Below are 144,179 nucleotides of genomic sequence, written 5' to 3'. Positions count from 1 at the left end.
TGAAGGCCACCTGCTCATCATTTAGCACATTTCCATACATTCATACACCACAACTTGTTCAGTCATTCCCCAGTTGATAGGCATCCCTATCTAACTCTTGATCAAAAAGCTTTAAGAGAGTTCTTGCCTCTAGGATCAAATACAACTCCCTCTAGTTTGACATTTAAAGCTTTCCCCAACTCCTTTTCCAAGCTTGTTACACATTACGTCACTCCTCACACTCTATGATCAAGCCAAACCAACCTGCTTTCTGTCCTTTATGTATAACACCCCATCTTCAGTTGCCGGGCATTGGTGTGGGCTGCCCCTCTGCCTGGATGGCTCTTCCTCCTCACCTCTGTCTTCCTTCAAAGCTCAATTCAGTTACCATCTCCATATATGAGGCTTTTTCTGGTCCTCCTCCTAGCTACTAGCACCTCCCCACACCAAATTACCTTGTATTTGCTCTATTTTTATTTTGTATTTACTTCACTGAATTGCAGAATTTGGGCACTGGAGATACCTAGGAGGCTCCTCGTCTATCTCATACAAGAAAGGGGTTCAAATATATAAATATAGATATTTATACATAGTGTGTATGTAGGTAGGTATGTATATATGTATATGTATACATACATATGTATATATACAAACATATACATAGATCATCATATACGTGTACACACACATATATGTACATATGTATATATGTATGTATATATATAATTTTCCACACCTTAGAATATGAGTTCCATGAGGGCAAGGACTATGTCATGTTTTGTCTCGTCACACAATAGGTTCCCAATAATGCTTATTGATTAGATGACTGACCATCCAAGGGTAGTTACTGGCAGAGATGGGATTTTCACCCAGAGCCTTGGCTCTGGCTCCCGAGCTCTCCACACTAAATGATGCTCCCCTTCTCAGGGGAATGTGCCAGGGTCCTCCTCCAAAGCCAAACTCTGTCTGAACTTGGGCTAAGGTGTTCCAGGATATAACATGACCTGTCAAGCATTTATTAAGCACCTAAGTCACTAGAGAAACTTCTCTGCTTACTCTTGGGCTCAGTATGCAGCTCCAAGCCCTAAGTCTTGGACTAATCCCAGCCCTCAATGACACAGCAGAGTCAGCTCCAGGCTTGGTGTCAGAGGACCCGGGCTCAGAATCCTGGATCTGCCTCTTGCTATCTACATGTCGATGGGCAAATGACTTTCTCTTTCTAGGCCTTCTTTTCCTCATCTGTAAAATGAGAGTATTGGACCAGATGACCTCGAAAGCCCTTTCCAGATATACTCCTGATATGCTTTGTGCCCCAAACACATTTCCCCAGGCACTAGGAGTACATGTGTTTGTGTGTGTACATGGGGCTGGTCATGCATGCCTGGTGTGGTAAGGCCCTGTGCCTGATTTCCCACACCCTGCAATTTCTCCTGCTTTCCCACCTTTGCCTCCAGGGAGGTACCAGCTTACCCAGAACAATGCCTGATGCTTGCCCCAGGGACCTCTTGGAGTGGGGCATGAGTGGGTAAGGTTGGGTTGGGTTTTCCCTGAGAAGCTTTCTACACATTCCTTCCAGCTCTACCCAGAACAATGCCCACTACTTGCCCCAAGGACTTCCTGGAGTAGGGCATAGATAGGTATGGTTGGGCTGGGTTTTCTCTGAGAAGCTTACTACACATTCCTTCCAGTTCTGTGGGGGCTTGTCTGTGCCCAGGAGAAAGGCTGGGCCCAGCACATCCCAGTTGCCAGGATGCCCCTGGGAGGAGGGCAGGCACTTGTGGTAAGGCTCCCTAGACTGGAAACCAGCTGCAGAAGGGGTAGTGCTGCCAGAATGGGCAGCTGGCTAAACAATGCTCCCCTCACTCTTCCTCCAAAGCTAGGAGCAAGGAAAACTTCCAGATGGCTCCACACTTGCTTGGGAGGGGTCAGCTGGGATTCCCTGGAGCTTGAGAAAAGTGTTTTTGGTGAGGGGTATCTGTGTGTGTGCATGAAGGGGCAGCCTTCTATCAGATGCTGAGAATGACATTAGACTCTGATTCTCTTTGGGGATGACTAGGATGGGGAGAGGGACACATTACATCTGGTTCAATGGGCATGGGCCAACCTGCATGACCTTGGGCAACTCCCTGGAGGCCAGTTTCCTCATTTTCAAAATGAGGGGGATTGAACAATTCCCATTGGATCCAATTGGATCAGGAGGTCTTGACCTTGGCCAGGCTTGTAAATGCTCCTCGAGTTTCACTAAACTGTCCCATAGCTTCTAAATGGAATAAAAGGAATAAATTTGAGAGTTTACAATGCACATGCACATAAGAAATAAAATAGGTTCATTAATTTTCCATAAAGAATATTTTATTTAAGACTTGGAAATATTTTTTTGGCTTCTTAAAGATGTTCAATGTACTTTTCCCCCTCCACAAATACTACTGCTTTGGGGATACTTCCAGAAGCCATTCCAGAACAGAGTGGTTTGCCGGATATTCTCCCATACCCTTAATGAGCTTCTCTTAGCCTCAGGGGAACATATAGCTCACATGGGGAACCCTTGGAAGAGGTGATCTTTGAGATTTCTTACAACCCAAAGTCCTGTGACTGATACCTACATTGGAAGAGGGTCCTGATTGTGTCAACACCTCCCCAGTCATTCAATCTAGAAAGCTCAGATAAGTCAATCAACAGGTATTTTTTAAAGTACCTACTATGTGCCAAGCATGAACATGCTGAAGATAAAAGAACAAGAGAAAGAGCTTACAACCTATTAAGGAAGAGACATTTATATAAATAAATATACAAAGTGTCCCAAAAGTCTTTGGAAGTCTTTTAAACTCTAATAGCTTAAAACTGCATTGACTTCTTTTTAACCAACCATTTCAATTTATAATTTCTTTATTTTTAGCATCCTTTTCTTTTCAAATTTCAAGTTCCAAATTTTCTCCCCCCCTTACCCACTCACTGAAAAGGCAAACAATATGCTATCAATTATATATGTGAAATCATGGGAAAACATTTCCATATTAGCCATATTTTTTTAAAAAAGCAAGAAAAATTAATAGAGAAAGTTATACTTCCATTTACATTGAGTTCATCAGTTCTTTTTGTGGAAGCGATACTACTATTTCTTCATGGGTCTTTTGAAATTGTCTTGGACCATTGTATTGATCAAAATATCCAAGTCTTTCCTTCACAGTTGACCATCATTACAACGTGGCTATTAGTATGCACAATGATCTTCCAGTTTTTTTCACTTCACCTTGCATCAGTTCATATAGGTCTTGACAAGTTTTTCTGAAACCACCCTCCTCATTTTTTTAGGCTATACATATATTAAACATTTTTTTCACATTACTAATGCTGTGAAAGAAGAATCAGAACAAAAGGGGAAAACCACAAGAAAGAAAAAAAGAGAAAACAGTATGCTTCAATCTGCATTCAGATTCTGGATGTGGATTTTCCAGCATGAGTCCTTTGGAATTATCCATAGATCATTGAATTTCTGAGAAGATCTAAGTCTATCAAAGTTGATCACCACACAATGTTGCTGTTACCGTGTTCTCCTAGTTCTGCTCATTTCTCTCAGTATCAGTTCATGTAAGTCTTTCCAGGTTTTTCTAAAGTCTGCCTGTTCATCATTTCTTATAGCACAATAGTATATCATCACAGTCATATGCTACAACTTGTTCAGTCACTCCCTAATTGATGAGAATTCACTCAATTTCTAATTCTTTGCCACCACAAAAATAGCTACTATAATTTTTTTCCATATAGGTCTCTTTTCTTTTCTTTGATTTTTCTGGGGTACAGTCCTAGAAGTGGCATTGCTGGGTCAAAGAATATGCACAATTTTATAGGTCTTTGGACCTAGATCCAAATTGTTGAGAATGGTTGGACCAGTTTACCAGCAGCTCACTAGTGCACTTATTTTTCCTTCTTCCCCTTCAGCATTTGTAATTTCTGATAAGTATGTACCTCAGAGTTGTTTTAATTTGATTTTCTCTAATCAATAGTGATTTAGGATATTTTCTATATGACTATAGCTATGAAAACTTCCTGTTTATATCCTGTGACCATTTATCAACTGGGGAATGGCTCTTATTTTTAGAAATTTGACTCAGTTTTATATTCAACATATATTTGAGAAATAAAACCTTTATCTTATAAATTTGCCATAAAAATTTTGGTATAATTTCATTGTCTTTGGTACCTTTTAGCAAAATGTTGTATCCCTGACAATCTCTTTCACTTAGGTCTATTTTTGCTTTTGCTTTGATCCTAAGATAATGGTTGACAACCTGGCCTTTTTTTTACTTCAGTTAAAGCATATTAACTTCTGTTCTAGCCTTTTATTTTAATTCTGTGTGTCTTTTTGTTTCACATGTGTTTCTTATAAACAACATATTGTTTGATTCTGGTTTCTAATTCATTTTGTTATCTGCTTCCATTTTATGGGTGAATTCATATATTCACATTCATAATTATGATTATTGTGTATTTCCCTCCGTCCCATTTTCTTCTGTTTTTTCCCTTCTCTCTCTTTTTATCTTGTCCCTGCTAAAAAGTCTGCTTTGCTCCTAACTACTGCCTCTCTTAATCTACTCTCCTATCATACTTCCCACCACCTTCCTCTTATCCTTTTCTCCTTCTGTTTTCCTATTGAGTAAGTTACATTTCTATACACAACTGAATGTGTGTGTGCATGTATATCCTCCCCTCTTTGAATGAATTCTGTGAGAAAATTTTCACCATTCTGCCTCTTCCCTCCTTCTTCTCCCAGTGCATCCCTCTTTCTCACCCCTTCGTTTTTTTTGGAGCTCATTCCAACATAAAATTGACTCACACCTATTCCCTCTATCTATATACACTCTTTTTAACTGCCCTAACAATAATAAATTTCTTATCTTTATGTATCTTCTTCCCATATAGAAATGTAAACAGTTTAACTTTATTGAATCCCTTATGAATATTCTTTCATTTTTACCTTTTTGTGCTTTTCCTGAGTCTTGTGTTTGAATGTCAAATTTTCCATTTAGCTCTGATCTTTTCCTCAGGAATGCTTGAAAGTCATCTATTTCACTAAATATCCATTTTCTCCTTGAATGATTACACTCAGTTTTGCTGGGTAGATTATTCTTGATTATAATCCTACCTCCTTGTCCTTACAAAATATTATATTCTAAGCCCTCCACTTTTTTAAGTGAAGATTTTTTTTTTTTTTTGCGTGATCACGTGGTACCATAGTATTTGGATTATTTCTTCCTGGCTGCTTGAATTTTTTTCTCTTTGATTTGGAAGCTTTGGAATTTGGCTGTAATATTCCTGGTAATTTTCATTTTGGGATCTCTTTCAGGAGGTGATCAGTGGATTTCTTCAATTTCTCTTTTATCCTCTGGATCCAAGATATTAGGGTAGCTCTCCTTAATAATTTCTTTCCTTGATAATTTTTTGAAATATGATGTCTAGGATCTTTCTTTGATCATGAATTTCAAGTAGTCCAATAATTCTTAAATTGTCTCTCCTCAATCTATTTTTCCAAATCAGTTGTTTTTCTAATATTTCACATTTTCTTCTATTTCTTTTCATATTATTGAAAGAGACATTTATTGTCTCTTGATGACTACTGGAGTCATTAGTTTCCACTTGCCCAGTTCTGATTTTTAAGGAATCATTTTCTTCAGGGAGATTTTATGTTTCCTTTTCGATTGGGCCAATTTTGCTTTTAAAAGCATTCTTCTTTTCAGTGGATTTTTATGTCTCTTTTGCCATTTGGTCAATTCGGTTTTTTAAAGTATTATTCGCTTCAGTATTTTTTTCTACCTCTTTTACCAAGCTTTTCATTTTCTTTTCATAATTTTCTTATATCACTCTCATTTCTCTTCCAAAATTGTCCTCTACCTCTCATCCTTTTCTTTAACTTTTCCAGGAATTCTTGTTGGGTTTGGGTCCAACTAGCATTTTTTGAGGTGTTTTTTGGTAGCTGTTATCACTCTGTTATCTTCCTAAGAGTATACATCTTAGTCTTCCCTGCTACCATAGGACCTTCTTATGGTCATTTTCTTTGTTGTTGTTTGCTCATTTTTACGGACTATTAAACTATATGTAAAAGATGGCTTCAGTTCACCTTGGAGTGGGGAGGCACTGTCTCAATTTTCAGGCTTTTTTGTGCTGCTGCTTTCAGAGCTAGCTGTCCTGGGGGTTTGCAAATTTTTGGTGCTTTCAAGGTGCTGTCATCCTGGGAGAGGTGTGGTCACTGATCTTCTGGTTTGTACTCTGGTCTTCATCCAGGAAGGCCCCCTAGTCCCCTGTAGCTGCTGGCACTAACACACCTCTTGGTCCTGGCACTGTGACTAGGCCCCTGCAGTGGTAGCTATTGCCACTGCCACATGTGTTGGGGGTCCACACAGGCCTCTATGAGGTGTCACAGACTTCTCCTATAACCTCTTAAGTTTTCTTAGGCCAGAAAGATGTCTCACTCTGACCTCTTTTTGGCTCTGCCATTCCAAAATTTGATTTGAGGCATTATTTTAAAGTTGTTTGGAGGGGAATATTGGTAGAGTTCAGCTGGGTGGCTGCCCCTAATCTTCCATCTTGGTTCCACTTCTACAGTAAGACTTTTGGGACATCCTATATACATATATATACATATATATATATATATATGTATATATATAATAAGAATAAATACAAAATAAAAAAATTAGGGAGAAGGAAGGGCATTAGCATTGGAGGAGGGGAATTGGGAAAGGCTTTATGTAAAAGGTGTTGCTTGAGCAGAGTTTTGAAGTACTGCCAATTAATTAAGCATCTGTTGTATCTAGGCACTACTTTAGGCTGGGGGGGAGGGGGGTACAAAGATGAACATGAGACAATTCTTACCTTCAAGGAGTTTACATTTTTAATGGGAGAGGGAAATTACTCTATGCTGAGAGTTTTGGTCATTGGGATAGGGAATAGATGGAGCCAAAAGGCAAAGAATGGTGATGCATTTTCCAAGAACAATGGTCATCTTGGTTTGTTTACTGTTCTCAGTGGAAGAGGTGGAAAGTCTGGGTGGGATAGGGAGAGGTATATGTGTGTAGCAGCAGGTCAAAGGGCAAGATGCACGAACTGGGTAGACACTAAGTGGTGTCCATATGGATAGCTGGGTGGGATATGGAAAGGTAAGAAACAGATATACAGAAGGTGGTGGCTATATGAGTGGAGAGAAGAGGATGGATGAGAGAAATGTTGGGGAAGACAGAATTGACAAGACAATGTTAACTGATTAGATAGAAGGGATGAGGGAGAGTGTTGGAAAGAGGTGTGTATAATATCTCTGCCTTTACAGGAAGGGTGCTACTAAGGGATTAGCTTGGGAACAGAAGACTGGGAAAGTGAAGTTATTGCAGTGGATGGCAGAGAGGGTGAAGGAGAGAGGACGTCCCCTCACTCAGTTCAGCTCACCTCTGGGAGCCCTTAGAGCTCAGTCAGTGGTGGGCTGCCAAGTGATACTGACAGTCACATAAAATAGGGCTCCTTTGACTTTCCCACCCCTTGATAGATTTCATTATTGCTTCATGGTGTCACAGGATGCCCCCACAGGTTCTCAGCTTGGGTGCCAGGGTGACTCAGGGTGGCCCTCCATATACATATCAATCATGGGAGAAAAAACCTGAATTACCAGAGGGATTATGGGCAGGGTGTGACCACAGGCCAGGAGGACACCAGGCCCCTTGGGGAGCATTGAAGGAGGCCTAAGCCACAGAAACAGAAGGAGTTGGGTGGGGCAATTTCCCTGGAAGAAGCTGCCTGGGCCAGTCTCCAGGTTACTAACTTGGAGTCTGGGTGGGGCCTTGGAAAGTGAGCTTGCTTTGGAGTCCAGAGGGGTCTGGGTTCCAGGTCCACGTCCTACCTGAAGAAAGAGTCATTTAGTTCAAAATTTTAAAAAATGAATGTTTAAAATTGTTTTACATGTAATTGGTGAAAATGTTTTTTAAAAAAAGACTTGAGTAAGACTGGAGAAAAGAAAGGAAAATGTTCCTGCCTCTTGGGTCCAGTCCCTGATGCCTGATTCCCCCTCTGGTGAGTTTTATCCCTCAGCTCCTGCCTTCCCTGGACAGTCCTGGAAGCCTGAGGTCTCATTTTGTAGGTTTTACACTGACATTTGGGGAGGGCAGAGATTCTTTTACTTTTCTAGTCTCTGTTTACTCCTCTGTAAAATGGGAGGGAATTGAGCTAATGTGCATTTCAACTCTCAGTCTCAAGCTGCTGTGGATAGAGAGCTAGATTTGGGTTCAAATCCTGCCTCGGATATTTAGGCTTATGACCCTGAGCAAATCACTTAACTTCTTTTGATTTTAGTTTTTTTTATCTGTAAAACGGGGATGATAATAGCTCCTAGATCCTGTGGTGGTTGTGAGATCCAGATGCGGTGATATACGTACAATGCTTTGCAAAATATATAAATGATAATTATGAGTATGATCCCATGATATTTTTGCCTTTCTAGCCTCAGTTTCCTCACTTGTAAAATGCAGAATCTATTTTATGTTTCAAGTATCCTGAGAATCTCTACTTCCAGTTTCCCTCATGTGCACAGGGGTGGCTGCCTGCCCAGCTCTCCAGGAGCCCAGCCGGACAGAACGGGGGCTGGGAAATGGGAGCCGGGGAGGCAAATGCTGAGTCCATGAATGAGGCCTACCTACAGTGGCCTTCAGAGAAAGGAGAGGCCCTGTGTCTCGATGGGTGGCACCCCATCAAGGCTTCCAGAGGACATGGTCTTCTGCCTAGGAGGGATCCCTGGGAGAGATGAAGGGAAAGAGGAAACTACATCTGGTACAGAGGATACAGCTGCATCCTCCATCCCAGGCTCTTCATTCCAACTTTTCTCTGCTGGCGTTTCGGCAGTCCCTCCTCCCTCTTCCCTGTAATCTGAGCCCAGTCTGGGAACTGGCCCCCACCTCTGGCTGCTTCCTCTCAACACCTGCCTCCTGTTCTCAGCATTCTCGTGGGATTGACCCTGACTCAGGAGGTCTGGGATGAGGAGGACTGACTGGAGGCCTCTCGGCTGCCCTTCTCTCTCCTCATTTAGAGTGGATGTCCAGATCTCTGAATGAATTTTGGAATGGAAAGGACCTGCCATGTCAATGACATGGAATCTGAACCCAGGTCTCACGCAGAGAGGAGGCAAGGTCTAGTGAAAATGATGACTGAATTTGGAGTCTAAAGACCTGGTCCTGAATCACTACCTGTGTGACCTTGGATAAGTCTTTGGGCCTCCACTGCATAGCTTCCCAGGTCTGAAATGGTAAAGGATCTTAGAGGTCATCTAGTCTAAGGCTCTCATTTTACTGAGGGTAGAGAGAAGAAAGGATTATAGGGTCATAAATTTATACCTGAAGAGACTTTAGATACCTTCATTTTATATAAGAGGAAACTGAGGCAAGAGGTAAAAAAACTTCCAAGCTAGGAGGGACTTGAGAAGCCATATAATCCAAGCTCCTCATTTTACAGCTGAGGAAACCAAGGCCCAGGGAAGTTGTCACTTGCCCAAGGTTGCATCTGTAGCAAGTGTTAGCAACTGGATTTGAATCAGGGACCCTCAGACTCCAGAGACAGTACTGGTTCCACTATACTATTACATTTTCTCATCTGTAAAATGAGGGTATTGGACAAGATGTCTCCTGAAGTCTCTCCCAGCTTTCTGGGAGCCTGTGATGAACTTCTGTTCTTTTGTGGGCATTGCTTTATTTTTGAGAGACAGCTTGGAGTGGTGGGTAGGAGGCTGGGCTTGATCTCAGGGAAGTCTTGGGTTCTCATTCTTGCTCTAGACACCTTTGGATTGTATGACCTTGGGTAAATCATGCCACTTTTTTTGGCTCAGTCTCTTCATCTGTAAAATAGGGTTAATAAGAGCACCCATTTCACAGGGTTGTCTTGAGGCTCAGGTGAGATAACATCTGTCAATGACTTGAAAATCTTGATCAATTTGAGTTGTGATTACTGTCTGTTACCTGCATGGTCTTACCCAGTAACAATAAGTGCCATTTATATGGGGTCTTCTGATCGGCAAAGTGTTGCATCTAAATTATCAAAAAGTTTTCAGTTTTCTCTAGGCATTCACAATACCTGGCACATAGGCGTGTTCAGTGGAATTATTAATTTGGTCCTCACTTCATGGTGAGGAAACTGAGGCTTGGGAGAGGCGGTGGATCAAGATTCAAGCCTAGGTCCTCCTGCCTCTAAGGACAATTCTTGATCCACTCTGTTCCTTCCCTCGTAGGGGATGGTTTTCCAAGGCTCTTTCTCGCTCAAAATCTTATGAACCTCATAAAAAACCCAAGCTGTGTCTAGGGTGTGAGCTCATACTCAGAGCCTAAGTGTAGGGTGGGAGGCCTGCCCACAGGCCTGGAGGCTTTTAAAACCCAGGCCAGGAGTTCTTCTGAACCTTCATCCTTTAATTGAAAAGTATTTTTAAACACCCCCTGTGGATGGAGGGTGGAAGCGAAAGATCAAAGATTCTAGGCTCAGGAATTTGGTGGTGAGGGGTGTGTGTGTGTGAGGCGGGAGGCAGCCTTGAGCTAATTAAGAGGCTTGTTATGCTCCTGCTGGCTTGAGATGCTCCTCACCTGGGGAGGACTGGAAAATGAGCAGCCCTGCCCCACCCTGTCCCATTGCTTACCCCAGACTGGTAATTACCTGAGCAGCAGACCTCTGCCCTCCTCAAGTGTCCCTGTGAAGCCTATAAAATGAGGCGTCAGGCATCCAGGACTGTCCAGGGAAGGCAGGAGCTGAGGGATAAAACTAACCAGAGTGGGAATCAGGGGTCAGGGACTGCACCCAAGAGGCAGGGAACATTTTCCTTTCTTTTCTCCAGTCATTTTAAAAAAATATTTTCCCCAATTACATGTAAAAATAATTTTTAACATTCATTTTTTAAAAATTTTGATTCCAAATTATCTCCCTCCCTTCCTCCCCCTTCCACTCCCTGAGACAGTAAGGAATTTTATGTAGGCTATATATGTACAATCATGCAAAAGATATTTCCATAAACTCAAGTCTAATGGTATAAGAATTGGTGAGATCTCATTTCTTTTCCTTTGGAGGCAATTAGGCTTAAGTGACTTGCCCAGGGTCACACAGCAAAGAAGTATCTGAGGCTGGATTTGAACTCAGAGTCTTCTCTCTCCAGGGTTGGTGCTCTATCCAGTGTGCCACCCCAACATTCTCTCTTATAATATAATTTGGACTACGTTTGGTCCTGGAGAATATTTGAGAAAATGCACCAAAATGAATGTTAATTTTTTTTGCATGTAATTGGGAAATATTGAACAAAATAAAAACTATATATTAAAAAAAAGAAAGAAAATGCACCTCCTACCTTTTTTGGCAGAGATAGAGGACTAGAACAGAATGTAGAATGTTGTGTATACAGTTGGAGTCAGCCCATTTGTCAGTTGATTTTGCTGAACTGATAGAGTTTCTTTTCTTCTCTGTTATGGGGGAAGTGTTAAGGTGTAGGCAAGGCAGGGGTGATATATTTGTAAATGAATGTGATGTAAAAATGAAAGTATCCATTTAAAGTAGATTCTTTAAAATACCATCTAGCTGTAACTTTTATTTTTTGGCAAGACTTTCAGGGTTAAGTGACTTGCCCAGGGTCACATGGCTTGCAAGTGCAAAGTGTCTGAGGCTGAATTTGAGCTTGGATCCCTCTTGATTCCAGGGCTGGTGCTCTATCCACCACACCACCTACCCACCCCTCTAGCTGACATTTCTAACCCAGTTTCCTGTTATTTTCCCCTTCACACGCTTTGTGTTACATCCTGGGCTACCTGTCAAAACTTTCTCCCTTCGAAGCTTAGCTTAGGCACCTTCTCCTTGGTGAAGCCTTCCAGGATCTCCCCCTAGGTTTAAAACGATCATTTCTCCATCCTTACTGGCCTGGAGCACTGCTGGCTTCTCTCTTTTGTCCCCATCATACATCATCTGGCATCTTACTCATCTGGGCCAATGTTGTTTCCCCTGAGTAGAGTTGGTGGATTGGTTGTTATCCTCGTTTTAGAGGAGGACCAAAATGACGTCACCATGATAAAGTGAAGTTTCAATGTGTCGCACTATGGCTGATTAGACCAATATGAGCTCGGAATGCTCTACCACAGGTGGGACACAGATAGTCAGTGTGAATATTTGAGGTGTTTACTCCAAATCTGCATATCCTACGTTTCCTTTGTGCTGTCTCAATTCTGCTTTGCTCATAGAGCGCAGCACCTTCTCTGATGTTGGCATGCCATGCTGAGCGATCCTGTGCCAGTGTCTCCCATGTCCCACAGTCAAATCCAAAGTTCTTGAGAGAGATCTTGAGAGTGTCCTTGTATCACTTCTTCTGACCATGTGATCACCTGCCCCATGTGAGTTCTCCATGAAATAGTCTTTTTGGCAAACAGATATTTTGCATTAGAACAACGTGGCCAGCCCATCGGAGTTGCACTCTCTGAAGCATAATTTGAATGCTTGGTAGTTTAGCTTGAGAAAGGATTTCAGTGTTAGGTACCTTATCCTGCCAGGTGATCCTCAGAATCTTCCTAAGACAGTTCAAGTGGAATCGATTCAGTTACCTGGCATGGCTCTGGTAGACTGTTCATATTTCACAGGCATACAACAATGAGGTCAGCACAATGGCTCTGTAGACCTTCAGTATGGTAGTCAGTCTAATACCTCTTCTCTCCCAAACTTTTCTTCAGAGCCTCCCAAACGGTGAGCTAGCTCTGGCAATCCGTGCATCAATCTCATTGTCAATGTGTACATCCTTGGAAAGTACACTACCAAGGTAAGTGAACTTATCCACAGCATTCATAACTTCATTTGTTGTAATTGATGATTCCACATATGGATGGTGTGGTGGTGGCTGATGGAGTACCTGTGTTTTTTTGGTGTTAATTATTAGGCCAAAATTAGCACAGGCAGCAGAGAATTGATCCATACTTTGTTGCATCTCAGCTTCAGAGGCTGCACTGAATGCACAATCATCTGCAAACAGAAAATCATGCACCCACACTCCCTCTACTTTGGTCTTGGCTTGTAGCCTTTTCAAATTGAAGAACTTACCATCAGTACAGTAGTTGACCTTGATGCCGTGTTTATCCTCATTGAAAGCATTTGTCAAAATGGCTGGAAACATCATGCTAAAAAACATGGAAGCAAGCACACAGCCCTGTTTCACTCCATTGGTGACTGGGAAGGCACAAGAGCATTGGCCACTATCTAGAATCTGGGCAAACATGCCATCATGAAATTGATGTACAATATTGATGAACTTCTCCAAACAAACCAAATTTTGACATAATTTTCCGTAAGCCCTCATGACTAACAGTGTCAAAGGCCTTAGTCAGATCTACAAACATTGTGTACACACTTCTCTTCGGCTCCTGACATTTCTCCTGGAGTTGTCGGGCAGCAAACACCATATCAACTGTTCCTCGACCCTTTCTGAAGCCACACTGGTTCTCAGGTAGATGACCATCTTCCAGGTGAAGGATCAGCCTATTAAGGAGGACTGTAGCAAGAATTTTGCCAGCAATGACTAAGAGAGAGAGAGACCCCCCCTGTGATTGCTGCAGGACAACTTATTCCCTTTACCCTTATAGAGATGGACAATGGAGGCATCCTTGAACTCCTAGGGGATAACCTCCTCTTGCCATATAACCTGGAAAATTTCAGTCAGCTTTTGTATGAACAATGGTCCCCCTACCTTGTAAACCTCACTTGGAATAGAATCAGTACCAGGTGCTTTGCCACATGAAAGGAGCCTAATGGCCCTCAAAATCTCTTCTTCAGTTGGAAGTTCATCTAAGGAGGGATTGACTTCAACCTGAGGTAAATGGTCAATGGCCTCAGCATTGATTGATGATGGTCTGTTGGGAACACTATGGAAGTGTTCAGCCCATCTCTCTAGGATCATGTCCTTATCACTAATCAATGTGGCTCCATCAACACTGAGTAGTTGTGATGCACCATAGGTTTTTAGTCCATAAATAGCTTGCAGGGAATCATAAAAGTGCTTTGGATTGTTACTATCAGCATAAAACTGAATTTCATCTGCCTTCTTACTGAGCCAGGAATCCTGCATCTCTCTAAGCTTTGCTTGTACTTTGCTTTTGATGGAATTAAATGCTGCCTTCTTAGAGGTGGATGAACTATCCTGTTGGTAAATCCTGTGGAGTTTTCGTTTTTCATTTAGTAGCTTCTGAATTTCCCCATCATTTTCATCAAATCAGTCTTGGTGTTTTTGAGTGTTCTGACCCAGATGAGCAAATACAGTGCTGTACATCAAATCTCTGAAAGCTACCTTCTCTTTTTCTGCTCCACTGTTGCCAACTGCGTGTTGGCTCAACTTTCCCTCCAAGTCAGCAGCAAACTGTTCACACTCAGAGAAGAGCTCTAATTTGTTGACATTATTTCTTCTGGTAGTCATTTTGCCTTGGGGGTGGCATTTTTGATGAATGCAAATATTCAGCTTGGAAAGGATAAGTCTATGATCAATCCAGCAGTCTGCACCACACATTGCCTTTGTCACTCTCACATCTTATCTGTCTCTTCTCCTTATAATCACATAATCTATTAGATGCCAGTGTTTGCTGAGAGGGTACATCCATGAAGCTTTATTGCATTTAGGTAAGTGGAAGACAGTGTTGGTGATAAGAAAGTCATATGATGCACAAGTCTTCAGCAGTAAATGACCATTGCTGTTGCTGTTTCAAACTCCATTCCTCCCTAGAACTCCCTGCCAAGTCTGGTAGTCTGAGCCTACTCTAGCATTAAAGTCACCCAGAATTATAAGTTTTTCCTCTTTTGGCATATTGACGATAAGAGTCTCTAGGTCTTCATAAAATTTTTCTTTGACTTCATCAGGGTTTGTCATGGTGGGAATATAGGCACTGATGATGGTGGCATGGTGTTTTCCTGCGAGTGGCAATCACATTGTCATGAACCTATCATTCACTCCTTTTGGCAGACATGCCAGCTTGCTTATTAGATTAGTTTTGATTGCAAAACCCACACCAGCTTCACGGCGCACCCCTTCACTGCGCCCACTCCAGAAAAAGGTGTATCCACCTCCAACCTCAATAAGCTGGCCTTCATTTGCCAACCTTGTTTCACTCAGGGCTGCTATTTGGATGCAATACCTGTTGAGTTCCCTTGCAACAAGTGCAGTTCTTCTTTCAGGTCTACTGGATTTTGTGTTATCTATTAGTGTGCACATGTTCCATGTGCTGATGGTGAGTGGAATCATCTTTGCAGATGTTTTCGTACATTTTTTTGTGTTTCAACTGCATAGTAGGATTCCCCGCCTGATGTGGTAATCAGGCCAGGGTTGAGTAAGCAGGCAATGTTTAGAGCACCTTTTCTAGCCCCTTTCCTCACAGGAAGGTGAGCAGTGTGATCCTTAGATCCTTAAAAGGCTGCTCAGACACCCAGGGGGCTGCTGAGTCCCACTGCTACTTCCAGTGAGAAACAATCCTATGGCCTGGGTCACCTGTGTGCAGGGTTGTGACTGCAGCTCCCAGTGTGTCCACACCTGCTGCTTCATCACTTGCCTATTGCCACAGGACTTTGAGGCATAATAGTGAAATGGTATGGGTGATGTCTTTTGATTCATGCATAAATTGGATTTAAGTGAGGCAGAGTTGCACAAAGTCGTCAGCCTCACTCTCTCCTCCAGAGTCATTAGAGTCCAGTGGCAGGACAGAGTCAAGACAGCTGGCGATGGCTCAGGATGCAGTGGGTGACTTTGGCATCTTTGGTGTCTAACCAAGCTCTAAGCACTCCATATCGCCTGCTTCATCTGCCTTCATGGCCGTAGGAACAAACTGTTCTCATCCGCCTGTTCTACCAGATGAAGTCTTCACATGCTTGGAGTAGACACTCCCCTAACTCACCAATGGGCTTGAGAACCCTTGGTTACCCTCAACCTGGTTTGGCCCATCTGCCGAAATGGTTTACCAGGGTGTGGCCACTGCACATGCTGCAGCTTCTTGGAGTCACAGGTGAGAGTTAGGTGGAACAGGTGGACACCAAAGGTGGAAGAGCCTCGAAAAGGACTTGGCAGCCATCACACCAAAGGTCCTGGTCCTGGTCCTCCCTGAACACACCCTACACCTCCCTGAGTAGAGTATGAACATCGGGAAGGCAAGGTCCGTGTTTTCACCTCTATATTGTCCATGTCTAGAAAACCTCAACAATAAATCAGTCCATTTATGAAGCACCTTCTGTGTGTCACACACTAGGTATGCCAAGAAAAAAAGCTAAGTAGCTCTCGCCTCCTGCAGTTTACACATAAGCATTAATTAATTCAATTATTTACTAAGTGCCTACCTCATGCCAGGTTCCAGGTGTGTGCAGATACAGGGACGGAAGGGAGGCAGTCTCTGCCCTTTAGGAGATTATGTTCTTCTGCAACATATACACAGGTAAATAAATGGAAAATGTATAGGAAATAATTTGAGGGCAGGATACTAACATCCTAGGGGCCTCAAGGAAGGCCTCTTAAAGGAATAACTTTTGAGCTGATCTTGGGGTTCCAAGACTTGGCAGAAATGAGAGTATTCTATCCTAGAGAAGGGCCTACACAGAGATGGAAGAGGGGATGTCAAACACAAATGGAAGGTTTGGAGAAGGAATGGCTTCGGAGGCGCTTTGAGGGGGAAACATGATGAGTCTTGTCTGGGATGTGTCGATTTCGAGATGTCATTGGGACATCCAGGTGGAAATGTCTAGCTGGGAGTTGGTAAAAATGGGGCTGGAGTTTGAGAGGTATACAGCACGCGCCTAACAAATGTTTTTTGAGTTGAGGTCATCTGTTATTTGGGATCTCTTTACTGGACTGTTATGAGGGACAGCATGGAGTATATGGCTATAAGCCATCCATATCAGGAGTTTCCTTTGCGAAATTGTTACATTTCAGGAAACAGGATTTGACTGGCAATAGGGCGATGATGGTTTCACAATAAAACATAAAACTTTAAATTTGTTCATTCAACAAGCATTAATTATCTACTAATACTAGGTAGTGCAGTGAATAGAGCCCTAGGCCTGGAGTTGAGAAGACTCATCTTCCTACGTTCAAATCCAGCCTCACACACTTACTAGCTGGGTCACCCTAGGCGAGTCACTTCACCCTGTTTGCCTCAGTTTCCTCATCTGAAGATACAAAGGCAGGGACAGAACAATCCCTACCCTCAAGGAGGTTATATGAAATGTATCAAGAACTCACCAGTGGGCCTGACCACCTGAGAATGCAGTTAGTGCTTTTTTCCTTTTCTTTTTCTTTCTTCCTTCCTTCTTCTTCTTCTTCTCATTCTCCTTCTTCTCCTTCTTCTTCTTCTTCTTCTTCTCCTTCTCCTTCTTCTTCTTCTCCTTCTTTTTCTTCTTCTTCTTCTTCTTCTTCTTCTTCTCCTTCTCCTTCTTCTCCTTCTTCTTCTTCTTCTTCTTCTCCTCCTCCTTCTTCTCCTCCTCCTCCTCCTCCTTCTTCTTCTTCTTCTTCTTCTTCTTCTTCTTCTTCTTCTTCTTCTTCTTCTTCCTCCTTTGATATAGGAAACTCAGTGAGAAAACTTTATCTACTAATGCTGGTTCACACCTTCTCTGAAACTTAGAATCTTGGAAAGTGACCTAGAACACTGAGATCCTGCTCTTTTTCTAACTGGGTGGGCAGAGGGGTACAGTGGAAAGAGTCCTGGCTCTGGAACCAGAAGATGTGGCTTCTAATTCCACCTTCCACAAAATCTGTGGAATCTTGGGTAAGTCCTAACTTTGCTGAGTCTCAGTTTCCTCAGCTGTAAAAATGAGGGGGCTGGGCTTGATCTGAAGGGGCCAAGCTCGTCCCTGGCTTGCCTCTGTCTCCTCTCTGCATCTGCACCCCACCCCAGAACACCCCTCCTCTCTCAGGCCTCTGGAATCCCCAGCCCTGGTCAGATTTCATCCAGGCTGGGTCAGCATCTTGTGGCTTTCTCACTTTCCAGTGGTCAGATTTCCCAGGCTCTCCAGGATGACATTCTCAGGTCCTTGGAGCTTTTCCCATATTTTCCAAAGCAGCCTTTCCCAAGCTCGGATTGCCGATGCTGTTCCCTTTCCTTCCCACCCTGGGGGAGCAGGTGTGGAGCAGGGAAAGACTGCTCAGCAGCAATGCTTTGGGGGACCAGAGAATCTGGCCCTGACCTCACTCTTCTCTCAACTGTTCCTAGACAAGCCCCAGATGCATCCGTTTCTGCCAACAAAGTACTCACAGTCTCCCATTCCCAGTTCACTGGCCTGACTCTTCCTTCTCCTCCCCACCTCCACTTACCCCATTTTGCAGGCAAAAGTTCTACTACGTACCAGGCTGAAATGGCTGTTGTGGTGGAAAGGAGGGGAAGACAGAAAGGAGAGTAGAAGGGAAGGGGAGGCCCTGAGGGACCAAACACTCTGGGGCTGAAAACTTCTCCCAGCTCTGGCCCAGCCAGAAGCACAAATCAGTCCTAAGGAGCCTTAAAGGTCATCCAATCCACTACTGAATTCTTAAATAATTAATTGAATAATTAAATATTCATTTAATGAATAAGTAAAGTATTTAGGTATTTACTGTGCTCAAAGTACCAGCAGTACAAATGGAAAGAAAGTCTGCTCTCAAGGAGCACATACTCTAATAAGAACGTACACATGGTGGCAAACTAGATGGCAAAGTCCCGTAGTCCTTTGGGTACAGTCACAAAACAGTCCAGAATGCCTCTTTGGTGACATCTCCGCTGAAGATCTAGAAGAGGACTTTCTTGCCACTGAGGTTATCAGTTTCTAATATTGAACCAAGTACCAGGGACCTCAGAGGCAACAACGTTCTCCTCTGGGTCTTCGGTAGCTGGGACTGGAGAGCCTGTAGGAACAGTTTCTAGGGTTCACCTTCCCAGGGCAATGGCTGAGAGCTCTGGGATGGAGGCATATACTATTCCCAAGGCTCACGACCTCAGGGTCTGGGGCTGTCTTGGTCAGGGTTAGATATTCACCCTCCACAGTGAGACTTCATCCAATCTAAATGGGGATGTGAGAGTTGTCTTCAAGTATTTGAAAAGTACTGTAAAATGGGGATAGTAATAACAGCACTTTCTCTCAGGGTTGTTGTGAGGATGAAATGAGATAAAAATTGCAAAGTGCTTTACACAGTTTCAGGCACATAGAAAACCCTATAGAAAGGTTTTTGTTGTTCAGTCGTTTCAGTTGTACATGACTCTTCATGACTCTGTTTGGGGTTTTCTTAGCAAAGATACTATAGCAGTTTGCCATTTTCTTCTCCAACTCATTTTGCAGATAAGGAAACTGAGGCAAGCAGGGTGAAGTGACTTGCTTACGGTCACACAGCTAATAAATGTCTGAGCCTGGATTTGAACTCAGGTCTTCCTGACTCCAGGTCCAGCAGTGGATAGAGTGACAGAATTTCATGAAAGGGCTGCACTTGAGCACCTAGAGGGCCACATATGGCCTTGAGGCTGTAGGTTTCCCACCCCTAGAAGACTTCCTCAAACCCAGAACACCAAAAGCACTCACACTAGAGTCCACAGACCCCTGCAATGGTAAGGTTCCTACCCCTTTCCCCTCAGCCTTGTGACTTAGAGTATTTCCCTGGGTGGGGAAGTAGCAAAGAGAGAGGCTGGCATGTGTTCCTTCCTCTGAGGCTTCCCTGGTCTCTGAGGCCCCTTGTACTTGTATCTGTACCTACCACGCACTACTGGGATTTGGAGGATACCTCTGTCCTCTCTCCTTTTGTCTCCTGTCTTCCTCCGGGGTGGTCAGGTTTGGTTGGACAAATTACCCTGGGCTGCTCCTCTAGAGACCTCTAAAATGGAGATGTGGAAGGATGAGGACAATTGTCAGGCCCTTGCAGGGAGGAAGAGGAACAAACCTGATTAGCCTGAGTTTTAACCATTTGGAGTAGAGGTATAAATGAGAGTGGGAATAATGGTGGTAATAGATTTATGTGAAACTTGGAGTCCCCTCATGGCTAGACTCACCCACTTAGCCCATATAAGCCCGAAAGAATTACAAGCTGAAATCTAGACCTCATCGTTCATCCAGTCTAACACCCCCATTTTATGGATGAGGAAAGTGAGGGGCAAAGAGTTGTTCCAGGGCATGCAGGGAGCAAGCAGAACTAGAATTCAAGTCTAGATTCTGGGACTTTATCCCAGTGCCCCTTCCTCAGTACCCTGCTTCCTCTTGTATGCTTTGGCTGGTGGTTGCTGAACAGTACTGACTTCTGGACTCCAAATGGACTCCATGCAAGACTAGCAAGAAATCCTGTTGCCCCAAGAAATTCAGAAAGGGTCACAAGAGCCTAGGGAAGAGACAGAGATGAGGGTCTAGATATTAAAGAAAAAAAAGTTTTCGAAAGGCCAGAGGAATATGACTCGGAGATGAGAAAGAACTGTAACACTGTTGGAAGGAATGTAGGCCTGTGGAAGGTAGCATCCTCCCAAGGAGGGCTCCCTAGGCAAGTCAGAGGAGCCAGAGTTCTTACCTCAGGGAAATTGGGGATTTCTAGGGTAGGTGAAATTTCCCTAGGGCAGAGATTTGGAAAGAAGGAAATGAGATGGATCCGTAGCTAGAAACAGCTTTGTTTAGGCAAGGGGAGGGACCTCTCCTGCTAGGAGTAATCTTGGACTTTTCTGTGTTGGATGAAGAAGAAACCACAAACAGCCGTCATGTGGCATTATGAGACTTAGTTCCCATGGACTTGCTGAAACCTCATGATGGAGCAGATGAATTAGACCATCTTGGACAGCTTTGTGGTTGCTTCAGGCTCTCCCTCTTCCATCCCTCCGAGCCAGGCAGCTCCTTTCCATACACTCCCCATCACATCATAGGAATTCCCCTAATTATGACAGGCTTGTATTAATCCTTAAACAGTTTTAGATCCATTAATGGTATCTCCCTAGCCAATCAAACAAGTATTTTTTAAGCACCAACTATGTGCCAGGCACTGTTCTAGGTGCTGAGCAAAGACAAAAATGAAACAGTCCCTGGCCTCCAGGATTTTACTATACATACATACATACATACATACATACATACATACATACATACATATATATATATATATACACTTATATATACTTATAAGTAAGACCCACAGAGCTCACGTCCTTCCTCCTAGGAATGATAGTGTTGATTTGTGGATTGTCCCCAATCAGATTAGGAGTCCCTTGAGGGCAGGAGCTATGTCTCAAACTTCCCTTCTATGTCCCACAGTATCTAGCAAGGGATTAGGTACTAGGAAGGCCACCATGTGGTCTTCTAGGTCCTCGGGTGCAGCCTTCTGAGTCCAAGTTTTACAGAAAAAAAGCTTTTCTTAAGGGCATTTGTTCTGTAAAGTTTGGATTCAGTCAAGGGGTGAGACTTGAGGACCTAGAGGGCCACACGTGTCCTCGAGGCCATAGGTTCCCCATCCCTGATAAGGTGTGATAGTGCTGAGTCTATTTCCTTTACATCTTTTCCCCGCTCTGGTTTATTTGAAGTTCCTGACCTTTGCTCTTCCAAATGAACTGTTATTATTTTTCTAACTCAGTAAAATAGTTTTTTTAGCAATGAAACCTTTCTTCTTTTGACTTTGTTTAAATGATACTCTCACCTGACTGTATGTGTGGATTTATAGCATCTAATTCTTCCTCAAAATATCCAGTTCTCTCCTAGTATCGGAAATTATTTTCTCCTCTTTGAGGAATTTTTTTTTAAACTTCCAATCTGTCAACATAAATTAATACCCTCCTTTCTTCTTCACACTTTTTTCTTCCGCCCCCATATTTTTATTTCCATTTTCTACCATGTAGGAAAAAAGATTCCACATTTTTCTTATTTTCTGTATTCTTTATTTCCCAGAAATATTTTTTCTGGGTATTTTGGTTGTTCTGATAGTGGTTTTAAGGGACATATCCTTTCCTCCCTGAAGAATGGAAAGATGCCCCTGGAGCGAAGGTTCCCCCAAGCACCCTCTCAATCCTTGGGTTTACTTTTAGCACTCAGTCAGATGCTCCTTCCCAGGTTCTTAGGGATCCTCACTGAGCAGTCTGCAAAGACACCATGTAGATTGAATGAGTTAGTAATGTCGTAGGCAAAAAGAACATTCCTTGGTCCTGTTTTGTAAGAAAGGCTCTTAAGTTCTGAGTACTACAAAGGGCCCGGAGGTGTTTATAATGGGAGTCAGGTTGCTTAGTAAACTCTTGACCAGTCTGAATCTGCCCCATTTCCTCTGGCTTTCCTCCCAAGGGCCCTAACATTGGACATGGGGAAGGAAAAGACTAGGAGAGCTGCAGAGTTATTGAAGAATGAGCCTAACTCTGAGGCTTCCAAATTTAAAAAGCAGAAGGCCTTAGAAGAGAGAAACATAATATAGGATGGCATTGTGACTAGGATGGCATTGTGACTAGCCTGGAGTCAAGAAGACCTGAGTTCAAGTCTGGCCTTAGACATTTAGGAGCTATGGACAAATCACTGAACCTCTGACAGTCTCAGTTTACTCATCTATAAAATGGGGGATAATAAGAGCACCTACCTCCCAGGATTGTTGTGAGGGTCAAATGAGATATTTGTAAAGCACTGCAAAATCTTAAAACATCACATAAATACTAGTGATTATTAGTATAAGATGCACTGGAATAGAAATCTGGAAATCTGAATTTTAACCTTGGCTCTGCCATTAATTGGCTGTGTGAACTTGGGCAAGTCATGTAAATTTGTGCCTCAGTTTCCTCTTCTGTAAAATGTGGGAATTAGATTAGAATGCCCTCTCAGCTCTAAAGTACTATGATTCTCTAAGTAGGAAATTCATTTCACGCATGCAGGCTACCTCAGTTTCCTCCTCTGTAAAATGGGGATAACGATAGCAGGTGAAGATCCAGTGAGCTACCATTTGTAAAGCAAATAAGACAAATATGTGCAAAATTAACCTGCTTCTGCCAATCCATTCATTTTTTTCAATGTATTGAACTCTTATTTTGCTTGTTTATTTCTCTCTGTGTGTATTTCCTAATGTCCACTTCCTTCTGAGCATTTCTCCTACATATGAACTTTGGGGTATTTCTGTTTCTTTGGGGGTAAGGTTTGGATGAATTTAGTTCCTCTTTGGTTTCTTACTGTGCCATCGTCGTAGGGTCATCGGACCACAGGTAGCTCTGGAAGGCAACTCAGAGGCCATGTACTCCAGTCTTCTCATTTTACAGATGAGGAAATTGAAGCCCAGAGACGTTAAATATTCTGCTTCAAGTCCACCTGGTAATCCTTCCTCAATCTGAATTCAGCATCTGGGAAGACCCTCTTGCATATGTGGTCCCCTCCAAAGGGCATGTCTTCTGAGTTCTCTCCATTCAGAGTAGATATCAAATGAGATTACACACATAAAATGCTTTGTCGCCTTCAGAGTGCTCCATAAATGCTAGCTATTGTTATCATAGAGGGAAGTCAAATTTCCTTTGGTGACTTGTCTGAGGTTTCAGGATGGTGGTGAGCTCTGGGTCCGACTGACTAACTCTTGGAAGGGTTCTGTGACAAGAGCAGCATCTGCTAGGGTCCCAACCATGGGACGGGCTACTTTTTCCCTTAAAGGCTGGAGATCTGTCCCTGAGACTTGATTGGTTCGGGGGACAAGACTTGGACCAACGATTCAGTTTCCTGGTCACTTAGGACATAAGAGTGCCACAAAGACCTGATAAATGTTCCACTACTATACAAGTCAGCAAGCCCTACTGACCAGAATCATTTCTGTATGGAGATTGGATGGGGTGGGGTGGGTCAGAAGGGGTGTTGCATCTACCTGTCTGCTAAAAAATAAAAAAAAAACCATTAGTATTTATATAGTACCTACTATGTGTCAAGTACTTTTTACAAATATTATCTCATTTGATCCTCATAACATTGTGAAGTAGGTGTGAGTATTATTCCCATTTAACAGTTAAGGAAACTGAGGCAAAGGGAGTTAAGTGACTTGTCCAAGGTCACACAGCTAGTAAGTATTTTAGGCTGGATTTGAACTCAGGCTTCCTGATTCCAGGTCTAGTGCTATATTCACCATACCCTTAGCTGTCCCTCACCCTCCTCTTGCCCCCTACGTACTCATACCAGCAATTATTAGAAAAAGAACTCATTGAAGACAGGAACTATTTTTTATTTTCTCTGTGTCTCCAAAACTTAGCCCACCAACTGGCACATAGTAGGTATTTACTAAATGCTGATTGCCTTGACCAGCACATTCCATTCAATACCTTTGTAAACCTCCTTTTGTTAACTGTCTGATGGGCTGGCTACACATATTTCATTTTGTTCCCATCCCAAACATGTATTATTGGACCAGCCTAAGTCTGGCCTGGTCTATAAGGGCTCACTCTGTGCACAAAGAATTCTCTTCCTTCTTGGGAGTAGCCATTGATTCTCAATAGAAGTCAGTACTGCTATGTGGCAGCTAAACTAAGCCAGTGTAGTCCAGGGCTGGTAGGAAAAGCCCAACATCCAGGAATATGGAGGAGATGGTCATCCTGTCTTCTGCCCTGGAGTACAATGCTTGATAAGCTCAAGAGTATACAAAGAGGGCAACCTAGATGAAGCGTTTGAGTCCATGTCACAGGAGCATTGGTTAAAGGAATGAGGTGTGTTTATACCTGGAGAAGAAAAGACTCAGACCTGTCTTCCAGTATTTGAAGGGCCTTCCTCCCTGCTTGGAACCAGAAGAGTTGAGGTCAGGAAGAGCTTCCAAACAATTAAAAGTTGGCCCAAAGGGAACGGACTGCCTAGAGAAGTAGTGAGTTCCCTATTCTTGGAGGTCTCCAAGTGGAGGTTGTATGACCATTTATCATGCAGGTTGTAATGGGGATTCATTTTTTGGAATATGGATTGGATTTGGTGGGCAGCAAGGGCCCTTCCAACTCTCCAGTTCTGGGATTCTGGGATCAGGCTGGTAGTGAGGAAGTTCCCTTCTCCCTGCCCCCTTGCCTCCCTCTCTCCTTTCTCCTCTCTCTTTTTTCTTTCCTTTTCCCTCTGACCTTCTCTTTTCAAAGTTGTTGTTTTGAACATCTCTGGAACCCTCGAGTGAGAGCTGCTCATGCTGGGATAACGTTTATGTAACATGTTCTTCACTGGGCTTGCCTCGTGCCAGGTCCAGCCCTTGGCTCCTGGCGGCCCTCCTGTTGACTATCAACACTGAGTTCTCACATTCTGAGAACTCAGGCTTCAGGAAGCTGGCTTCAGTTCCCCTGGAGCAGCCCAGTAGAATTTGCTCCCCCAAAGCCCTCTGAGGCAGCCTGAGAAGACAGCGGACGGGGGATTCCATGCACGTGGTAAGGGATTTCCTGGTGCCACTTTGGGTCTGGTGGTGTTTAGTTTTGTGCTCTGGAGAGCAGTGGGATTGCAAGCATAGGCACACACACACGCACACACACACACACTCACACTCACACACACAAACTTGGAAGTAGGAGGGGTTGGGTAGAAACAGGTGTGCTAATAGACATGACCTGGCTGTGTTGCCATTGGGGAGGCAAAGTCTCTCTGCTTCTGGTCTCCAGGGCTCCTGCCCCAGAAGGGCTGAAGTGCTGAGACATGCCTAGACTTTTAGTACAAGGAAATGCAACAGAGAAGAAACCTCCTCCTTTGGCTTTTCTCCCAGGATGCTGGGGGTTGAGCTAGGAAGAAATCTGAGTGAATAAAAAAGCAGAATGGAGTACAAGAAAGAGTGCTGGAGTCAAGAGACTTGGGTTCGAACCTTGACTTTGCCATTTATAGCCCAAAAAGATCATTTCTCTGGGCCTCAGTTTCCTCCTCCATCAAATGGAGGAGTTGGATTGTATAGCTTCTTAGGTGTCTCCCAGTTCTAAATCTAAGATCCTAAGGTGTTGATAATTCACCTAGCTCCAGTCTGAGGCCATAGAAAGACAGATGTAGACCTCCAGGAGTTCTTTATTTGGGGACCCACGAACTTGCTTTAAAAAAGTGCCAGTAACCGTATTTCCAGAGAATTTTTTTGCTTTGTAATCCAATGTATTCTACCTTATATTAAAAACATTATTCTGCAAAGGGTCCATAGGCTTTAGTAGACTGCCAAAGGGGCCCCCGATACAAAAAAGGCTAAGAACCTCCAAACATTGGTGAATGGTAAAGTTATCCAATTAGAGGGCAATACCAATCAAATTCCTGACTTGTTCATTGAGGGGCAGAGGCTGGTGGGTAAATGATCCCTTGAAGGTTATTTGCTTCACCTGAAGGTGCTTTGGGGGTAACTTTCAAGTTCTCTCCAACTCTCAGAGAGCTGGCCACCCCTACACACCTGGACCTGCTCCTTTACAGGTGACAGAGCTACCCTTATCATTCTAGGGAGTGGTTCATATGGCTATATCCAATTCTATTCTCATGGCTCAGGCCCCTGTACAATGGGAGACTGTACCTTCCTGCTACTGAGTCAGTGGAATTCAATCATATGAGAATGTTATAATGGAGTCTGCTACATAAGAATACTTTCATTGTACATAGCTCCTTACATCACGGGAGCAAAGAGGGAGAAAAAAAGGCCAATTATACTAAATCAACAGCACCTCTCAAACTCAAGTAATCCCAAATTATTTGGTTTATAAGCAAACCTCCAAATGCAGGAGTTTGTAAAGACTTTTCTCGGGAGGTTCAAAACTCCCCCTGTTGCTGCACAATGGAGGGGACGGCATCAGCCTCTCAGCTCTGGTCCTCACTCTCTGGGAGATCAAGGGCATCACCAGCTCCTGAAATGGATGTGCAGGGGATGCTGGTTTCCACAGGCACAGTTAGTCCACGTTTTAGTCCCATCTGTGGCCATGGGGAAACAGGCACACCTGCTCTGTCTAATTTGCATGGCAGCTGCACCATAGATCACTTCCATCCCAGTGCAGCCACATTCTGTCACTTCCTTCACGTTAGGTACACTGACTCTCCCCTCATGTGTGTGGCCACAGATTTATACTCAATACTGAGAGTCAGAGGACAGAGGGCCACAGAGTGAGGGGTTTTTACGATGAATAAAATAAAGAATCTTGGGCCATTAGGAATTGTCAAGACTGGGAGGAATTCATACTGGCGGAAGTAATCCTGGTCTTCTCTTTACCTAGAATTCCATCCTCTCCTCTGACAATCCTAGCCACAATGATTATTAATACTAATAATAACTATTATTGAGATAGCCCTTTAAGGTCTACAAAGCGGTTTACATACATTATCCAATTTGATCAAGGCCCAGCTGAAGAACCATTGTAGAATGCAAGAGTGCTCACCAGATGCTGGCTACCAGGGACAGAATCCCGGTCGCCTCACCCAAGTTATATGTCTATTCAGAAATAAAAATCCTGGAAACGAACAAAGGGGATGTCAGCTAGATAGCTACCTCACTTTCTTGGAAGAGACAGGACCCTCTTCTCTTTTCATGTGCTTTTGTGGTTCTACTGGAGCCTCCTATCTTTAGGAGAGGCCAGCAAACACTCCCTATCCAATCAGCCCCTTCTCCTTCTAGGTCTCTCCTATCCTGGGGCTCTGGCAGGAGCCTAGAAACAGCAAGCTATTTTTATTTATGAAAGTGTCAGTGGGCCGGCCTCCGTCTAGACAGCTGGTATTATCATTCGAAGCCGTCCTGGAATTTGAAAGAGTGGTTTATTTCGGGAGAAGTCCAGGCTCCGAGATTACACAGCTCATAAAAACAAGATGGGAGCTGACATTGGAGCCTGGGGAGAACAAGGTAACAGCATGGAGGTCAGCCATCCTCACTGGTGTTGGACCGCAGGCTTGTTTTCATAGAAAACAAAGACTGACTTGACTTTAGGGAAGTCAAGGGAGCAAGGTTCCTCCCCACCTCCTCACTTAGTCTGAGTAGAGCAGAATCTCACACAATGGGGCCTTAGAGGAGATGCCTCACCAGGCAGAGAAGGCAGAAAAGACAAGAGTGGAGTCATCCCCACTGGGAGTGGTGCTCCCTGGCAGGGTCCCATGATCCCAGGCCTGGGAAAGTTCAATGGGGCTGTCTCAGCCTGACACAGGCAGCAGGCCTGGGAGTCACTCTCTCTGCATGTGGACAAACTGTCCTAGACCCAGTCATGGGGGAGGGCAAGGGAATTGATGCTGCCTTTGGAGATGGAGGAAGCTAGTTAGAAACTTGGCTGTGACAATTCTTACCAGTGTGATAGCATCTCTGGGCCTCAGTTTCCTCATTTGTACAATTAGGGTATCCCAGCTCTCCACCTGTGTTCCCCATCTCAGTCCCTTGGGCTTTTTCCAAGCACAGACAAGCTACTCCCTGCATTGTTCAGAGAGGGGAACAGAGACTTTCTGATGTTAGGATTATGAGTTTAGAGAGAGGAGTAGCCTTTAAAGTGATCTCACCCAAGCCCCTTATTCTATTTTGTTTTATTATTTTCCCCCCAAGTCCCTTCATTTAGAAAGAAGGAAATGGAAGACCAACAAGAAGTGACTTAGGACCATAGGATGATAACCCTAGAGCAGGACAGGACCTTGGAGAGCATTAAGGATCACAGTTGGGAGGTCAGCTAGTCCAACGTCCTCATTGTACAAATGAGGAAATGGAGGCACAGGATGGTGATGTGACATGCCTGTGCTCACACAGCTAATGAATAGTATTTGAACTTAAGTCTTCCTGCCTCTAAGTTCAGGGGGCTATCCAGCTAAAAATCCCTCTGGCTTTTCCTCAGAGGTTAGCACAATACCTGGCACACAGTAGGCACTTCATAAATGCTTGCTGACTGACAATCCACTTTACCACATAGCCTCCTTAATCAGAGCCATGCAGAGACCCCCACATCCCTTACCTTCTCTGCTGCTTCTCAAGGCTGGGTTTTACATTTTAAGCAGCAGCTTCAAACATAGGGAGGATAGGCTAGAGAGAGGGTAGCAAGGGCTAACAGAGACCCATGCCCTGTGCCTGGCATAGCTGGGACATGGTGACTCATTGCATGTGGGAGGCACTGGGAAAGGTCAGGGAGGTTTTCAAGTCTAGGAAACAGAACATATGGTGGGAGTTGGCGTGGTACAGAGGAAGGAAAGCTGCTTCAGAGGTTATAGGTTCAAAGTCCACTTCTGATAACTAAAATCTCTGTGACTTTGAGTAAATGATTTTGTCTCTCTAGGACTCAATTTTCCCATCTGTAAAATGAGGAGTTGACTTTTGAGAACTCTTCCAGAACAACATCTATGGACCAGTTGTTTAGTCGGTTCAGTCATGTCCAACTCTTCATGACCCCATTTGGGATTTTCTTGGAGAAGATACTGGAGTGGTTTTGCAATTTCCTTCTCCCGTACATTTCACAGGTGAGAAAACTGAGGCAAACAGGGTGAAGTGACTTGCCCAGGGTCACACAACTAGTAAGCATCTGAGGCTAGATTTGAACTTGGGAAGAGGATCTTTCTGACTCTAGACTGGACTTTCTATCCATTGTGCTACCTACCTGCCCTATGGTGCAATTACTCCAAGTCAGTTCCCTTCCCTGGGTCTCTTGTAGGCTTCCCTGTTAAATCTAACAGTCTGACTAGATGACCTCTAAGCAGAGCTGAAGCCAGGAAATGTTGGAAGACTAGGGCAAAAACAATCAGTAGGAGGTCAGAGGAGGAGAGTGACCCATTCTCCTAGATCCTTTGGCCTACTCCCTGAGGGAGCTGGGTAGGGGAAGGAGACCCTGAAAGAAAGATACCATGTGAAATCCCAAGGGTGGAGGCCTAAGGCCAGAAGGAGTGAGGTCATACTGTGCAGGTTGGTGGAAGACAGAAGCTGCCAAGTGAACAGTCTTTGGACTGTCATGGAGATTATGTAACCTCCTAATTTCAGTGACCTGAGACAGTGTCCCTTTTGCCCTGCCCTAGTTATCCCTCTGCCTCTGAGGTCCCTTTGAACTCTCAACCCCATGTTCTCATAAGTAGCAAAGTGCTTTTGACTCAAAACCAGAATAGTCATTTCCCTCTCAGCCAGTTGGTGCAGTAAACAGAACCCTGGACCTGATATCAGGAAGACCTGAGTTCAAATCTAGACTTGGATGCTTAGCTGTGTGACCCTGGGCAAAGCACTTCACCACTCTCTGCCTCAGTCCCCTTGTCAGTTAAAGGGGGATAATAACAAGACATGCCTTGAAGGATTTATTGTGAGGATTAAATGAAATGTTTGTAAAGAGCTTTGCAAACCTCTAATCGTTAGGTATATGCTGGCTATTAAGAAGAGCTAGAATAAAAATAATGATTAACTTTTATATAGCACTTACTGTGTGCCAGGCTCTGTGCTAAGCATTTTACAAATATTACCTCATTTGGTCCTCACAACAACCCTGAGAGGTAGATGCTATTCTTATCACCCCTTTTTTACAGATGAGGAAACTGAGGCAAGCAGAGATTTTTTTTTTTTTAATGACTTTCTCAGGGTCACCAAATTAGAATGTGCCTGCAGAATTTGAACTCAGTTCTTTGTGACTCTCTCTACCCACCTAGATAGAGAGATAATGAGCAAAGCAGCAAAACAGGTAGGGGGAGAGAGGCCAGACAGTAGCTGGTCTCCAGTCTGGTTTCCTCATTGTGGAGATGTAGCTGGACAAAAAGGTCTTTTCATGTTGCCTCCTGTTTCTTCCATTTTTCCCATCCTACCTCCCAAGTCCTCAGGACCAAGAGGTGCTGGAACTATAAAATATTAACTCCTGACCATCCTAGAGTGCTTTTAAGTACATGAAATGCTTAAAATACATTGGAACCTCAAAACCACTCTGTGAAGCAGCTTCTAAAAGCATTATTACCCCATTTTATAGTTGAAAACCTGAAACTCAGACATGTGTCTCCAAGAAATTTAATTAAAAAAGCATCTAAGCACCATTTACCACCCTTATGGCTTCCTAGGATAAAATACCCTTTTCTGACTAGACCTGAGAGGTAGGTTATTGTCCTGATTGTTATTATCCCCATTTTACAATTGAGGAAGTCAAGGCAAACAGAGGTAAAGTGACTTGCCCAGGGTCATTCAGCTAGGAAGTATCTGAGGTTGGATTTCAGTTCAGGTCTTCCTGACTCCAGGCCCAGCTCTCTATCCACTGAGCCACCTAGCATCCCTCAAGAATCAAAAAACCTGGGTTTAGATCTGCCGGACAAATCACTTATCCGTTGTGAGCCTCAGGTTCCTTTCCTGTAAAATAAGGGAGATGGGCTGGATGAGGTCTCTACCATCTCTAGAGCTAAGAGCTCTCCAGAGTAGCAGCTTATCACAAGTTTTGCTAAATATCTAATGCTTCTCGGAGACTAATGAGTATTTATCAAATGCTTCCATTCCATTGGGAGCCCCTTGAGGACAAGGACTATCTTGTGCCTCTTTTTGTATCCTCAGCTCTTAGTCAGTGCCTGACACACAGTAGATCCTTAATCAACGTTTGTTGATTGATTGATTACTATGGGCCAGGTGATGGGCTAAGTTCTCAGGACATCAAAGGGGGCAAGAACAGTCCCTGTTCTTCCTTAGAAGACAAGTAGCTTTAGAATTTACATTCTAAAATGTCAAATTCATCTTTAGCGTTCCAAATGGGGAGACACCCCATCTACATCTGATACATACAAGACACAAGCAGGGTTAGATGGGAAGTCGTTGTATCAGGGAGGTGAGGCCATGCTGTGCAAAGAAATTGGATTGAAAGGAAGGAGGCTTGTGCAAGGTCACCAGCCTCACTTTAAGATCCAAGGAGCTGGAGGCTCCAGAGAAGACCCCTTGCAGAAGATGGATCTTGAGCTTATGGGCTTAGCGCCATGCCTGGCACGTAGTGGGGCTTCATACTGGCTTGTTGCTTGCTTTGATTTATGGAGACTGAATGGTCTAGTTGACTGAGGGTTCACATGACACCTCTGCTCCTTGTGACCTGGGCGACAAGTCCTCTGTAAACCTCAGTTGCCTTTATCTGTAAAATGAGGAGGCTGAGCTAGATAACCTCTGGGGTGTCTTACAGCTTTAAATAGAAGGTCCTACGATTTCTGGAAGGCTGGGGTTCAAATCCCACATTGAAGACTTATTAGCTCTGTGACCCTATGTCCTTTCACTTCTACTCATCTGTAAAAGGGGGCGAATAACGCCTGCAGGGCTGGAATGAGATAATGTCTGGAAAGGGCTTCTGAACTTTCCCTTGTTCTTATCAGGATTGTGATCACAGTATAGCTTAACCAAACAGGTGTGGGAGAGGACCCTGGGAAAGCAGGCCACCTACTTCCTTTGTCATAGTGAGCTGAGCACATCAGCTGAGCTGCTCCAAAAACAAGGAAGCTGTGGTGTCCATAGACTACCAGGACCACATCACCAGCCTCGGGGAAACCAGGCAGGCCAGCCCACAGCATGACTCTACACATAAAGAGACTGAGGGACACATTCCATGTGGAGGGGTCTGTTGAACACCTGGTATCCTTGGAGAAAATTCTGCTCAAGAGTTTGCCTGAGCTTTAAAACCCTGTCTGTTACTTAACCTCAGTTTTCTCATCTGCAAAATGGGGATCCGATTAAGGTCGGTATTCTGAGCACTCCAATGGACCTCTGACCTCTTTCATGTGGGCATTCCCTCCAAAGACGCAGATCCCAAACCATCCATGCCTGCCCATTCTATACATCCCTGGGCTTCGTCCTGCAAATTCTCCATACAATGGCTAACATTTATATAACGATTTACAAAAAGATATGTGTGTGTACATACATATGATTATATGTGTATATGTATATATACACGAGCACACACACATAATCTCCTTTGATTAGAAGGTTGCCCCTCCTTGTTGGGAGCCTTTTGGTCATCCTGGCAAACAGCAGCCGCGTAATAAATGTCCACTGATGAGGGCAGTGTGATATAGTAGACAGAGTCCTGGAAATGGAGTACGGGAGATCAAACCCTGCCTCAGACACTTACTAGCTTTATGATCCTGAGTCACTTAAACCACTGTCTGCCTCAGTTTCCGTATCTGCAAGATGGGGATAATAATAGCACTTACCTCCCAGGGTGGTGTCTCCAATGAGATAACAATGCATGTAAAGCCCTGCGCAAATCTTCATCAACATTATCTTGGATTCTCTTCATGCTACATTGCTATCAGTGGAAGACCTGTGCTGGCTACTATCTCTGGGTGAGTCACGCATCTTTTCTTCTGGCTATACACAGGATCCTAGACCCTGAACTGGGAGGGACCTCAGAGAGAGCCTAGTCCATTTTATAGATGAGGAAACTGAGGCCCCGGGGAGATGAGATCATTTGCCTAAGGCCTCTGAAGTAGTAAGTGACAGAGACAGGATTTGAACTCAGGTGTTCTGATTCCAAAGTTAGGCTCTCTCCACTGTACTCAGCATCTCTGAAATCAGAGGACAAAGGCATCCAGATAATGGATCTCCTGTGTCTCACACATTCCAGCCCTATTGCTCAGGACAGTCTGCTGCACACAGAGAGGTAAGCACACTGGGCAGCCAGGGGGCATCATAGTGCACAGAGAGACCCGAGTTCAAATGTGACCTCAGATACTTACTGTCTGTGTGACCCTGAGCAAGTCACTTCACCCTCAGTTTCCTCATCTATAAAATGAGCTGGAGAAGGACACGGCAAACTCACCAGTATCTCTGCCAAGAAAATCCCAAATAGGGTTACCAATGACTGAAATGACTGTACAGCAATGCTAGAAAGTGCTGGCCTTCCAGTTCAAATTCTAGGGGTCAATCAATTCTCCTCTCATCTGTAAACCAGGGGTTTGATTATGGTCAGTCTGCCAGTAGGTTTAAGTCACATCAGAGAAACTCAACAAGCAGGTATTAGAGGCCTCCTCCATGCTAGGCGCTGGGGATAGAAAGAGAAAAAAAAAACCTAAACAAGTCTGGCTCTCAGGGGTTTCCCTTCTATTGAGGGAGGGGCAGAATACCAGCACTCAGGGTCACACACAGTACAGAAAGCAAGAGAGAAACAGCAATTGCCATGATTCAGCCAGAGCTAGGGACTGTCACAGTCAATAAGCATTTATTAAGCGCCTACTATGTGCCAGGCAGTGTGTCAAGAGCTGAGGATGCAAGAAAGGCCACAAGAGTCCCTGACCTCAAGGACTTACAGACTAACAGGAGCGACAACTTGCAAACAGCTCTGTGCAAACAGGAGACAAGCCTGAGGGTCTCTATGTGCCCCACCCTGATTGCCGTGTTGGGAACAACCTCTGTGATTTGGCAGTCCAGACTTGGGCAGTGTGGGGGTGGGGCTCAGGGGCACCCCCTCCCCCTACCCGGCTTGGGACATCTGAATTCTCGGTGGCCTCATCCTCTGCCTGTTCTGTCCCTCAGTTCTTCTGTGGCCCAGGATCTTAGCTTCTCAGAGCTCGGCAGAATCTCAGCAACTCGTATTCCAGCAAGAATCCCTTCTAGGACAGCCGGATACATGGCCATCCAGTCTCTGCTCAAAGACCTCCCAGGAATGGGGAGCTCATTACCATTCCTGAGGCAGCCAAGTTGAAGGTGGGGGCCCACATCCTAGGTTTCTCTCTGGCCCCTCTAGACAAAGTAGGATTCAGCCGCCAAGAGAGCATCAAAAGCAGAAAGGGATTCTTTTCCATCCCCCCCAGGGGCTGGGAGAGATGGAGACACAAAAAAAGGCCCATTCCCCAGAACAAGGGGTGGGGCCTCAGCCTGCCAGACCCTCAAGGGAGACATTTCCCCTTAACCACAGTCTTGCTAAGGACTCAGGGGAAAATAAAAAGGTTCCACAGTTTCCCAGGACAGCAGACCCATAAAGAGAAATTACAGGGGAGGTTCACCCTCCGGGAGAGAAGAGGCTACATCCAGGAAGCAGACATTTCCCATTAGCGCATATCTGCTTGTTTTCCTCAGGAGGGAACTGAGGCACAGAGGGCCGATGCAATTTTCCTAAGGAAGGGCTGGGAATGAAACCCAGGTGTCTTAACTCTAAAACCAACGCTCCCTCCATTCTGACCCAGGCCTCCAAGACACATTAAAGCATCACCTCAAGTCTCATGGGTAATGAATGACTTCTGACTGTTGGGTCACATAGAGAGTGAACTTCATAAACATTTCTATGTAATAAAACAGACTCAGAAGAGTCATCTGGTACAGTGGAAAGAGCTCTGGGTTTGGTGTAATGGGGAAAATTCTGCTATTTATTCCCTATGGAACTCTGGGCAAATTGTGTCCCCTCTCTGGCCTCTATTTCCCCATCTGCAAAAGGAGAAGGTGGGAGCGGATGACACCCAAGGTCCCTTCTAGCCATAAGTTCTATGATCTCTCCACCCATTCCCTTTATTCCTCTCAAGAAAATGTAACTCAGGGTTGGCAGAAGCTGTACTGATTTTGAACCTCAGTTGCCTAGTCTGTAAAAGGAGGGGTTCTGATACATTAGCCTCGGGGGTCTGCGCTAGGTCTAGCTCAGGGGCCCCAGGATTCTTATACTAGTTAACCCTTAAAGTTTCATTCCAGTTCTCCGTCTATGACCCTGTGTTCTTAAAGCGGCAGAAAACGGAGGGAAGAATCTCAGAGCCCACCTCCTCAAACCCCCTCGTTTATAGCCTAGCCTGAAGCCCGGGGAGGTGGAGGGATTTGGCCAATGTCATGGAGGGAGACGGGGTTTGAACTCACGTCCTAGCACCCTGGAAGCTTAGAGAGGAAGTAACTGGATTGGTGGGTCGGGGGAGGGAGTCTGAGGTTCCTTGCCTGCTGCCCACATGGGAAAGCCCTCAGCCTCCCAAGGCCCTCGGTGCTCTAGACGGGACCTCCGGAGGAGGCAGGTTCTCCTCCCCCCACCCCCCACCAGAGGCCGGGGGCCTCCGCATCCCGGTCCCGCTCCCAGCTCCCGGGGAAGCGACAGACTGAGGCGTTCTCAGGCCAGGGCGAGTCAAATTCCAGAGCCCCAGGAAAGGACGCGTTCCTTTCCGAGCGGACAAAACATTTCTGGCACTTTCCGAAGGGGACTGAACACTCTGTCCACTTTGGCAGCGGCCGCCAGGATTCCTGGACGGACACAAGGGTGCATTCACATGCAACAAGATCCATTACACAAGCGCCTTCTCCTCCCTCGTCCCCACGTCCCCGCCCAGCCGCCCCTCCCGGCCCCGGGGCTGCTCCGGGGAAGCGCACACAAGGACTGCAGGAGGACTCCAGGAAGAACGCAGCAAGTGGGGCTCCGCACTCCCGGGCTGGATCCCCTCCGGGCTCCCGGAGACCGAGTACACAGGGACCCCGCCGCAATCAGAGCGCGCAGTCACCCGCACGGATGCACACAGCCACAATTATACACACAACCCCACACAACTACACCACCACACACGCAGTCACCCTCACGGATGCACACAACCACACACACAACTACACAACTACACCACCACACACAATCACCCACACGGATGCACACAACCACACACACAACTACACAACTACACCACCACACACAATCACCCACACGGATGCACACAACCACACACACAATTACACAACTACACCACCACACACGCAGTCACCCACACGGATGCACACAACCACAATTATACACACAACCCCACACAACTACACCACCACACACGCAGTCACCCTCACGGATGCACACAACCACACACACAACTACACAACTACACCACCACACACAATCACCCACACGGATGCACACAACCACACACACAACTACACAACTACACCACCACACACAATCACCCACACGGATGCACACAACCACACACACAACTACACAACTACACCACCACACACAATCACCCACACGGATGCACACAACCACACACACAATTACACAACTACACCACCACACACGCAGTCACCCACACGGATGCACACAACCACAATTATACACACAACCCCACACAACTACACCACCACACACGCAGTCACCCACACGGATGCACACAACCACACACACAACTACACAACTACACCACCACATACGCAATCACCCACACGGATGCACACAACCACACACACAACTACACCACCACACACAATCACCCACACGGATGCACACAACCACACACACACAACCCCACACAACTACACCACCACACACAATCACCCACACGGATGCACACAACCACACACACAATTACACAACTACACCACCACACATGCAGTCACCCACACGGATGCACACAACCACAATTATACACACAACCCCACACAACTACACCACCACACACGCAGTCACCCACACGGATGCACACAACCACACACACAACTACACAACTACACCACCACACACAATCACCCACACGGATGCACACAACCACACACACAACTACACAACTACACCACCACACATAATCACCCACACGGATGCACACAACCACACACACAACTACACAACTACACCACCACATACAATCACCCACATGGATGCACACAACCACACACACAACTACACAACTACACCACCACACACAATCACCCACACGGATGCACACAACCACACACACAACTACACAACTACACCACCACACACGCAGTCACCCACACGGACGCACACAACCACAATTATACACACAACCACACACAACTACACCACCACACACAATCACCCACACGGATGCACACAACCACACACACAACTACACAACTACACCACCACATACAATCACCCACATGGATGCACACAACCACACACACAACTACACAACTACACCACCACACACAATCACCCACACGGATGCACACAACCACAATTATACACACAACTACACCACCACACACAATCACCCACACGGATGCACACAACCACACACACAATTACACAACTACACCACCACACACGCAGTCACCCACACGGATGCACACAACCACAATTATACACACAACCACACACAACTACACCACCACATACGCAATCACCAACATGTATGCACACAAGCACACACAACTACACTACCATATACACAATCACCAACATGTATACAATCACACACAATTACACAACTACACCACCACACACGCAGTCACCCACATGTATGCACACAACCACAATTATACGCACAACCCCACACAACTACACCACCACATACACAATCACCAACATGTATGCACACAATCACAATTATACACACAACCACACACAACACCACCACACACAATCACTGACATGTATACATACAATTACAGTTACACAACCCCACACAACTACACCACCACATACACAATCACCAATGTACATACACGCAATCACACACACATACACAATTATCAACACAACCATGCACAATTACAAACACCACACAATCACATACATAAATTATACATGCAGTCATACACATAATCACACACAACGCAACCACATCCACAATTATACTCATAATTACAACACAACCACACACAACCACATATACAATTAAACACACAAACATACCACCACATACAAATACACACAACTACACACAATCACATACACAAGAACACACATAATCACACATAACCACAGAACAATGATACACACAACCACATATATGATTACATATATAATCACACATACCAACACTACCACATGCACAGTGACACACAATCACACACAACCACACACACACAACCAGAGAAATGGGGGAAATATGCCCCCTTCTCTCCTCTGACTCTGTCACCACTCTGGTACAAACCCTCATCCCCTCATGCCTGGACTATTACAATAGCTGCTAGGGGTCTGCCTGCCCCAAGTCTCTCCCCACTCCAATCCATCCTCTGTTCAGCCACTAAAGTGATTTTCCAGGTCTGATCATGTCAACTCCCCCAACCCCAATAAACTCCAGTGGCTTCCTATCTATCACCTCTGCGATGTGTGGGGTAAAAGATGAATTGATTGAGGAAACAAAGATTCCATCCTTTGACAATACCAATTTATTAAAGCAACATATGCCAATTGTCCAACAAATCAGGGACTAGACCCCTTCCTCAGCTTAGGGCTGGACCTCGAATACAGGAGGAGAGAGACTTTTAGACATTAGAAACAATTAATTAAACAAGCCAATTGATTAAAAGGAAATAATACAACATCCCAGTATAGGGATCAAACACAAAATGTTCTGTTGGGCATTCAGAACCCTTCCTCACCCAGCCCCTTCCTACCTTTCCAGTCTTCCTATATCTTCTTCCCCGATCATATTCTCTGATTCAGGAACCCTGGCTTCTTGGCTTTTCCTAACCCAAGACTCTCCATCTCTGGGCTCTGGTCATTCTCCCTGGCTGCCCCCAGGCCTGGGAAGCCTTCCCTCCTCTGCTCTGACAACTGACCACCCAACTTTCCTTTGAATCCCAACTAAAACCCCACCTTCTACAGGAAGCTTTCCTTCACCCCTCCTCATTCCAGTGTTTTCTGTCTGTTAATTGTTTGTCCCCGCGTGCAGCTAGCTTTGTATATATTTGTTAGCAAGTTGTCTCTCCTTTAGATTCTAAGCTCCTTGAGGGCAAGGACTGTCTTTTGGTTCTATTTTTTTTTTTTTTGTATCTCCAGTGCTTAGCACAGTGCCTGACACATAGTAGGTATTTAATAGATGTTTATTGATTGATTGACTGATAAAGTAGTAAATCTGCTTGGGAATCACCAAACCGCTGAGTCCCCTTCTCATGTTGGCTCAAGTGACGGGGTTTTCGTTAGATGTTCTTCGAGGCTCTTTTCTAGTTCTGGCATTCCCCCATGCTTGGTGGAATAGGGAAGGAGTCCTTCCAGTCCACTCCAAGGAACTTCCCAAGACGACCTTGGAGTTCTCAGAGGAGACTGTCAGTGTATACGGATGGGGGGGGGGGGGGTAGGTTACACCCCAAGTGAGGGGGGTGTAAAATATAGTAGGCACAGAAATGTGCATACCATAGAACCTAAGAAATGTGCTTTGTATATAATAAACCCAGAAGAACCGTGCTCTGTACACAGCAGACTTGAGCGCATGAAGGTGGCTGGGTGGTGCAGTGTTTAGAGCACTCCACCTGGAAAAGTTCAAATCCAGCCTCAGATACTTCCTAGTTGTGTGACCCTGGGCAAGTCACTTCATCCAGTTTGCCTCAGTTTCCTCATCTGTCAAATGAGCTGAAGAAGGAAAAGGCAAACCACTCCAGTATCTCTGCCAAGAAAACCACAAATGATGTCACAAAGAGTCAGACGTGACTGAACTGATTCAACAAGAATGCAATAAAAACAGAAAAAATGTGCTTTGTATATAGTAGACAGGGAAGAAAATGTTTTGTATACAGCAGACATATAATAGATGTGTTTTGCATGCAGTAGGCATTTAGATGCCTTGTATACAATAGACACTTAAGGAATGTACTTTGCATACAGTAGGCATAGAATGCATTTATTGTATTCTGTATGCATGTAATATAAACTTATTGTACGTAGTAGGTACATGAGTGTTTTGTATACGGTTGGAACTTAATGAGTATTTGCCACATTCAGTGAAAGGGTCATCATGGCAGAGAAGTTTATCATCTGACTGGCTCATTTAAATTCTAGCTACCTTTGCCAAGGTCAAGGTGAAGCTATGGGAGACTGTCTCATTGACACCACTCAGCAGACCCTCTACCACACAAAGGGATTACCCCCCAAAACAAGGCAGTGGGCCTCGCCAGGCCCAGGGGAAGGGGTGATGTGCGGGCAACCCATTCACCCGCCGAGGGCCTGGGAGCACGTGCCTCCCGACAGGGGCAGGGCAAGGGGGGATGGGAAGGCAGCCGAGCCAAGGCGGCCTGAATCCACTGGGGCAAGCTGAACTCTGGCAGGAAGAACGTTGCTAAACAGTAAGCAAGTTGTAAAAGAGAATTCAGACATAGCATCTGGCAGCTGTTTCAAATAGTTCTCTGTCTGGAGGCTGGACCCGCCTGCAGTCGATTAGGGAAAAAACATGTGTGGAAGCAGCTCTCTGCGAGGCCCCCATCCCTGCTTATCCAGGATGTCCACTTCTATGCGCGAGCTGTTAGGGAGGACCAACTGTACACAGACCCCATGCTTAGCACCAAAGATGCAAAGATGACCAACAGTCTCTGCTCTCAAGGAGCTGACAATGGACAAGGAGGCTTTGAAGATCAGAGACCCTGACTCAACTTCCAATCTTGCCACTAAGCACCTGGGAGCCTCTGGGCAGGTCACTTCCTTACTCTGGGCCTCAGTTTCTCCATTAGTAAAATGAAGGGGTTGGAGTAAATGCTCTCCTTGGTCCCTTACTCAGAAATCTTTGATCCAGGGACAAGTTCAGTCTAGGACATGTTGAGTTTGAGATAGAAGCAGGACATTCAGCCCCAGCCAATATCTCCCATTCTTTTCCTCAGAATTAAAAAATGCACACATCACTTTCTTCTGAGATCAACTTATGGAATTCTTGGTCAGAAAACTGCTTCGAAGATTCAAACCAACATCCCTTCACCCTAAGAAAAGTGAGAATGGATTCTAGAGCTCGAACAGATTTCAGAGCTCGACTTGTCTAATCCTCTTCTTTTTACAGAGGAGGAAACTGAGGCCCAGAGCTGAAGTCATTTGCTTTTTTTGTCCACATTTATACAGAGCTTCAAGTTGCAAAGGGCTTTCCCTATGCCATCTCATTCCATCTTTGGGATAGGTGCTATTATTCTCCCATTTTATGGATAAGCAAAGTAAAGTTAGGTAAGGTTGAAGGAATTACTGGGAGGTCTCAGCTCTGGTCCGATTCCAAAGCCAGCCTGACTTTCCTTGTACCACAACTGCCCAAGAGAGGAGAAGTGTGGGTCTAATTTGCTGCATCAAACTCCCATAGGACAGCTTCGGCCAGCCTTGTTGGCTCTTCTGACTGCTGCACCCCTCCCTGCCTGATACCCCCAAGTTCTCCAGCGCATGTGCTAGTGTCTTGTTTGATGGCAATCATCATTCAAGGGGTACTTTGGATGTGTCTTTTTTCTGTTCTACTCACTTGATGAGCAAGGGTTTGAGTGTCCCTAACTGGCAAGTATCAGTCTCTGTGGTTGGACTTCATCCATGAAGCCCCCTGAGTGGTACATTCCCCTCAGCAACTCCACTGGGCCTCTGTCGTCAATGATTTCATGTGCAACCCCCAAACAGGACTACAGACAGGTCCTCCTTAGGGGATGGCTTGGAGTCCCTTTCCAGAGGAAAAAAGGGACAAAGTAATTATATGGTGCCTACTGTGTGCAAGGCACTGTGTTAAGTGCTTTACAAATATTACCTCATCTGTCCTCACTCAACCTTGGGAGGTACATGGTGTTATTATCCTCTCCATTTTATAGTTCAGGAAACTGAGGCAGTCAGGTTAAGTGACTTGCCCAGGGTCACACAGCTAGGTTTTCCTGACTCAAGGCTTAGTGTTCTATTTGCTATGCCATCTTGCTAAGTGTGACTCAGCCACAGTCCAGTTTTTATGTAGGTGCCCACCCAACCCTCTGACTCCAGAGAGGGGGGTTGGTTATCTCTGGTACCAAGGGCCCTTAGGAACAGGACACCATCTGAATCACTGGGTCAGACGGGCATAGAAAAACAGTCTTCTCTCCCCTACAAGTTGTTCAGGTTTGTGCTGGGTCATCCCTGGCCTTAATGATTTAAGGATATCTCAAGATAAGCAGTGCCTGGCATGCAGTAAGCAGTAAATAAATGCTCATTGGCTTCTTGTTGTTGACAGGCCACCATGGATGGGTGGAGATCAGCATCACTGAAGGGAACGCCTACAACCCTGACATCCCATTTTAGTACTTGTTAAAACTTGTATTTGGAGGATGATTTCAAAATCTCCTCCTAAAGGAGCTAACAGGGCAGGGAGTTGGGAGAAATCCTAGAAAAGCTGCTCCCAGGCTCAGAAATTTACAGCTGGAAGAGAACCCAGAGGGTGTCTGGTCCAAGTCTGTTCTACAGATGGAGAAACTGAGGTCCAGGTACTTGCTCAAGGTCACACAGGTAGTAAGCTAGATTTGAATCCAGGGTCTCTGACTCTCAATCTAACACTTCCCATTCTATCTCCATTATTGGACCCCAAAGACCACCCAACCCAAACTCCCTATTGTATAGATAAGGAAGCAAGAGCATTTATTAGTAGCTACTATGTGCAGGGCAGCTAGCTGGTGCAGTAGATAGAGCACTGGGCCTGGAGTCAGAAAGACCTGAGTTCAAATCCAGCCTCAGATACTTATTAGCTGTCAAGTCACTTCACCCAGTTTGCCTCAGTTTCCTCATTTGTCAAATGAGCTAGAGAAGGCTGTGGCAAACCACTCCAGTATCTCTGCCAAGAAGATCCTAAATGGGTCATGAAGAGTCATAGGAAGTGCAGGCCAATTGAACAATAAAGTTCAGTGACTTGCCCACGGTCACCCAGTAAGAACTGTGATTCGGACCCAGCCCCTTGAGTTCTGAATCCAGCCCTCCTTCGCTCCGGGCATTGCCATGTGACAGAGGAAGCCCAGAGATGGGGGAAAGCCAGTGTTCATCAACCCCCTCCTAGCCATTGGCCCTCCACCAAGGATACTCCCCCTTCCCAAACCCTCCAAGGGCATTGCAATCCAAGCAGGAATCTGGCTCAGCCACACTTTCTAAAGAAGGAAGAAAATCTCCAGCTACGTGTTCAAATTCTCCTCTCCTTTAAAAGAAAAAAAAAAAAGACCCATTGAGAAATATCCCAGGCCGGGAAATGCTATGTCTTGAGCGTCTGAGCTGGGGAGAGGGCCCCGACAGCTCCTCCTGGGCCAGCCAAGCAGCTGAGTCCATGAGAAAGCCCCGGGAAGGGAGAGAGGGAGCTGATTCATTAGGGCTGCTTAACTCAGGACATCATTTGTTGATTCTCCAGCCCAGTCCCCATCTCCTGACTTCCTCCCTGGTTGCCATGGTGCCATCCCTCAAACAGAACACAACTCCGGGCCCCCTCGGCGGCTCATTTATTTCAAATATTCCCTGCAGCTCCAATCCAACCATGTTTGGGTGTCTGGGCCCGAGCGGGGCCTAACTGCTCTGTCCTCGGCCCCCTCCCCAGCATAGTTCATGGCTCAGCCGAGTCCACATTCCACATCTTGAGAAAGAGGGAGAACGGAAAGGCGAGGGATGGAAGGCCAGCCATGGACATGAGCGAGATGAGCAAAAGGTGGGAATGTTTCCCATCTATGGCCAGGCCGAAGGGCCGCTACCTGCACCAGGGCAGGGAGAAGGAGGAGGAGGAGGAGGAGGTGGCGGCCTGGGGGTGCTCGGCCCCACTCATTCCAGCCACACGTGCCAAGTCTGCTCAGATGGTTTTATGAACACAGCTCCTTTCAAACACAGAGACCTGCTGCACAAGAAGTCTCCCAGATGAACAAAAAGTCTTATTTTCCTTTATGCCAGCACGCCGCCCCCCCCAACCTCCTGCCCTTCCCACCCTGCCCCCTCCCTTTCCTTCTCCTTTAAAATGAGCTCCTGTTCTACAGCAACCCAGACATGAACTCCAACCTAAAAATAATTCGAGACCACCCTTTCCCCCACTCCCTCCCCTGAAATGTCTGGAACAGGCAATATTTGAATTTTCGGCCTCACAGGCAGAACTCTGCTCTGCTCCTCCCCCCCCCCCCCCCCACCCTGCCCCACCTTCCACAATCTCCAACTCATTGAAGACTAAATGGGGGTATGGAGGCTTCCGAATTCAGGAGCAGCCATCATCAATTCAACAAAGCTCCTACTATGTGCCTAGCACTGTGCGGGGCACCAGGGATGCAAAAAAAACCCCAAAACAAAGCCCAGTCCTTGCTCTCAAGCTGTTGATAGGCCATGGAAGGGATCAAAAGTACATAGGGAGACACAAAAGAGATGCTAATTTCAGGGGAGGGAAGGAAGGAAATATTAAGGACCTACTATGTGCTGGGGACTGTGCTAAACACTTGATAAAAACTTTATTTGATCCTCACAACCCTGCGAAGTAGGTGTAGCTATTATCCCCATTTTACAGCTGAGGAAACTAAGATAGAGAAAAATTAAGTGACTTGCCTAGGGTCACACAGCTCGTCAGTGTCTGAGGCTGAATTTGAACTCAGGTCTTCCTGACTCCAGGCCCAGCTGCCCCAAAGCAACCAGGGACAACAGGAAAAGGGCCTGTGTAGAAGGCAGCCCATGAGCTGTGCTTTAGGAAGGAAGACGGGTGAACATGCCAGAGTGAACCACATTGTGTAAAGGCTAGAGGGAAGCAATTACATCCTAGAAAGTACAAGCAGCCCAGCTGGGCTGAGTCTGCCTGTCTTGATCATCACTGAGTGCACAAGGAGGAGGAACAGAAGACAGACTGAGATAGGGGACGATAAGAAGTCCCATCTATGGTGAGCTGAGAAATTCACCCAGACTCTGACTGGGTGGGTGGGGGCCGTACTTCGGGGGGCTTTCAAGGTGAAACTGACAAAGTTACCTCTTATCCAAGGGGCAAGAGAGAAGCCCCCAAAGAGGACTTTTTAAAATCAGGGAATGAAATCACTTTGGCAGCTGAGTATTGGAAGGGTAGGAGTGAGGCAAGGCTGGAGGCAGGAAGCCTCTTTTCTTTACCTGCCTCCTCCTTGGAGGGGGTCACCCCTCCGTTCTCCTAAAGGTCAAGGGTTGATTCCGGCAGAGTCAAAGAGTCAAGTCACAGGGAAGCCCCCTCTCCCAGCCCCAAGACTCAAACAGAAACTATCTGAGTGAATTCAAATTTAATAAACTTTTTTTTTTATTAGGTTACTGAGTATCCTCTACAGCCATAAAATAGAAAGGAGTTTTAAAACCAAACAAAGCAATTATGTACTGGGATGGCAATACGGGGGGAGGGGGCTGAACCTGAAACGAGAGGAGAGGTGTGGGTGGGGGGAACGGTGACATTGCAACATTTCCAGCATCGGTGGAAGACAGCCGGGGCCAGACGTGGTAAATTCTCTCTTGAGTGTGTGTCCCACCCTGTAACAGAAAAGACCTATCATCTGACAAGGTGTATGTGTGTGTGTGTGTGTGTGTGTGTGTGTATGTGTGTGTGTGTTTTTCTCTTCCTTAAAAAAATAACAGCAACAAACAGTAACGGTTTGGGGGGAGGCAATTTCGACTCCCCACTCCGGCTTGGCACCAATTCTATGCTTTTAAAAATATACTCTAGAATTTTTTTTTAAAAAAAGGTATCCAACAGCAGCTGTTCAAAACATCTCTTACACAGACAAATATATATATATATTAAACATTTTAAACAAATAAAGTCATCTATTGTACCTGTACAGGACTGAACCAAGAGTTGGATTCCAAAACTGATTTCAAATTTAACAAAATGTGCAAAATAAAGGGGTGGGGGTGGGGAAGGCACTGCACCTTGGAGAAACTGCCAGGAGGGGGCGGGGCGAGGCTCTTGACACATTTTTTTCCTCAGCCCAGGAAGAAGTGACCAGGGGAGCTGCTTTCAGAATGGGGACCTGCCTAGATGTTAGGTCCGATGTGTGAGGCAGGACCAGTCTTCCAGACGTTCCATTCTGGCCTAGGGGGATGACGGCAAAGAACCTGCCTGCTGCCTGCCTGCCTGCCTCTCTGCCTCTCTTTCTCTCTCTTTGCCTCCCTCCCTCTCTCTCTCTCTGTCATGTTTCCCCAATGGATAAAGTACCAAAAACGTACTTTATTTCAGATTACCAAAGAATGTTGATGGCAGCCTAACTGAGACACTTGAACAACCTGAGGACGAAAAAGCTATCATAACAGCATGTCTAACTATCCTGGACAAGGATGTCCAGCCAAGAGGTAACAGGCAATGAGGAAAGAGGGTGGCAGGCTGCTTCTGAGGACCATGGAAGGCATCACTATTGCACGTGAAACCTGTAGCCTGAGGAAGGAGCTGTCCTGGCAAGCTTCTGGCCCAACCCGAACCTCCCCTTGGAGCTACAGGCCAAGATAACAAAAACCACCCACCAAAGAAGCCCTCATACCTATATCCACACCACTTGGCCAAGGGCAGGTGATACAGCACATAGGGGGATGGGACAGCAACAAGACACACATTGGAGAGAAAGGGATATGTTTTCTTTCTATGTGGAATAAATAAATTGATTTTTGTTGGTGAAAGAATAAATACAGAGTACAGGGTGAGACGACATCTTAGGGAATGACACTAGTTGCTTTCCAGCCTTTTTTCAGGGTCCCATTTTCTTTTCTTTCTTTCTTTCTTTCGTTTTTTTAAGTGTCCAGAATGAGTTTTTGGCATTGTCAGTTTTATTAGTGGCAGCATTTCCTGTGCAGGAGCAACCCACAAGCTTCCATGCTTACCACCCAAGGGATATCATCGGTCAATTTCCAAGCACCCTTGATGCTTCCTGGCCTTCTGACTGCCAGTATGGCTACATTTCCCCAACTGGCCATCTTCAAGCCCTGGAATCCTCTGGAGACGATGTCTTGTCCTGTTTCGGCAGAAGCTGTGGACTCTATACTCCCATCTCTGGAGCTCACCAGGACACACCTTATCACTTCTGTGGAAACAAAGTCTCTCTTTTTTTAAGAAGGAAAAATAAAATCCAAATACACAAAGGACACTCATCTGCCCACACTCCAAGACGCCATTTCCAAGGGATGAAGACTAGATGAACCTGCTTTAGGGTCTGTCTTTATCCGGAGGAAGACTGGGGTGTGAGAAAGGATGAGGAAATCTTGGCTTGTGAGGTTGGAACAGCCAGATGAAGGAAGAGGGGAGTTGGGTAGGGCATGGGCAGAGTAGAGGGGGGCTGTGGACCCCAGTGGCGGCTCAGTGGGTTCGCACAGTTGGATTTCCTGATTCCTGCTCCCAGATGACAGCAGGCTTTGAGCTGGTGCATCACTGGTAGAGAAGGTAGCCCTTAAGAGATGCTGGCAGAGGCAGGGTATGGATCTCACTCAGCCGCTCCTTCCCTAGGGCAAGGCGGACAGACCGACGGCAGAGGTCCATCAGAGGCAGTGGTTCAGCTGGAGGGAGAGGAAGGAGAGGAGAGAGAGGAGCGGGGGAGGGGAAGGAGAGAGGGAGAGAGAGAGAGAGAGAGGGAGAGAGAGAGAGAGAGAGAGAGAATATACATCTGATTACTGAATAATAATTGCAATGCCTGCATTCCCAATTGGTGCTCTAATTCCAAGAGTTGACATCTTAATTTAGACTAAGCTATAGAACCCTACAGAGATACTGGCTCCCTAGAGGGTGCTGCAAGGCCACTTGTCAAGAACACTGCCCAAGGACTTCCAAGTGCAGGTCAGCAGAGACCAGGGACTGTCTGGGAAGGTCTATGGACCCCTTTCTCAGATTCATGTTTTTAAATATATTAAGATACACAAGATTATAAAGGAAACCAGTTATATTGAAATAAAGATATTATTTTTCCCTATTCAGATTCAAGCTCTCTCCTGAGATCTATCCACTGACCAAGTCTTAGGGGGTCGGTGGACTTCAGGTTTCGATAAATTCTGAGGTCCCTTTGACTGTGAGATTCTGTCTTTTAACACAATTGTCCTGAATGAGAAGAGGAGGCAGCTAGGTTAGGTTAGGATGAACCCTGAGGTCCCTTTTCATCTTGTAACCCGACTACCTTGAATAAAAAGGAGATGTACCTAGGTGGCATAGTGGATAAACGTTATAAGCACTTATTAAGTGCCTACTGTATGCTGGCACTGTGTTGAGTGCTCTTCACAACAACCTTAAGAGGTAGGTGCATAATACGATCATCTCCATTTTGCAGGTGAGGAAACTGAGGTGATTAGAGGTTAAGTGACTTGCCCAGGGTCTCACACTCAGTAAGTGTCTGAGGGCAGATCTGATCTCTGGTCTTCCTGACTCCAAGCTCTATACTCAAAAATTAATAATGACAAGAATAATAATAATAGCTAACATTTCCACAGTGCCTACTCTGTGCCTGACATTGTGCTAAGCACTTGATAATTATAATTTCATTTGATCCTCACAACACCCCTGGGAGGTAGGTGCCATTATTTTCTCCATTTGACAAATGAGGAAACTGAGGCAAACAGATGACGTGACTCACCCAGGTCACACAGCTAATAAGGGTCTGAGGTGGGATTAGAACTCAGTTCTTCCTGACTCCAGCCTCATCTCTATCCACTGTGCCACCTAGCTGCCCACAAAGCATCAGATTTGGAATCAGGAAGAACGTGTGTATGACCTTGGGCTAGTCACCTCCCCTGTGTCTGCCTCAGAGGACTCATTCATAAAACAGAGAGGCCAACAATGCATGGGAAGTCTGGAAGGATTTTGCAAACCTTACCACAGATGCCAGAGAAGGTACAAGGTGGGATGGGAGTGACCCATCCAAGGGTCTCAAGTGTAACCTGACAAGTTTTGGCCTCCACCTCCCCTCAGGGCACACACACTGATGTTCTCTGAGCCCTCTCCTCAAGGGCCACTGTGATACACAGACAGGATGAGCCTTGGAGAGCCATGCTGGATGTCTGCTTAGTCATAAAGGGCAAAAAGATGGGGGCAGCCACAGAGACCCATTGAGGCTTGATGTTAGAAACACTTCCTAGGATGAGAAGGGGCTGCAGTGGAAGGAAGTGGATCCCCTAAGAGTGGAGGACCACTCTTATTAAGTGCCTACTCTGTGTAAGCGCTAAGCCTTTGTCAAGGAATCACAAGAAGGGATTCTTTTTTTTGCGGAGCTAGGGTGGGTACGGAGGCCAACCAATGGCCATCCCTTCTCAGGATATCGATTCTACAGCTGTCTGGAAAGCTAAATGAAATCTCAACTCCAGATCTGACTGTCCCTTTCACACTCTCAATCGATCAGCAAGCATTTATTAAACATCAACTGTGTGCCAGGCGCGCTGTTGGGGGCTGGGGAGACAAGGAGAGAAATGAAGCCTTTCCTGTCCTCAGAACACTTACAGGCTATCACCTCTTCCCTCTTTCCTAAGGAGTCCCACGGAAGATCAGCAGGATTCTGTGCAGCCCAGGAGGCTTGGGGCCAGCATAGAAGCGCTGAGGACAGCAGACAACCTGTTCTAGCAGCAGCCTTCCCACCCTGCAGGGCCTGGCTCAGCGCCCAGTGCCCACTGGGTCAGCCTGCTCTGGGTCACTGACGCACAGACACTGTTCGATTCCCATCTCAGCATGGTCGTATGAACGTGGTCACCCCAAAGGATTTCTGCCAGTCCTCCTGGGGTGTGCTGTTGTTTTGGGGGGCAGTAGGATGGGGACACCCAGCTAGTGTTCCTGAAGCTAGCTCTCACTAGCATGGGGTGGGCTGTCTGCCTCTCCCATCAAAAACACCCTGTCCTGAATCCTCCCAGTAGCCAAATCCACAGATGTTTCCTTTCCAATCAGTGAGGTAGCCAGGGGCGGGAGGGAGCAGGGAACAAGAACACAGTTGGGGCAAGAACAGAGGAAGGCAGCCTGAATGACTCCATAACTGTCTCCGTTAAGGACAGAGAGGAGCTCTGGAAGTTGTGCTGGATTGGACTTGGAGAACCTGGGTTCAAATCCCACCCTGTAGCTGCAGGGCTTTAAGGGAACTAAGGTTCAGTGGAAAGAGAGAGAGAGAGAGAGAGAGAGAGAGAGAGAGAGAGAGAGAGAGAGACAGAGAGAGAGACAGAGAGAGAGAGAGACAGAGAGAGAGACAGAGAGACAGAGAGACAGACAGAGAGACAGAGAGAGAGACAGAGAGAGAGAGACACAGAGACAGAGAGAGACAGAGAAAGAATGTATGACCCTGGGCAAGACGATCTGCCTCAGTCTCTGTCTGTAAAATGGGTATACAATGGCACCTCCCTCCCAGAGCTACTGAAAGGCTCCAATGAGATACTAATCATACAAATCTTCTCACGGTGCCTGGCACATGATAAGCATTATATAAATATTAGCTAGCATTATTATGGCAGCTGATCTAAGGCTCTCCCAGCTCTAAATCTTGGAGTCCTTCATTCTTGAAGAGGACCGATGACATCACAAGGGAGACTAAAGCAAATTGGGCACTTGCCAAATTTCAGCTGGGAGTACCTCAGAGGCAACCTCAACCGACATATACCTGAACAAGAAAGAATTCCCTGTTCAAAAAGCAGATAAATGGTCTGTCGATCAACAAGCATTTAGTAATATCTACTGTGTGCCAGGGACTACGGTAAAAGACGGGTCTTGCCCAACAATACAGTTGGCAAGCATTCATTAAGTGCCAAAGTTATACAGAGAGAGTAAACAAGGTAGGGACTGTCTGTTTTATAGATGTATCCCCAATGCTTTTCACAGTGTTTATTCGTCTGGAGTGTGTGACCTTAATCAAGCTATTCCATCCCAGTTTCCTCATCTGTCAAACAAGGAGTTTGGATAGACCTTCAAGACTCCCTCCAGCTTTGATGAAAGGACAGTGGGTGCTTTTTTATTTCAGACTCCCAAGTGGTCTATAAATGCTGGGTGCTGTTCATCCTGAATTAGGGCAAAAACCACTAGAATGAGAATATTTTTGTTCCACAGAGATTTAAGCCCTTGCCAATAGTTCATGTATTAAGGAATTGAAACAAGAATCTGGTGTGAAGAATGAATCTACATTCATTGGAAGGTCCTAAGGGGTCTGGGGTCGCAGCGTAGACAGGTATCTATGACCTCGTCCAACAACCCCGGGCTTAACAAAGTAAGGTGAGGCTAAAGTGTGGCTTGTCTCAGGCTTTATCACCCACAGGTTATGACTGAACAAGCCAGGTTGTGGAGGAGGCTAAAAACTCTCTGTGTTTCCCTAGGGCCATCTTGCTGAATCTCAAGGGTGGGAAGGCATGTGGGAAACCTAACAGCCAAAATCCTATGTGAATACATCCAACAAGGGATTGTCCAGCCTTCGAGACCTCCAGTGATGGGGAACTTACTACCTCTTGTGGCTACCTACCCTACCTATGGACAACTCTCACAGGAATGAAGTTTTCCCTTAGGTGCAACTTCAATTTGCCTCTTTTCAATTTTTACTCACCTAATTTGGGGGAGAGATGTGTGAGAGGGGGTAGGGAGAGAGAAGAGAAGAAGCATTAAATGCCTACTATCTGCCAGGCCCTGTGCTAAACGCTTTACAAATATCTAATTTGATAATAAATCAAATAGTAAGTCATGATATAAGGCCAATCCCTCTTCCATTTACCATTCAAACTGGAATACAGTTAATATATCCCACCCTGAGACTTTCCTTAGACATCTGCTAAGAGTCTTTCTTGTTTGTACATTGTGTTTGCCTATTGTCTCCCCTCAACTTGGGAGCTCCTAGAGGACAGGAACTGTTTCTGGCTTTCTTTGTATCTCTGTTGCTTAGTACGATGCTTGACATAAAGCAGGTGCTTAATAAATGCTTGCTGACTTGTCCATTTCCAACAAACACAGTTCCTCTGTTTATTTCCCTGTTTCAGGGACTGATGGGAGATGCTCAGAGTAAGTCAACCCAAGATCATTCTAACCAAGAGCCTTGAAGACCAAAAGGAAGCACCCTCCAGTGACTCTACCCAAGGATACCCTCCTGAGATGGCCCATTCCACTTGTGACCACTCTAATTTGGGGGAAAATTTTGGGACATCAAGCCTAAATCCACGTCTTTACAACCTGCTGGGGCCAAAGAGCTCAGGATCATCATCTTTTTTTCTCCAGAACCCGCCTTCAAATACTTGAAGGCAGCTGTCATCACCCACCTCCTCCCTCCTCCCTCTACTCTAGACTAAACACCCCCAGTTCCTTCAACTGATTTTTATAGAAAGCAAACTCAAGTCCTGTCACCATTGGTTCCCTGCCTGTTTTTGAGGATAGGCTATTTAAAATGAGCCGAGAAGGCACACAGTACAGTACAAAGATAGCCAAATTGGGAGGTCTCAAGTTTGAATACCAGACAATTATTCTCATCCTTTTTTTTTCTCATCCTTTTTTTAAGAGATGTATTACTCGAAAACCTCAGCTCTGATTCCTGACAAAATTCTATAATGCATTATTCTTACTTTAATCACACAGTCTTTTTATTCATATTTTTTGTTTTCAAGTAATATTTTTTCTTTAAGTATATCCCTCCCTGACATACTCTCTCTTGTTACAAAGATTTTCTTTAAAACATTTATAACAAATTAGACACAGGTAGGGAAAAGCTAGAAAAAGAGATGATTGTTAGAAGGGATTAGGGCTCCATGAACAGGTTCTGCCAGGCTAATCTCATCTTGTCTGACATGGTTAGTAACTGGTATCAATATACCATATTATATAATATGCAGCAAATATTTGCCATCAACAAAGCATTTGGTACAATCTCTCATGCTATCAGTGACCAGGGGTCAGCAAACTACGGTCAAACCTGTCTTGCTGCTGCTTCTTGTTCAGTGCCAGAACTAAGAATGGTTTCTACATTTTGACAGTATGCTTGGGTGAATTCAGAACTGGTTTAAATGACCAAAGCCAAAGAATAGTCATTAATGGCTCAGTGTCACCATGACATGAAGTCTCTAGGAGAGTATCCCAAGGAAACACACTTGCCCTGTGCTTTAAAAAAAAAAAATAATAAAGGCACAGATGGCAAGTTTATCCAATTCCAGAGGATACAAAACTAGAAAGGAATGACAGTCAGAATCCAGAAAGATCTCTGAGGGATCTAGAAGGATAAGGTGAATTAAGTCCATGGTATGTGAAGATTAATAAAGGGCACTGGACAGGTTTAGCATAGAAAAGAGAAGGCTCAGAGGGAATGTGATAGCTGTGTTCATGTATCTGAAAGGGTGTTATGCGGAAGAAGGATCAAGTTTGCTCTACTTGGCCTCAGAGAGTAGAACAAGGAGCCATATTAACTCAAATTAGTTAATATTTATAAAGTGCTTAGCATACCATAGGAGCTATATAAATACTCCCTCCCTCCCAAGGGGGAGTGAAGTTACAAAGAGGTAAATTCAGGGTTTCTAACACTCAGACCTGGCCTGAGTGGGGTAGGCTGCCTTAGGTGGTGGTGGGGGGCTTCCTTTCATAGAAGGCCTTTAAGCAGTGACTGTGGTATGGATTGGAGCTTTTAACCTGGGGGTCTGTGAACTTGGATGAGAAATAAAAATTCCATCTTTATTTTCACTAACTTATAGCTAAAACTGAGCATTTCCTTCAATTAGCTAAAAAAAGTGATTCTGAGAAAGGGTCTCTAGGCTTCATCAGTTTGCCAAAGGGCTCTAAGACATGAAACACGTTAGGAACCCAGATCCAAAGTGGCTGAAATTCTGGGACCTATGAAACTGGTCTCGAGGCCTGGCCTCAAGGTCAATTATGGGAGATTTAACAGAACTGGTCAGCTGGGGCTGTTCCAGGGCTCCCCTCAGGGATTAGGCAACAATCTGAGGCTGCCATGTAAAAAAAAAATCCAATGAATCTTAATTTGGAGTAATGCTTGGTTGCAGAGCCAATGTCCAGGAAGCCAAAGCTCCCATTCATTTAATAGGATCCATCAAGATGCATTTATTATTGCCAATTATGATCTAGGCACTGGGATTTACATGAATGATGGGGGTGGGGGTGCAGGGAGGGGGCGGCTAGGCAGCCTGCTAGAAGAGGATGCCGAGAAACTAGGAAATGAACCAGTTGGCCGCTATTTATTTAGGGAACAGGAAGGGAGTATGAATAGACACTTCCTCATTTCAGTAAGAAAGTTACCTGGTGACCTATTTTTAAAAACCCCCAAAATGATCTTATGAGATATCTCTCTCCCTCTCTCTCTCCTGCTCCTCTCTGACCAATAAGAAAGGGGAGAGAAATGAAACATTCATGTGCATGGTAGTAGCGGTAAGATTACTGGATTGAGAGGTTATTTCTGGTCCAGCCGTTAACAATCAAGCAAGCAGGCATGAGTTTATTAGGCACTGACTGTCGGTCATGATGCATTTATTAAACACCTACTATGTGCCTGGTCCCAGAGGACGAAAGGATGAAAGGATGAAAATCAAGCAATCCCTGCCCTCAAGGGGCATAAAATATACACACAAATAAGAAAACAGCATATGAAGTTTGAGGAGGTGAAGATGGGCGCTAATAGTCAGAGGTTCAAGAAAAGCGTCACGTAGGAGATGGCATCCGAGTTTAGAAGGAAACAACAGATTCTAAAAAGAAGTGGATGAGGAAGGAATGCATTCCAGGCATACGACACAGCCTATACAAAAGTAGGGAGGTGGGAGATGACAGGGGCAGGGGGAGTAGAGGGAAAGGAGCTCGTGGGAAAATATAATGAAGTAGGACAGTGTTCAACTTAAGGGTCAGGGAGACCTGGGTTCAAATACCACCTCCAACACTCACAAGGCTTTGTGACCATGGGGCTCTTCCCTTGGCATCTCTGAGGGTCAGTAATTCCCTGCTGCCTCCAGCATAAAATGTAAACTCCTGTTTATTATTTAAAGTCTTTCAGAAACTGGCTCCAACCTACTTTTCTGTGATACGCTCATTACACATTGTTGTTATCAATATTACTACCACGACACCCAGACACATATTTCACTTGAAGGTTTGCAACGTTTTCATATACTATTTCATTTCATTCTTATAATAACCCGGTGAGGTGGGTACCATGAATGCCCCCATGTGACAAATGCCAGATGGATCTGTAAAATTGGGACACCACCACCAGTGGCACTGACCTCCTCACAGGGTTCACAGAGAGGTTCTGATGAGATAACATTCCAAAAAGTACTTTGCTAACTTTAAAGCATTCTGTCAAAGTGCAGGATGATTTTCAAATGTTTCCCTGAGAAGACAGGAAAAAACCTCAGAGCGGGCGTGCGTGCGTGCGTGCGTGCGTGCGTGCGTGCGTGCGTGTGTGTAATCCCCCAAATGCTGGGAGTTTCCCTCTGGAAGGCTTTGGCAGTTCTGACCATGTTTACACACCAATTTTCTTCTTTCTATGTTTCTAGGGAGGGTACAGGCTATCCCAGGAGAAGCCAAAAACCTACTCGGGAAGCACATGGTCCATGGGCCAGTCCCCCAGGCTCTCTGGCTGCTGTGGCCAGGGAGACTGGAGCCAACAAAGCTTCCAGGGCATAAGCCTCGAAGGAACAGACCTCTCCTCTGAAATGGCCTCCCTCCCAAGGCCCGGGGCTAAGGACAATCACCAATTAGTCACAACAGCCCTCTCTTTGGTCCAGAGTTGGCTCATCCTCCCTTCAGCTTCCCAGAACAACACATGAATCCTGCATGGGATGGCCATCCAAGTCCTCCCCTCACCTCTGGGGACAAGGATTAGGCCGACATTCCCCCTCCAAAATCAGCAGTATTATCTGGTGCTCGCCAGAGCTACCCTCGAAAGAAGTCTGTCTCTTATCACAGCTTCCCACATGGGCCTACCTTGAACCCCAGAGCAGGTATGGTCCTGGCACTGGAGGGTACACAGGAGGTCCCCACTCTGGTGGGACCGGGGGGAGCTGCTGCAGAAAAGAGTGGTTCCTAGACCCAGCTCCAAGCTTAGTAACAAGTATGGCATTGGCAGGAGCTGGGGGATGAGGGGTCCTGTTGTCAGTGTGATCCCTGTAAACAGGGAGAGCACAGGACTAAGAATCAGGACACTTGGGTTCGAAAACTGGCTCTAACCCTAACCTGCTGTGTGACCTTGGTGAGGTCACTGAACCTCTGGGAGCCTTGGTTTCCTCAGCTGTTAAATAAAGAAAGATGTTTAGCCCGCAGAGAAGGGAAGGTGATGGTTACCTTGAAGTATCTGAAGGGCTGTCCCACAGAAGCATAAGGAATAGACTTTGTCTGCTAGACCCTAGAACCTTAACTCTAAATCCAAGGTTGCAGAGAGGCAAGTTGAGGCTCGATGCAAAGAAAACCTTCATCTGTGCATACCCTTTGACCCAGCGATACCACTACTGGGTCTGTATCCCAAAGAGGTAAAAAGCAAAAAGGAAAGGGACCTATATGTAAAAAAAAAATTTATAACAACTCTTTTTGTGGTGTCAAAGAACCAGAAATTAAGGGGATGCCCATCAGTTGGGGAATGACTGAACAAGTTAATCATAAGCTGTACCACCTAAGGTGCCAAAGACCCTTGGAGAGCATCTCTTCCAATCCCCTCATTTTACAGAGGGATGATGATTCAAATCTGGCTTGTCCCACAATCCAATATTATTTCATTTGATCCTCAAAACCACCCTGGGAATTAGGCGCTCTTACTACTCCCTCCATTTTACAGAAGGGATTTGCGCAGAGTCACCCAACTAGAAGGTTCTCTGAGGCTGAGTATGAACTTAGAGCTTTCTGATTCTAGGTCCACTGCTCTATCCAATGCTTCCCCTAGCTGTCTGATGTCTGCCCATAGGGCCACAGACCTCAGGCCACCTGCTCCAACCCTTGCATTTTACAGATGACAGCACTAAGGTCTAGAGTGTGACTTGCTCATAGTCACACAAGGAGTAAAAACCAGCAGTGGTCAGGATTCCAATTCCGAATTTCTGACCCTGTATCACAGATGTGTGAGGTCTCTTCTCCCTTCTAGGTGTCAAGCTCCTTGAAAGCAGGGTCAGATGACAAGAGTATGATTCACACGCTGCTTTCAACTTTGCCTTTCTCACAAGAATCATTCCCATTTTATGTATAAGGAAACTGAGGGAAATGACTTTCTTAGGGTCACCCAGCTGGTGAGCATCTGAGGCAAGATATAATAATGAAAATTATGGTTAGGAAACTGAGAGTGAGAAAGAGAAAATGAGTTATTCAGGGTCGTACAGTTAGCAAGTATCTGAGGTGGAATTTGAACCCATTATTTAGGCTCCAGACTGGGAACTCTGTTGGGGCTATAGTCAGTGCCTGGCATACAGTAGATGCCTAATAAATGCTTACCAAATTGAACTGAATTACTGAATTGAATTGACTAAGATTTAAAGCTGGAAGGGGTCTTAGAGAGGGCATCTAGTACAGCTCTTATTTTGTAGATGAGGAAACTGAGTCCAGAGAAGGGTGAGTGGTGGACCAAGATCACGTTAAGAGTGCAGGCAGAACTTTTCCCTTTGCACTCCACTATTCCAGCCAGATGGAAGGCCACCACACCTACACCCAAGAGACATTCCAGCCACTTTTTGGAAGGTGTCTCCGGGCTAAGAAAACTAAAATCCACACCAGACCTCCCCAGTTGACACAGGTCCCAGCTGGGCGATTACTCCATTTGCCAGATATGCATCGGCAGAAACGTGAGTCGTCCTCGGCACCCCTGGAGATGCTTCTCTCCAGGAGGACTTTGACACTGATGCTCATCCTGACTCAGCCTGGGCCCTGCTCCTCTCCCTGCTGGAAGAAAAACTGCACATCCCACCCAGTGTGGGGGATAAATAATGAAAATGGAATAAACCCACGGGCCAGCACTGGATGTTGCATTAACACTATGCTGAGGGGCAGTTTCTCATCTCTAGGGCTGATCAGTGGGCAACTAGACCTCACCAGACGGCCATGGTCTTCCAATCTGGAAACTCCAGTTTCCCGAAGGGCTTTCATGGTTAGTTAAACCTTCTCCTGATCTGTAAACTAGCAGGATCAGAGGTTGGGATGAGAAGGGACCACCTAGTCCCACCCTTTCATTTTACAGAAGACATGATTCGTCTGAAGTCACCCAGAATATGGGGCAGGAGAGATTCAAGGCTGAAGTGTTTGTGAGGTCAAGAGGACCCATTTTTTTTTTCACTTTTTCCAATCAAAGGATAATAAGGGAGGAATATCACAGGTTTGAGGGGACCACCTCTACTCCAATGGCCTTCGTTTTATAGGGGGGATTTGCTGGATTTACTAGGATTTCATATTTACTAGATTTATTAGAACTTACTAAAGTGATCTGCCTAAAGCCACACAGGGAGTTAAATGTCAGAGCTGGAACACAACCCCATTCTCCCTAACTTCAAATCCAGTGTTGGGCCCTTCATAGAGCCATAAGAGCAGACATTCAGAGTAGGAAGGGTCCTTTGAGATCACCTAGTCTAAGATCCATTTTACAAGGCAAGATGCTGAGATTCAAACCCACTTCCCTTCCCCCTCTTCCCCACCCCCATCCCCAAAGGGCAGTGGGGTCTGGGGTGTGAAATATGCCACAGCAATAGCCCATTGATCTGGCATCTGGAGACAGATCCCTGGACTTGCCTTACTGGTTTCCCTAACCCAGGCTCCCAGAGGGTGGTTGCTGGATATGCAACTGAACGTCTCTGCCCAGAAGAGAGTCTCATGACTCGGGGGTACTGGGGCTGCTTCAGGTCAAGACCAAGCTGCTCTGGAAGCCGCAGACACGGCGGTCGGACTTGTTTTCATTATCCCAGCCAAAGCTAAGGAGGGGTGGGGGCCTCGGAGGAGGGAGAAGGTTTCCACAGTAAAATTAAAACAACAATAACAACACAATCAACCCACATCCAATCATGCGGTTGTCTTTCCCTCTCGAAGGCTGTAGTTTGGGGGTGGGATGGGAGGGGAAGAGTGGAACATGATGATGAGAAAGCCAAGACACCCAAGACAAGGGCAAATATTTGGATTTAGCCTCCAAAACTCTGGGGTTGGAGGGGGGCACGGGCGGGGAGACCGCATGCACCACTGTGTCTGGCCTGGAGAGCAAGGCCAGAACTCAGAGGCGCCAGCCCAGACCTGCTCCCAGCCCACCAAGGTCAGCTGCATAGCAAGGTCTGAGCTGCTGGCCATCACCCATCCTAGGGTGGGATGAGCATGGCACTCATCTACCATCATCTGGCCAGGAGAAAACCACAGAAGATGCTCACCAATTCATCAAGTCCAGGCCTCTGCCTGACAATGGTAGCTTAGACCATCACTGAAGCTAAGAAATGTGTGACTGCCACAGTCACCTTAATGGGCTCACAAATGAGAAAATAAATATGGAAAGTGCTGTTCAAATGTTACATCAATGTGAGGAAGGCAGCCAGGCTTGAGTTGGTTTTGAAGACAGGGAGGTCTGGGTTCAGTCCTACCTGAGACATGTTAGTGGCAGCATGACCCTGAGTGAGTTACTTGAACTCTCAAGTCTAGGCAACTCTATTAAAGATATAGAGAAAGTGACAACTTGCATAGGAAGAAAGTATTTCCTCACCTGGGAGTTCCTCGTACTAATGAAATCACATCTTCAGTCCTGATGCCTATATTAGTGCTATTTACAGGGCAGGGGGGAATGTTAGTCCATCTTAGAAAGACCAGTTGCCCAAAGACATTTCATAAGCATTCAGAATTGTAAAGTATTTAAATGAGGGGGATGAGAAAACTAACCTAGTCCCAACTCCCATGTGACAGACAGCCCTTCAAATACACAACCCCAACTCTAACCTTCAGTTACTGTTTCCTTCCCTGGAGATTTTTCTTTGGTTGCTGAGTGCCCACTGTCAATTTCCAACACATGCACGCTCCACAAGTCAACCAGACCAGAAGCAAGTCCTCCCATCTGGCTCCACCCAATGACTAATTTGTCTACACCTCAGCGATAACCACACAAATTATGAGTTAAGAAGGAACCTTAAGGGAGATACATCATAAAAGGGATGCCATCAGGTTTGGGTAATTAGGTCAGATACAGATACAACCTTACTTACCGACAGTATGGGGCTACTAAGAGGCGAAAAAAAGTTGACTGAAGAATTGAAAATAGCGTTATCAGCTCTGCCCAACCATGAACAATGACATGTTCTCTCCAATTATTTAAATTTTCCTATCATTCTTTTCTTTTTGAACTGGACTTGCAATTTTTTTTTAATGCAGGGAACTCCCCAGTAAGGAAACTCCTTCACCATTACAGATGCCTAACAGCTGTGGGACCCTCTATTCTGCAACTTACTAGTTTTCAGAGCTTAGCACAGTGCCTGGCACATAGTAATGGTTATTAATCAATTGATTGAATGATGGAAGAGAGTTACCTGGGGCCCTGAGAAATTAAGTAATTTGCCCACATCTTCTTTTCTCCCAGATTAACCCTCTAACCCATCACTACCCCTTCTTTTATTCTGGTAAAGAGTGTTTTGTAGTTGCATTTAAATAAATCCCATGTGTGCCTCGGTACGATGACTCCCAGATATTTTGTGCACTTAGCAATTATTCCTCATGTTTCCTTGCCTTTTGGTTATCAGGGCAGAAAAATGCTGATAATTTTGTGCAGTCTTTTTGTATCCTGCTTCTTTTCCTGAAGTTAAAAATTGTCTTAATCAGTTTTTCTGCCAGTTCTCTGGAGGTTTTCAAGCTAACCCACCGCATCCATCTGCAGATAGGGATAATTTTGTTTCTTCTTTCACTTGTGTTTCTAATACCTGTCATTTCATTCTGGAATTCCTAGAATTAGAGGGAGAAGAGGGATCCAAAGGAATTATCTGATCACAGACTTTGGGCTGGAAGGACTCTTAAAGGACATTGAGTCCAACTCCATTGGTTTATGGATGAGCAAAGTGAGGCACAGAAATCAAGGGACTTTCTCAGGGTCACACAGCTAGATTCAGCACTGATTACTGTACTACATTGCAAAGTAGTCTAGGGGACTCCAGTGGGTGTTTTCAGTTTTGAAGAAAACATGGGAAGAGTTACTTTCTCCCTTCCCATGCACTCATTACTATCCCTAGGAGTGGGGAACCTATGACCTCAAGGCCACATTTGGCCTTCTCGGTCCTCACGTGTGGCCTTTCGACCAAACCCAAACTTCACAGAACAAATCCCCTTAAGGAAAGGATTTGTTCTATAAAACTTGACCTCAGTCAAAAGGCTGCAGGTTCCCCACCCCTGATACTGGATTTCTTCTCTCAAACTTTTTATAGGTTCATAAATCTCATCAGTCAAAAGGGATTCCAGAAGCAGTCTAGACCTGTCCCCTCATATTACTGATTATAAATTGAGATCCGGAGCCCAAAGGGACTTCAGAAGCCATCTAGTACAGTCACCTCAGCTTACAAGGGTCTGATAACAAATGGAGGGCCAGTGGTCACACAAGTGGTCATAGTAAGTAGTCAGAGGTGGAATATGGAATCATTTACTTCTAGGATCTTGGGCACCAGCTTCTGGGGAGCTATGGCTTTGGCCCTGCCCAGGAGAAGAGTTTCCCTCACAAGCAGAAAGATGGTGCATGGTTTCCAAGTCAATACTTACGATCAAGTCCATTCAAGTAACGCATTCGTATTTCACAGTGGCCCCAGACAGCACTTACTACTGGGTAAAGTTTTTTGCCCTTGAGTCCCCGAAAGGCCACGCCCATGTACTGCCCATCAACAATGAAGCTCAGCGTCCCATCGTCCATGTCGAGGGCCACCAGGAAAGAATCTGGCACAATGAAAGTTTCGTCTGGTTCTAGGAAGGCAGGGTAGGTTTTACTCGGCTGGTTCTTCCCATCATGGTACAGTCTGTTCCGCCCCAGGTCCCAGCCCCAGGACTCATGGTTGTTGCCCACTAGGGTCGTGTACCCAACAGAGTGCAAGGGGGCATCTGCTGTAGCCACCCCAACAACCGCATGCGTGCCACGCTGGCGCATGGCCCACGTGATCTGCCACACGTGCAACCCGCGCGTGTACCCCACTTTCCCCCTGATGGCGTCTGTGCTCTGGGCCACCGGATGCCGGTGAAAGATAAGTTTGTCATCCTCCTTCACAAACACATTGAGTGAGCGGTCATCATTATTCCAGGAGTGGAGCAGCTGGACATCATAGGACACGGGGGGCATGTCCAGCAGCAAGTCCAGCCGTGTGGGCTTACAGTAATCCAGGCCCTGGAGCTCTTGTTTCAGGGGCCTGTATGTAGGGTCCCTCATGTCCACAGTCTTTATTCCCCCAGTGACCTTCTGACCCATGCTAACGTCTGACTTCACCTTCCGACGTCCACCCAAGGCAAACTCATCAATTGCAGGCCTTCTGTCCTGCTTCCCAATCAAATACCGGCAAGATTCCTAGAGAAGGTTGCTAGGAGACCCAGTCAACTTGTGTAGCATTCGGGATTGCCTAAAGAACAGAAAGAAAAACAGATGAGAAGGGGGAAGGGGGGGGAAGTTAAATATTACTACATGGGTCATAGTAACTGGAGAAATGAACAACACATCCCATCTGCTGTTTTTAGAAACCAAAGCTCACGTCACACCTGTTAGTAGAACATAGTCAAGTCTGCTGGGTCAGGGGCTGTAGCCAAATATGTGCCCCCCCACCCCCCTCCCCAAGCCCCAGTCATGGGTCTTTGTAAAAGGAAATAGCAGGTGTTGGTCTTATGGGCCAAGGGACTGACTTCGCTCCTGGAGGCCAAAATGCCAGGGATTCAATGTCTATTCTGTCTGTCGAGGGGCCCAGTGCTAGGGGAGGAAAATGGATGAATGAGACAGGATTCCTGCCTCTCAGAAAGCTTAGAGCCCAGTAGGGAAGGTGAGGTATTTACACAGATAGGTGGAGAGACCAGTACATCTTATCTGAGCCACACAAGCCTCTGAGACATTATTATTCCATTTTATTGGTAAGTTAATTGAGCTTAAGGGCCACAAAAACTAAGGGACTGGCCCAGAGTTCTACAGAAAGGAAGGAAATAAATATTCGTTAAGCACCAACTGTGTGCCAGGCCCTGTACATATATTATTTCATTTGAACAGGTCAACAAACCCGGGAGGTTGGTGCAGTTACAATTCAGGAAACTGAGACAGGAGTTAAGTGACTTGCCTAAGGTCACACAGTGTCTGAGGCAGGACTCAAACTCCAGTGCTCTAAACACTAAGCTAGGATACCTCTCTGCTTCAGTGTAATTACAGTAATAATAATGTCCAGTATTTATATAATGCCTACTATGTGCCAGGCTCTGTGTTAAGCACTTTACAAATATCTCATCTGATGTTCACAACCATCCTTTGAGGTAGGTGGGAGGTCAATCCACTTGCCTAGGGGTCACAGAGCGAGTATATATCAGAAGTGGGACCTAGATTTAGGTCTTCTTGACTTTAAAGTATCTAAGCAGCACGGTGGATAGAGCACTGGGCTTGAAGTCAGGAACCCCTGGGTTTAAACCATACTAGCTGTGTGACGCTGGGAAAGTAATTTACCTTCTGTCAATCTCCATTTCCTCATCTGTAAAATGGGGATGATAATAGCACCCACCTCCCAATGTTTCGAGGATGAAATGAGATTTGTGAAGTGCTGAATAAATGCAAGTTATTATGAATGTTATCGTGATATCTCCAAAGCTAGCTCTCTCTAGCCCCCCTACCACAGGGTCTTCTTTTCTCAGGACAGACTGATGAGCTAGTACAAATTTTTAAATCAGCTTAAAAATAGTAGCTTCTTTTTCAGTCTAATATTCCCAGCTCTACCCCTACCTATAGATGGGTGGTGAGTATGATAATGGTAGTAACAACAGCTAGTATTTACCTAGTCCTTAAAGTTAACAAAGCTCCTTCCATATGTTACCCCATTTTTATCAGATGAAAGTAATGTGTGCACAGTGGTTTGCAGATTTTTTTTAAGAGTAAGGACTGTCTTGTTCTTTATTTTTTGTTTTTACAAGGCCTTGGCGCATAGTAGGTGCTTTATAATCACCTGCTAGAAGATAGATTAAATAAATTGTTATTGATACTGAAACTGAAAGATTCCTGAAGATCTTTCCACCTCCCACAGCCTGAGTCTGATAGGCCTTTGGAGAGAGATCTTTGCCTCTCTCCAAGCCATTGCAATGAGATGCGTCGGACAGATACACCCACAATTTACTCCCCAGAAAATAACCCAGGTGAGAACATAAGGCTCCATTCACTGGCCTGAATGGGAGTCTGAGGCCAGAGCCATCCTCTAGATAGGTTCCTCAGCTGTGAAGAAGAAGCAGGAAGCAAGAGAGGAACTTAATGCATGTGCTACCAACATGCTCCGACTGGCTGCCCAGCCAAGGTGACCTGCTCAGGGATGCTAACACACAAGTCAGTCATCCCCAATGCTTACCAGGTAACAAGTGTGCTCCCCAAGTCCACCCAGAACACACCCAATCACAGGTCATACAGCTTTCAACCACTGGCTCCAGAGTCAGTGGCCCTGTGTTCAAATCTTGCATGCTCCTCCCCTGTTTTACATTTACTACTTGTGTGACTTTGGGCAAACTCCCTAAGACATTGCCCTCTCACATCTGGGACCCTGTATTCAAATCCTGCCACTCATACCATCTGTGTAAACTTGAGAAAGCTCTCCCGAGTCAGAGCAAGGCCTAGGTTTGAATCTTGGCTTTCTTTGCTTTTCTTTGTACCCTCAGTGGTTAGCACAGTGCAGAAACAATGCTTGTTGATACTTATTAGCCCCCACTCTCCATCTGCCTCCTGAGAAGGAACCTCAGCCCCCTCCTTTTACAGATGGGGAAACTGAGGCCCAGAGAAACGAAGTCATTTGTCCAAAGTCATACAAGTAACAGCTAGACTGCCGGGGTCCTGATAGGAGGGGCCCTGGTCTACACTTGCATTATCTCAACAGAAATCCTTCCCAAAGCAATTCCTAGAAACTTGAAACATGGGTCTTCCAAATAAAGCCCAAGCTGGCACCAAGGAACTTCTGACCTTTACTGGAACCAAAGGGTCAGCTTTCTTTACCCATGAGTGGAGCCAATAGCGCTCTGGTCTACTTACTATCCTAGGATTAATTTTTCCTCCTCTCTCTAGACCATTCAAAGAAAGCCAGCCACCTACCACCAAAAGGGGCTCTCTCTGGCTGATTATTATGGGAGGGAGAGGAAGGCACGAATCACACAGAATCTTTACAGCTGGAAGGGACATTAGAGGCCACTTAGTCTAATCCCCTCATTTTACAGATGAGGAAACTGAGGTCCAGAAAGGTTATACATGTGGGTAAGCATGAGAGGGAAATTTTAAACCAAGATCCAGAGCTTTCCCCCTGGACCTTGGGCACAAGGATCTGTTTTACAGATGAGGAAACTGAGTCTCTAAGAACTTGAATGACTTTCCTGATGTCAAAGCAAATTTGATTTAACCAGCACTTAGCACAAAACTTGGTATACAGCAAGTGCTTAGCAAATGCTGACTGACAATAAACTTCCTGAGGGCAGGGAATATCTTTCTTTTTTTTAATCTTTGTATCTTCAAAGCCTGTTTAATAAACGTTCATTGAATTTAACAGGATATAATCAGATCTGATCAAGAGAGAAAACTTTCAAATACAAATATGTAATGAGAGCAGACATTCTTAAATAGTCCTAAGTCACCTGTCATGCTTATATGAAGACTATAATAATGGATAACATCTATGCAGCCCTTCAGGGTTTAAAAATCACTTTACATGTACAATTGTGGGACAAGTTGGTACTGTCATCATTCCCATGTTAGATGAGAAAGTAGAGGTAAAGTGATGACTTGCTACTAGTAAGTGTCTGAGGCTGGATTTGAACCCAGAATGCTACCCCTCCAAGTCCCTGCTCTATGCACTATGGGGCCACCCAGCTGCTTCACAACAACCCTCCTGCCTTTCCTGTCTTGTCTGCTACTTATCCTGTCTACACTTTGTTCTCATAGCTGATTGCATGTGGGCCAGGTCTTTTGTCTATGTTTCTCCAGCACTTAACATAGCAGCACATAGTAGGTGCTTAATGACTACCAGGGAAGTGAGGCATTGCTCTCATGCCCGCTTTGCAGATGAGCGACCTGAGGTAAAGGGTATTTAAGTGACTTTCCTAGAGTCACACAGCTGAACCCAGGCCCATCCTGCCTGCCACACTAAGCACCCTTTCCACTGTGCCATGCAAACTTTCATGACAGACACTACAATCTGCAAGGATCATTCAAGAGTTTCTTATTTTTTTCTGTAACAATTTCCAATAGAGATTTTTCATTTGCCCAATAACCAGGGGACACTGGCATGCCCACTGAGAACACTTAACAGTGTCTTAGCATTCCATACAGTAGGCCCCCAACCCCTGAAACAGGCGAAAGGTCAGTAGCTTACCTGTCTAGAACCAGCGCGGGCCGTTCCAGGATCCGGCACCAGTCCCCTCAGTTGCCCGCTCTGACCAAGATGTGGACAACCCTGAGGGGATAAAGCAAAAGCCAAATATGAGATCCAATGCCATGGGATAGCTGGGGGAGGGGGAAGAGGGAACATTCATTTTAAACACTTTGAAGCATCACTGACTAAAGTCGCAAGTAGGGCATCCAATAGAAAGTCTGTCTCTAAAACCTTAGGCATTTTAGAAGAGGGCCTTGGACTTGGGAATGAGGGAGACCTGAGTATTGCCCTGGGCAAATCCGGTTTACCCCTCTCTGACTCAATTTCCTCATCTGTAAAATGGGTATAATAACAGCACCTCCCCCGCAGGGTTACTGTGACAATCAAATGAGATGATATCTGTACAGAGCTGAGCGTGGTAGGCATTATGTAACTATTAGCTATTATTACCAGTAATAGCATCTTGTCTAGTGCCTAGCATATAATAAGCAGTATATGATTATACAGTACTTATATTATTATAATAATATTATGATTCTTGTCAGTGGTGCCTAGTGCCTGGCATACAGTACTTACTATTACTATTATGAATGCTGTCAGTACATGGCAAGAGGAGAAGAAAGTGCCTTCTCCAGCATGGGGGACAGAGGGCTAATGTGTGACAAACAGCAAAACGGCTGGTTCGGCTGGACGCAGGGGTGACTGGATTTGCCAGGGGTCAACTCGGCTAATAAAGGTCTGAAAGTGAGATCTGAACCCAGGTTCAAATCCAAGGGAAGCAATGATTCCACTGTGTAGGCCTGTGACCTTCAGAGACCTGTATTACCAAAGTGCACTTAAAAAAACAACCCACAAACCAAACCAAACCAAAAACTCCACTTATCCTTGGGTAGAAATAATTAAAAATAGGCAGGGCAGCCTGCCATGTTCCCCCACACACACACCTCAAGGTTCCCAAGTGACTATTGGCAATGGTGAAGGGGGGGGCCCCCACACAGGGGTGCTGGGGGGGGGATGACCATCCCGCCTTGCAAGTTCTCCCAGTGATTTGCAATGACCCCAGAACAGGCAAGCTATTGTTTGCCCCACAAAGGCTGGGAAAGGATAAAATTCAAGATTTGGAACAAGGTGACCTATTTATAAAACCTCCTTTCACCTGAAGATCAAATAACATCCTCCCACCCCACCCCTCCTCCTTAGCTTTCAGCCCCTACCCCCACCAAGGCTCCTCCTCCCATTTCCCTCACCCCAAGCTGGTGGAGGCAGCCCAGAATTTTGCAAGTGAAGGGCTGGTGGTAACATTCTCTGATTACTACAACTTCCCACCCCCTAGACAGGGAGAGAGAGGCTGGGATCTGGTCAGCCTCTGCTTATTCCTAAACCTTGGAGATTACAGGAAGATAGGAAGGTAAATACAAGTCCCAGGAGCAGGGAGAGGCTTCTTAATTTTTGTTGTGTCCTGGACCCCTTTGGGCAGTGTGATGAGGACCTCTTGTCAGAATCAAGATTTGATTTCATTTTAAATCAAGATTTTTAAATGCGTAAAGTAAAATGCATTAGATTGCAAAGGAATCAATTTAGGTAAAAATAGTTACCAACGTAATTTTTAAGAATAAGTTCACGGACACTGGGTGAAGGACATTTGATATTTGCCTGAGAAGAATGACAGGATGCTGGATTTGAGAGCTCAGAGGGATCCTGGAAATTCTTTAGCTCAACCTTTTCTTACAAAGGAGGAAACTGAGGCCCAGAATAATAGCAGTAATTAAAATAATATTGGTATTTATGCAGGACAACATCAAAAAGTGCTTTACGAATATGATCGCATTTGATCCCTACTACAATCCTGGGAAGTAGATGTTATTACTGGCTGCATTTTACAAATGAAGAAACTTGAGACTGAGAGGTACCTTGGCCAGAGTCACCCAAATGGCAAGTGTCAGGGTTAGGACTGGCACTGAGATCGGAATACTTCTGATCAGGAAACAACCTCATCCCTCTCCCCTCACAGGCATCACCCAATTAGAAAAGAAATAACCACCTATTAGACCCTAGGTAGCTACAAAGCATATTTCATTAACAGGTGCTAGAGTGCACATAGACATGCACACTATTCCCCGTAAGAATGTAAGATTTTTGAAGGCAGAAAATGCCCGCCTGCTTGCTTGTTTGTGTATTCCTAACACCCAGGATAGTAACTGGAACATAGTAAATGCTTAATAAATAAATGTGTGCTCTCTCTCTCTCTCTCTCTCTCTTCTCTGTCTGTATGTCTGTCCTGTCTGTCTCTTTCCACTCATCCACCTACACAGCTGTCAAAATAAGCTTCCTAAAGCATAGGCTCATAATGGGGGTATAGTTCTAGAGCTGGAAAATTACATGGCTCAACCCCCTCCATGGGGAATTGACCCCTGTAAAGGTGAAGTGACTTGTTCAAATCCAGGCAGGCAGTAAAAAACGCAAAGCTAGGAATCTGACCTCTCCAAAGTCCTCAGTGGCTCCCTATTGCCTCCAGAGGAAGATACAACAACAAAGTAAGATACAAATTCCTCTGTTTGGCATTTTAAAGGCTCCTTCAATCTGACTCCTGTCTTCTCAGACTTCTTTCACCTTACTTACTCCCCTTTACGAACTTCCTAGTCACAAGACCTGTCCCACTCTGTGCCTCTGCATACATAGCTATCTCTCCCCTAAAACCACCTTGATCTCTTCCCTTCTCCTCACCTATGCCTCTCAGAATCCCAGCAGCTAGGTGGCATAGTGGATAGAACCCTGGCTTTGGAATAGGAAAGACCTGAGTTCAAATTCAGACTCAATTACTAGCTGTAGGACCCTGTGCAAGTCACTTTACGCCTGAATAACAGCACCTACCTCCCAGGGTTGTTGGATCAAATGAGATAATAGATGTAAAGTGGTTTGCAAATCTTACAAAGCACCAGAGAGGTCCAAAGTGTTATCAAATGCCATGAATGCAGAGACAGTTTTGGTTTCTGTCTCTGTATTACGGGTGCTTAGCACATTACCAAGAGTTCCGTAAATGCTTCTTGACTGAACCAAATCCAGACTTCTACTCATGTGCCACATGAAAAAAAAAGCCATTCCTGATTAGCCATAGGTAGGTTATTTCTTAATCCACCCAAAAGTCACACGTACAATATAAACTCAATTCAGCCCTTTAAATCCTCAAGTGCGGCCCACACCCCTGTGGCCTTGAGGCCACAGGTTTCCCACCCCAGCAAAAGCAGGGGTTGTTTTTCCTTTTGTCTTTGTCTCTTTGGTCCCTGGTACAAAGGAGACACATGTATGTTGAAATGAAAAAATGACAAGGAGAGATAAAGACTCCCTCCTAGTTAATTAATGAAGTTCCTTTGCATTTAGCAAGGTCAGGAGCTTGGGAATGCCTTCTACCCATGAATTAACAGAATGATCCTTCTGCTTTGACCCTAAGAAAGTTCAGTTCAATTAATCATTTGCTGAAATGAGTTCAGAAAGTTTGTCCTGTTGGGGTGGGGGTGGGGGACCAGTAAAAGCACCAACAGTCCCTAAGCTGTCCCCTTTGACCTTACAGGGCACAAACACACCTGCCTTCCACCTCCAGAAGGCCCCAAATGAGTCATCAACAGCGTTCAGAAAACCACACAATCAGTTAAAGCCGTGGTCCCCTGGGAAATCAGGCCTGTATTCATTTAGATACGAAAAATTAAAAGTGAAAAAAATAAAAGTTACTGGCTGTACCAATCATCAAGGCCACGAATACATCACTCTGTCCTTGTGGCCAGATGTTTCTCTCCTTGAGAAAGCCCACTTCTTAGAAGCTAGATAGATAGTGAGTCAACAACATTTATTAGGGGCCTACTACGTGCCAGGAATGGGACTAAATGCTGGATAGGGAACTGAAGTTGACCTCAAATTTAACTTGACAGCTTTGCAAATGAAACTAAATACACTGGCCAGCCACTGAATGCCACTAAGGGATTCCACTTCAGAAGACAATGGAAAACTACTGGGTTCAAATCCTTGTTCTCCCTCTGACCCTATGTGTGACCATGGGCAAGTAATTTCAACTCCAGGCCTCTCAGTTTTCCTCATTCATAAAATGAGGGCTTTGGACCAGAAGACTCCTACAGGCCTTTCTACCTCTAAATCTATGAGCTTGTAAAGTCACTTAACCTCTTCATGTCAGTTTTCCTTTGGTTAAGATGAGAGTTGGACCATCTGAGTTGTATGACCTTGGGTAGATCACCTCTCTGAGTCTCAACTTCCTTCTCAGGAAAATGAAGAGAGGACTGGGTGACCTCTAAGGTCCGTTCCAGGACTCAATCTAGGACTCTGTCAATGAGCCCTACCTTATGGGTTTAAACAAGCTCCCAGAATTCTGCCCCTGGAATAATGTCTACTCACAGAGAACCATTAAGTCCTGCTTCCTCTCTCTTCCTTCCCAAAAGTCCCAGAGCAGAAATACCATCTAGACCTTTACCTAGGAAAAGCTCATCGATGGCTTGAACAACAAGGACTTTTAGCTATTAGGTATACAGGTGACTGCTGTCAACCTTGGGCAGCTAGGAGATGCAGTGGAGGGCTCACTGGCCCTGGAGTCAGGAGGACCTGAGTTCAACTCAGTTCTTGGACACTTACTAGTTGTGTGACCCTGAGCAAGTCACTTAACCCCATTGACTTAAAAAAAAACTAAAAGGAAGGGAGTTAGATTAGCCAAACTCTAACATGAAAGACAATGTGATGGATAAATTGCCACTGCCAGACTGAGTTCAAGGTGAAATATTGTAAAACGTTCCTAAATGGTCTCTGTCTCAAGCCTGTCCCAACTCTAGTCTGTCCTACGCAGTAATGGTAAAGTTATTTTCCTTAAGTGCCGATCTGACCATGTTGCTTCCCTACTTGCCTCTTGAACAAAATGCAAAACAACTTCTCTGTTTAACCTTTAGAGCTCTTCACAACCTGACTCCAGCCGATGTTTCCAGCCTCACTGGATGTAATTCCTCATCCTCCCAAACCTTGCAATCCAACAAAACTGGCCTTCTCTCTGTTTCTCATATAAACACGACCTTCATGTCCCGCCTCTGTATCTTTGCACAGGCCTTGACTGCAATCACTCTTTGCCTCTATTTCATTGAGCCCTTTTCCACCCTTACGATGCATCACAGTCTTCAACTTCGGCAGAATGCCTTTCATGATCCTCATTTCCCTTCCCTTCCCCCACCAACTGCTGGCGCCCCATCCCCCAATACCATGCCCTTAATGACTTGGCCTGTAGCTATTTACTTTAGATTTGTGCTGTATGCATTTTTAGATGTGCTTACTGTCTTCCCCTATTAGAACGCAAGCAGTATGAAAGCAAAAATGGTATCATTCTTTGTACCTGTATTCCCAGGACCTAGTCCACAGCTGGTCCTTAATTAATTGACTGATTAATGCTCATTGATCATTGATGGAGAAGCGCTGGTTCAGCCCTCACTACCTATGTACTCTTGGTCCCGTGACCCATCCAAGCCTTCCTCGTGTCTATTTCCCACTTTACCTCTGGTGATTTTACCTGGAAGTGCCTCAAGGCCAAAGTGCTGGTGACTGACATCTGTGCCCATATGTGCCACTAAGGCCAGACTTCTATTAGGTTCCATCGCCGCCACTACCCCAAGTTCCTTCAATGAGGGTTTTGTAACTGGCAAGGTACCCCAAGAAATGGCAGATTCCCACTTGAGGGTGCTGTCCTTCTGACTGAACTCAATCTAGGACGTGTGTGTGTGTGTGTGTGTGTGTGTGTGTGTGTGTGTCCACAATTCACTAGCAGCAGCCATCACAAGGGCACCAGCTGAAAAGCAGGGCCTCTTTCAAAAAAAAAAAAAACAAAAAAACAACCACTCCTGCCCAGACAGGAGACATTGAATCAAGAGGATTTAAATGGATATTGATGGCACACAGCAGGAAAGAGCACTCACTGTGTCTGGGGTCAGCAGGTCTGGGTTCTGTGGCTGGCTCTGCAGTCTAAGGACTGTATGACCTTGGGCAAGTCACTTCTCATTGCTGGACACCGGGATTCCTCAGCCATCAGGGAAGGGGGTTGGCCTCTATGATTTCCAAGGTCAAGATCCTTCTCAGTCTGAAAACTTGTTGTTCAGTCATTTTTCAGTCATGTCTGATTCTTCATGACCCATTTTACAGTTTTCTTGGCTTTCTTGCTTTGCCACTTCCTTCTGAAGCTCATTTTACAGATAAGGAAACTGAGGCAAACAGGGTAAAGTGACTTGCCCAGGGTCACACAGCTAGGAAGTATCTGAAACTGGATTTGAACTCAGGATATGAGTCTTCCTGACTCCAGGCCTGGCACTCTAATACTAGCACTCCCATATCGAGAGAGGTAAGGGCTCTCATCATTGCCACCACAGTACTTATAGAAGCAGGACTCTATTTCTTGGGTGTCACAGGAACCTGCCTGTAAGGCAAATCTGAGTATGCTGGCTACTCCTCCTCCCCTGCACTCTTCTCCCTGCCTCTTTGCCAGTCAGTGGCAACTCTTATAGGAGGCCTTGCCTTGCGCCTCAGTCCTCCTTTTCCACCCACTGCCACTGATGGTAGGTGATATTCCCTCCCCCAGTCCAAGTTACTTTGTCAGCTACATTAGAAAGCTAAGCATAGAGTGAAGAAGACCTGAATTCAAATCCAGCCTAGGACCCCTTCCTGGGCAAGTCACTCAACCTTGATCTGCCTCAGTTTCCCTATCAGTTAGACCACATGACCTCTAAAGGGTCTTAAGAGTTCTAAATCTATGATCTTCTGGCACCAAAGGGAACAAGGAGGCACTGTCAATCAGGGAAGCAAAGCAGGGGTCTGGTTCTCTATCCAATGCTCCATTCATTTGTCAAATCGGATCATAACAACCCTGTGAGGTAGGTGATACCTATTTATGGGTGGGAAAAGTGGGCCTAAGAGAGAGTAAGAGGTTTGGCCAGAATCAGCCAGCTAGTAAAGAATCAGGGTTGGACTCAGACCCCATATCCTCCAACTTCCAAGCATCACTACCTAAACTTGGGCATAAAAGATGACCGCTGTGATAAATACTCAGCATTTACACCTTCCCTAGAAGGAAAGGGATTTTAGAAGCCACACTGGACCATCGTTATTCCAAAAGGTCCTCTTCTCTACATGAGCATGGGCAAAATGCATCCCAAGGAAGAACCCTTCTTTGCTGAAGAGTAAACCAAGCCTTCACAAGAACTCTCACATTTCAAAGCAACCCTTGCAAACTTGAGAGCTGAGCATAAGGGCATCCCTCATTGTTCAAGAATACTCAAGGATAGTGTGGCCCAATTTCACTGTGCTGGGAGAGTGGGGGTGGGGGTGACACATGTCAGAATAGGGCAAGAGCCCACGGTACAACCCCACCCAAAAAACTTCATTTCAGAGTTGAGTTCCTGAGGGTGTAGGGATGTCTGAGGAATGGGATGAGGACCGAAGGCAGCTGGCAGACATCACCCTCATCCTTAAAGTCTCAGTTATGACACAGGTATATGGTCAACAGCATGCCCACAAGATAACTCAAGAACCTTCCAGAGCTTGATTAATGTGTTCTAGAGCCAGATGTCACGAGGAAAGGGAAATAGAAGAAAAAGTCCAGAGCTGTGGATCTGGTGGGTAGAGCTGTGTCCAGAATACCTGTATGCTGCTAAATGACCCCTCTAACATCTCCAAGGTACAGCCCTTGCCAGGGACCAGTGGAAGAAATAAGCCACAAGTCCACCAGCAAGGACGAGAGATCAGGGAGATGGCAAGAGCTGGTGGGACAATGGACCCTTCATTGATCCATGAATAACATCCTTGTGGAACTGAGACAGGATAGCAGAGACATACACCACTTTCTCAATTCTCCAGCTCTCTACCAAAAAAAAAAAAAATCAACATTTCAAAGCAATTCCAAATGGTGGGGTCCTTTCCAGAAAGAAGCTGGGGATAAAAAACACTGGTTTAGGAGTTATGGGTTCAAATTCTGCCTCTGACACTGACTACCTTTGGGCAAGTCACTAGAGCCTCAGGTTCCTCCTTTGTAAAACGACAGGGCTGAAGTAGATGGCCTCTTGAGGGTCCCTTCCAGCACAGGATCTATGATCCTATAACCTTCCTGGGCCTCAGTTTCCCTCTTTGTAAAATGAGAGAGTGGTCCTCTTTGTCTCCAAAAGAACTCACTGCAAGGAGAGTCCATTCTACCCCTGGTTTACACATACTGTGACAAAATATCCCCCCAGTCCAAAACTGTTTGGTTTTCAGGTTTCTAGGAAAATCACAACATGGCCACAATCTAGCCTCTGTTGGCTAGGTGACCCTAAACAAGTCACCTCCCCTCCCCTCTAGCCCCAGACAACACTGCTTCTGACTCCTCTGGAAACACACAGAAGGTGCCCCCTGGGGAAGTCCTCACAATTGGGACAATTGCTGCTGGGCTGTGCCTGGCAGGGCAGGCTGCTGACAGGGCCCAGCTTCGGGGACACAAAGGCACACAAAAGGCCCATTCAGGCCTTCACAGCTGTCACCCGCTGGGAGCGCTCCTTCCCACTCCATGGGAGGAGATTAGTGTACCAGCATGGTGGGCTGAAGAAATGGAAAAGCCTTCAGCCTTCCCCCACCAACAATGCCCGCTCTGCCCCCCTTCCCCCAGAAAAGCAATTTAAAAAATCATTTTTTTAAAGAGCTGCCTTCTAATTTTGGGGTCTCCAGCTGGCCTGGGCTCTTCTCCTTTCAAACCTAGAAGAGCAGTGGGAAGGAGGGCGGGATGGGGAGACAAGGGATGCAGGGCGAAGTCTCAGCCTGGCCACTGCGTGCACAGGGGGTGGAGCATTTCATTTCTCTAAAAAACTGTCAAGCTGGAAAAAAACCAAAGCAGCAATGGAGGGTGGTCTTTTTTTTAAAACATATTTTCATAACTGGATTTCAATATAATTGTATATATTCTACGGTATGCCTTTAGAAATATCACCCAACAAATATTTATTAAGTACCTACTGTGTGCCACTGACCTAAAAGCGAGGGATTGGCATTGGGACAGTCCCTGACCTGAAGCAGCTTAACAGTTTCATGGGGGAGACAATAAATAAACATTTACAAACAGGATAAATATACATAAGTATAAATATAGGACATATAAATATACAGGATAATTAGGGAATAATTAACAGAAGGGGCAGCGAGGTGGCTCAGTGAATGGCCTAGAGTCAGGAATATTCATCTTCCTGAGTTCAAATCTGTCCTCAGACACTTTCTAGCTGTATGACCCTGGGAAAGTCACTTCATCCTGTTTGCCCCAGTTTCCCCATCTATAAAATGAGCTGGAGAAGGAAACGGCAAACCTCTCCAATATCTCTACCAAGAAAACCCCAAATAGGGTCACGAAGAGTTGGACATGACTGAAAAATGCCTGAAGTAAAGAGAGGGAAGGCACTAGAATTAAGAGGGGTTGGGAAAGGCTTCCTGTGGAAGATGGGGTTTTAGTGAAAAGGGGGTCCAGAGGGTTCCCCAGACTACCAAAGGGGATCTATGACCCAGTGGTTCCAAACAGTTTCTTCCATCTCCCCCTTCTTGACACCCCTAGCACGGTGCCTGTCTGGCACACAGTAGGCACTTAATAGGTGCCAGTTGATTGTCTGATTGAAACCCATGATAAATTAAACAATCAGCAAGTATTTATTAAGCGCCTACTACATCTAAGCACTGTGTTTGGGGGATACAAAAAGAACGAGACAATCGTTGGTCTCCAGGATCTTACGCTCTATGGCAGGGCTGCTGGTGGAAAGGACCATACATGGGTACAGAACAGAAAGAGAGAGAATAAATTCCAAATAAATAAATACAGGAAATTTCAATGCAAGGTAGTGTGGGGAAGGAGGGGGGAGCAGGATGATAAAAGATTTTGTGTAGAAAATGATGTTTGAAGAGAAAGAAGGAGACTCCAAGATGAAGCGGGACTTGGGAACCAGATGTCCTGGGTTCAAACCTCACTTCACTACTTCTACGTACACTGAGAAAGTTACTTCATTTTTTCTAAACCTCAGTTTCCTCATCTGTGAAATGAACATAATAATAACTCTTCCTTCCAGGGCTATTGTGCATGAGATATATGGGATATGGAAAGTTGCTTTGCAACCCTAAAAGGAGAAGCTATTATATTTACCTACTAGAAGCCTTATCAGAGGGAACCCTTTCTGATGCTCCAAAGGGAGGATGTAGACAGGAGTGGCAGAGGACAGGCAAGTGTGGATGGACTGCGCTTAGAGGGAAGACACAAACTGATGGAAATATTGGGCGCTGATGAATAAGGGGAATTAGAGATTCAAGTGCTTAGGAAAATCTCAATACTATGGAAAATGAGAGACTTCCATCACTGCCGGTGGAAGGCCCGAGAAGGCTAGGATGGTTTAGTGTTACCTTTGTATACCTAGCATAGTGCCGGGCACATTAATGCTCATTAAACCCCTTGGAGAGGACAGACCTCCCTCCTCAAACCGCTTCCCAACAATCTGCCCCCACTCTGCTGTTCTCCTTTATGGACCCCGGGAACTGAGCCATGAGGGAGAGGGGGCAGGGGTCTGCTACATCTGGGAATCATCATCTCAGCATATGGCTGGTTCTATAATGCCAAAGGGTCAAGTCAGGCAGGGCTTAGAAATGGGAGAAAAGGAGGCATGCCCTAGATATGTATGCCACAAGGCTAAGGGTCATGAGGTCACACAACTAAAAGGACATCTAGTCAAGTCATCTCCCATTTTACAGGTAAGAAAACTGAGGCCCAAGGGAATGAGTGGTTTAAGAGTATAGATTTAGGATTGGAAAGGTCCTTAAAGGTCATTTGGTCCAAACCCCTTATTTTAAAAATGAGGTTCAGGAGAGTTAAGTACCCTGCCTATGGTCACACAGGCTATAAGTATGACAGGCCCGGAGCTAGTGCAGCCCCTAAGGCTAAGCATACCCCATCACAAAAGTCATCCTGACCAGGGCTCAGCATCTAGAGACATATCCCCAGGGAAGGGACTTCTTAGAATCTCCATGTCAGAAGAGAACCCAAGGTTCATCTAGATCAACTTGTATCTGAAGAGTAACTGGGCTCATCTGGGCAAGGTCCAAGTTGGGGGAGAAAAGGGATGAATGACCAGGGAGGAAAATGAAGAGACTGACCATGGCAAAATGGGAGGGGACACCGGAAATGACCACAAACAAAAAGCCAGGTAAGCCAAGGCCCAAGGAAAGAGGCTAGCTGAGGGTGGTGCCTTGTCTCTGGTGCTGCGGGTGCCCAAACTGTGGGCCAGGCTGGGTCATGCTGGTCACGGATGCAGATCAGGGTTAGCGATCTCCATCATCCAGCACACGCCTCCGCATAGCCGGCCTGTGACATCACATGGGCCACATTTAGAAAGGTATTTCCTCCACAAGTTTAACTTTCCATAAAATTAAAAACAGCAAAATGTTTACCTTTGCAGTTAAAAAAAAAAAAAAAGGCAATGCAGGCCATTTGAATCCACGCCCTGCTCCGTGGCAAGCCTGGCCCCAATCCCTGGCCCCTGGGGCCTAGATCGCTCCCAGACTACAAAGATATGACCCTATTGAAAGCTCTCCCCTTTTCACATTTTTGTAAGTGGCACCAGGGATGGATTTCATTTCCGGGGACCTCTCCAGTGACCAGAACAAAGGTGGGCCCATGTGCGGACAGCAGGCACCGCCTTGCACCTTGTCCCCTTTGCCCCCTTCTCCTTTCTCCGATCACTGTGTAGACTGCATATTTCTGATGCTGCCCAGAGTTTCCGTTCCCATATCAAAAGTGACTTTTCTGCTGAGGCAGTGAGATCTGCCAACAAAACAAGCCATGGGGACTGACGCTTGGAGTAACGAAAACCCTTTCCCCTCCAAACGTGCTAACAATGAATCACTGGAGTCTAATGGGAGCAACAGCTGTGGATGGTGGAAGGCTGTGATGAGAAAGATGTGTGTACTTCACAGGCCAGGCCTTCCCTCTTCTCTGTCCTCAACCAACCCGGCCTGACCTTCAAGGAGTGATGGGGAGAAAGGAAGGGAGGAGAGAGGGAGGAAAGAAAAAAGCATTCATGAAGTACACACTATGTGTTAGCCTGTGTGCTTTACCAATATTGTTAATCCCATAATGATGATGATGATAAGGGCTCCTCTATTTCTTCATTTATCTATCTAATTCATCCATCCACCATCAACCCCTCTCTATCCATCCCTGCATCTATTAGTCTATCTATGCATCCATCTATTTATCCACTTGTGTGTGTGTGTGTGTGTGTGTGTGTATCTCCATCTATCCGTCTGTCTATCTATTGGCCTATCTATCCATCCACCACTCTCTCTATCCATCCATTCATCCATCTATCCCTCTATCCTTTTCTCTATCCCTCTATCCCCCCTCCTCTCTATCTTCCCTTGGCATCTTTCTCCAGTACTATTTTTGACTTTGTCACTACTCTGTTCAAAAACCTTCATTGAGTCCCCATTCCCTACCTAGTATTCAACTCCAAACCTGTCTTTCATCATCCTAACCTCTTCTCTTCTCTCCTGACATCTCATTCTCACCATTTCCTGGCTGCTTTAAACCTGTCCTGAAAAATGAGGTTCCTGTTCAGTTACAAGTTGATCAGTTGGCCTTGGAAGGCCCTTCCAACTCTAAGACACTGTAAGGGTCTCCACCATTGGAGGGAGTGCCCACCCCAACAAGGTCCTTTGAAATACATCAATGCTAACCTTCTCTGGGAAATCTCCTTCCCTCTTGGTAACTCAGTTTTGTCATCTGTAAAATAGGGGTGGGGGTTGACTAGCTGAACTCTGAAGCTAATCTGATAAGCAAATCCCTGAGAAAAATCAATGTGGCAGGGTAGAGACTGTGCCTCAACTGCAGTCAGTGGAGTCAGAGGACCTGGGTGAAAATCTTGCCTATGTGACCTGGAACACAGTAGGAACTTAATAAATGCTGATTGACTGATCCCAGCTTTGGGCCTAATTTATTTTTTTAACATTTAAAAGTAAAAGGGAAAAAAAAAAAGGTGGTAGGCTATAGTAAGGCTGAGGAAACAGGGCTCTGGAAGAAAAAGGACTTTCCCAAGGAAATTCAATTCCTCAGGAAGGGGACTGGACCCGGCTAGTTCCCAGAAAGGGCTTGGGCTGTCCTTGGATCAGCCCTGGACTCTGCCTGAAGCACCGCTAAGGCAAAAAGGGCCTTGGTTACCACAGAAAGAAAAACAAGCAACACACACACGCCCCAGCACTGCCCAGCTCTGAGCACAGTCATCTCTTAGCTGCTGGTAACAATTACAAGGTAATTTTCTTCTCTTTTCTTTCTTTTTTTTTTTTTAAATAAAGCCTGACGACAGCATTGAGATTGCAGAACCGACGTCCTGCTAGGAGCAGCCCGTTCTCCAAATCCCACCCTTGCCACTATTTCCATCTCCCTCCTCCCCCAGGATTTGGGAAACCACACTCCAATCCCAAGAAAATAAAGAAAGGCCCAACTCCCAATCCCCCAAAAAAGCCAGAACAAATAGACATTGGAGTATTGGCATTCTAGTTAGTGAGTTAGTGAGCCACTGAATCAATGCCTAAGTAGAAACGTTCCTTCCTTTACAGGAATGGACGCCCGTGGGTGGCACACCATGAAGATGTTCTACCCAGATGGGCACCTTTTGGGTTCCTGAAAGACTTCACTTTTTCACGCGGACTCTCAGTTGGCTCAGCCTGGCAGAAGTGGGGGAGATTCCCCAATGCCACTTTTGCCTCATTTTCATCTCTGAGAAAGAAAGAGAAGCTCACCCCGGGGGCAAATTAGCATAAGGAAACTCATTAACACACTGCAGTTATGAAACATTTTGGGATGACCAGCCTGGCTGGCTGCCAGTGGGAGCGAACCCAGAGCTGAGTTCCTCTCTCCATGCCTGCTGCCAAGTCCTATAAACTACAGAGTGACTCCATGCCAAGAAGGAAAGAAAAAAACTCTGTGAGTCAATCAGTAAGCATCTATTAAGCACCTACTATATACCAGATACAGTGCTAAGGCAGGGGATCCAAAGAGAGCCAAAAGCAGTAGCAGCTCTCCAGAGGAGCTCACAATCTCATGGATTAATTCTCTAAATTATATTCATTAGTTTTCCCATCGTTATCCCCTCCCCTTGCAAAATCCAAACATCAAAGGATTCCTAGATCCCCCTCTACTCCTCACCAGGAGACATGCTGTGTGCTCATCTCTTGGGGACACCAACTCCTAAGGTACAGAAGGATGCCCAAGCGGGGTCTCCTCCTACTCTCTCTGCTTGGCCAGAGAAAGGTGGCACCTCCCATGAAGAGAAGGGGAGTGACTTATGAATAAATCCCCATTCCACCTAGGCCCCTTGGGCCCACGGGCATCAGCTCATGGCATCAGGTTTCACTGAAATCCACCTGGGCCCTAGGAGACAAAGGTGGGGAGAGGTAGACCAGAGCAAGAAGAATTCTCTCCTTCCCTCTGATATCTGGGTTGACAATCAGCAGTTCCTGTCCCTCCAAAATAATTTTTATAAAAGGGGTACTGATAGGGGACTGTGTCTCCTGGGAAGGAAGAGGTTAAATGAGTTCTAGTGGTCCTTCTCCAAGGTGCCTACAACCTCCTCTGGGTTACCCATATGATTAGTCATTCATTCATCAGGGGCCAGTCTCCCCAGCCCTCTACTACTGGGGCCAGAGCCACCCACCTAATTTCCTCTTCCCTCAAGCCCGGTCAGTCATTTGACTTCACACAAATTTACCAGCCAGCATAGCAACGTCTCAAGTTACCCCCTGGTTTCCTAGCCCTTTCCCCTCCCCTCCATCTCTACCCAAACAAGCCCCAAGTGGATGAAAGACATAGAGAGGGAGAAACACTCCTACCCCCTCATACCCAGAGAGAAATGAATGAATATCAGTCTTTTCCAGGCAGGGAGTTCCAGATGGCTGCCTCAGGGGGAGTCCCAAGTCCCAGGAGGCACCTGGGGGAGCAGGCACAGTAGCCCAGGCTCCTAGAAAGTATTCTTCTGATCTCTGAGGGATGAGTCACAGGCCCTAAAGAGCTCCCTCGGGAGCTGAGAGCCCACTCAGGAAAGGGACTGGACCCAGTTAGTTCCCAAGGAGACGTCAAGTCAAAGGGGGATGAGATGCTCTTGGGAACAGAATTAAGACTCAGATGGCAGAAGACATTTCCTACAAGTCAAGCCAAGGGGAGCAGCTTCTCCTTCCCTCTTCTCTCCTGACAATAAGGGTTTTCCCTGGCAGGGAGACCCTGGAAGGTTGGATATTGGGGGTGGTCTTTTTCTTTAAAAAAATAAAACAGTGGTAGCTTGGGAAAAGAGAAAGGTGGGCAGCTGGCAGATGGGAGGGCAAGGGGCTGGGCTGCTAGATGCAGAAGGCTGCGGGTGATACTACCAGGCTCTAGCAGGAGGTTGAGGGGTGAGGAGGGATGCAGGAAAAACCCCTACAATCCGACCCTCAATAATGGAGCAGGAGGACCCGAGGAGGACTTTAGGTCCTATTGCCACAAAGATGCAGGCCTAGGAGCACCCCACATCCCCCCAGGACCTCTCTTTATTAAGAAGAATTTGGTAGGAACCCCACTCCCAGCTGTGTTATTGTCAGCAGGCTAACAATACCCCTTGGTCTACCAGGTCTGCCAGGACAAGGAGGCCCTGGGGTGAAAGAGGACCCAGAAATATCGAAAAAGCCTCTGAGTATGAACCACATTCTGTGGATAGCTTTTTTGTTATTTTTGCTGATAGCTTTTGCTTTTATGTCACAATATTGTGATTCTATATTATACTATTTCACTACTTCTCAAACATTACCCTCTCCCCTAGGTCATCCTCTGCAATAAAGATTTAAAACGAGAAAGAAAAAAGTAGCTCAGCCAAACCAATACCTCACCTGTGTCACTTTATGTGATGGTGCATGTGATATCTCATACCCATAGGCCCCCACCTGCCAGACATTTACATAGCACTTCAGTCAGTAAACATTTATAAAGCACCCACAATGGGTGCTAAGGGCTAGGGATACAAAAAAAGGCAAAAGACAGACCCTGATGTCAAGGAGTTTACAATCCAATGAGAGAGCCAACATTCAGACACAGTGGGACATAATTGTTGAGCCTTGTGAAATAAAGAATGTGAAGGATTGAGGGAAACCCAGAGGACACACAGCCGGGTACTGGGCAAGGAGGGCAGAACCAGGAGAAGAAAGCACAACAGCCACCAGTGATCATGAAAATGCCCCGAAAAGGCAGATGGATGCTGCAGAGTTCTAATGTCCCTGCGTGAGAAGAGATGATGAAGCACATTTTCTTCTGCTCTAGAGAGAAGGGGTGGACTACTGGTAAGGAATGTCGTATACACTACCAGACTTAATTGTCAATATAAGTTTTGTCTGCTTAGCTGTTTTTCTTTGAAAAAGGGAAGGGTGGGAAGGAAGAGTATATAAGGAGAAGGCTGAACCATGAATGCAAAAAGCATCCGAACAATCCTCCTCTCAAAGGGCTTGTAATCTAAAAGGGAAGAAAAAAAAAGCCTCATCTGCCTGTCTCCTATGGCTCTGTGGTTATTTGTATATTAGAGCCACATGGGAAGCACAAGGTAATATGTGTGGGGATGAGAAGGGGGGGGCCACAGCATCATGGGAAGTTTCAGGTCTTGGGGGCTTCATGGGATGATTCAGGGTTCGCTAATAGAGCTTTGTTTTCTATTTCTCTCTCAACGTTAGGGAGGTATCCTGCCCAGTGAAGGGCCTGTCATCATCCAAATGTAAGAAAACACAAGGCTTATTCTGGAGAAGCAGTGAGCAGTTTTCTCTTCTCCACTCATTCAATGCCTTAGTTGACACCCGCATCACCTCTCACTTAGACTACTACAGTGACCTCCTAACCAGCCTCCCTGCCTCCCGTTTCTCCCCTGCCCAATCTATCCCATACTCAGCTGCCAGAGGGATAAGCCTAAAACACCGATCTAATTATGTTACACCATGGCAAAATGTACCAGGCCTGGAATTATTAGGAAGACCTAAGTGCAAATTCAGTCTCTGGAACTTCCTGGGCAAGTCACTTAACTGCTTGCCTCAGTTTCCTCATCTGTAAAATGGGGATAATAATAGCACCTACCTCCAAGGATTGTTTTTAAAGGCTCAAAAATGATATAGTATTTGTAAAAAGCCCATAGCACAGTATCTGGCCCACAGAGCTTAATAAAAACTTATTCTCTTTCCTTCCCTTCCCCCAGAGTGCCAGTACAGTTCTGGCTTTGTATCTGAATCCCTCTTTTAAGTGAAGGTAGACCAAGGTGAGTCTTTACTGCTGACTCATTAGCAGCAAACTAACTAGGGAGCAAAAAGGGAGGGTTAGGGATATGGCGGTCAGTCATCAACCTCTGGTTTCCGGACAGGAACTGGAGATGCCTATAAACAGTCAGCTAATGGATTTCTATTTACATTGCACAGCTGCATTTCTTACAACTTTAGGAGACATCGGAGAAATGAAAGGGGTACCCGCAGAGGCCCCACTGCAAAATCTTTTTAGGCCTTTTACAGAGAGCTACCCACCAGATCTGGTAGGCATCCAGAGGTCAGGATGGGAGCTGAGCAGGCAAGCAGCCTACACTTTCCAAGAAAGAGGGGCCAAAGATGATACTACAATGGCCTTTGTTTTTAAAATGTACCTAGAAGAGGCAGAGAGAAAGGGCAGTGAACTTAGAAAAAGTGAAGAGATCATAAAATACAATAAAACAACAGAATCCCATTTCATAATATGATCTAAGGAGCATTTTATAAAGTACCTACTGGTACTCAACAGGGGGAGGGAGGGAAGTAAAGAGGAGGGGGGAAGAAATGGAGAGGGGGAGGAGGGAGAGAAGGAGCATTTATACTAAGGTTTGCTAAGCACAGAACAGAAGTTATGTCAAGATATCTCCTCTCCCACCTTCTGACCTTTGCACAGGTCATTTTCCCCTATCTGGGATGCACTCCTTTTCCATCTCTGCCTCAGATTCCCTTGCTTCCTTCCGTGCTAGACTCAAGGCCATGTGAGGCCATCCCTGCTACCCACCACTCAGTAGGTAATGCCTCTCATGGAAAATATAAGCAAGGTAATTTGAGAGAGGGGGGCAATGTGAAATAATGGACAGAGTTGGCCTTGGTGTTGGAAAGACCTGGGTTCTAGTCTTGTCTGCAACGCATACCATGTATGACCTTAGGTGAGTCACTTAACTTTTCAATGCCTTGGGCACCATTTGGAGACCCTTCATTGTAGAAAAGGTACTCACTTGAAGCAAATAAAAGAGATTCCTCACTGGGGGCCCATGCAGTCACAGGCCTTTCAGGTAGGTACAGCACCAAGAAGGGGTGGCAGGTACCAGGCAGTGCCTAAATGGCCAGCTAATGGATTTGTAGACCTAGAGTGTGTTTCCATCTTGTTTCAGACACTGAGGACCTAAGACCTCAGTGTCACTTAACCTCTCTCACTGAGTTTCCATAGTTGTGAAATGGGCATGGTAAGGATGTCACCTACCTCCCAGAGTGGCCAAAGTGGGAAAGATACCTAAGGGACGTCAAAAACCTTAAAGTCGCTGTGTAAACATCAGCCATAATTATGGTGATGTGTTTTGTCCATTCCTACCTATGGACAAATTGTTTCGTCCATTAGAACATCAGTTTCTAGAAGGCAGATGCTGTTTCATTCCTGTCTTGGTTATCTCTAGGGCAGAGGTAAAATGCCTGGCACACAGAGGGCAGAGTAGAGTCTGGGATTCCAAGGGACAGGAAAGAGGGAGTAGTAAAAAGTATGTGAAAACACACACATACACATGCACACACACAATGATAATCTGAACAAGATATCAACAACCAGGGAAATCAAGTATGACAGAAGGTACGATTACCAATAACAAATAATAATGCTAACTCTAAAGTCAGAGAGGCAGATTAGGACCTAGAAGACCATATGTCTACAGGCAACTCTAGAAGGCAACTGCCTTCCTTTTACAGATGAAGAACTGAGCCCAGGAAATTGAAGTGATGTGCCCATGGTCAAAGAGGGAGTAAATAACTCAGACAGAACTTAAACTCAAGTTCTCTGATTTCAGAACAAGTATTCTCATTATACCATAATGAGTCAGAAAGACCCACTCCCTTTATGACGTGAAGCAATTTACTGTGGTATCTCTGAGAACCTCAGTTGTTCTACCTGCAAAATGGGTATCATAACATCTTTAAAAATCTTCACTTCACCATGTGGTTGGGAGGCTCAAATGAGAATATCTCTAAAGCACAACCCCCCACCCCCACCCACCCCCCAGCTTCAAAAGCTTTAGAGCAATTTAGAACTATCAGTTCCCAATTATGTTGAAGTCTTACTTCTGACACATCCTGGCTGTCATACCCTGAGTGAGTCACCCTCTCTCAATGACCCTCAAAACTCTCTAAGGTTAAGATGCAAAGCAGAAGCTGGTGGGCACTATTGGGGGGGATTTCCTAACTGGCAGTCTCTGTAAAGATGAAAACACAGGTCAGGTCCCAACTCCCTCTCTCCCCATAGCCACTGTCCTCTCCCCCAAATTAACATGTAAATTTTTTTAAAAACTGCATTGTTTCTGTGATCAAAAATTTATTTTCTTTCCCTCCTAGTACCTTCTCACTATAAGCCCAGGGGTCTCTTAACCTCTCCCACCATACTACTGTTCTTAGACACAAAGAGATGAGACTCCAAGAGAAGCATATTCTTCATATCCAACATCATCATCCCTACCCCTTCCAAGAAAATTCCACTAATGATCTGTTCAGAGAGTGAGGCAGGGGTGATCATGGCTAAAGTCAGCCAATTCCAGGAACCAAGTCAGTACCAACAGCGGTGTCTGGGGTGACACAGAATCATTCATCATCATGATGAAGTGAAAAACCTTAGGTACTCAGGAAAGGTGTGAGGTGAGCTCGGAGAAGACAAGAAGATCCCTAGTTCCCTGGGGGACTACCAAATCTCAAAACCATTAGCACTGGAAGGGACCTCAGAAGTCATCTGGTCCTACTCCTCCATTTAAGAGAGGAAGGCATGCCCAGAAAGATTTTACCTATCCAATACGATATAAACAGAACAGTTGTGGCTCAAACTCAACTCAGGCCTTCTGACTCTCACGGGACTATAAGCTCCTTGGGGGAAGGACCTGGGGTGTGGGAGGTTTTTTTGAGGGGAGGGGTGTCTTTGTATTCCCCAGTGCCAGGTACAAAGTAAACACATAATCAAAGTTGCACAAGCAAATCCAAGACTGGTGCTGTTTCCACAGTACCAAGTTACTTCTCAGATAGATGATTTCTATCCAAAAGTTCATCCACATCCCTAGGACAGTCCTGTCTGCACTCAGCAGATTTCTTAGAACCACTGACAGCCAGGAAATCCACTGAGGAAGAACCCTTGGAAACCCAAGGCTTCCTTACAAAAATAAAGAAAAGATGCCTCTTTTCCTTAGAGGGGCAGGTGGGGGAATACAGGGGCAGAAGGTTATATACACACTGTCTGCAAAGGTCCATAGTTGGACTACTTTTGGCTCAACTATCTTTCTTCATTATTAAGGAGAGGTCATCTCAACGGAGCGGGGATTATATCTATAAAGGCCTTGGATCGAAGCACAAAAGAGGTCAAGAAAAGAGAAAGTTTGTCCAAGGTCAAATGGCTACTTAGCTGGCAAAGGAAGCCTTGAACAATTTGGTCAAGGACTTTACAGAGCAAAGTGGGAAGGGGCTGCTCATTTTTGAGCATCCCTTTGATGCTAAAAATGAGAGGGGAGAGAAGTCAAAGAAAATCCAGATGTTCACGCAGCTAGACTCGGAAGCTTGTGCTTAACTCTGTTTGTCTGTATACCAGGAAAACTGGTCAGACCCTTCTGTTGGTCACCGAGTTTTGTCTGTGCCATTAGTGGGGACTACGCCCCTAATTCCAGACACTGTCTTGTAAAAAATATTGTTGCTAAGTCACTTCTCAGTACTGTCTGACTCTTTGTGACCCCATTTTTGGGATTTTCTTAGCAAAGATACTGGAGTGGTTTGCTTTTTCCTTCTCCAGCTCATATTACAGATGAGAAAACTGAGGCAAACAGAGTGAAGTGACTTGCTCAGGGTTACACAGCTAGTAAGTGTTGGAGGTTAGATTTGAACTCAAGTTGTCCTCATTCCAGGCCTAGGACCATATCTCTAGCTGCTCATCTTGTAAATATAGACCACTGCTAGTCAAAGTATGACTGTATGAGGGCCAATCCATCTATCCCTGCTATAATTCCTCCAGCTGTGCATAGCCCTTTAAAAAAGTTTCTTTGATGCCTTTTGTTTTTACATCACAATCATTTCACCCCCAAAACTGAATTCTCCCCTTGTGCCAAAGAAAAATGATTAAGCAAAAATTTTCCAATACAAGAACAATATACACTGCTCTTTCCCAGTAGGCTCCCCCTTCTCTACTATGAATGGGGATAGAGGAAATAGGTTTTATTAACTGGTCTCTGGGGCCTTCATTGATTTTTTTCCAGTTTCTCCAAGTCCCATTTCCTTTTAATTATCTTTTCATCAACATTGTTAGAGCTATTAAGAGTATTCTCTTGGTTCTACTTTTTTACTCTGCATCAGTTCATGCAAATCTTCCAGTGCTTCTCTTGGAAAGACCACTGGTTCTGGAATTGAAGGGACCTGGGCTCAGATCCTCGGGCAAGTCACTGCCCCACCCAACTCAGCCCTGTTTTCCTGGAATGTCTTCTACTTTTAGACTGATGTTCCTCAGCATTCATTTCTTATTGCCTAATGTGGGCCCTTTTTAGAAGAGGGATAACACACAGTAGAGAAAAGACCCCATAGTTCCTCACTGCTCTCTGTTACACAAGCCCATTCTGCCCCTTTGCCAAGAGTGTCCTTGGGACCAAATCAAAGGCTAGGACATAACCAAAGCTTTATAGTTCACATGTTCATACTTCCCTTCTCAGCTCCATTTCTTCTAATATTTTGAAATACTTTCAAAGCACAATTCAGTTTTATGTTTGACTTTCTTGACCTTTTCCCTCACTCCCAATTGTTAATACTTTCTCCTCCTCTTGAATTCACACTGTATAAAGCCTCAGATTTATCTGGGTATATTTTATATCCTAGTCTCGTAGAATTTAAGATTCTAGAGGGTAGGGCTTATTTCATTTTGAGCTGTATATCCCCCAGCATGGAACACAGTGCTTGGAATATCACAGGCCCTTAGTCAATGCTGAATTGAATTAAATTTGGTCTGTGTTTCTGGCTTCACTTCTAAGAGAGATGGTAGAAGCAATGACTCTCCCCCTGCCCCAATAAGTGTGGGAAAAGACAAGAACTCCTTCCCCACCCCCTCTATCCTAAGAAAGAAGCCTAACTGCCTCAGATACACTGTACATAACTGCACATCAAGGGGGATTTCTGTGTTTGGATTTGGTGCCAATGGGTCTTTCAAATTCAACCAAACCAGACTAAACTTTGAAATGAAGGAAAACCCCTCCATGCTCAAAGTCTAAGGTTGCAGCCAAGAAGGGAGGGAAAAGGAGAGAATTAGAGAGGAAGCAGACAGGGAGGCTTGCCTGTGGGGGCAGCGGCTGGGTAGGTGGGGGAAGGTCAGTTAGGAAGTTATTTCAACATCACTCAAGAAAAGCTTTACCTTTCAGCAGTTTTCCTTCTGGGAAAGCAAAGATGATGTTGCAATCACTCCCTCTGAGCAGGCAAAGTTGTCTGGATGCACCCCCCTCACCATGCATATTCAATTCTGCTTTCCTACTTCTTCACCCAGCCCCCTGCCCAGACCCCTTCCTGCCTTCTGGAAGACCCAGAGACCAGCTAATCAGACCTTCCTCCCCCAGCAGCCTCAGCACAGATTCCTGAACAGTGACCAGGAGGGCTATGAAGTCTACCTCCTTCCATCATCAGCCACCTCCAGTGTCTATTTGGGCTCAACTCTGCTTTTAATGGGGGAGAAAGGTGGGGGAAAGAGAGAGGGAAAAAGAAGAAAGGAAGGAGAGTCACAGAACAGGGGCAGGGTAGCCAAATGGTTAGAGTATTGGAATCAAGGAAGCATGGATTCCAATCCAACTTCTGACACATTGCATCATCTAGGAAGTCACTTAACTTCAGAATCTCATGCCATATTAGAATTTACGTACCTATATAACCTAGAGACTCCCGAGGCTTGTAGGGCCAGGCTAAATGACCTGGGAGGTCCTTTCTCGCACTTGACTCCATCATAACAGATGTTCATAAAAACACTGCACTATAGGCCCCCTCCACAAAGAGCAGTCAACTCTTTCCTGCACAAGAGCGTTCCCAATGCCATGTTTCATCAAGTGATTAGAGCCACCTGGTTTTCTACCTTTCCTCTGCTGGAGCCATGAAGCCCAGAGAGTGGGAAGACGATGATTATGGCATCTTCCACAGTAGAAGAGTACAGGGCAGCCGTGATTCAGGGTCAACCAGAGGAACCAGATAATCAGGACCAGCTTTTTCCAAAGCCAAGGAGAAAGGGTCACCCAAACGCAAGATACCACTACACTGATGGGAGGGACCAAGCCCGAGCTCCTGAGAGACTGCTCATCCCTCCCAGCCTCCATCCATAGAACAGATCTGTCCAGAAGAAACGCACATTCAACAAAGGGGCAGTCAGCGGGGAACTGACTGCTAGATTCTATTTTCTACTCCAATGACTTACGGTTTTCTAATTTAGGAAAACAAAACAAAAATATCCTTTTTCTTGGGCTGCTCCTTATATCTGGAATACCCTACCCTGCCACCTTCACCTAATTAAATTCTACTCACCCTCTGGATCTCAATGAAATGTTGCCCCCGCTCCAACCAACTTGTACTTCTCTTGACACATCTGACTTGTCTCCTCCAATAGAAGGTAAGCTTGCTGAGGACAGGGAATGTTTCCTGCTATGCCTCTGAATCCCAACACCTTGCCACATAGTAGGTGCTGGATAAATGCTTGTGGTCCAATTAAAACCCAAGTTGAACTCTTCCCAGGGGTAGAGGCGAGGAACACTCTACTGCCTGCCAAAGTAGACCATGCCACTGTGAGACAGCGCCCATTCTTACAAAGTGCTCCTTCACGTTAAACCAAAGTCAGCCTTTCTTAGACAGCAAGCTCCTTGAGGATAGGGGCTGTCTTTTGCCTTTCTTGGTATCCTGGGCACTTAGCACAGTGCCTGGCACACTGTCATCATCATCATCACTACCACTAACCACTACTAGCATTTATACAGCTTTTCAAATGATCCATAAAGTAAGAGAGGGGACTATGATTCTACTCATTGTACAGATGAGGAAACCTACTATGTGCCAGCCACTGAGCTAAGCACTAAAAGAGATAAAAGACAGTCTTTGCCCTCAAGGATCTCACAATCTGATGGGGTGGGGGAAACAACATGCAAACAAATCTATACAAAGCAAGCTATGTTCAGGGCAAATTGGAAATAATTAACAGAGGGAAGGTCCTGGTTGAATAAAGGGCCCGTGGCAGAATGCTAATCTATTCCCTCCAAGTCCAGGACTTCATCCATTGTACCATCTAAAGGCTCATTCAGCCATTCATTCTTCTAGTCCTATGCCTTATTATTTATTGTACCCCAAACTCCTCTCCTTGGCTTTTAAGGCTCTCCATACAGTTCACCACACTTAGCCCACCTCATTTCTCACTGCAGCTATACCTCCTCAGTTGGGTAACAGAGTGCAAAGAGGGAGGCAGAGTTGTAGCCAGGAAGGCCTGGGTTCAAATCTTGCCTCAGACACTGCTGTGTCACCCTGGGCAAGTGACTCAATGGCTCTGTGCCTCAGCTTCCTCATCTGTAAAACTGAGATAATAATAACAGCTATTTCACAGGGGGGTTTCTAAGGACCAAATGGCATAAAACCTGTACTCTGTAAATGCTAGCTATTATTATCATTGCTGGAAACAGATGGATGTTTCAGACAGATAATTTCGACAAGGTGGGGGAGGGGAAGCAAGGTGAGGGAGAGAGCAGACAAGGGCTGGACTCTTAGGAAGCTCCCGTAATAGTCTAGGCAGGTGGTAATGACAGCCTGTGCTGGGGGGAGGAGGGGGAAGGAAGGGAGGGGCAGCCAGAGCCAACATTTACTTCCCTGCTTGGCTGGAAGACACCAGGGTCACTTCCACTTAGCCATCTAAAGTTATCGAGGATGAGGAGGAAGGCAGGGGAGGAACCAGTCTGACCACTGGATGGGTTAGGTGAAAGAGGTCAAATGCCCTGGCAGGCAGACAACCCACGGCTGCAGACTTCCTCTTTTCTGGGTCTTGACAGCCCAGGGAAGGAGGGAGGGGAGTGGTTGCTGATAGGGAGGTGGGTAGCACACATGATGAGTCAGCAACCTTCTGAGAAACTCCATTTTCGCTAATCAAGGCATCTGCTCTCCTGGAGGGCCCCAGTGGGTGCCCTCCCCGGAGAAGGTCATTGGGGTGCATTCTATATCCAGGGAAGCAGTCCCTAGCAAGATGGGAAGACCCATCTCTTGGCCCCACTGAAGATGAAGGGATTCCCTTCTACCCCAACAGTCTAGTTTTAGTAGAAAAAAATGGAGCCTAAAGGGAACAAAACTGGACGTGCAGTCAGACAGACCTAGGTACAAAACCTACTTCTCTCTATAGACTGTTAGCAAATCTGGACCTCAGTTTCCTTTTCTGTTAAAATGAGGCAGTTGGACTAAAGGACCTTTGAGTTCCCTTCCCATGCTATCCCTGTGACACGCTCCCTCACTCTCTCCTTCCCTCCCATGATTTCACCATCAGAGGAAAATTCCTCTACCAACCAGTGCCAAGATATCACTGCTTGGCACCTACCTGTTTTCTTTAAAGGTCCATATACACCAAATATCCTCAATTTTCACAGGGGTAGCATTCCTAGAAAACAGTGCAAATGTCAAAAATGTGAATGTGGCTATATTGAACCTGTGGGAAATAGAAGGATTAGGCTCCAGTGACCACCAAAAACTATAATCTTTCACAAGAAGTTGCTGAAAATACAATTCTTTACAACAAACCATTAATTCTGATAATATGCACTTTTCCTACATAGCAACCATAAAATAACCCATAAAAGGCAGCACACAAAATAAAATTAGTAATATGCAAAACATTTTTCTCACTAACGATTCCCCAGAATTCTGTGACCTTTAGTGCTAATATCTCAATTTTTAAAAACCCCACTGATTTCATACAATATTCATTTTTCATAATACATGAGATCTGCAGTAACATAAATAGTTTCTTCCTTTTTGCAGATAAAATGAATCGTGGATTCATTAACACTAACTCCTGGCCGACAGAGCCTGCAGACATTCTGGCTCAAAGTTTATCTAACACCTTTTTTTCCCCCCACTAAGCCACATTGCTGACTTTGCTTCCTTAGGCTTATAGTCCAAAGAACCTGCACTACCTTTGGGGTCTAACAACAACACAACACTCGAGTTTTAAAGGAAAACAAAACTATTCAATGAATGTACAGGGAGCTCTTTACAATTTAGAATGAATGAGATTAGTCAAGTGCCTACTAGGACACCAGCCACTCCACAAACTTGTATGCGTCGTGCTTCACCACTGACAACTCAAAAGTGAAAATGAGGATATTGGTAAAGTCACGCACATACTTGAAGTCACGAAAGTTAAACCTGCAGATGCTGAGGATGGACTACAGCAGCACTTTTAACAGTAGCAAACAATGGGAAATAAAGTAGATTCAAGGAATGGCTAAAGAAGCTGCAGCTCACAAAGGCAACTGAAAAGTTACTGAGCAGAAAGAGACAATGACGATGAGGAATACAGAAAAATATGAAAAGACTATCTCGAACTGATGCAAAATGAAGGAAAACAACAAAAATCCACATTGAAAATTATACAATCATGGCTGAAGCTCAGACCCAGAGAAGAAATGTGAGAAGGTCCTTCTCCCCACTTTGCAGAATTTGGGGCACTATCGGTGTGGAGCACCACATAAAATGAATATTAAATGGGTACTATTCTCCCCAATCTATAGATGAGAAAAACCAATAAGTGAATTGTCCAAGGCCACCTAGCTAAGTGTCAAAGACAGGATTCAAACCCAGGGCCCTTGTTGACTCCAAGGGCCAAATGTTCTTTCCTCTACCCCAAGGTGCCTTTGCTAAGACTCTCATCTCTGCCATGTTTAAATCAAAAGTCTCTTGGCTTTGGTCAGATTGCAAAGTTCCCTCATTTTGGTGCCCTTAGAATCCCAGTTAGAGCTAATGAGAACAGGACTAAAGAACAAAGGTTTTGGAGGGGGCAAATGTAAATACAGGCACAAGGACATCCTACTGTCTCAAAACATGCCAAACAAGGGGGCAGGAGGATAGGGGTATCATTAGTTCCTCCTGGCTCTAGCAATAATGGATAACAGCATTCACCCAGTACCTGCTCTGTGCCCTCTTGAGGATTCTGAATTCCTTTCAGCACCCATTTTTTGTGTTTTCAAGGCTGAAACTTCCTGCTCCCCCCTCCCCCCCAAAAAACCCCACACCAATAATAGAACAAGGGATGTGGCCATCAAAAACTGAGTCAATGAAAACTTAAAGAATCCAAGTGCTTCCCATCTACTAGCCAGGACGCCTCTGCAGACTAAAATACCAGGAGAGGGACAGTCTTTTTTTGGTCTGCTTTCTTTTTTGTTTGAGGGGCGTGGGGGAGGGGAAAGGTGGGTATATTCTGGTAGCTGTAATTAGATGGCTGCTTTTCTCAGTCTGCATTCCAGACACTGAGTTCCCCTCTGGGTTTCTGTTTTGGGGTTTTGCAGAGGAAGCTACATTTGAGAGTTGAATGTGGAGTCAGAAGAGCCCAGTTCAAATTCCACTTACTAGGTATATGACCCTGGGCAAATCCCCTTCCCTCTCTACGGACCTTAGTTTCTGTAACAACTGTAATTAATAGAATGTAGTTTGGACTAGGTGACCTCTAAGATCCATTCTGGTTCCAAATCTTGAAGCCAGAACTGAAGAGACCATCAAATCCTAACCCTTCTTCCATTCTATAGATGAAGAAAATCAGAACTACAGAGGTTAAATTACTTTAAATAAATTTATATGTTCAGATTTAGAGCCTGAGGGGTCATTTTACAGAAAAAGGAAACTGAGGCCCAGGGACATTAAATGAAATTGACATTAAATGGCAGAGTCTAGATTCAAATTTGAGTCACCTGACTAAATGCCTTCCATTAAAAGATTAGGGATTGAAAATATAAAAATGACAAGGGGGAGAGGAAGGCTGAAAGTGGCGGTCAGGAAGACCTGTGTGAAAATCCTGCCTCAGACACTTGGGGCGAGTAAGCCTCTCAGCCTCAGTTTACTCAACTGTAAAATAAGATTATAATAGCAGGGTTGTTGCAAGAATCAAATTAGGTATTCGTAAAATGCTTTGCAAAACTAGGTGCTTATTATTATTGTAATTGTTAGGAGGGGGGAATCCTCTAAAAGGGGAGGGGGGAGCACCAGATAATCAAAATTATTGATCTAATGGTGCTTTGGCTGCCAGGTTTCTGTTGGTTTTCCAAAGACCCAAATTACAATTTGAGGCATACCTATAGTCATGCCAACATTTTTTATTTGGAAATCTCAGTACATATTTTGAGACTATGGCCTCAAAAACACCAGTGATGAAAATAAGAAGTTCCCAGTGAGGAAAGAGCCCTGAGCCCACCCACCAACACAATTTAAAACAGGTCAAGCCCCTCAAATGTGCTCCTGGAGACAGATGAGGGAGTCTTCCATCAGGATAGCGAAAGGGTTGAGGAACTTACTAACAGGGAGGAGAGTTGGGGTATTTTTCACCCCACTGAACTTATCAACAGAGCCCTAAATTAGAGGAAGCAGGCAGCATTGTACTGGGATCTGGAGTCAGAAAGATATGGGTTCCAATACTTAGCTCTGTTGCTTAATATATTCTGAATATACAGACACAAATACAAATTTTGTATTCAGCTCTGGTCCTTTCATAAGGAATGCTTGAAAGTTCTCTGTTTCATCAAATATCCATTTCCCCCTGAAGGATTAAACTCAGTTTTGCTGGGTAAGTTATTCTTTTTTGTAATCTTAACTCATTTGCCTTCCAGAATATCATGTTCCAAACCCTTCACTCCTTTACCATGGTAGCTGCTAAATTCGGTATGAGCCTGAATGTGGCTCTCTGGTATTTGAACCATTTCTTTCTAGTTGCTTCCAGTATATCCTCCTTGACCTGGGAGTTCCAGAATTTGACTATAATATTCCTGGGGTTCTCATTTGGTATCTCTTTCAGGAGGTGATGGCTGGATTCTTTCAAATTTCTACTTTGCCCCCTGTTTCTAAGATATCTGGGCAATTTTCTTTTATAATTTCTTGAAATATGATACTTAGGCTCTTTGTTTTTGGTCATGGCTTTCCGTAAATTACCTCTTCTGGATCTGTTTTTCAAATCAGTTGTTTTTCTCATGAGGTATTTTACATTTTCTTCTATTTTTTTCAGTCTTGACTGTGTTTTATTGTTTCTTGATGTTTCATGGAGCCATTAGCTCCCACTTGGACCAATTCTGATGTTTAAGGAGTTATTTTTTTTTCCTTGAGGGTAAGAGCTGTTTCATTTCTCTCTTGGCATCCTGAGCACCTAGTGTAATATCTGATACATGTAGTAGATGCTTAATAAATGGCTTGTTGAATGAATGATCTCATCAGAGCTACAGAGAATCAATAAGCATTTATTGAGCACCTACCAGGCACTATGCCAGGTGCTGGAGATACCAAGCACTGATACAGATGTTAGGGCAACTGCCTAACAGTGAGAGGTTTCCCAAAGTGGGATGGGTTGCCCAGACCCAGGGTGGGTTTTCTTTCTTTGGGAGTCTTTCAGTAAGAGGCTCAATGAATGTTGGGCATGTGGTAGGATGGGGTCCTGGACAGGTACGTGTTAGACTAGATGGCCTCTGAGGTCCCTTCTAATACTTACACCCCAGGATGGTAGAAGAAAACGGTCAGGATCAGCCAATCACTACCGAACCCCTCCAAAGAGGGAAGAAACCTTTTGCTTTTGCTCCAAGAGATGAGCATAGTAAAAGAGGTGGGTAGGAACGAAAAGATGGTACTTTGCTCCAAAATCCAGTTAGTTGGTTAACAAGCACATATTAATTAAGTTCTTCCTAGACACTGTAGGAAAGGCAAAAAGAAAGGCAAAAATTGTCCCTGCCCTAAGCACTTCCATTCCAATAAAGAAGACGACAGCCATGTCCATTCAAGATCCACAGAAGAGAAAACATGTTAAGGAGAAAGGTTTTTTGTAGAAGATTTTGGCTGAAACTAAAAGGAAGTCAAGTGGTGGGGGTGAGGCAGGAGAATGTATCAGGCATGGAGAATAGCCAGTGAAATATATACAGTTGGGAGACCCTAAGAAGCCTCAAGACTAAGACACAAAATTGGGCATCTCCTGGTCACTGGAGACCTGGATGAGAACAGATCTCAGAAAGCACCTCAATCATCAGTCTGTCTGACAAGAGGTCTTAGAGATCCCTGGAGGCTAGAACCAGAGCTGTGTGGAACCTCAGGGGCATCTAGCCTGACCCATTTGTTGTTGGAGGAGAGGACAGGGAGAGTCAGACTCCAGACCCAGAATCTTGTCTTTTTCAGGCCCTAGGTCAGTCTCTAGAACCCATTCTACAAGCTTCAGGACCTGACCATTTGTCCAGTACCAAAAATCATTTGAGATCTCAGCCCAAGAAAAGGTGAGAGGGAAGGATGCTAATTCCTCCTTTTACTCAGAGGAGGGAGTCGGGAAACAAGAATAAGCTTTCCCAACAAAGACAAGGAGAGACAGTTGTGCAAGGCAAGAGAGGAGGAGGTACGGAAAAGGACAGAGAGGGAAAGAGAGACACAGAGAGAGAGGAGGGGGGAAGGGAGAGAAGGAGGGGAAAGGGGAAGGGGAGAGAGGCTGATGGACATTTCCCAGGAGCCACTTGCTCCATTCATTCCCCCTCCCCCAGTACCAACTCCCTATCCCAGAGCATCCTCACAAAGGCAATTGTTATGAGGATCTGAGTCCAGAGCTAGACCCTTGAAAGGAGAGCACCAGGGGGTAGGCGGGAGAGGCCCAGTCTCACAGACATCCCTCCCTGCCCCACCCCAGACACTTCCTCCTTGACAAAGGGCAGTGGCCACCCTGCTCGGAACTAAGAGAATCCCATAAAAACCAACTAGAGTCTCCAAGCCCTCCCTCCTCCCCATCCCCCCCCATCTGCAGGCCTCCAGGGACAGAGCCAGTGAGGATGAAGCTGGGGATTGGTTTTAAGTCATAGGCCTTGCGAGCGAGCTTTGCCCTCAGACTTCCTCACATATTCAGTGTGTAGGATTCAGAGCAGGAAAAATGGGCTTTTCTGATCGAGGCCCATCACTGAACACCAAACACCGTACTCGGGGCTGGAGAGACAAAGTCAGAAATCAAACCACCTGTCCTCAGGAATCTGACATTCTATCAGTTTATAGGACTGTAGATCTAGAAAACTGGAAAGGTCCTTAGAGGTCATCTAGTCTAGTTCCCTTGTTTTACAGATGAGGAAACTAAGGCTCAGACAAGTCACTGGCATGCTCAGGGTCACACACTTATCAAGTACCACAGGGAGGATCTGAACAGAAGGGAAATATTCCAAAGTCCTCTAAAGAAGGCCACTAGTGATGAAGTAAGAAGTAGGAGAGCCAGGATTCACCTGCTCCTGAGAGTTCCTCCTTCACTCTGATCTAGCAAAAGTAGATTGGAAAGAGCTCTGAGGACCCAAGTTCGAATTCCAGTTCTAGGACGGCCTACCCTGGATAAACATGGACAAAGCAGCTTTCTATTCCGCATCCCACCCCATTTCCTCATCTATAAGAGAAGGGAGTTTAACCTAGGTGAGATTCCCATGGTCTTGTCTTGCTCTGAGTCAATAAACATTTAATAAGCATCTGTGATTTTTATTATTCTGTATGGATATTCTGGCTTCCCACCCCAAACTCACTGAAAGAGAGCCTGGAGGCCAGATTTGTTGCTGTACCTGAAGGAGGACTCTGTGGAACAATTGACCAACAGGTATTGATTAAAGACCTATGTGCCACACAGTGTGGCTACAAGTATGAAGGATGACTCCTACTGTGTGGCATTTTTATTCTAATGGGGGAAACAGTAAGGACATAGGTCAATGAACACCTCTACGATGGTGACTCTCAGACTCTCTTCTGGCTTCTCCTACTGGACATCTCCAACCATGTCCTAATGTCACACATTCAAAATGGAACTCATGACCTTTACCCCCTTCCCTCTTCTTAACTTTCCTGTTGCTGTGACAAGGCCACCACCCTCCTCCCAGGCCTCATCTTTACCTCCTCCCTCTCACCACTCCCTCATGTCCAATCTGCTGCCTGGGTCTAGGGATTCTGCTTTTAGTTGACTTCTCTTCTGCACCCCATAGTTATGCTTGGATCATTGCAAGGGCTGTTGGGGGGTCTGCCCACCTCTGGTCCCTTCTCCAATTTCCCTCTTCCCTTCAGCCACCAAAGGTCCCACCACAGCAATCAACCCCAGTGGCTCCCAATTCTTTCTGGGATTCAATATCAAACCCATGCCTGACAAGCCAGCCTGCTTACATACTCTCCAATCCCAAATACTGGCCTCCTTGGCTGCTTCCTGCACAAGACAGTCCATCCCTTACTCTAGACATTTTCATGGGTGGTCCCTCATGCCTGGAATATTCTCCCTTCTCTTCCTCTCTGGCTCCCTGCTTCCCTGGCTCCCTTTAAGATTTAGCTTTGATTTCACCTTCAGCAAGAGACCTTTCTCAGTCCTCCTAAATCTTAGTGCAGAGGTGGGGAAGCTGTAGCCTTGAGGCCATATGTGGCTTTCTAGGTCCTTGAGTGTGGTCTTTTGACTGAGTTACAGAACCAACCTTTTTATGAACATGTAAACATGCACACATATGTGTGTGTGTATATATGTATATATATAAGTTTGTACATATATAGTATATATAATAACATATGGTATGCTACCATAGTAGCATAGTTGCTGACATCAACACACATATAAATATATTTGTAAAAGTATATAAAATACATATATAATATATATTAAAAAATCCGTGTGTATGCGTGTAAACATAATTGCACAGTGCCTCCCACATCAGACGGTAAGCTGCAGGCAGGGGCTATCTTTTTCTTTCTTTATATCCCCAATATTTATCTTCAGTGCCCAGTACACACATGTGCATGTTGTTAATTTGACTCCACACAACATAAAGTGAATAAATACAAAGCAGGCAAGTACAAGGTAGTTTGAGAGGGAGGCTGCTGGTCAAGTCAGCAAACATTTATTAAGCACCTATGAACAGCTGCTAGGAGAGAGGTGAAGGCCGTCTGTGAGAATGAGGAACGGAGAGGGAGGGCATTCAAGGCACAGCCAGGGCAAAGGCAGAGTGAGGGGAAATAGGAGTATGAAATTAAAAGAGGAAAAGGCGGGAAAGTGGAGGAAAAAAGGAAGAGTGAGAGAAAGAGGGTGGGAGAAAAAAATGAAGCTCTCTGAGCTAGAGAGGGGTAAGAGTCCCCAGCAGACTGCATCTGGGGCCGGAAGAGAGCCGCATCTTGATCCGCCACTCCTCACCCTCCATGAAATCTCCATCCCAAGAAGGAAACACGCATTTACTCCTTGTACCCAAGGATCTACTTGGACAGAATCTGGGGCACTCTAAAAAATGAGCAAGGGGCTGGGGAGGGGGGGAATCCACTAATCAAACACTCTAGCAGAGAAAAGTGTCTTTTCCTAATTCAGAATTAGAGCTAGACAGGAGTTTAGAGACAGACAAATGGAGAAGCCTACCCCCCCACCCCCACGATAGAATCACAGGACTCAGAAGGGGATGCAGCTTTGGAGAGAGTTTAATCCAACCCCTTTCAATTTACATAGGAAAAGTCAAGGTCCAAACAGGGATTCCCCTCAAACTCAGAGCTGGGCTGACCCAAGGTTATACTGACAAGCTGGGTTTCTGAGACCATAAGTTCTTTTCCTCTGCACAAGAGAAATGTCTTCTAGGCCCTCACCCCTCCATCCCCATTTCCCATTTTAAGCCTGGACCACAAACCAGCAGAGGAGGAGAGAGGGGATTGAATGGCCCACTCATTCCATGCTATCTCAGAGACTCCGCGAGGAAGCACCATCCACCTACGAAGACAAGTTTCCCAGAACAAACCCCGCATTTCCCCTACCTGCTGAGAAAGAGGGAAATGAGCCCCAACGTGTCCCCCGCTAGACACCTGGCTAGTCATGGAACACCCAATCTCATTAGCGAGGCATGTGGTCACTGTCTGCCCAGCCTGGTTTCCTGTCATGCCGTGTAAACGGTCAGCAATGAATCCCCCTGGATTCACGGCCATGAATGATGGCTCCCGGCCGGGACATGCTTTTCCAGTAACCTTGGGTGATGTCTAGAAACTTAACAAAAAAAAATATAATTACCCCCAAACAATGGCCCTGATCAAAATGGTTCCATTGTCCCCTAAGGCCTGAGGGAGACTTGCTGGGATTATATTCCTTGAATCTAACCAGGAAGAATAAATCCTACAAATAAATAATACTAACAAAAATTACGCACTCCATTTCCTCACCACATTTTCCTCCTGGGCCTTCGCACCCATGTCTGGAAATGTCCCTCTCCCCGACCCTCAGGACACAGGCTCGGTGGCTACCAAACAAACAACATGCATCCTCAGCCTTCCTAAGAGTTAACATTCTCCCTGTCTTGAAATGACTTTATATGACTTTATATTTACTTGATCTGGGTGCAGGTCATGTCTCCTCCCTTCCTTCAAATGTAAGCTCTTTGAAAGCAGGGAATGCTTAGATCAAGGGTGGGGAACCTGTGGCCTTGAGGCCACTTATCTAGATCCTTGAGTGTGGCCTTTTGACTGAGTCCAAGTTTTACTGAACAAATCCTTTTATTAAGAGGATTTGTTCTGTGAAATATGGATTCAAAGGGCCACACCTGAGGACCTAGAGGGCCACATGGGGCCTGGAGGATGCAGGCTCCCCACTCATGGCTTAGATTTTTGGCAGGTTTGTGTTATTTTTTTTCTTCACTGCCTGGCATGCACTAGGAGCTTAATGTGTGTTGAACTGAAATATAAGAATTATGAAAGGCAGTATGATAAAATGGTAGTGGTGCTGGTCTTAGGAATCAGGTTCAAATCCTGATTGAGATAGTTTCTAGCTATATGACCCTGGGGGCAAGCATCCTCCTGGGCCTCAGTTTCCTTATCTGTAAAATGGGGGGAAGAGACTTGGCTTAGTGAACCAGTAAAGTTATCTAGCCTTCTGACTCTCAATTTATAATCCTACCAAAATGGGGAATATCTGTGTGGCTCTTCCCCTTATAATAGATGGGAAGACTAAGGACCACAGAGAGGTTAAAGTGATTTATCCAAAGTCACATGGCTACTGAATGTCAGTCTCTCCCTATGTCAAGCGCAGAGCTCCTGCTGTACTACATGTCCCTTCTTAATTCTTCAGAAAAAAAAAAAGGTGTCAACATAATGCATCCACCAGTCCCTGGGAGGAGAGGGGAACAGTAGTTTGGTTGGGTAGTTTTCAAGAGACTACAGGAAAATTAAGGAAAAAGTTGGAGCCTCTAAGTCGCTTTGCTCTGGACTGAAATCCAGCACCTGATGAATCCCCAGGACAGCCAGCAAGGCCAGCTGGGATGAGGAGCTGTTTGGACAGGAACCCAGAGGCCTCTGAGGTCAGTCAAGGTCCCTGCTTTCAACTCCCTGGTAGAGCTGAGAGGAAGAACAGAGTGGTCCCACTGAAGTCATCGCCCAGGGTCAGGGGGCAGGCTGGGTTTGATTTCTGAGCACTGAACCTTGAGCCAAAGAGAGCATGACCAGTCCAGCAGGCTGGGACGGCCAAGATACCTATGTTTTCCTTCCCAGGCCTGCTGCTGCTGATCTTACCGGAGGTGTGGGGGGGCAGGGAGGAAAGGGAAAGAAGAGGCAGGTGGTGGGGGGTAGGGGGGAGGAAGCTTGCCATCTACTCAAGCTGTCCTTTGTATAAGAAGCAGATCCTCTGGTCCTACTGGCAGTCAGGTTTTTTTCTAGCAATCAATAAGCATTTATTAAGCACCTATGATATGCGAGGCACTGTGCTACAAAAAAAAAAAAAAAAAGGCAAAAGACAGTCCCTGCCCTCAGTACCATCCACACACCTTCACCCTAAAGGGCACCCAGAGGTACCAGGAGGGACCTGGCAGGAGTTCCCAGTCCCACCCATGGCCAACTGATACCCAGAGTATCCAAGGAGCACTCCCTAGCCATCTGAGTTCACCAGCTACTGGTCCAGCTCCCCAGTCTGTGGCGCAGGGGCTGTGGGGAGAAGAAGCCCCTAACAGACTCAGAGCTGCATGGAAACCATAATAATAGCTATTATGATATCGGGGGAGTGGTGGCGCAGACCTGTTAATTATCACAAGAAACTCCCAGATGAGCAAGCTCCCTCTGCCAATGCAGGTTGGTCCCCTCTCTGTAACTCAGTTTTACTCAAGCCAAAGTGACTTTCTGAGGGTCCCATAGCCAGTCGGAAGCATGATCTACAAGGATTGGAAGCCAGCTCGCTAACCATTATGATGTAACCAACTTTCTAATAAACTCGAACTATATTTTAATATGTAAATCATATATAAATTGTATTTAATTGCTTAATATTGGTCATGTTGAAAGGGAGAAGGGGAAAGATCTCGAGTAGGGAACAGTTTCTGAAGGAAATGAGGGGCTCCAAAAGCTGCAGCCAAGAAGGAGGTACATTTCAGGCAAGGTGCACTCAGCCCATGCAAAGGCATGCTGTGTCACACCAAAGCCAAACAAGAAACATTTACTAAAAGCACCTACTATGTGCTAGATACTGTGCTAGGCAATGTCAATATGATACAAGGAATGAGACAAACTCTGCTCTCAAGCAGCCTCTGTTCTATCGGCTTGCATTCTATTACTGTCATTAACACTACATCGTAGGTGGGGGAACCTTTCTGAAGATTCGCGAGTGTCTACGATCCCAGAGTGGACTCAAAAGACCCTCAGAGGATGACAGCCCCACATTCCTGGCCAACAACGTAGCACACCAAATATCTGCTAAGACATAATACTGTTTAATAAAAACTTAACAATAAGAATTTTTACTAGCTAGCACCAACTGAAGACTCATTTCCAAGTTACCTGGAACCCAAGAAATTTCAAAACAGAAAGCGAGCAAAGGGCACCAGGGAGCAGGAGATAGTACCTGGCATCCCCTGATGCCCTCTCTTACTGGAGTCGTAATGAGGATGTGCTTGGTGGAGCCGCAGAGGATGAACTTAGAGCCTAATGTTTTTATGTATTTATAGGCAGCTAGGTGATACAGTGGACAGGCGCTGGACTTAAGAGTCAGGAAGACTCGAGTTCAGATCCTAAGTATTTACTAGTCATGTGATCCTGGGCAAGCCTCAGTTTGCTCACATGTAAAATGGGATGATTTTTCCCCTAAGGCAATATTGGGGTTAAGTGACTTGCCCAGGATCACACAGCTAGTTAAGTGTCTGAGGCTGAATTTGAATTCAGGTGTTCCTGTCTCCTGGGCTGGTACGCTATCCACTGCTGTACCACCTAGCCTGCCACCCCCAAAATGGGCATGATTAACACCAAGCAACCTACCTCCTAGGCTCTTGCAAGGGCTTAGCAGACCTTGAAGTGGTACATAAATGCTAGCTAGTATTTACTATTCAACTACAATTTTATCCCATATGGGGTCACAAAGAGCCAGACTCCACTGCACAACAAACAACTCACATCCTCACCGCTGGAGCTGAGGGTCCTTCCTCTATAAGGAGCTGGGGGGAGGGGAAGCATCTCTGCCTCCCCTGCTGACTCACCCTCTGCCATCTGGGCTCTCCCACAATGACTCAGCAAGGCCACTGGCCAAGCACCCAAGCTGCACAGCCTCTCAGTCCCACGAATCCTGGCCCAGAGGATCAAAAGTAGCACAGGACTGTTATCACTGGGGGTGGCGCCTCCGTAAGTGGAGGGATGGACAAAGGAGGGGTGGGGGGAGGAAACTGACTAAAAAGTCCATCACTTCCCAGAAGATGAGTCAGCGGAGTCATGGACAAGCACGGGACTGAGAGGGGAAAGGACCTGGCTGGGCATCCCAGCTGTTATCTCCTATTTATGGAGTCCTTCTGGCACCACCTCTGTAAGCCTCAGTTTACCCTCCTTCTACAACAATATGGAGGTTGGGCTAGAGGTCTCAGTTTTTACCCTTACTCTGAAAAGGGTCAGGGATTCAGTGAGAAGTCTCCCCCTTGATACAGGCGGGTTCAGTGAAAAGTCTCCCCCTCTATAAAGGGGGTTCAGTGAGAAGTCTCCCCCTTCTACAAGGGAGATTCTTCCTCTACAAAGAAAAGTCTCCCCCTCTTTCCCCTCCTCTACAAAATGGGAAATAAGTGAAAAGTTTCCCTCTCTTTGGGGTTCAGTTTCTCCTTTTCTATGAAAGAACAGGTTCTAGGTTGGTTTTCGCCTTTTTTTCTGCAATGTTTCCCATCTCTATAAAACTAGGAGAGTGGGAGATCAGTAAGGAGTCTCTCATCTCTATTTTCCCCCCTCTACAAAGGGGAAGGGGACTGGTAACAAGTGTCCCCCTCTTTGGAGGCCTCAGTTTCCCTTCTTCTGTTAAAGGTTGCAGCTGGGTGTGAAGTCTCTCCCTCTATAAGGCAGCTTCCCTTCCTCCATAAGATGAGCAGACTAGACAAGAAGGGGTCCCTCAAGGCCTCAGCACCTTCCTCTAGAAAGTGAGGGCCTTGGCCAACAGGGATACCTTTGAGGTCCTTCCCATCTCCTACCACAAGCCCCAAACCCTAGATTTCAGCAGCATTCACAGGAGATTTATTTTAGAAGATTAAGGAAGACTCCAGCAAAGAAAACAGAGCACATTTTTTAAAATACCCCAAATCCTCCCTGTACCTGGTCTGTCTTCCCCCGAGAGACGCCCACAGAAGGTTTCATTTTCACTTTGAGGATTTCTGATTTCCGAGACAGAAAGCTATCATTGTAGGTTGGGGAAGTGCTCCAGCCTCCCCTGTCCTCAGCTACCCCCCCGCCGCCCCCCTTTCCTTTTGGAGAGGAGCTAAGGAAGGCAACATAGCTGGGATGTTTTTCCCTCTGGACATTGAGAAAGCAGGGAGTGTGTGCCCAGGCAGCGAGAGCAGCCACAGCAGGCCCCAGCCCAGCTTGAGAGGGGAATTCCAGCACACATGGCGGGGGGGGGGGGGGGGGGGGGGGGGTGAAGAGGGGGAAAGGAAGGTGGGAAGGGCCCCTCCAAGGCTCCTCCAAGCCCTTGAACCACTTTGAGAGGGCCTAGAACAGGCCCGGGGCAGCTCCCCCACAACACGGAGCAGACACGATGAGAAATGTCAAGTGGATCTCCTAGCATTTTGAAGTGGTCCCCAAGCTTTCTCTTCTCCCAGATGCACTCATTTCGTATGTGCTGAGGTTTTTAAATAAATTTCATCACATACTTTTGTGACTGCATGGGGCACTTATAGGGAGCGTTTATTAAGCACCTACTGTGTGCAGGGCACCAAAGCTACAAGAAGACAGAGCCAAAAAACTCTCCCTGTCCTCAAGGGGTTTATAAGTAAATAACTAGGTTACAAGGAAGATATGGGCAGGGTAATCTCCAGGACTAGAGAGGCAATACAGAAGAGTAGGACAAGCACTAGATTTGAAGACAAGATCTGGGTTCTAATCCTGGCTCTACCACCTAATATCTGGTACAAACCTGGGGCAAGTCTCAAGACCCCAGCTGTAAAGATGAGGGTTATGCTAGCCAGCCACTAAGGTCCTGCTTTTCTTTTTCATTTTTTTGTATCCTTAGCACAGAGTGTGGCACATAGTAGGCACTTCTTTACATGTTCATTGACTGACTTTCCAGCTCTAAACCTGTGATCCTAAGAAAATTCTCACAGAATTCAAAAACATCCCCCATCTCGCTGCCCAAAATATGTGGAGGTGGGGAAGGTAAGGGTCTGTATCATTCTTTGCCTTTTAAAAAGAAAAAGAAAGGGGAGGGAAGGAAGGAGAAGAGTGAGTTAACACTAAGATTTTTTTAAAAGTTCTAATTCCATGAGACATCTCACAAAGAAAGGCCACTGGATGCAAAGGATTAGTCATCAGCTTGATGAGAGGAAACCAGTGACTTTTCAGGGAAAAATTATTTATAATCACAGTTATTTTATCTGGCTTGTGAATTTTCTAGCATGACTTAGTAGCAGAGAGAAAATTCATCTTTCCCACCGGATGTTGGTATCCACTCCCCCTTCCCGAAGGCAGGAAGCAAAGAGACGGTGGATTTGCCCAAACCCTGTGGGGATGCCCCAGGGCAGCCAGGACACTCTGTGATCAAGACAGTCATGGGACCTGCCCAGCTGGTCCTCTTACCTAATCAACTCAGCAGATTTATGAGGTTATTTGTTTTTTTATTATTATTATTATTTTGCAAGGGCCCGACCTTAATGAAGCATGAAGACAGAAACAATGACAGTCTTTCTATGTGGATTTTATGTAAGCCAGAGATGTAGTTCATTAGTCCTCTAAAATGCTGGCCTACTCATCACTGGTCCCACACACCCCATCACCTGACTCAAATCAGGCTGGGAGCTCCCCCAGGGCAGGGACCGCCCTTGGCCATTCTTTGTATCCCCAGTACTTACGGCACACAGCAGGCACTTAATAAATGCTTACTGATCGACTGACTCAGGTCTTTTCACCAGCTGCCTCCTTACTTGCTCACCTCTGCTTTCCTAGAAGATTCAGGTCCAATCCTACCTTCTTCAGGGAACATTTATCCCCTACCCCATAAGAGACTTCCCTTCTCAGATAATATGCATCTTGTCTCCCTCATTAGAATATAAGCAAGCCCCTTGAGGGCTGGGGCTGTTTTTGGCCTTTTCTGTCTTCCCAGTGCTTAGCATTGTGCCTTGCACACAACAGGTGCTTAATAAATACATGCTAATTTCCTGCCTGTTTCACAAGAAATTTAACATACCTTTAAATAATTATTTGTGGAAGGAAAGAAAAGAAGACAACTTTAGAAAGAAAGAAAGAAAAAGAGAGAGAAAGGAAAGATAGAAGAAAAAGTAGAAGGAAGGGAGGGAGGGAGAAAGAAAGAAAGAGATAGAGAGAGGGGAGGGAGGAAGGGAGAGAAAGAGGGAGAGAGAAAGAGAGAGAGAAAGAAAGAGAAAGGAAGAAAGAAAGAAGGAAAGAGAGAAAGAAAGAGAAAGTGAGAGAGGGGAGGGAAGGAGGAAAGGAGGGAGGGAGGAAGGAATTTTTATGAATTCTCAGTGTTCTCACACTGCTCACTCAGACTTCCAAAAACTAACACTGTTGGAGTATGTTCATTGCAAGAAGCAACATTCTTTCAGAAGAATGGAAACTCCTTGAGGGTAGATATGGCTTCATTTTTTAAAAGAAAGATTTGAGTGGAACTAGCTCTCAGTAGGCACTTCAAAAATGCTTGCTGAAAAGTTCCTTGAGGAGCGCTCAGAAACACAGGAAGAGTCAAATGAACAGATGCAAAGTGAAGTAAGAGAAACTAGGAAAACTCTCCTCACATCCGCAGTGTCCCAAAAGGCTTCTTGAAGTTTTGAGGCATTAAAGCTTTGGGGACAATGGGTATAACTGCACAATGTTCTGTTTCATTCCAAAGAAAGTCTTTACATTGGTAGTGTTACAGCTATTGTTATATGTGTGTGTGTGTTATAAATACATGTATAGATACATATAATTTTTTTAAAGGTAAAACTGAACATCGTATCATTTTAATGACTGAGTGTGGCCCTGGGAGAGGAGAGAATACAGCTTCCCTCCTCCTCTGCAGGGGCCATCCCACACTTGGTTACTATGCCAGTTAATTCTAGTGAAATGCCTTTCCTTTCCTCCTCCCTCTTGTACTTATTATTTGTTCCAGGGGATGGCTCAGGAAGGTAAAGAAGCCAGCTGAGGGGAGGAGAGGCATAGGAATCAAACCCCATCCCCTATGCCTTCCATGGAACCCCCTTATTGAGCCCCTTCCACAAAGCCCAGATGAATGCCTCCAATCCCGTATCTCGAACCGGATTAACGGTCAGGACCCTGGAGGTTTTATTTGCTTTCCCCATTTTCCAGCTCATTCCTTCTCAGAAATACATCAAGGTTTCTTTGGAGCCGTGTAAAACTAAAATCATCATTTTTTTTATTTAACAAAGTACACACACACACACATGCTACCACCACCCACCACATTCTTCGCCTCCTGGACTGTGACTGAGTTTAGCAAGAGGCAATACAGGACCCGGCTAAAAATAGGCAATTTCCCGCTAAAGTAAGACAGGCTGAGTGGATCACATCATCTCCACTTCCCAGTGGGGAAGATTGCAGAGATGCTACAAGCCAGTGAGCCCCGGAGGGGACCCTGTCATACTACACAGAACAGGCATCCCCTCTCTCCTCCGAGATCTAGGTGATTAGCATTTTTGGCAAGATACCCTATCGAGTGTCCCCAAGCCAAGTCTACCACACCAGCCTGCAGAGGCTGACCCCCTGGTCTCTGAAAGAGGTAGGAGGAGCCTTTATTCCCCTTGTTGTTTGGTCGTTTCAGTCACATCTGACTCTCCGGGACCCCATTTGGGTCAGTCAGCTAATATTTAAGTACCTACTATGTGCCAGGCATTGTGTTAAATGCTGAGGATATGTGCTGTTATTCAGTTATTTACGACTCTCTGTGATCCTATTTGGGGTTTTCTGGGCAAAGATAGTGGAGTGGTTTGCCATTTCTTTCTCCAGTCCATTTTACAGATAAGGAAACTGAGGCAAAGGTGAAGTGACTTTGCCCAGGGTCACACAGTTAGAAATCTCTTTATCCCTCTATATTACCCTTATTCTGAGCTTTGATGGACCTCTCAGGACAGCCACAAGCTAACCACATATCTGAGACACCCAAAGAGACACTGGGAAAATTCCACACACATTCAAACCCTAACCCCTTTTGCTTTGGGTGGGACACAGTGGGTTCTCCCACAATGGACAGACATGGATGGCTTGGCTCTTCCTTGTAGACCTCATAAGCTTCCTCCCCACTAAGCTCCCTCCCATTGGACACCTCCTTTCTAGTCATCCAGACTGGACACCTCTGAGTCACCCTCAACTCTTCTCTCTCACTCACCCCACATACTTAATCAATTGCCAGATCTCATCATTTCTATATCTCTGCGTCTCTTCCTCCATCCCTGACTCTCTCTCCAGACCCCAGCCCCAAGACGGGGCTCTTTCCTTCAAATATGTTTCCAATCCATCCTCCATCTGATTTTCTTCTGGTGAGGCCCTGATCTCAATCAAAGGTTACTTCATCCTTCTCTCATCCTTTCTAATGTCTCTTTCTTGTTTGTTTTATAACACACATAATTATTCCCACAGTTGTACATGTACAAAATTTATAAATAAGTAAATGGGGAAGTATGATCAAGATTTTTTTTCTGGCTGAGTCGAGAAACTTTTTGGGCCATCCCCACCATCTTTCCAGGGAAGATGAGGATTCCTGCCAGAAGACCTGGGTTCAAATCCTGTATCTTGATAGTATGTGTTAACCTCTCTCACCTCATCTGCAGAATGGGAATCAAGGTGATTACTAAGGAATGGAGAAGGTAGACTTGTTTTCTCTTGTTTGTTTGACTTTGGCTAACAGGCCTTTTATAACCAGAGAGCTCCAAACAGAAAGCTCTAGCCCATAGGGCTAATAATACTTGCATTAGTCAAAAGTGGTTTGCACCTTTCAAAGCTTTGTTAACAGGAAAGTAGTGGAAGGCTCTTTATCTCTGGAGGGAATTTCCATACCAGGGAGTTCCCCAACAATTAAAAAAAACAACACAGGTCAGGCCAAATCTTAATAAGGAATAATAAAAAACACTCTTGTACTACTTTTCAACTTTGGAAGGCACTCCCCCACCGTCCTGGGAAGCAAGCAACACAAGTACCATCTCCCCTACCCAAATCAGGCTATCCAGACTCAAAACTGTGATGTGACTTGTCCAAGGTCATACAGCTGCTAAGTGATGGAGTCAGGACGAGAACCCAGTCTTCCTGACTCCAAGGGCCAGCGCTCTTTTGACTACAACACACTACCTACCTCTCTATGGCCAGTCTTCCCAGGTATCCCCTGAATGAATGGCCAATAACTAATAATAGCTAACATCTATGTAGCACTTAATTATGTTGCTTTAACATAATTGTACTGCTTTAAAAATATTCCATTTGATCCTCTCACAACAACTCTGGGAGGTAGGTACTGTTATGATGCCCATTTTATAGTAAGGAAACTGAGGTAGATAGAGGTGAAGTGACTTGCCCAGGGTCACGCAGCTACTAAGTGTCTGAAGCCGATTTGAACTCAGGTCTTCCTGATTCCGGGCCTGAGTTCTATCTACCTAGCTGCCCCAATAATGTGGATTGATTTGAGCAAATGACCCATTAACACAATCATAGGAAAAACCAATGAGCATTTACTATGTGCTAAGCACACTGGAGACAGAAAATGTAAAAAAGAAATATTTTAGGTTCCATAGTTAGACCTGGGAGAAACCTCAAAGGTCACTAAGTTTAATCCCCTTATTTTTCAGATGGGGAAATTGATTCCAAGGAAGTTATAGGATCCTAGAGTGAGAGCTGGAAGACGTCAAGTCCACTCTACTCCATTTTACAGATGAGGAAACTGAGGCCCTGGGGAGTCAAGTAATTTGCCCAAGGTTACACACATATTAAGTAGCAGAGTTGGAATTCAAACTCAAGTCTTCTATCATCATGCTATACCACAGTGGGAGGGGGCATTGCTATTCTGCTGTATCTGACTCTTCATGACCCCATTTGGCATTTTCTTGACAAAGACACTGAAGTGATTTGTCATTCCCTTCTCCAGCTCATTTTATAGATGAGGAAACTGAGACAAATAGGGTCAAGTGACTTGCCCAAGGTCACACAGCTCAGAAGTGTCTGAGGCTAAATTTGAACTCAGGTCTTCTTGACTCCAGGCCTGGCACTCTATCCACTTCTCTACCATCTAAAGTGATCAGTGAAGATGAGTGTAGGGCAACAGAAAGCTTACTGGATGGGGAATCAGATGGGTTCAAATCCCCACTGGGGCAAGTCATTAAAATCTCCATGGTTTTACTTTCCTCCTGGGTCCAATAACAGGGTTAGAACAAATGGCTTTGGAGGTCACTTCGAGCCCTAAAACTCGCCCCCCATAGCAGAAATCACCCCTCCAGGTGCCCCAGGCAGCCCCCTCCTCCATGCTTCCCACTCCCAAGGCCCTTGGAATGCCAGGCACCAGCCATTCAGGAGCAGATAGCAGAACTAATGAGGTTCTTGTCCCCTGGCTCCAGTCAAGGCAATTAAACCATGCCATTGATGGAACATTAGCAGGGAGCCATTGTCTAAGCACACCAGGGCAGACAAAGAGGCTTCCCCTTTTCAGGGTCTTAGAAAGTAGGAGAGGTAGGGGCAGCCCAGGGGGAGAACAGCTCATTATCAGGCAATCCAGGCCCTGGGCCTTGATGGGCCAAGGGCTACCGTTGTCCTTCTAATTGTGCCCATGCTGGCCACCTCAAATCAAGCTGAGGGGTGCAGGGGGCATGTTTAATGACCCAGCAGGCAAATAACTCACTCCTTCATAAAGGGGTTCACAAAAACCCCAAGACTCACAAATCCAGCCTAGACTGTGTGAACGGAAATAGATGGAAGACATGCATAAAAGCAGAAAAATGAGAAGGGATTACGGCACACTAGCTAGACAAGTCAGAGCTCTAGATCTGAAGCCAGGGACTTGGCCTAAGTTCAAATCTCCACTCTTGGCTCTCAGTTCTACTACCTACTAGCTGAGTAACCTTGGGCAAGTCATTTCTATTACCTAGGCCTCAGTTCCCTCATCCATAAAAAAACCAGGAGGTTAGACAGGGAGGGTTTCAAGGTCCCTTCCACATTCAGATCTATGACCCAAGGAATCTTCTACTTCAATGAAGAAAATCTCAGTATCTGCCCCATATCATTCCTATCTCTATAACAACAAGCTTCTATTAAGTGTCTACTATGTGCCAGGAACCGTGCCAAGTACTGGGGATACAAAAAAAGGCCAAAGACAGTCCCTGCCCTCAAGAATCTCCCATTCTAATAGTGAAAACAACATGGAAACAAATCCACATCCACAAATCCACATAATATATGGTACTGCATTATATCTTTATTATATATGATATAGAACACACGGTACCTATTTATATTTATATATACACAGAAGAATACATATGGGAGAATTATATGTATATATCATATACATATAAAATAAATTAAGAATAATATCAGAAGAAAGTTGCTGGAATTAAGGGGGATCAGGAAAGGCTTCCTGTACAAAGTGGGATTTTATGAGGCAAAATGCCATCCACATCCAGAGAAAGAACTATGGAACTGGAATGCAGAACGAAGCAGACCATTTTCTCCTGCGTTATGTTTTGCTTTGTTTGAGTTTTTCTCATGGTTTCTCCCATTCGTTTTAATTCTTCTATGCAACATGACTAATATGAAAAATGTCTTCTAGGGGTAGAACCCATATAAGATAGAACACTGTCTTGGGGAGGGAGAGGAGAGGGAGGGGGAGAAAAATCTAAGACTTGGAAGTGATTATAGAAAACTGAAAACAAATAAATGAATAAGATTAAAAAAAAGGAAGTGAGGTTTGTAGCTGGGTCTTGAAAGAAGCCAGGAGGAAGAGATGAGGAGAGAGGGCATTCCGGGCACGGGGCACAGCCAGAGAAAATAAAGTCAGGGGAGTGTCCCTGGCCCTGGATCACATGGTATATGAGGGGCGGGGGTAGTAAAATATAAGAAGACTGGAAAGGTAGGAGAGGGTTAGATTAGGAAGGTTATCGAATGCCAAAACAGCTTATCTTAAAGTTCCATTCTGTCTTCCTCTCCAAATGCTGCCTGTTTTTCAAAGAACTAGTTCAAGCCCCCACCTCTTAAATAAGAACTCCCCATCACCAGAATTTCTGCTTTCTCTGAAATATTTTAATTAGTAATTTATTATACATACATAATATATATTTTATATCTGATTAGTATTTTAGTTTTATACAATTTAACATCTGTTTTCTCATTGTGTGTTCACTAGAAGACTAAAAGTCATAAGGTTCCACCCCAGCATCAAAAAGTATCTCTAGAGTTTCTGTTGCGTGCGACCTGGGAAGTCACTTAACATCCATGGACTAGATAACCCCAAAGGTACCTTACTTAGAAGATCTCAAGTCATATACTCTCTCTATGTCTCAGTTTCCTCCTCTGTGAAATGGGATGATATCTAGAGCACTACCTACCTCAAAAGCTAGCAGAAAGTTTCAAAGTTGATAACAAAATGCTTTGGGCAACCTAATATCCTATCTGAATACGAGTCGTTACTGGGCTGAGACAATACTCTTTGTTACTTCATTCATTCATTCATTCATTCATTCGTTCGTTCGTTCAGGAAGCTAAGAAGTAGTCAGGAGGGAAATAAAATGTCCCTTGTAACTCTCTGATGGGGAATTTAACAAAAGGATAAAAAAGAAAGACCTCAGATAAGAGACAGTTACCAACACCACCTATTAGGGCAATTCTGAGTTGGTTGCCCACTGGGTGCCCAGTCCAGCCACCTGCAAGGCAAATTATCTACAGCAAGAGAGAATTATCTATAGCAAGAGAGAGAAAGGCTGAAGACAGAAGGCAGGGGAATGGTGTCCATTAAGAGGGAAGACCATTATCTCCCCAGACACCCAGCTGCTGACCCTAGATAAGGTTAACAGCAACCAATAATGAATAAGTAATTATCACCAGAAGCTTTCAAAGGTAGCCTACAAGAAACCCAATCCCTATCTCTCCAACCCCCTGGTTTGAACCAGCAGCACTGACAGGGCGTCAAGAAGAAAAGGAGCATGCAACACAGACATCCTGTCATCTCACCCTGGTTCAATTCAGTGTCTGATCCCAAAGAGGCTCACAAAGGTGTTCAGACCCATTTATCACAGGCAGCCCACCCAGGAGTTCTGCCCCTGCCCCATCCATCCATCCATCCATCCATCCATCCATCCATCCATCCATCCTTCCTTCCTTCCTTCCTTCCTTCCTTCCTCATGTGACTAAGACTTCTGTACACAGATTTATAACCAGGACAGGGTGGGAGCAGACAGGTGTCTTCCATTATTAGGGGAAGATAATACTTCCCTTATCAAGACCACAGTCAGAAAGGCTTTTTCAAACAGTACTAGGAAGTTAGAAGAATTGTAAACATCCAACATCTTCCCCTTCCCCAGGGAGAAGAATTCACTCCAAAGAAACTGCAAGACCCTTTATCAGTTAACTCCACAGACAGCAACCCAACTCATATCTGAATCGCCCTGTCATCCCACTCACCTCCTTGTATAGAAAGCTCTGGGGGAGACTGTAGGCTTCTATCTTTGGGGGGCCAGGGGGGGGATGAAGAGTCACAACCTGTAATTTCACTGGGAGAGAGGGGAAAGACTCCTTTCATCAGTGAAGACTAAGATTTCTGGCAATGCAGAGCTAAAGGGGTCATCCAGGCAAGGTTATCAAAGGACAGCCTTATTTACAGGCTGACTCTCAAATGCCTAAAGAGTCTGCCTAATTCAAAGGGTGTTTTTAAAATTTCTTCTAAATGGTTCTAAAGTACCTTGCAATTTCCCATTCTACAGCCTTGGTGAATCTCCCTTTGACCAAGAAACTCGGCCCTCAAAGTTCTGCCACTTAGGCCCTGCCAGACCCAGCATTTCACAAACCTGGAGTATTAGGTAAATGTCTGCCTTCATGTCTTCAAGCTTTAAATGAGGTTGGATCAGGCGGCCTGTAAAAGGTCCCTTCCAGTCCTAAGGAAAAAAAACCCAAACACACAAAAACTCTGAACCTGTAATTAAGGGATTCACATAAATTCAGACAGAATCAGCAGCAGATCATAAAATCAGAGATTTAGAGAAGGGAGAGAAGGAAGGAAGGAAGGAGAGAGGGAGAGAAGGAAGGAAGGAGAAAAGGGAGGAATTACCATTTATTAAGCACCTAATCTGTGCTAAGCACTTTATAAAAATCTCATTTTTACAACATTCCTAAAAAGTGTTATTATTATCTCCATTTTATTTGAGGAAACTGAGGCAGCAGAAGGTAACTGATGCCCTAAGAAGCTAATCATCAACACACAGTCCACAACATTCCCAAATGCAGTCTGAAGTAGATTAAAATATAATTGGAAAATATTTAATAAATAAAAATGTAATAAAATAGACAATATAACATTTTTCAAACTAATTCATCATGTGACCCTCAGGGATCATTTTGTACCAGTTGATCACAGCTCCCCTCATTTCACAGATGAGAACACTGAAGGTCAGACAGGTAAAACTGCCCAAGATCACGCAGGTCGTAAGGAGGAGGCGGAATCAGGATTTGGACCCAGGTTCTCTGCCTTCAAATGTAATAAACCAGAGACTGGCCTCCATAGCTGCCATCTCTCAACCCAGAAGTCTTCCTTTTCTATGCTAAGGCAGTGTGGTCCAGTAGTAAGCAGAGTCAGGAGGGCCCAGGGTTCCAGCCTGGCTCTGCCTCCTCCAGGTTGCAGGTGGAGGTAGGCGAACTGAGCTAGATGTTTCTAAGGTCTCCCAGGTGTGACCCTCTGATTCTAACCAATGGCCTCAGATCGGATTAGAGACCTCTCACCTCATCCACAAGATGAACAAGCCATTCCTCCAAAGTCCAGAATACACACGTTTGTCCAACGCTGGCATCGGCCAGACTCCCAGGCTCCTTCAAACCCTGGCTCACCTGTGAATAGTTTCACCCTCTCTGCCAGCTAATTAGAGAGGACGGCAGCCCCCAGGGTGAAGGAGGCCTGTCCTGGTGAGGAAGTGTGGAGCCCTCCATCTTATTATACAGCAGGGCAGAGCACACAGCTGCCCCTCCAAGCCATCCAGGAGGTTGGCGCTATGAATAATAACTGAATGAAGAAAAGGAAGCAGCTGGCAACTTGGAGTCAGAGGCGCTGGGTTCAAATTCCAGCCCTGCTATATATTACCTAGACATATAATTTTGGATTAAGTTAGTTCAAATCTCTGGGTCTCAGGTTCCTCATCTGTAAAATGAGAGGGCTGGATTCCTACAGCCTCTGAGATCTCTTTAGTTCTGAACCTCTAACTACTAATTGAATGACTGATTGATTTAACACATTAGGGCAAGGATACACCTGCTTAAGCTTTATGCTTCTCAGAAATCCATGCAGAATTTACCATCCAATCAGCAAATGAGTACTAATTATGTGTGCCTACCAGGTGCCAGGTGCTGAGGATTCAACGACAAGTCGGTTCCTGTCCTCGAGGTACAAAATAAACATTCAGTAATGGGACAGGACTGGCAGCAAGGTGGTAGTCCAGTGGGTATCGTTTTCATTGGGGTGTGGAGTCAGAAAGGTCCAAGTTCAAATCCAACTCATAAACTTACTAGCTTCGTGATCCTGGGCAAGTCACTTGACCCCGATTGCCTCCCCCCCCAAAAAAAAAGGAATTCTCTGTTGTATAGGGAGCCATCCAACATTTTATGAGAAGTCCTATAAACGGGACTTTTAATTTAAAGGGAAGGAAAAAAACCCACTCCCCTTCCTTACACACTTCTCATCTCAGACTTTGTGGCCTTCTTTCCCTCCAAAATCTCCTACACATTATGGAGAGACTGATTCAATTCAAACATGTATAATTAAGCATCTACTGCATGTAAAGAAAGATGATAAAAAAGCACACAGTTCCATCCTCAAGAAGCTTCCCTTCTGCCCATACCACATATATAGAGAAATATAATAAAAGGTCATTTGAAGAGGGAGAGAATAATGACCACTGGGCCACAACTATCAGTTGTTTGGCCTTGTTTTAGTTATTTATTTTACTATACCCTCTTCCAAGAAGTTTTCCTTTGCTTTGTCCTCCTCACAGGAGCTGAAGGACCTGGGGCCAAAGAAGTTTATTGGACTTGCCCAAGATTACAAGCTTCCTCCAGCCCTGATCCCAAATCCTTCATTCCATTGTCCCACATGGCCTCTCCTAGGGTCAAGGGACCCAGAAAGCTCAGCAACAAATAAAATATACTTTAAAATATAAACTTACTTTAAGTAAAAACATGGAGTGAGACATAAGAAGACTAGGGAAGGGGCAGGGGGGAAGGGTTGGAAGGCTTTGAACTTCAGACAGGTTTTTTATGTTTGATCTTGGATGCAATAGGGAGTTTTACTGGAGGGAAGGCTGCCATGATCAGCTTGATTTGCAGTTGAGTGGGGAAAGACAGATGCAGGGAGGTCTAGCAGCAGCTATCCCAAAAATCCAGTTATGAGCTGATACGGTCTGAACTAGAGTCGGAGCAGTGTTAGGGACAAAAGATTGTACCCCCAGTACAGCGTTTAGCACATAGTAGGTGTTTAATAAATGCTTACTGAATTCAGCTGGGGGGGTGTGGTGTAAGAGAGGAAAAAGGGACACCAGCAATGGGACTAATTCAGGTCAGAACCCCAGACGCTAATAATCTCTCTCACCTCACCCAAGCTCTTTGATCATTCCAATAAATGAAAAGACCAAAGCACTAGAGGGGCCTCCGGGCCTCAACACAGCCGGTTAGTTCAGAACATTCAAAGGTTTGGTTTTATTCTTACAAAAACAAGCTCATCAACAGAGATGAGGAATCTTTCTCCCATTTTAACCTTTCCCCTTCCTGCCCTTTGAGAAACAAGGAGTGCGGGGGCCCAGAATACATTGGGATCCAGTGCTGCTTCTGATATGTCAGCTGTTGTGACTCTGGACAATAAGCTGCCTCAGTTTCTTATAAAATGTCTATAAAATGGGGAGACTAACCCATCTCCAAAAGGCTTTGGAAACACTAGATGCCAGTCTAGCGGAAAGATCTCTAGAAGGAGTTAAGAATTTGTTGTTTTTGTGGTTTAGTGGGGTTTTATTTCGTTTTGTTTTTCATTTGTGTCCAATTCTCTGTGACCTTCTTGGCAAAGATACCGCAGTGGTTTGCCATTTCCTTCTCCAGCTCATTTTACACATGAGGAAACTGAGGAAAACAGGCAAAAAGTGACTTGCCCAGGGTCAGAGGCTGACTCTATAGGTAGAAGGGATTCTTATCAATGTCATCAATGCAGTTCTTAGAAAAAAAATTTTTTTTAATTTTTAATGAAACCAAATTGAAGGCACTGGCATTCTTGGTACCAAATAAGTCCATGACTTAAATGAATAACCATATTTTTTAGATAAGTTTTAGATAAACTATCTGTGCAGCTTAAGGACCTAGAAGACCACATATGACCTCGAGGCTGCAGGTTCCCCACACCTCTGACCTAGATTTTTTGCAAGGAGGCATGTACCCTCCATCTGCAATGTCCTCTCCCTTTAACCTGTGTGCAAGTGCCACCTCTGACACCCCGGACCTCCCTGATTATCTGGGCTCTCTTTCTCTCATTTGAAGTTACTTTACATAAATATACAGAATTTTCAGAATGGATGTGGGAATTTTTGAGACAAGGGACCCCAGTTCCCAAGAGCAAAACCATCTCTTCTTGTCCCATTCACCACAACTGTGGATCAAGTGGGAAGCCTGCCTGGCCTTCTGGTTTACTAGCAACATGTCTCACAAATTAAACAGAACTAGATTAAACTTTTAGAACTGGCCTGCTGGTGGTTCCCTGAACATCCCATCTCCTGCCTACATGCCTTTGCCCAGGTGGGCCCCATTATCCAGACCTTAATGTCCCCTCCCCTCCCCTTACACACTCCCTAGCTTCCTCCCAAGAGCATCTTAAGGTACCACCTCCAACTCCAGCAAGGCCTTGCTCAACTGGACAGTTGTGAATGAATGGCCTCTCCCTAAAGTATTTTTGTGTCAAATCTGTACCTACATATCTGTACATAAATCATACATCCCTTGCCCTCCCCCCCCATTACATAAGCTCCCTGAGGGCAGGTATACTGTCTTCATTATCTATAGCTCCTGGCACATAGTAGGTACACACCAACAAATAGGGAATGTACTTGTTGAAACGAATTTCCCCAACCCTTTTCCGCCTTTGTAGACATGTCCCTTCTTGCACACTGATGTCACAGATGTTTCCTTTCATCTCCAAATCTAGTGTAGAGCACAGCTTTTTACACAGGCACTCGAAAAGGCACCTTTCTTCTATTCACCCCTAGTCCAATGTTTTTTGTTAATAAAACAAACAAACAAAAAAATACGATTTCCATATTCCCCTGCACCCAACACTACCACAAAACCGGATGTCCATGAACTATGCAAGGAACAAACTTGATTAGGAGATAACTGTCAGAGGGATCTTTCCAGATTCTGGGAGGCAGGAAAAGATGATTTGTGCAAAGTTTTGGATGTGGGTCACCATATGCAGTTTTTTAAAGTTATGGCAATAAATGTATTTTTTTTTAAAAAAAGCAGCAAACTTCCTGAAATTTTTAGCAGTATGTAGTATATAATTTGCAGCTTACTGGAGTAAGGTGATGTCAATCAACTAGTATTTATTAAGTACCTACTACATGTCAGGCACCGGTGATAAGTGCTGGGGATTTGTTGTTTTTCAGTCCTGTCCGACTCTTCATGACCCCATTTGGGGTTTTCTTGGCAAAGATACTGGAGTGATTAGCCATTTCCTTCTTCAGCTCATTTTGCAGATGAGGAAACTGAGGCAAACAGGGTGAAATGACTTGCCCAGGGTCATCAGGCTAGTAAGTGTCTGAGACCAGATTTGAACTCAGGGAGATGAATCTTCCAGACTCCAAGTCCCCACCACTTACAGATGAGGAAACTGAGGCAAGCTCATTGTGGATATGAAGAAAGGCAAAAGACAGTCCCTTCCTTCAAGGATCTTACAATCTAATGAAAGGAAACAACCTGCAAATAACTATGCACACACAAGAGATATACAGAGTATAATGGGAGTAATCAATGGAGGGAACGCCCTAGGCTTAAGGGGGATCAGGAAAGGCTTCCTGTAGAAAGTGCAATTTTAACTGGGCCCTATAAGAAGCCACAAGGCAGAGATGAGGGGGAGGGGAGAGCAGTCCACTTAGGACCTGGAATAATCTCTCCTGGCTCCCATCAGGCTACTGGATATTTCTACAGTTCTTTTCTGGGTAGTATCACAGATTAGAGTCAGAAGAGAACCCAGAGGTCAACTGTAGCCTAACCTCTTCCTTTCACAGATGAGAGAATTGAGGCCCAGGAAGACGAGGCGAATGACTCAGGCAAGTTCACGCTAAAATGCAAAATCAGAATCTGAATACAGCTCCAATCACTGTGCTCCTCTGACTATACCAAGCCATCTCCTCTGTCTTTGACTTTGAAATGTATTCTCCTCATCGGGCTAATGAAAAAAATGAAGTTCTGAGATCATTAAGTGACTCATTCATAATGAGAAAATTTGTGACTTTCAGGGGAGATGCAAACCCAAGGTCCTGATTCCCCAAGTCCGCTATTCTTTCTACTGCACCACCCAGACTCTTAAGATAGATACTCAATCTCTGAGCTTGGAGTTTTCTTCATCTGTAAAAGAGGATGTCAGGGCATCTACATCATGGAGCTGTCAATGAGACAACAGACAAAGCATCACAGGATATGAGTCTTGAATGCCAAGTAAAACAAGGAGAAATCAATAGTCTCACTCACACCAAAGATATCACCCCTCCCCCTTACAGAAGAGTAAATGTCAAGGGCAGCTAGGTGGCACAGGGAATAGAGCACCAGGCCTAAAGTCAGGAAGATCTGACGTCAAAGCAGACACCAGGCTATGTGACCCTGGGTAAGTCACTTAACCCTGTTTGCCTCAGTTTCCTCATCTGTAAAATGAACCAGAGAAGGAAGTGGCAGACCCTTCCAGTATCTTTGGGGTCATAAACCGTCGTACATGCCTGAACAACACCAACAAATACCCCTGGCACTTAACATAATATTTGGCACATAGTAAGGACTTAATAAATACTAGCTGACCTGCCCAAATGGGATCATGAAAAAGTCAGATACAACTGAACAACACCAAAAGAGAGGCTCAGAGCCCAGTATAGCTCCTTTCATTCTACATCCCTCTCAGACCCCAAAACTATGTCAAACAAACAGAGCTAACAGAGTGGAGATGGAGATATTCAGTGACATGGGCTGAGGGGAGGGGAGCTAGAGAAATTCTGAAATGTCCCAAATCTAGTGCCTGAACATCCAAGAATTTTATTTCAATGGATCCAGGCTATTCAAATCTCAGGCTCATCCAACCAGATGTTCTAGCGATGGAAACTGTCAAATCAAAGAAAGAACCCACCCAGAATGATTTCCATAGTTTAAGACTTGTGTGCATTTGGAGGGAAGCAAGAAAAGTGTCATTCACTTTACTGAAGGTTTCTTTTAAGTAACTAGGCTTCCTAGAGCATTTAAAATGCAATTAGACTTAGGAAAAACTCCATCTACATAGATACAATCTTTCAGGAGGAGTGCTCGGGCAGTACACCAGTATTTGTCCCTTCCAAGTTCAAAGCCACAAGTCCTAATTGTTCCAATTCACAGAAAATGTATCTTTCCTCTCCCTCCCCAACCCTTCCCACCCAACCCCCCTTTTTAAAGGTGCCACCCAAGTAACATTTCTCATTGAGAATTCAGTAGAAATCCCCCAACCAAACTTGAGAGCATAGTATGAAGTTTTCAAAGAATGGCCCAGGGATGGATTCCAGTCCTGAGCTCACAGACACTTCAGGATGAAACAGAAGAGGACCAGCAAGTGCTAAGGGCCTCTTCTTGTGGGGCAGTCTTGAGTATCTGGGGAGTTTCGAAGTGAGCTGGAATGTCCCCAGTGGCTCAGTAGGAGAAATTAAACATCTATGCTCATTTCACCCAATAGGACTGAGCTGGATCTGCTGAATGACATTCCCCCTCTTCTGAGAGCCAAACCCACACCAGCTCAGAGCTGACTTCGTGACCCATTTAGAGTCACCCGCCATTAAAAAGATAAACAGTAGTCAAGGTAGGGCTCGCAGAATGACTAGGAAAGCAGAGAGGGCCCTTAGAAATCATCCATCCAGCCACTGTGCTTTGCCGATGGGAGAATGAGCCCTACAGGGTGGATAACTTGAGTGAGGCCACACAGCTTACTGGGAGAGCAAAAAGGAGTCTCCACTTGCAGGGTTTCTTGTGACCAGCACCACAGCCTGACTCCAGAGTGACGGGTCATAAGGCACCACAGCCTGACTCCAGAGTGATGGGTCATACATGGGGGGGAAGAGAGGATTCTGCTCCACCCTAGCCCTGGGAAAGGAAGCCATCACCCTGTCTGTGGTCATAAGAAGCAAAAGAAAATCAATAAACAAGCATTTACAAAGCCTTTATGTGCCAGAGACTGGATCAAGGCAAAAGAGATGTTTGACTGTATTTAGGACTTCTATACTATACACAGCAGTGATGCGGGGAGGGGGGGGGGAGGGGGGAAGGAGGGGAGTCCAGTGGCACAGGGGCAAGGGTGGGAATGTGGTACTGTGGAAAGAGTTTTTGGACTTGGGTTCAAATCCCCAGGTCTGCCAACTTGCTACTTATGTGACCTGAGTCCAGCCCTCACCGGACCTCACTTTCCTTCCCTGTAAAATAAGGAAGTTGTATTATGTGACCTCTGAAGTCTCTGTCAACTTTGAATCTAAAATCCTTGGCTGCTATAATCTCCATGATCCCCTGACAGTTCACCTCTAGGCACCAATGAATCAGCCTAGATGATAGGATGTTAGATTTACAGCTAGAATGGACCTTGGGGTCATGGAGTTCAACCCACTCATTTTACAGATAAGGTAACTGAGTCACAGAGTGCTTAAGTAACTTGCCCAGGGTCATACAGTTAGCATCCCAGAAGTTCAAAATTGTAAATTCAGTACTAACTAGGCAGCCTAAACTACTTGCAGTTTTCCCAAAGGTTGGTGGAAAGCACTCATCCAAACGCAATGGACCATATGTATCTATAATTTTGTTCTATTTACTTCTCTGAACAAGGCAATAAAATGGTTAGCTCCTCAAGAGAAGAGACTACTCGTTTGTCTCTGTGCTCTCAGTAATTAGGACAGTATCTGGGATGCATCCAGCACTTAAATGAATGTCTGATTGCTGACTGACCCCCTGGCCACCTTTCTATCCTCCTGGCCCTCCAGACTCTCCTACTCCTCCTATTTTTAATGTTAAAATTAAGTTTTTTTTCTGACCATCAAACTTTAGTCATCCAGAAGGATGGTGCTTTTACAATGAACACCTGTTAAAACTCAACTCATGACCAGTCACCACTGACGCTGGAGGGTTTAATTAAAATTACTCACTCAGGAAGCAGCAAATGCCAACTCAACTGAAAACTATATATTTAATTTGGAGAGAGAGGGGGGGGAGGGGGGAGGGAGAGGGGGGGGAGGGGGGAGGGAGGGGGAGGGGGAGGGGAGGGGGAGGGGGAGGGGAGGGGGAGGGGGAGGGGGAGGGAGGCTCAAGAGATTCTCTCCTTGTGGAAACCCAGAGCATCCCCTCCTCCCTGCAATTCGGTGACTTCTGGATGGTCCTCCCTTCACTGGAGCTGGAAAGGCGGAGGACGCCAAGACTCCAGCAGCTTTCTGTAACTGGCAGCCTAGGGTGTCTCCCGAGCAGTTGTTACTACGGACTGCAACACATACACACACTTCACTTCCTTAGTGAGCTGGAGGAAAATCTGAATTCTCCAGTGCTCAGGCCAAGCGAGCTTTGCGACTCTCCAGCAGACCAGCTCGGCCCTACCTAAGCTTTCCCTGCTCCAGCCTCTCTCTTCCTCTCCTTGGGATTCTCTGTCAATCTCTCCTATCCCAAATGTGCAGAGGGGCTGCTGAGCGCTTCCAAAGAAGCAGTGTTGTCGCAGGTTTTTTTCTTTTTTAATCAGTTCATGCTTTTTTACAAAAAGAGGTGGAGGACTGGTTGTCTTACAACCCTTCCCTCTTTGCCCCCAACTCCCTAAAACTCTTTAGGAAGCTGGGGTTCCCCAAGGCTGAGCTTAACAGCAGTCGAACCTGACAGCTGGAGGGTTAAAGTGTTTCAGCTCTGCCCCCAATATAGAAGAGATCCGTTCCACCATCCACACCCGGAGACAGGACCCCAAGCCACTCCCGGATTTCAGGATTGGGCATTGGCCAAGGCTGGAGAGGGGGTGTGTGTGTGTGAAATTAAGTATTCCCTGAGAAACTTTTTCAGAGGTGATTACCGGACCCCCGAAGTTTCTACTTGGGCAGGGGAAGGGGAGGAGGTAAAGGTACTTAGAGATCTCGGCCACCCTGCACACATCACCTACCCCCTAGTCTCTCTCTAGAGATACAGCTAAGAGGAAAGAAGGGGGGGGAGGAGAGGAGAGAGACGGAGAGAGAGAGAGAGGGAGGGAGGCAGAGAGGGAGGGAGAGAGGGAGAGGGAGAGGGGCAGAGAGAGAGAGAAAGAGAGAGAGAGAGACTGTAAAAAGAGCGAAAGAGAAGACAGAGAAAGGGAAGGAAGGGCATAAAGAACGGTAAGGAGGGAGAGCACGACATCACCTCCCCATCCCATTCTCTCGAGAGGTACAGCCAAGAGGAAGAGAGGAAGGAGGGAAAGAGAAAAGGAAGGAAAGACAAACGCAATGAGAGGACATCACCTCCCCACGCGTCTCTCTCAGGAGAAAGAGGGGAAGAAAGGGAGGGAAAGGGAAGAAGAAAAAGAAAGAAGAGGACAAGAAAAACAGAAAAGGAGAGAAAGGAAGGGAAGGATAGAGGGAAAGAGAAGGGAGGGAAAGAAAAGGAGGGGGCAAAGAAAGGGGAAAGAGAGGGAGAGAAAATGAAGTGAGACAGAGAAAAGAAAAGAAAGGAGAGAACGGCCGAAGGGAAAGCAGGGAGAGAGAACGCGCTGCCCAAGTTGGTGAGCACGGTCCCCCGGGGCTTTCCGGAATTTCGGAGGGGTCGGTGGCCAGCGCGCAGACGGACACCCCCGGGCCGCGCGCTGCCGCCCCCACCCCCGGCTCCGGGGCTGCAGAGGTGCGGCTCCCCGGGCGGGGCGCCCCCCGCCAACACCCCCAGCGCAGCCCCCCGGCGGCCGGGGTCGCGGCGGCCGCAGCAGCCACCAGGCGGAGATCGCGGGCTGCGAGGGGAGGCTCCGGAGCCCGGCGGTGCCGCGGCCGCTGCCGCCCCTCGCCCGAGTCCCTCCCGCGGTGCCCGCAGCCCCCCAGCCCCCGGCCCGCTTACCGCTCCGGGGCTCCGCACGGCCAACCGGCGGCCGCCCCCGCGCTCGGGCTCCCGGGGCTGCAGCAGTCCGGGCCGGCGGCCGCCCGCGGCTCCTCGTCCCGCCGAGGGGGCCCTGGGCATGAAGCGGGCGCAGCTCCCAGCGCACAGAGAGGGGCAGAGTCCGGAGAAATCCTGCTCCCCGCGTCCCGCGGGAGCCGTGCGTGTGCGTGCGGGCCCGCCGAGGCGCCAGCAATACTTCTATGCAAATGTGGTTTTTGTAACTGCCACCGAGGTGCGGTCTCCTCCGAGGGCACGCAGCACCCCGCGCGGGCTGTGCCCGGGGCGCCCCAGAGCGCGCGGCGCGCGGAAGGGCGCGAGACGGGCTGCTGCTGGGCTCCCGCCGCCGCTGCTGCCCGGCCGGGCCGGGCTGGGGCTGACGCTGGGGCTGGGGCTGGGGGCGCGAGACGCTCCCCGGGGCTCCTCCGAGGGGGCGCGAGAGCAGCCGAGAGCCGAGCGCCGGCGCGGTCACGTGCCCGAGAGCGCTCAGCTGGGGCTGGGCACCGCCCCCCGCGGCTCCCTCCGCCCCTTCCTCCCGCTGGCGTCCCCGCCTCCGCGGCGGCAGCCTTGGCAGCCACGGCAGCGGCAGCCTTGACTGCCGCAGCAGCAGCCTGAGCAGCAGCAGCAGCCTGAGCAGCAGCAGCAGCAGCAGCGGTGGTGGCAGGGCTAGGACAGTGGGGAGCCTTGGGTGACTGCTGAGACCCGGAGAAGGCTGGCCACCCCCGGAGAGCCCAGAAGCAGCTGGCTTTCTAAAAAAATGCATTATTTTATTTCTCCGCTTTGGGAGATTGCAGGGGTGGGAGGGAAGGTGGAGGATGCAGCGATAAGCCCCTCCGCCCATTGCTGCTTCCAGCTAAACAGGGGCTCATAATAAATTTTTAAAAATTGGAGGAGGCACGAGTTGGAGACTTTGAGCAAACGACTCAGTTTCCTCTCGTGTAAATGGGATGGATAACTGGAAGGGTTTTCAAAGGTTAGCCCGTCCGACCTCCCCATTTTCCAGGAGAGAAAACTGGGTCCCAAGAGAGGGAAGTGTTTGCTCAGGGTTACCCAAGTGAAGTGAGAGGTTTGCACACCCTGAAATCAAAACCATATTCTCCAACCATCCCGTGCACCTTCGACAAACCACAAACCCCACCAAAGTCCTTTTCAGCCCTAACAATTCAAGTTAAACATTTATTAAGCCTTCCTTCCAATCCCACCTTCTACAAGAAGCTTTTCCCAATCCCCCGTAATCCTAGTGCCCTCCCTCCACTGATTATCTCCGATTTAACCCATCTACAACTTGTTTGTCCATAGATTATTTGCCTATTGTCTCCCCCCATTAGACTCCTAGACTGTAGGGATTGTCCTTTGCTTTTTTTTTTTTTAGCCTTGGCCCTTAGCTGTGCCTGGCGCATAGTAGGCGCTTAATAATTGTTTATGGACCGACTACACTTACAATAGAGCTTCCTACCCACACCTACATGCCAAGCTGGGTCAAAAGAAAAATCGTGCAGAAACTCAGAAAGAGGTAGTGACTGAGAGGCAGAAGAATGGGACATACATTGTTGGGATTTTGCTTAGCACTTTTTTCTTTCTTACAAAGGAGAACTGTTGTTTCTCCCTGTTCTGGAAGAGGACAGTGATGTCAGGGAGGTGATGCCTTGACATGCAAGAGAACTGGATTGAAGTGAGGCAGGGCTGTGCAAAGTCACCAGCCTCACTTTCTCCTCCAAAGTCATCTGTATACAGTGGGGAGGTGTAGATTGGGACATCTACAGGTGGAGAGAGCTTTTTGTATACAAAGGACACCAGAATCAGTCATCCCTGGAGTGGAAAGGGGGGAGGTTTCAGGTGTTCTGTAGTTCTAAGAGAGATCCCAGAACATAACCCAGAGTGTTGAATTTAGTGGAAAGAACAGGTGATTTGGTAGGGGAAGACTTTGGGTTAAATTTTGCCTATGCTACTTTCTACCATAGTCACTTTTGGGGGATAGGCCCCAATTTTTTTCATTTGTAAAAGAAGACAGTTAGACTAGCTAATTTCTAAAGTCTCTTCCATCTCTCAAGCTGATAATCTCCTAGTTTGAAAAAGTTGGCAACAAAACCAAAGACTTCCTGTCTTCTGGTAAATTTCTCAGACTTTCTTATCGACCCAAAATGTGTAGACATTAGAATTTGTCCCTGGGGAAGGGTCTCTCCACAGTCTGGAGACTTGTTGTGCAAGGAGGTTTGTTTGGAGGGAGAGCTCTGATGACAGGAGGGGACCAAAGCTCAAATCTCAGTTCTGCCACTTGCTGTCTATCTGTAGCAAGTTACTTCCCTCTTTGGGCCTGGCTGTCCTTATCTGTATGATGAGCCCAGATAACCTCTGAAGGCTCCTTCCAAACCAAATGCAGATCTCTATTTCTTCCAAGGGGTCTTTCCCTTGCCTACCTCCCATGGGATACCCAGCAAAACACTCACTGCATCTTCTCAGCAATTTAAAATATACATGAAGATCAGTCTCACACTGCAAAGGGGTAAACACAGCATCTCCTTGGTTTTCACCTCACCTGCCTTCCTCTGACTTCACTGTTCCCCTCCCCCTAAAAAGCCTGAGGATCTTTTGTGATCATTGACTGTAGAAGCCTTGAAAGGATTATTATAGCCTTTCAAGTCTGGGAGGAGGCAGCTGGATGACTCAGTGGATAGAGGGTCTGGAATCAGGAATTCCTGAGTTCAAATCCAGCCTCAGACACTCACTGTGTGACCCGGGGCAAGTCACTTAACCTCTGTTTGCCTTAATCAAGTCAAGAAAGAAATGACAAAGAAACCTCTCAGGGGGTCACAAAGAATCAGACTGACTCAACAACAAGGTTCAGGAAGCTCTTTGCAAATATTATCTCACCTGATTCTCACAACAACTCTATGAGGTAGGCACTATTACTACTCCCATTTTACAGGTGGGGAGATCAAGGCAGACAGAGATGAAGTGACTCGCCCAGGGTCATACAGCTAGGAAGTGTCTGAGGCTGGATTTGAACTAGTGAAGATGAGTCTTTCTGACCCCAGGCCCAGTACTACTATATCCACTGAGTCACCCAGCTGCCTCCTAAAACTTAAAGGCTACCAGAACACCAACTATAATAATCTTTTCAAGGCATCTACAGTCAATGACAGCGAAAGATCCCCAGGCTAGTCTTTTCTTTTGTCTAGAGACAACCAACAAAACCACAAATGAAGTCCTTACTTATAGGGTTTTCTCATTTCCAAGGTATAAACACTCACACTGAGCATTTACTAATTCTCTCTAGACAGCTGGTACCTGCCAGCTCCAGCACCCTTGAACAGGGAATCCTAACAATCGGTATGGGAGAGGGGAAGTCAGAAATGGGCCCTTGTAGGAACCTTGACTCTTGAACTGAGCTTTGAAGGGACCTAGAGTTTCTTTTTTCCTAAATTGGAAATAGTTTCAGGAGGAAAGCAATAGTATTAAGGAGGATAAGGAAAGACTTCTTGTAGATGGTTGGATTTTCTCTAGGACCTGAAGGAAGTTAGAGGGCAGAAATGAGGAAGGAGAAAAGTCCAAGCCTGGAATTTCACAGCTGGTGAAGATGCCCAGGAGTGAGAGGTGGATGAACAGGAAGGAGATCAATGTAACTGGACCAAAGAGTACATGGGGAGGGGCTGTGGGGAATATAGTATAAGACTGAAAACATAGGAAGGGGCCAGATTATGAGGGCACTGAATCTTCTTCCTTGCTCTGTGGTCCATCTTGTATAATCACTTTGCCTCATTTTCCCCATCTGGTAGGTGGGAAGAAAGATGACTGTAGCACTTACCTCAAAGGGTTATTATAGTGTGATGAAGAATGGGAGAGGAGAGACTCACCGTACCTACCTCGGCAGGGCAGGAGCTGAGTCAACACTCCTCCTGGTGCTCACCAGGGTTTCAGCCTGCGGTTCTCATTGTCTAGGAATGCCAAACCCCAGCCCCAGACTCCTTCACCCCCATCATCAGCAACTCGGTGGTTGGATTTTTAAATAACCAAGTTCTGTTTACCTTCAATCACAACCCACTTCACAATCTGCCCTCAATTTAAAGCTGTTCTTAGCTTTGAAGGGGTGGGGATGGGGGTGGGGGGGGTAGTGTTAAGTAAAGTCAGGAAGCAGACCACTTTAAATACATTCCTCTTGTCCATGGTCTTTCCTGGAAGTCACAGAGGCTAAGCCAGCTCCCAGCCCTCCCTCTCTGTCCTGTTCCTTGAACTTTGGGGGTACCAGGTTTTAAAAAAATACAGGAGACCCCAAGTCCATTGACACAAATAGATTTGTCTGGATCAAATTTTGGCAGCTCTGCCACCTGGAGCCAAGATGCTACTGCCCAAGTTTGAGCTCACAGGAGATGAGGGCTCAGTCTTCCAGAGGACAAGCGAGCTGATCTGTTCCTAAAGGATCTATTTTGGCATGAGGTTCCTAAGTAGAGCTAGAAAGAACCGTAGAGGTATCAAGTCCAACCCCCCTCATTTTACATATATGGAAACTGAGATAGAGAGAGGCTAAGTAATTTTCCCAGAGTAACCCAGTTAATAAATATCTGATGCAGAATTTGAACACAGCTCCCAATATCTCCAAGGAGTGGAGCGCTCATTCTGCCTTTCCTAAAGGACCCACATCTGAAATCTGAGCTCATCATCCAGTTGGGTAAAAATAGTCCAACTCCTTCATTTTACAGAGAAGAAAACTGAGGGCTAGAGGAGTAGCAACTTTCTCAAAGTCACAAGGTAAATAACAGCACGCATATCTCATTAGGGTGCTACAAATGTACCCCACTCCCAAGAAAAAGAGTCACCCCAGCCCTCTGTGCCAGCACCCTATACAATGCCTAAATTTTCCAAATTGATTACCTTGAGATAGATTTTTAATGTTTTATTTTTTCTTTCCTTCCTCCTCTCTACCCACCCACTAAATGGTTGGCTATCTACCTGAAAATTTCCGATCCAACAATGGGCTGACTTCACTGCTGAACAATATTGAGAAATGTGGAGTGAAGATTGTGTACCTCCTATCAGTGTTGATAGTATTGTTTGTTTAAAAAAAAAGGGTGGGGAGATAGACAGAGACTGGGAGAGAGATATAAGCTTGTACCTTTATGACATCACCTGATAAACAACCTGCAGGAATTTGAAGACTGACTCAAAATGAACGTTGAGTATCTGTCTGTCAGGGGAGGCCAACAGCCTCTTCTCTCTTCGAGGAGGGGTTATCCTGATCTTTGGCAATGTCTAGGATGCATTTCATCACCTAAGTCTGCCCAACCTTCTCCACTATTTGATCTACACACATATTCCCAAAAGTGATGGATAGAAATGATTAGTCTCAGAGAAAGTCTAGTCTACTGGAATCCAGAGTCCTGGATTCAAAGCCTACCAATGGGTCATTTCCTATGTGATCTTGGACAAATCATTCTGTTTGTCTGTAAGGTGAGGGGTTAACCTCAATGATCTCTTGAGATACCACCATCCTCCCAATCACCCAGGCTTGCAACCTAGGGAGCCATCCTCGACTCCTTACTCTCCTGGCACCCAAATTCTATCTGTTGCCAAATTCTGTCAATTTTGCTTTCGTACTATCTCTTGCATTCAGCCCCTTCTCTCTTCTGATGTTGCTACCCCTCTGGAACAAGTACATATTACTTCACTCCTGGACCTTGGCAATAGCCTTCTAATTGGCTTTTCAACCTTACCTCAGTCTCTCCCCAATCCCATCCATCTTCCACTCAGCTATCGAAGTGATTTTCCGAAAGTGCAAATCTTACCATATGAACCCTCTCCCCACAATCTCTTCCATTCAATAAACTCCAGTGGCTCCCTATTCCCTTCAAAAATCAAATGTAAATTCTCCTGTTTGGGTTTTAAAGCCATTCATAATCAAACCCCTTTCTAGCTTTCCAGTGTTTTTGTCCTTTATTCCCCACATCCCCCTCCCCCATGTACTCTTTGGTCCAGTTACATCGATCTCCTTCCAGTTCCTCCACCTCCTACTTCTGGATATCTTCACTAGCTGTGAAATTCCAGGTCTGGACTTTTCTCCTTCCTCATTTCTGCCCTCTAACTTCCTTCAGGTCCTAGAGAAAATCCAACCATCCACAAGTTTTCCCCTATCCCCCTTAACACTATTGCTTTCTCTCAAGGTTATCTCATTTTATCCTGAGTATATGTTGCTTGTATGTAGCTGTTTGCATTAGAAGGTGATTTCCTTGTAGGCAGAGATTGAAATTTGCATTTCTTTGTATAGCCAGCACTTGGCACAGTGCCAGGCACATAGTAGGCTCTTGATAAATGCTAAATTGACTTGACCTCAAAAGTCCCTTCCAGCCTGAACACTATGGTCTCATGATCACAAGTGCAGTAGGGTCAGAGTTGTAACTAGGGGGTTTTAAGTGTGGGTCAAATTTTGTTTTGGGGAAGCATACATGGGGAGGTGGTCGTGTGAGGGTTGGCATTTCAGAAGACAGGGCAAGAAGTAATACTGAGAAAGGAGATCTGTGCCCCTGTGGTCTTTGGAGAGAAAGGTCCTCTGGGACTGGGGACATTACCCAGAGTGACATTACCCTATAGAGGGTGGCCTGAGCAATGATCACACAATGATGCAAAAACAGTTCCCCCAAGCATGCCCTGACCAGATATGCACACCCTATGCTAAAGCCCCAATCACCCTGGGTAAGTTACACATTTGACTGGGTCCTTTCCCCTGGGTAATATAAAAACACAGTGATTGTGAAGACTGGCTATTTATCTAATCAGGGTTCAGAGTTTTCCAAGTGATTGGAAAGTCCTTCTGACTTGGCTCAAATGTCCCTAACGTTCACAGATATTGATAGCCCAAGTTGTCACCAAATCTCAGGAAAATAATCAGGGTGGTATTTTTTTTTCCATGTAAAGTTAAGCCAGGTGTTATCACCCAGGAATACTGTTTGCTGGCCTTTCCACTTAGAGGGTGGGTAAGCCCCCTTTTAAAAAAGTCCTCTGGGAAGGCAGTAGGATGTGGAGGGAAGGGGGGTGTAGGATGGACAGTAAGAGGGATGGACACACAGAAGTCAAGGACCCTGGCAAAGGAAAGGGGAGGTGCTAGAGATGCTGGAGGGTGGAGAAGCCACAAGGAGATGGGATACTTTTACAAAATTATCCCCAAGGGATTCCACTGACAGTTTAGTAACAGTGGTCTTCACTGCCTTTAGTAGATCTCTGACTTAAATCAAGATTAACTCCAAATGTGTATACAAATGGGTATCTCTTATTTACCATCTGATCAATTGGTCTCCTACTAATCTATCTGACCTTTGGGCAAATGCTGTCACTTCTCTGAGTCTCCTTTCCCTGCCTTTGTAAAGTTAGAGGGACAGACTAGATCAAGGATTTTTAAACCTTTTGGTGACATGGATCCCTCTGGCAATCTGGTGAGCCCCTTTCTCAAAAGAGTATGTGATTTGATTTTTTAATCATAACTGATGCTCTGCTGGTGGAGCTGTGAGTGGGTCCAGTCATTCTGGAAAAGCAATTTAGAATTACATGCAAAAATTCACTACACAGTTTATGACCTTTGACCCAGTTATACCACTGCTAGGCCTATACCCCAAAGAGACCAAAGAAAGAGGATAAGGTCCTATTGGTACAAAAATGGCAGCTCTTTTTGTGGTAGTCAAAAGCTGGAAACTAAGGGGGTCCCATCAATTAAAGAAGGGTTGAACAAATTATGTTACATTGTTGCAACGGAATACATTTGTGCCAAAGGAATTATGAAAGAGATGGTTTCAGAAAAACCTAGGAAGACTTGTATGAACTGTTGCTGAATGAAGTGAGCAGAAGCAGGAGAACCATTTTATAATGGCAACATTGTAAAAATGAACAATTCTTAAAGACTTAAGAGCTCTCTTCTATTAAATGAGAAATTTTATTTCAGAGGACAGAAAAAGAAGGACTCTTCCCCACCCCTACCCTGTATACACAGAGGTGATGGACAAATGGACAGAACGCATTTGGGATTGGATCAATGTGGAGATATTTTACATGACTGTGTTTATGTTACTCAGGGGTTCTTTATTTTTTTCTTTCTTCCTTCTCTCCCCCCTTCTGTCTTTTCTTTCTTTCTTTGTACTACAGGGACAAAAGTAATGCTAGAAAGGGGACCTGGTCTTTGGAGAGGAAGGTCCTTTGGAGACCAGGACTTCCTTTCTTTCTTCTTTCTTTTCTTTCCTCCTCTTTTTCTTTCTTTCTTTTTTCCCTTCCTTTCATCCTCTCTTTCCTTCTTTTTCTCTTGTTCTTTCTTCCTTTTTCCTTTCCTCCCTCTTCTTTCTTTCTTTTTCTTTCTTTCTTTCTCCCACCTATTTCCTATAGATGGGAGAAGTAGGAGAGAAAAAAATGAACTCTAGATTATTGAAAATAATAAAATTTAATTAAATTTTAAAAAGTCATAGTTGAAGGGAATGCTAAATTTTAGTTAGGAGTTAGTAAAAATAAAGATATAATTTTCCCCCAACCAAAGTTCAAAGACTTTCTGAAATTAATTCCCAGATCCCTTGGGGTTCATGGACCCCAGGTTAAGAATCCCTGGATAGAAAATCTCTGAAGTCCCCTCTCATTCTACATCCATAATCCTATAAGTTCTTTGGGCCTCAGTTTCTTCATCTGTAAAATGAGGAGAAGGTTTGGATGAGTCATCTTTGAGACCTGCATTCCATAAGTCAGTTTCTACGTGGATCACTCTTCAGAACTCATTCCCGTGGGTTCACCAAGCAGCTGTGGCTTTTGCACACTGAGCCCCCAGTGCTGGGTCCTCCTAAGGCAATGAAACTGTTAAATTAACTCAAGTTGGGATGTGTCCTGACCCTTCTTACGTCATTTTCTTTATCTGTAAAATGGGACTCATAATACCTGCTCAACCTACTCCACAGGACTTAGTTCAGGAGAAAATGAGAGAATGAATGTGAAAGTACCTGGAACATTTTGAGATGCCCTGTAAATGCAGGATGTTGCTGTTTTTCCTGATACTGGAGAGTCGGGGAACTGGGCTGGGTTTTCAAGATTTCAAGTCCACGTTCCTTCCAGCTTTGCTGAATGAGTACTTTCTTGATGGGTTGGTCTGATTGAATTCAAAGCATTTATTTAGCATCCACTGAGTGCAAGGAGACAGGCAGCCTGGCGTCATGGAGATAGGCTAGCCTCAGTCATAGAATACCTCTAGACTTGGATCTGAAAGTTTCTTCAGGGGCCATGGAGTTCAAATCCATTATTTTACAGGGTGTGGGCAGATTAAGGGACTTGTCAGGAAGTAAGCCTCAGAGACAGGATTCAAATCCAGATCCTCTGATTCTAGAATTGGGGCTTTTTCCCTCTATATCACTTTGCTGCCCCAAAAGAATCCTCAGTTCAAGTCTGATTCTTTACACTTGTGGGACCTAGAGCAAGTTATTTAATCCCATTAATTCCCATTTACTGTCTGGGAGATTGTGGGCAAGTCACTTAACCCTGTTTGCCTCAGTTTCCTCATCAGTAAAATGAGCTGGAGAAGGAAATGATAAATCACTCCATTTTTATCTCTGCCAAGAAAACCCCAAAAAGGGTGTTGGAGAGTCAGGCACAGCTGAAAATGACTGGACAAAAATAAAATGTTCCTAGCTCTTCATCTATAAGCCTAGAGTCCTAATAGGATATCTTGCTGTTTAAAGTGCTTCATAAGCCACAAAGTGGTGTATAAATGCTACAGTTTGTTTTGCAGAGTATTGATTATTCAGAATGAGACAATAAGGACAGTAACTAATTTTGGTGAACCTAGAACCACAGGATTAAATAATTTTCAAACTGCGGTACATCAAATATGAAACAATGCCACCTACTGACCACAGGGGATAGTGGAGACCATTTCTATTAGACATTGTAAATATTCCCCAATTAAAAATAGGAAAAGGAACAATGTTTCTTAAGATGCAAATGTGAAGGCAGGTAAATCCTGATAGGAGAAATATTCGTATGGTTGATGAAGTCAACAGCCAGAGGAGAGGTCTGGAGAGTAGGATGTACCTTGAAATTCCTCCAAAATAGCATTAATACTACAACTCTGGGCCAGGGGGGGACTTGGCTACGAGTTTATCTCTTTCTTCACCAAAATACTGAACTCCTCTCTTGGGAGGTATTTTCCAACATACCGTTTTCTTCCACTTTATTACAAAAGACCATGAAAATACTACATTTGAGAGCCCCCAAAGTCAGGAAAAATAGGGTCAGAGATTTTGAGCTAAAAAGAACATAGAGATCTTTTCATCCAGTCCCTCATTTTATAGATAATTGAGGACCAGAGACATCGTTAAACTTGCCCAAGTTTCACACAGTGATAGTAAGCAACAGAGTTGGTACTTGAACTCAGGATATTGGAGGAAACAAGGTAGAGTGGATATTGCCCAAGGTCTGAGGTAGGAGGAAATCAGAGAATGTGGGTTCATTATCTTAGATCAGCTTCTTATAACCCGTGTGACCTTGGGCAAATCACTCACTGCCTCCAGACCTCAGTTCATCTATAAAAAAGGGGTTGAACGCTATGACCTCTAAGGTTCCTTTCAGCTCTAAATCTATGGTCCCAGGACCCCAAGTCCAGGATTCCTTCCATTAGGCTACAAGGCTTCCTGCTATTTTACAGACCTTTGTTTTATCACCAACTTTTCTGGAACACATCTGTTCCCCAAATAGGGACACGTGCTTAATTAAGTGGAAGAAGTTTAACTCCTAAGTAAAAACTTCCTGAAGGGACCCCTACTCTTTATAAACAATAGAATGGATGGAATTTAATTGAACAACTATCCTTCTCCTTTCTTGGTATCTCCTCAATGACCCCCTTCCTCAGGTTTTTCCTGCCTACAAGAGGCCTTTCCTGACCTACCATGCCCATCCCACAGTTGTTTTTGTCTCTTGAGATTACTTTTGTTTCTTTATATTAACCTGTCTGGATGAAAGACTTTGGTCAGACCAATGAATGTTGTATAAAGACCTCTGTTCTGCTCCTGGCATTTCTCCTGGAGTTGTCAGACAGCAAACACCATATCAATTATCCCTCAACCCTTTCTAAATCCACCCATCAGGTAGATGACCATCTTCCAGGTGAAGGATCAGACTATTAACGAGTATTCTGGCAAGAATCTTACTAGTAATGATTAAGAAAGATATCCATCTGCAACAGGACAACTTATTTCCTTTACCTTTATAGAAGGGCACAGTGGAGACTTCCTTGAACTCCTGGGGGATAATTCCCTCTTGCCATATAACCCAGAAAATTTCAGTCAGCTTTTGTTTGAGCATTGGACCCCTGCCTTGTAAATCTTAACTGGAATAGAATCAGTACCATGTGCAATGCTGCACGTGAGGAACCTAATGGCATTCAAAACTTCTTCAGTTGGAAGTTTGGCTAGAGGAAATTGACTTCAGCCTGAGATACAGGGTCAATGGCTTCAACATTTATTGATGACAGTCTGTTGAGAACACTATGGAAGTATTCAAGCTATCTCTTTAAGACCATGTCTTCATCACTAATCAATGTGGCTCCCTCACCACTGAGTAGTTGAGATACTCCATAGATCTTTGGCCCATAAATAGCCTTCAGGGAATCATAAAAACAATTTAGATTGTTACTATCAGCCTAAAACTGAATTTCTTCTACCTTCTTACTAAGCCAAGAATCTTGCATCTCTTTAAGCTTTGCTTGCACTTTACTTTCGACGGAGCTAAACACTGTCTTCTTAGAGACAGGTGAACTGTCATGCTGGCAAACTCTTTGGAGGTTTTGTTTTTCATTTAGCAGCTTCTGAATTCCCCCATAATTTTTGTCAAACTGGTCTTGATGTTTGCAAGTGTTCTGGCCCAAATGAGTGAATGGGATGCTGTACAATAGATCTCAACTCCTTTTTTGCTCTACTATTGCCAGCTGTGTGTTGGCTCAGCTTTCCCTCCAAGTTAGCAACAAACTGTTCACACTTGGAGAAGTGCTCTGATCTGTTGACATGAAGTCTTCTGCTAGTCATCTTGCCTTGTGGCTGCTGCTTTTGTTAAATGTGAATGTTTAACTTGGAGAGGATAAGTCTGTCATCAGTCCAGCACTCTGCACCACACATTGCCTTTGTCAGTTTCACCTCCTATCTCTTCTCCTTACAATCACATAGTCTATTAAATTCCAATGTTTGCTGTGAAGGTACATTCATGAAATTTTATTATTAGGTAAATGGAAGACAGTGTTGGTGATGAGAAGGTCATGTGATGTACAAGTCTTCAGAATAAGTGACAGTTGCTATTGCTATTTCTAACTCCATACTTCCCAAGGACTCTCTGCCATCTCTGAAAGACTGTGTCTACTCTGGCACTAAAGTCATCCAGAGTTATAAGCTTGTCTTCTTTTGGCACATTGATGATAAAGGTCTCCAGGTCTTCATAAAATTTTTCTTTGACCTTATCAGGGTTTGTCATGGTAGGAGCATGATGGTACTATGGTGTTTTCCTGCAAGTGGCAATCATATTGTCATCAGCCTGCTACTCATTCCTTTTTGGAGGCATATAAACTTGTTGACTAGATTATGTTGATTGCAAAATCTTCCTATCTTCATAGCACCCCACCTCACTGTGGCCACTCCAGAAAAACATCTATCTGGCTCTGACTTCAGTAAGCTGGCCTTCATTTGCTAGTCTTGTTTCACCCAGTTCTCCTACTTGAATATGACACCTGCTGAGTTCTCTTGCAACAAAAACTGTTCATCTTTCAGGTCTACTGGATTTTTTGTTTGCAATAAGTGGACATACATTCCATGTACCAAAGAATCATCTTTATAGGAGTTTTTGTATATTTTTTGTTTTCTGACCACAGAGTGGAATCCCCACTTGCTGTAGTAAGCAGTAAAGCAAGCTTTACCCAGGGTTGGGTAAAGCAGACAATTTCTAGGGCACCGTTTCTAGCCCTTTCCTGAGGCCAGCAATGTGATCCTTAAAAGAGGCTCCTCAGACACCCAGGCGGCTGCTAGATCCTACCGCTCCTTCCAGGAGAAATGCCAGGAGCAGAACAGAGATCTATATACATTTGTTGATCTGACCAAGACCTTTGATACTATCAGTCATGAGGGCTTGTGAAAAATTATGGCAAAATTTGGTTGCCCAGTTTATCAGTATTGTACATCAGTTTCATGATCCCAGGTTCTGAGTAGTGGATAATACTGTCACACTTTCCCAGTCATCAGTGGAGTGAAGCGCGGCAGTGTGCCTGCTCCCATGCTTTTTAACATGAGTTTTTCAGCAATGTTGTCAGATGCCTTCAAACAGCTGATAGTAAATTCATTTGAAAATTTTACAAACCAAGACTAAAGTGGAAGGAGAGTTGGCACATGATTTTTTGTTTGTATATGATTGCGCACTCAATGCAGTCTCTGAAGCTGAGATGCAACAAAACATGGATCAGTTCTCAGCTCCTTGTGCTAATTTTGGCCTAAAAATTAACACTGAGAAAACAGAGGTTCTCCACAAGCCAACACCACACCATCCATACATGGAACTATCAGTTACAGCAAATGGAGGGATTTTGAATACTGTGGAGAAATCACTTACCTTAGCAGTATACTTTCCAGAGATGTTTATGTAGATGATGAGGCTGACATTTGCATTGCCAGAGACAGCAGCTCAGTGTTTAGGAGGTTCCAAAGGAAACTGTGGGAGAGAAGAGGTATTAGATTGACTACCAGTCTGAAGGTCTACAGAGCAATTATGCTGACCTCATTGTTATATGCCTGTGAGACAGTCTACCAGGGCCATTCCAGAAAATTGAATCATTTCCGCTTGAATTGTCTTAGAAAGATTCTGAAGATCACCTGGCAGGATAAGGTACAAGACACTGAGGTCCTTTCTGGATCAACCATTCAAACTCTATTTCAGAGAGTGCAACTCTGAAGAGCTGGCCACATTGTTCAAATGCCAAACATACATTTGCCTAAAAGACTGTTTAGTGGAGAACTCACATGGGGGAAGCACTCACATGAGGATCAGAAGAAGCGATGCAAGGACATTCTTAGTTTCTCTCTGAAGAACCTTGGAATTGATTTGGAAACATGGGAGACACTGGCACTGGACTACCCAGCACAGTGTGCCCACATCAAAGAAGGTGCTGAACAGTAGATCAAAAGAAATGTGAGATGTGCAAATTTAGAGCCATCTCCACCCCAAATGTTCACATGGATCCTTTGTACTCTATCTACAGTAGAGCCTTCTGAGCTCGTATGGGTCTAATCAGTCACAGTTGGACACACTGTACCTTGACCCCAACATAGTGATGTCATTGTGGTCCTCTTTGAGCATGAAGGACAACCAACCATTTATTTCTGTACAAGATGGTTACATGCCTACATGCCAAGAAGGGGACATCCTTGAGGACAGGGGCTATTTTTATTTTATCCAGGGACTAGCTCAGTGCCTCAAGGATGGCAGGTTGCTTAATAGATGTTTGTTGAATTTAATTGAACATGAGGTTGCCTTGATTCACTAGAAACATGTACTGGTGAGTTCCAAGTCATGTATTCAGTATCTCTAGGGGAGATAAATTGTGGATAGCAAAGGGGGACAGATGAGGGCAGGAGAACAGGTTAACACCATTCTATGACCAGATAATAACTATGACCAGAAAGCACACACATCACAAATCTGAGACCTTTTTGATGGTGTCATATTCAAGAGTTTTGAGATCCTGCCTCATGAGGATCAGCTGAATTGAACTAGGAATGTTTAGCCTTAATTCGACTAGACTTGAAGTACTCATTATGCACCTACTTTGCACACAAAGACAAAAAACAAAACCAGTTCCCTGCCTTCAAGAACCTTACATTCTACCAAAAAGTAAGGGAGACATGGCAGCTGTCTTCAAGTATTTAAATGCTATCAAGGGGAAAAGGTACTGCTTATTCTCCTCAGCCTCAGAGGACACAACTAAAAATACTTGGTGGATGGTGCAAAATGGCAAATTTAAGTTGGATCTTCGTGAATCTTCCTAAAAGAATTCTTCCAAAATGCAAGGAGTGAGTAATGTCAATGGTAATTGTTTGACTTTGGAACAGCAACCCTGAGGGTCTTACCCTCCCAGATTGATTTTTTTTTTTATTAAAGGGGGCAGTCCTTTGACTCACTTCTTAAAGAGGCCTATTCAATGAATGGGCATTACCTCACTTTAAGTGAGTACCAGAAAAGGCCTTAGCCTAAAAGGGCAAGGGTTTCCCCATTGTATCCTGAGACATTTCCAGTCATCCTGAGGAATATCAGGCCACTGGACCCAGATGGCTCTGGAGGAGAAAGTGTGACTGATGACCTTGTCCAGCCCTCCCTCCCTCAAATCAGGAACTGCAAGTCATATCATCATTTCCTGATGTCATGGTCCTCTTTGAAAATGGACAAACACAAAGAGGTCTCCAAGTGAAGACTGACCAGTTATTTATTGGGAATGTTCAGAAGGGATTCTGAGTCAGACATAGTTTAGATTGGATGACTCTCCACTGATTCTGGGATGCTGAGATTCAATGATTCTCAGAACCTCATAACTCAAAGACACAGCCATGGTTAGTAGATGAGGCACCATGGTATACTATGGTGGAAGATCGCTAGGCTTAGCATTCTAAAGATGTGGACTAAAATCCCATCTCAGACACTTATTAGCTGTGTGACCATAGGCATTTCAATTTTTAAAAAATACCCGTGGCTCAGTTTCCCCACATGTAAATCAAAGGAGCTCAACTCCATTGCTTCAAAGTTCCCTTCCAGTTCTAAGCCTATGATCCTATGAATGTTTGCATCTGGGGAAAGAGAACAACTTACCTAGGGTACAGGCCACAGTAGGGAGGAAGCATCTGGTAGATTCCAATTTTAACCATTATTTTTGCTAATTAGGTGTTAAGCAGAGTTGTTTCTCCCTACTGAGGAGTGCAAGTGCTTATTATCAAAGTATCATAAATTCTGGGTTAGAAGAGACCTTAGGGATTATCTAGTCCCATTCCCTCAATTCTCAGATGAGGAAAGTGAGGCCAAAGGAGGGTGATTTGTTCAATATCATATAGCTAATAAGTAGCATATTCCTCTAAATTTCAGTGCCCTGGGGGAAAGTCCAAAGCACCCCACCCTAGTTACAGCCCTGACCAGGGAGAATGTATTTGGGCACTGCTTACTACTCTAAAAGAATCTCCCTGTACTGGGAGAAACAAAAAGCTAATAAAAGGGGAAAAAGTGAAGAATTACCAAAAGCAAATGCACGTTACAACCATCTTTTGCTCTGCCACCAGTGGAAGGAGGAACTTCTTTGCAAGGTGCAGAAGGAGGAACTGAAGATCTGGGTATTATTTTCTAAAACCCAGTATCTAGAGCCCCTAGACCTTGAGTTAAGAAGACCTGAGTTCAAATTTGACCTAAGATACCTGCCAGTTGTATGATGTTGATGCCTACCTTAGTTTCCTCATCTGTAAAGTAGAGATAAAAATAGCACCTATGTTCCAGGGTCATTGTGAGGATTAAATGAGATAATATTTGTAAAGTACTTGGCACGTAGCAAAGACTAAATAAAAGCTAATTGTCATTATTATTATGAAAACAGCCGAGAGCCCTCATCCTTCAATGTTATATGGTCACAGAAAGTATCCGAATGTCACATCCTTTTTCATAGAGAGGTCATGATCAGAACAGTCAGGAAGAGAAGGAACTCTGGGAGGAAGAGACTTCTCCTTCTCCACCAGTGAGGGCAAAAGAGCCCATTTAACTTGATCTGTAAGTACATTTTCTTTAGAAAGATAAGTTCTATCATTCTGTGGGAGCCCAGAGGTTCAATGATAAGAGTACCAACCTCCCTGAGCCACCATGATGAGCAAATGAAGTGCTATTGGTAAAGAACTTTGCTGATATTAAAGCCTATAGAAATTCTATGTTATTGTTATTATTTCAACTATATAGAAACCTGAGACAGGCCAAAGGTAATGCAACATCTCACCTGGAATCTATCCAGGCCCTTGGCAATCAAATCTCTGCTCTGTCTGATTATTAGCTGTGTGACTGTGGGCAAATCAGTGCCTCTCATCTATAAATGGGGGGGAGGGGTGTTGAACTACATGGTTGCTGATTTTCTTGGGAGATGTCTTTTCCTCCCATCACTTCTACAAAGGGAAGGCACATTGCCTGCTTATTAGAAAGGTAGTTGGTAAAGTGGAAAAGATTATTGGGCTGGGAGTCTGGAGACCTGGCTACCAAGAGCACTGAGTCTTGGAGAGGCAATGCAGCAAAGTAGAAAGCAGCTAGATTTGGGTGGAGAATGTGGATTCAAATCCCAGCTCTGACATTTACTAGTTGACAATCCCAAATTGTCAGTCCCCTCTCTGAGCCTCAGTTTCCTCAGCTGTAAAATGGGGATGATAATACCTGACAGTGTTGTTGGAAGAAAAGTATGTGCTTGGTTAACCTTAAAATGTCATGAAAGTTGGCACTGATTTAGTGCTTCTTGGGTTGCTGAAGCATTTTACAAACATTATCTCACTCCAGTCTCACAGCAGCCAGATTGAGGTAAACATGACAAGTATCATTTTCTCCATCTTCCAGGTAAGGAAACTAACAGAGGGGAAATGGTTCGTCGAAGGTCACAGAGCTAGGTTGCTCATATTTACATAGCACTAAAAGGTTTACCAAACATTTCCCACAGATGAACTCTGTGATATTGAAAAATATGAATATTATCTACATTTTACAGGTGAGGAAAACTGAGGCACCAAATGGTTAAGTGACTTGCTCAGAATGACAGGTGATAGACCTAGGACTTAAGTCCAGGTTTTCTGCATCCAAATCACAGGATCTTAGGTCTACAGCAAGAGGGAACCCCAGAAACCAACAAGCCCAACATGGCTGTTTTAGAGATGATGAAACAGAGACCCA

The 144,179-nt window shown here is 45.3% G+C and overlaps 2 protein-coding genes and 1 long non-coding RNA gene across 5 annotated transcripts; 1 reads left to right on the top strand and 2 right to left on the bottom strand.

Moving 5' to 3' along the window:
• Positions 1 to 25,103: 25,103 nt before the first annotated feature.
• LOC140504163 (uncharacterized) lies at positions 25,104 to 35,954 on the top strand. 2 transcript variants are annotated; one of them, XR_011966993.1, is made up of 4 exons: positions 25,104 to 25,298; positions 27,491 to 33,105; positions 34,295 to 34,465; positions 34,838 to 35,954. It is a non-coding gene; the product is annotated as an uncharacterized lncRNA (long non-coding RNA). The 2 variants fall into 2 exon arrangements; XR_011966992.1 differs by having other exon boundaries at positions 25,108 to 25,298; positions 27,491 to 27,712.
• A 9,643-nt stretch (positions 35,955 to 45,597) lies between these two features.
• SPSB1 (splA/ryanodine receptor domain and SOCS box containing 1) lies at positions 45,598 to 62,795 on the bottom strand. The gene is made up of 2 exons (XM_072608789.1): positions 61,957 to 62,795; positions 45,598 to 47,855 (listed from the first exon to the last, which is right to left on the bottom strand). The coding sequence occupies exons 1-2, from the start codon at positions 62,648 to 62,650 to the stop codon at positions 47,728 to 47,730; spliced, it is 822 nt and encodes a 273-aa protein (XP_072464890.1). The 5' UTR covers positions 62,651 to 62,795; the 3' UTR covers positions 45,598 to 47,727.
• LOC140504166 (uncharacterized) lies at positions 62,666 to 129,723 on the bottom strand. 2 transcript variants are annotated; one of them, XM_072608787.1, is made up of 3 exons: positions 126,213 to 127,499; positions 66,762 to 66,842; positions 62,666 to 62,798 (listed from the first exon to the last, which is right to left on the bottom strand). In XM_072608787.1, exons 1-2 carry the CDS (start codon positions 127,087 to 127,089, stop codon positions 66,766 to 66,768), a joined length of 954 nt encoding a protein of 317 aa, XP_072464888.1. In that variant the 5' UTR covers positions 127,090 to 127,499; the 3' UTR covers positions 62,666 to 62,798; positions 66,762 to 66,765. The 2 variants fall into 2 exon arrangements, with proteins under 2 accessions (XP_072464888.1, XP_072464889.1); XM_072608788.1 differs by lacking the exon at positions 62,666 to 62,798 and adding an exon at positions 92,650 to 92,709 and having other exon boundaries at positions 126,213 to 129,723.
• Positions 129,724 to 144,179: the final 14,456 nt, after the last annotated feature.

The sequence above is a fragment of the Notamacropus eugenii genome, chromosome 5 (genome assembly GCF_028372415.1).
Source record: "Notamacropus eugenii isolate mMacEug1 chromosome 5, mMacEug1.pri_v2, whole genome shotgun sequence".
Taxonomy (NCBI): domain Eukaryota; kingdom Metazoa; phylum Chordata; class Mammalia; order Diprotodontia; family Macropodidae; genus Notamacropus; species Notamacropus eugenii.
This window is presented reverse-complemented; position numbering and strand designations above follow the sequence as displayed.

Bases quoted from the DNA above. Each gene is read 5' to 3' on its own strand.
- LOC140504166 (XM_072608787.1), bottom strand. From the start codon at position 127,089: ATGGGCGGAGGGGCTTATCGCTGCATCCTCCACCTTCCCTCCCACCCC. The intron at 66,843-126,212 runs GTAAGCGGGCCG...TTATCCCCTCAG, and splicing joins CCGTGCGGAGCCCCGGAGCG to GGTTGTCCACATCTTGGTCA.
- SPSB1 (XM_072608789.1), bottom strand. From the start codon at position 62,650: ATGGGTCAGAAGGTCACTGGGGGAATAAAGACTGTGGACATGAGGGAC. The intron at 47,856-61,956 runs GTAAGTATTGAC...CTCTCCCTCCAG, and splicing joins TTACTTGAATGGACTTGATC to CTGAACCACTGCCTCTGATG.